We start from the raw sequence: 142,339 nt of genomic DNA on the forward strand, positions 1-142,339 counted from the left end.
ATTGATGGATCCTTGAAGGATATCATACGTCTGTCTTGGCTGTTCTTCCTCTAAAGCTTCTATATTCCATTTTAGGGCAGAAATATCCTTAGAGTGCAGATGTTCCAGCGATTTCACATGGTGGGTGAGATCATCGATCCTCTTGTACAGGGTAGCTTCCGTAACAATTTGGAAGTCAAGGTATTGATTAAGCATACCTCCTAATCGATTCAGTTGGAGCCTAAATCTATCAGCCTCAGTATTCTGGTACAGAATCTGATGAGGCAGATGGTGAGATGGTCGACGGTTCACCAGGTGTGGGGAATAAGGCTTATCTCGGTGGTGTGGAGTTTGTGAGCCTCCATGATGATGGTTCGGATTAGGGTTCTGAACATGATGATCATAATCACGCCTGGATGGTGATTCACATGCACAAGGAGCTTCACACAGGTTGCAAAAAATTCGCTCGGGATTAGGGTTTCTTCTCGGATGATCCATGCTTCAAAAATTCTGAAAATAGGGCAAACATAAGAAAGAATAAGCAGAAATAGAAAAAGTTAGGATGTTTACGAATTTGGTTTAGTTTCTATGTTGTTTTGGCAGAAACTTGACATATATATAGTTGTCTGCAGCTTCAACCTCCCAGGTTTAGACCTCCAACGACAAAAATCCTCCCCGACAACAGCACCAAAAACTTGATGGGCTTGCGGGCCTAGTGTTTGTTTTTAACAAGCCCGTTGGTCTTCAAAGACAAGATGTACGTTGTAGGATTTAGAGTATCGATCCACAGTGTGGATGTCTAATCTGCAAGAAATAACAAACATGAAAATAAGCAAAGTCATAAACTCATGGGGTTTTTGGGGTTTTTGGTTAAGAATCCTAAACTAAACGTAATCTGATATTCACAAGAAATAAGATGCAATGCATATGAATTGTTAAAAGAATATCTCAAGCATATCGACTCAAACTATAGACTCGAAACTCATAGGTGGCGATTTAGACTTCTCCGGTTTACTCTAATCGATGTTTGGTGGCATTTCCAATTAGCTTCCGGGTGATTTATCTTCATCTGTTTCTGGGATCTGCATGGAACTAGAATAGACATGTGTATGATTAACCAACTTTCGTCATCTTAATCAACTAATCACTCAGATCTGACAATTAACTCTCGCTCTCATGCCAGAACTAAGATCATGCATTAGATATTGAATTCGTCTGCTCACATCTTCTCTATAGGTAGCTCTCGACTCCTATAGCGACTATGTTCTTCTGAAGCTAGGTATGGATGATCTGATACATCACTCTTGTGGCTCTGATCGATCCTAGGCTCAGAGAATAGGTTATGAATATACTCTCATGCAATATGAACAACTTAGAAGAGATGAGATCCAAAATATGGTCTCGAACTTAGAAATCCTAATCGATATGTATGTCTATCAAAAATTCTTCAAACAACTTGACTCTCTGGGACAAATCTACATGATGCAAGGAATGATAAAAGACATGAAGGAATGAAAAGATGAAACAGAAAAGTTAATTAGATAGAAAAGAGAAAGAACAATGGATCAGGGGAAGAATTTCCATCTCCATTGCCTAACCTTAGAAAAACAAAGTTTGGTGGCTCCAAATCTCATTACAGGAACACACACTCGTTTAGGGCTACTAATAAATGTATTTTATAGGTCCTAAGGTCTTCCAGGTCTCATTTAGGGCTTCTCTGAAGAGGAATGGCGAAGTGGGCTTTGATGTTGGACCTTGTGGCTTGTCATTAGGTCCACCAGGGGTGAGAGTCTTCCGGGGCAGGTAAAATGCCACTTTTCCGCGGGTGAAATCCGCTCGGGGCTGGTGAATTTGGTCAACTTGTTCTCCATGTATCTTTTGAGTGCACCGTTGGATCTTCGTAATGTAAAGCTGGTTGTCTCCTCTTGATTGTCTCTAAATTTGAGCTGGATCAGACGGTGAGAAAGTCTTCATTTGAAGCTGAACTTCTGATGGTCTGACTCTGAGCTGAAAACGTGGTTTAGGTTTAGGCTTTAGGCTTTAGGGTTTTTGGGGTTTAGGGTTTAGGATTTAGTGTTTAGGGTTAGGGTTTAGGATTTAGGTTTTAGCGTTTAGTATTTAATTATACATGTTTTCGATTTGCCTTCATTTTTCCGAGTTACCGCATAAATGATAAGGTGTGGTTTAGCGTTTAGCGTTTAGTATTTAATTAATACATGTTTCCTAATACATTTTATATTGATAACAAATTGGTGTGGTGACTAAACTGATTGAAGACTAACATAGTGACTGCATAAACAATAAGGTTAACGAGTAACAAATTAACGACATTTGTTGGGATTCATTTTGTGGTTGAAGATCCATGATTAAAGATTACTGATTTATGGGGTTTGGGTTGATGTATGTAGGATAAGGATTCAGTATACAGTATCCAGGTTTTAGTATTTTTTAAAAATGCCTTTAATTTTCCGGAATGGTATTTTATTTATACATTTTATATTGATATAAAATTTGTGTAGTGGATATCGTGGTTAGAATAGAGACCAACCTAGTTAACACATATTCGCTTCCGTGAACCGGTAAAACATTAAAGGTATTTACTGGCCTGAGTTTGAAACCATGATTATGGTTTCAATATTACGGGTTTAGGGCTAGGGTTTTCGTATTTATGGCCAGGGTTTGGTTTAGGGGAATGGTTTCCGGTATGGGTTTAGTATACAGTATATAGGGTTTAGTGTTTTAAGTTTCTTCTGTTTTTTCGAATTGGCATATTGGTAACACTGTGTGTATTGCTAACAACTACGTATAGTGACTAATGTAAGTATATTAGGGGGCAAACTTAGTTAACCAATTACAGGTTAACGATTTACGGCTTTTGTTGGCCTTTTGTCGGTACAAGTTTGCTGATCCGTCTGTTGGTATTTATGTTTTGGGTTAGCCTACAGTTTGGTAGGTTTAGGGGGAATCAATTACAAAAACATAGTTTAGGGTTAGGTTCTTGAGGGTCTGGGTTTTGAGTTAGGGTTCTGTTTATATGGTTTGGATATATGCTTAGGGTTTAGTCATTCTTAAAGAAGATTGCATCATGTCAGTGTTAATAGTCCTCATCGAAGTGAGAAACGTGCTTAGATTAGAGATCAACATAGTTAACCCATATCCGCACCCGTTAACGGGTATCAATTTAACGTGCTTGGTTTAGGGTTATGGTTTCCGGTATGGATTTAGTATACAATATCTAAGGTTTAGTATTTGAATTTTTTCTTCTTTTCCGAATTGGCATATTGATAACTCCGTGTGTATTGCCAACAACTATGTATAATGCATAATGTAAGTATCCTAGGGGCAAATTTAGTTAACCCATATTAGTGTCCGTTACGGGTTAACAATTTTACGGCTTTTTTTGGCCTTTTGTCGATACAACTTTTCTGATCCGTCTGGGGGTATTAATGTTAGGGTTAGAGTACATTTTGGTAGGTATAGGGGGAATCAATTGCAAAACATAGTTTAGGGTTAGGTTCTTGAGGGTTTGGGTGTTTGAGTTAGGGTTCTGTTTATAGGGTTTGGATATATTCTTAGGGTTTAATCCTTCTTAAAGAAGATAGCATCATGTCGGTTTTCGTATTTAGGGTAAGCGTTTAGTATTTAGTATATAGGGTTTAGTATTGATAATTTATCCCTTTTCCGAATTGGTATATTGGTAATATATTTTGTCTTGATAACACATTTGCGTAGTGACTAATGTTGGTAAATTAGGGGCAAACGTTGTTAACATATATAGGCTCTAGTTTAAATGATGGTGTTCTATCCTATAGAATAACATAACCGAGGTCATACATAGCCGTCTATAAACATTCCAGAAAGCGACGACAAACATTGCAGCCGTGTCTATAAAACAAGTGAAAATTGCACGGCTAACTACACTGAAAGAAAACACTAAAGTCCCTTAATTCCCTTCTTCTAAAACACCATAGAAGAAGAAGGGATTGTCACACCATCCTGCCGCCAAAAAAGAACTTATTTCTTCAACCCAAAAAAGTCTATTCACACTGTACAACAAGTGACGCATGTTGTATTCAGATTATGTAGTGAATGAAAGTCATTGAAGAATTAGAGAATTGTGTTAATAAGGCTTACCGGCAATGGAGCTTTGCAGGTAGAACGGTTGTGCCCTCGTCCCCGGCACCTTGTTGCACTTCCTCCTTGACACACGCTTCAAGTTGTTGTCCCCACAAATTATCAATGTTAATCAAATTGTCATAATAAATTATCATGTAAAACTGTTAGCAAATACACAGCATTATACCTTGAATTCTACTCAAGACAATATCCTCTGTTTCCGTAGTCGGCCTGGGGGACGACTGGTGCAAGCTTCCCACCTCCTACATCATCTGGGTTTGGTGCGAGGCGTTGATAACAACGTATTTTGACCACTTTTATAGATTATTTTGAAATACTTTTTCTATGTTTTAATTGCTTTTAATTACTTTTATTACGTTTTTCTAGTATTTGTAGTTCCAAGACTCTTTTCAGGTAACCTAGGGAAAAGCTTAACAAAATGGATAGAAAACCAGATTTCAGCTCAGAGTCAAACTGTCAGAAGTTCACCCCTGATTGAAGGCCTTCTCACCGTCTGATCCAGCTCAAATTTGAAGATCTTAAAGATGAAAGTATCAGCTTTCCAGCACACTTTACAGCTTGGCAATCCAACGGTTCAATCAAAAGATACGCGAAGAGCAAGATGTCCCGTAAACCAGCCGGCAAGCGTTTCCACATGCGGCCAACAGGTCATTTTCCGCGGTCAGAAGCACCGCGACCGTGGCCAGCCACCCATTTCCCGCGGTCACACTCATCCCGACCGCGACCAGCTAACTCCGAGCCCGAAGACCCATTTCTGAAGCCCGTATCATTTTCCCAGCCTCAATTCCGGAACCCTAGACACCAGAGAGTATTGGAGACTATAAATACATGTCATTTAGGTCGTTTTTAAGAAGAGAAAGAAGAGAGACGAAATACTTTACAGAAATTTTACTTTAAGCTTTGTTTTTAGGTTTTAGGGAGAGAGAGATTTGTCTCTTGAACCCTTGTTCTTTCTTTTTCAATTTCGGTTTCTATTCTACTTTTTAATACTATGTTTTTGATTTCGTTCATCATGTCTGAGTAGTCTTATTGTTGGGACTAAGGGATTTTCGATGGGGATTTATATGTTCGGTGAGGATTCCATGAGCTTTTGAGCCGAATCTTAGAAATTTTTCTTCTGAATTCGTTTTTACTGCATGAGAGTAGCGTCATGAACTAGAATCTGATCCAGATGCTTGGTGACACGAAAGTGTTCATCCGGTGTCAGATCTAGTTTGGGAGAGCAAAACAAACATAGGAGTGGAAACCTACCTATGGGCGATTTGTGAATGCTGACGAGTCTTAAACATAATGCATCTCTTCTTTTCCAGGGCCAGAGTGGAAACATACTGGTCAGGGTTGAGAGAGATAGTTGTCTATGATCACGACAGTGGCGTATTCATACGTCCGTGACTGCAGTTCAAAAATTTTAAGCTAAGATCTTATCAAATTTACTCTCTAGCAATGTTTTGAATCGTTCGTACCCCTGAGAAAACTTCCCTGAACCCCAGCGCCTTTTTTCTTATAGATCCGTTTTATTTCAAGCTTTAGTTTACTATTTTCATTCCCTTTCAATCAATTTTTATTTAAGCAATTAGGTTAGCCGTTTTTCCAGTTTTTACCCGTTTTCGTTGAGTTTAGTTATTAGGTCATTTCAATTAGTTTCTTTTTAGATTTCGTTTTTACATTTTAAACACACCACCAAAACCCCCACAAAACCGTTTGGTTCTGATGCTGCTAGGGTTGACTTCGCGGCTTCATGTTTTAAATTTATAACCCTAGATATCTGCAAGTGCACAGCAGTGCGTTGTAGTACTTAGGGTGTCGATCCACAGAGAATCCACACTTTACCTGCAGAACGTTAGAACCAGAATTAGTAAACGAAGTCTAAGACGAAAAACAGGTTTTGGATAGGTTGTGCGATTTCTATATATGTATTTTAAAAGGGATTTGAAAAGGTTTTGAAAAGAGTTTTAAAAAGGGTTTTAAAGAGGGTTTTGAAAACTAGAAGTGAATAAATCGATAATAAATCTAAAGGATGAACAAAGCTTTTAATATTGATCCTAGTAAATTCTTAGAACTCGAGTCACGGATGTATGACTACGCCACTGTTGTGATCATAACCAACTATCTCTCGCAACCATGACCAGTAGGTTTCCACTCTGGCCCTGGAAGGGAAAAGATGCATTATGTTTAAGACTCGTCAACATTCACAGCTCGCCCATAGGTAGGTTTCCACTCCTATGGTTGATCTGCTCTTCTCAAACTAGATCCAGCCCCGAATGAATACTTTCGCAACACCAAGGACCTAGATCAGTCTCTAGTTCGCGACGCTAGATCCATGCTTTAAGTATAAGTTTAGAAGAAAGATTTCTAGAATTCGGCTTTGGTTTATCTCGCGAAAATCCTTATCCAACATAGTCGATTCCCTTCGATCGAGCCTTTAAACTCATACCTCATCATTCCAAAACGTGCATAAAGTAAATAGAAAAGACGTGCATAGATTAATAAGAAGAAAGAAGTAGAGAAAAACAGACAAGGAGATGAAGAAGCATCTCGATTTCGAGATCTAAGCTCGGAGAAAACTTCTCTTCAAATCCTTTAAACAACTAATCTAATATGAAGAAGATGAAAACGAAATTGAAAGATGCATATAAGTAAAAAACCGAATTAAAATAAAGGTAGAACATAAAGAGGGTTCAAGAGAAATCTCTATCTCCCTAAACCAAGAACTAAGAGCATAAAAGCATAAAAACCCTAGAAAACTAAATTTGGTGGCTCCCAAAAGGGATTCTTCTGAGGCACCCCGAAAATATGTCTCCAAAGATACATATTTATTGGTCTTCAACTCTCTCCAGTCTTCCTTAGGGTTTTCTATGAAGAGAAGACGAATTGGGCTTGAAACAGGGTCATGGGCCAGCTTTTTAGTCGGCACTGGTCGCGAGGCTTCTAACCGCGGTGAATTGGGGTTTGGCCGCAGCCAGAGACTCGTAACCGCGGTCGAGAGTGTTTTCTCCGCGGTCGTGGCTCTTGGACCCGCGGGGATTGGTCTTTGAGGTTGAATCTTCATTTTGTGCTTGCTTCCTTCGCGAGACTGCAGAACATGTCTTCAGTGCATCAAGAATATCCGGAGCTCTAACCATTGGATTGCCTTCAAACCAATTGTATTTGAAAGCTAGTTGTCTCCTTTATATTATGTCCAATTTTGGGGATGATCGGACGGTGAGAAGGTCTTCATCGGATGTAAAACTTCTGACGACTCAAATTTATCCAAAATGATCTTTTGCTCTAAAATGCATACCTTTTGCCTTAATTACCTGAAAAGAGTCTTGAACCTAAAAATACTATAAAATGATGGTAAAAACACTTAAAAAAAATAAAATTTGAAAAGCATTTAAAATCGATCTATAAAAGTAGTCAAAATACGGTGTTATCAGGTTCTAGACTTCCTTACTTTATATTTCTTTCAAAGGCTTTTGCAGGAAAGATTCCCCTTCCCTGTGGATTCGATTCCTAAGTACTACAATCGATCAACTGTGCACTTGCGGCTATTGATTTCATTTAGGGTAAAACTTGACAACCCTCGACACATGACTCACACATCAAGTTTTTGGCGCCGTTGTCGGGAAAGGCACGCATTTTCTTTTCTGCAAAACCCTAAGAAAGGTTGGTAAATCGACTCTAGAACCCCTTTTCTGCATATTTCCATTTTTCGGTTATTTTTTTTCCATTTTAGAAGATATGGATCCCATAAATCGAAATACACACTATGAGGAAGGTTTCTATAACACTCCTCAAGCCACCAGACGCAGAGAGAAGCAGTACTTACACGATCTCTACGAAGAAATTCGAACCGAAGACTACAGAACATTCCAGAACGAGCCATACGTACCTCCAATGGCAAACCCTAGATATCCTATGTATTGCCTACCTCACCAGATTTTCCACCGAGATGAGAACGTCCAACTCATTCACCGATTGAGTCGACTAGAGATGGTGGTCACGCACTTAATCGCCGCTCAAGCAACATCAAGAGCCGCCCTTCGCGAGAAAATTGACAACATGTCAACTCACTTTAACAAAAAGCTTGAAGATCTTTCTGCTCAAGTCAAAACCATCGAGACTCAAGCATACAAGGATGCTTAAACCATCAAGGAGAGAATGGAAGCAGTCGAAGGACGAGTTGGAGAGAACGGAGTTAGCATTTGCAAGGCTAGTGGAAACATCCGCACCTTAGAGGTCAAGCTTGATGAAGCCGAAGAGACTATTAACGACCATAACAACCAAACCTACTCCTACGTGGAAGAGATTTGGGATGGAGTACACAATGTTCAAGACAAGGCAGAGGAAATCGACTCAACCGTGGACAAAGTAGTCTATGCTCTTGATGAAGTCGAAGAGAAGGTCGAAAAGCTTATGCAAGGACATGAAACGAATGGTTCGACGCTTCCCATCAAAGATCTTAACCTAAAAGAAGAGGAAACAAAGTTAGAAGATCCAGAAATCAGTTTAGATAGCAAAGGAGAAGATGAAACAGAGGAAACAACTCGGAGTCTCTCTCCCGCGGTCGGAACTCTCGCGACCGCGGCCAACAATCCTCCAGCCGCGGTCGTGAGCCTCCTACCCGCGGCAAAACACCTCCCACCCGCGGTCGTGCAGCCTCCACCCGCGGCAAATGGTCGGTCAGATACGTTTCAGCCCCTTTCCATTCTTACAGGTCAATGTTCATTTGATACATCTGCTGGGACGGTCGAAACCTCTCTTCATGAGCAAACGGTGTATGCTATCAGCTCCAAAACATCTCAAGAAGAAAATGAGGTACTTCCTTGCAACATAGTTTTAGCATATGAGGATGAATATGAAGGGCAGTACCTCGAAGATGAAGACTATCGTCTGTTCATAGAAGGAGGCAATCCAAACAAAATGGTGGAATTAGGAGCACCAATCTCCAGAGAAAGGCTCATTGAATTCAACAAGTTTGTGAAATCGATCCCTCTTTACACAGGTTTCAATGATATATGGCATCTTGGTTGTTTGCAAGTTTTCTTTAGGTACAGCAAGGAGACAAAGGAGGATATCCGAACCTATTTTGGGAGGGCCAGACGTCTGAATTTTCCCAGAACATCACCTGATGCTGCAATCTATTCAATCCACCTTCAAAGACCTGAAGACTGCAGCCACTACACCAACAAAATCAGCAAAGAAAAGCTCGACGAATTCAATGATGTGGTTCGAAATTTGCCTGAAGGAATCACATTTGCCAGAGCATGCAAGGACTTCATGATAGGCCATTACTTCTGTGAGAGCAAGGAATCAATCCCTGAGATAGATGACTTGTTCAATCATGCCAGAAGAGGTAAACCTGTTCGAACACTTCACAAAATCGAAGGTGTAGGTCAGTTTCTTATCTCTTGTTCTATTAGAGGAGAAATGTTTAAAAACGTGCTTTGTGATTCGGGAGCTTGTCTTAACATGATGTGCAAGGCAATTGCTTTGAGACTTGGTATTAAACACCTGCGCAGGACTAGAGCAAAAATTAGTCTAGCTAATGATTCCAATGCAACACCTCAAGGAATAGCTCATGAAATTCCTTTGAGAATAGGAGATTGCATAGTGCATGTCGACTTCTACATTGTCGAGACGAGAGATGCAACATATCCAGTGATTCTTGGATGGTCTTTTCTAGCAACTTCCGGAGCTATAATGGACTGGCCAAACCGGAGGATTTCATTTGCTAATATCGACAAAGATGTCTTCACAGAAGCTGTCCCATACAACAGCAAAGCAGGAAAACGTTCTGCAATAGAAGAGTTTGAAGAAAAGTTTTGGAGTGACGAAGAACCTGCTAGGCAAAGCAAGGAGATGTCGAAAAAGACTTGTCTCAGGACAAGGTCTTCTTCATTGGACTAAGCAACGTCCAACACCAAAAGTCGAGCTAAACGACTTAAAACAGAAGCGCTTAATGAGAAACAACTCATTTAGGTATTGTTTTCTTTAGGATTTATTTTTTTTTCTTTTGATCTTTTTCTTTTTCTTAGTTTCAGGTGTTTTTTATAAAACAAAAAAACCAAAAAAAAAAAAAACAAAAACTCGAAAAAAAAACCAAAAAGAAGGATGGTCCGTGACTGCTCGGCCCAGCAGGAACCAAGGAAAAGCAGGAAGAGGCCGCGAGATAAGTCCCCACGGTCGCAGATGCTCTGACCGCGGGAAACACCCCTTTGACCGCGGTCGCGTCTTTCTGACCACGGCCGAGCACTAGTTTGCCGCGGTCGCGTGGCTCCTGACCGCGGCAAATAGTCGTTGAGATCAAACCCGACCCCAAACCACCCACTTCACCTCATTCCACCTCACCAATCCCCACTCCACCTCATTCATCACTTTCCACCACCTTCATCACCACCTATCACCTTCCCAAACCTCTTCGAATGAATCCGGTTCATCTCCACCAGCATCCCAGATCCGGGTAAGTTCTCTTTGGCCTTACCAATTCGATTATCTATGCATTTTTCTCATCCAATCTCGACTTGTTTCACACTGAGGACAGTGTGATTTAAGTCTGGGGGAGGATTTCATCCCTTTCTAACCACTTTTCTTTCATGAGTCTTGTATTATCTACACTTTTTGCATTTTCCTTAAAGTTTTTCAAAATCGGTTTTCAAAACAAAATACGTTTTAAAGGGAATGGTGAACATGAATCAATGATAGTTGACTGTATGCTTTTAGATTGTTCCTAGTGACATGCTCATTCATGATTTAGGACTAGACTAGGCAGTAGCTAAGCACATTTGAAATGAAGTACCCCAGAGGAATTTGAATGATTTCGATTTAGATGAAGGGATACACTAGCTCTGTTTTATTTGGACTAAATTTGGACTTAACTTTCTCATTGAAGCATTAGACCAGGGAAACGAATAATACATTCAGGACTCCTTTATCCTTTTACCACTCTCTGTTGATCCTGAATGGCTAGTTCATCTTTAGCTAGTTCCCCACCTTAACCAATCCTCTTTCAAACCACATGCACTCTTGTTTTCTATTGTCTTATATGCAGATAAGTGCAAAAACGTTGGAGAGAAAGAGGAATGACGCAGTTTTCAGTCACCAAGGACAGAGACCTGCGATTTGTCGGAAAAGTTCCCGGAAGGATTCAACACAAGAGGAAGCTCAGTTTGCCTTAGAAGAATCTCAAATTTTTGTACAATCTTGTCCTCTAGTCTCTCTCTCTTTAAAAGGCATTTCCTATTCAAAAAAAATAAAAAATATATCCGAAAAAAATAAAGGAAATAAAAGCCTTAGAGAGTCTAGAGAGGTCGAATTTTAAGTCCCAAGGCAACTGGAGTTCGATTTTATGGAGTTTTGGAGATCATTTTCTGATTCCCGGAAAGAATCTAAGTCTGGGGGAATAGCTGTTTACAACAAAGGAGGAAGGATTATGCAACAACATTTGGCAAGAAGAAGTGACTGAAAATTGCGGTCATCAACAGGTCCTTATCTCTCTTGCGGTTTTGCATATTATCTTGCATCCTCCAGATCTTTAGGTAACCCGAAACACTTAACTCCACCACTTAAACAGCCCTTTTAATGCCAAACGCCATCTACCCTAGATGATGTCTTTAATGAGAAGTCACTATTGAACTCAATGAATGTAGAGAGCTAGTTGACTGGAATCAAGATTTAGATTGTTTAAGTTTTGCATGACGGAAAAGGTGGACTAGTATCTTTTGTGCATTCGTGAGAATTTTCTAGACTAAGTTGTGGATTGATGCACGATCTTTGGTCCTAGTTTAGGAGTTCATGTCTCTGAGATTTGTGCATTCCCTATTTTTGTTTTCACTTAACCAATTTAAGCTTTTGCTTTGTTTGAGGATAAACAAAAGTTTAAGTCTGGGGGAGTTGATAACACCGTATTTTGACCACTTTTATGGATCATTTTGAAATACTTTTTCTATGTTTTTAATTGCTTTTAAGTACTTTTATTACGTTTTTCTAGTATTTGTAGTTCCAAGAAAATTTTCAGGTAACCTAGAGAAAAGCTTAACAAAATGGATAGAAAACCAGATTTCAGCTCAGAATCAAACCGTTAGAAGTTCACCCCTGATTGAAGGCCTTCTCACCGTCTGATCCAGCTCAAATTTCGAGATCTTAAAGATGGAAGTATCAGCTTTCCAGCACACTTTACAGCTTGGCAATCCAACTGTTCAATCAAAAGATACACGAAGAGCAAGATGTCTCGTAAACCAGCCGACAAGCGTTTCCACCCGCGGCCAACAGGTCATTTCCCGCGGTCAGAAGCGCCGCGACCGCGGCCAGCCGCCCATTTCCCGCGGTCACACTCATCCCGACCGCGACCAGCTAACTCCGAGCCCGAAGACCCATTTCTGAAGCCCGTATCATTTTCCCAGCCTCAATTCCGGAACCCTAGACACCAGAGAGTATTGGAGACTATAAATACATGTCATTTAGGTCGTTTTTAAGAAGGGAAAGAAGAGAGACGAAATACTTTACATAAATTTTACTTTAAGCTTTGTTTTTAGGTTTTAGGGAGAGAGAGATTTGTCTCTTGAACCCTTGTTCTTTCTTTTTCAATTTCGGTTTCTATTCTACTTTTTAATACTATGTTTTTGATTTCGTTCATCATGTCTGAGTAGTTTTATTGTTGGGACTAAGGGATTTTCGATGGGGATTTATATGTTCGGTGAGGATTCCATGAGCTTTTGAGCCGAATCTTAGAACTTTTTCTTCTGAATTCGTTTTTACTGCATGAGAGTAGCGTCATGAACTACAATCTGATCCAGATGCTTGGTGACACGAAAGTGTTCATCCGGTGTCAGATCTAGTTTGGGAGAGCAAAACAAACATAGGAGTGGAAACCTACCTATGGGCGATTTGTGAATGCTGACGAGTCTTAAACATAATGCATCTCTTCTTTTCCAGGGCCAGAGTGGAAACATACTGGTCAGGGTTGAGAGAGATAGTTGTCTATGATCACAGCAGTGGCGTATTCATACGTCCGTGACTCCAGTTCGAAAAGTTTAAGTTAAGATCTTATCAAATTTACTCTCTAGCAATGTTATGAATCGTTCGTGCCCCTGAAGAAACTTCCTTGAACTCCAGCGCCTCTTTTCTTATAGATTCACACCGTTTTATTTCAAGCTTTAGTTTACTATATTCATTCCCTTTCAATCGATTTTCATTTAAGCAATTAAGTTAGCCGTTTTTCCAGTTTTTACCCGTTTTCGTTAAGTTTAGTTATTAGGTCATTTCAATTCCCGTAGTTTCTTTTTAGATTTCGTTTTTACATTTTAAACACACCACCAAAAACCCCCACAAAACCGTTTGGTTCTAGACTTCCTTACTTTATATTTCTTTCGAAGGCTTTTGCAGGAAAGATCCTCCTTCCCTGTGGATTTGATCCCTAAGTACTACAATCGATCAGATGTGCACTTGCGGCTATTGATTTCATTTAGGGTAAAACTTGACAACCCTTGACACACGACACACACATCAGGCGTCTATATCTGGCACTGGCATAATAAGTCCTCTATATGTCAGCTTTCGGTATTCTGTGGAGTAGTGTATGTCGACTAAACTATCTACCTGGATGCCTTTACGTATTTCTGCAGCTATGGCATGGCAACAAGGTATGTGTAGCAGCTGGAATTCCCTGCAACCGCAAGTTCGTTCCCACAGATTCACAGCGAAAGCGGTATCAACCTTGTCCCGCACTTTATATAGGCCATTTCCTACAAAGATAACAGAGATAACTAACACATCAGTATAGGATAACAATACTGTTAAGCTGTAACTTATATAGCGTTTTGTTTACCTATTTTCATGACGAAGTATCCCAAGGACTTGTGGAAACTTTCAATAAGCATCTCTTGTATCTTAGGGTTTACCACGTCGGTCTCAGTGTTTGCAGACTCCCTTCTTAGTGCAAACCACGACACCATGGTTATCACTTTGTTCATTGATTCTGAAATGTTGCTTGTCATCACATTGTATCGTTTAACAACGAAATGTGATCTTGTCCAGTGCTCGAAACCAATTTGCTCTAGATATTCGAACACCTAACATCAATTGCCTTTATCTCCATAAATGCTTTCTCAAAGTCACTAAAACAATAAGCTCGCCCAGCTACAGAGGAAAGGTGGCTGAGGTAGTCCGATTTAAAATGTCACGACATTCCTTTGTAAATGGACAATGCACGCTCCATGGAAAAACATCGGATACACCTTGGAGAAACATTAGAAATCAAAATCCGATATTATATTAGTAAGTAACATACAAGGGTTAGTGTTCAACAGAAAGTAATTAGTATGAAAAATCGATATTGAGATGTTAACCGGTTAAAATAGATACTAACCTTACGATACTAGCATAGATTGAAGCATGACGGTCTGAGACAAAAACTAAGTCATGCCCGTCTGGAACAATGGTGCTTAGCTTCCTCAGGAACCATTCCCATGACTCATCATTTTCACTGTTGATGATTCCAGAACCTATCGGATAGACTTGAAAATTACCATCTTGGGCACTTGCGGCCATGGGGCAACTGCCATAGCGTCCACTCAAGTGTGTAGCATCTATCACAATTACCTTTCTCATGTAACGATATCCCTGAGCACAAGTATCCAAAAAATAGATCAGATATTTGAAACGGACAACTCCACTTGGGGAAGTCTCTGTCTCCAAAGCAATTACTGAGTTGGGGTTCGTTGTGAGCAGTTTCTCAAAGTATGGCGTGACCAGCGCAAAGCTTGCTGCAGCCCCTCCAAAAGCATTGTCAATAGCAATTTCCCGCGCTCTCCAAGCCTTCCAATAACTGACATGGAGGTTGTACTCCTGTCGAATTAGGCGGTGAAGATCACATGCTCCGGTCCCTTGAAGTTTAGTTCATAACGCTCACAAACCATTTTACCTATTACCTCTGTAGAAGCTACTATGTGGAAGTCACCACGTGCATCCACACTGCAGGTGTGATTCCCGTTTACCATTCTGACTTCAAACTGTGAACTATCTTTCATCTGAACAGCGTAGATCCTCCAGGGACACATCGGACCAACACATACTACGATGACGTGTTCTGGGCAAGAATTAAAAGTCTTGAAATGGAACCTTTGGTTAATTGCATGCATCGCCATTTTGAACTTGCAGTCCTCCTTGGTTTTGAAGATTCGTCCAACGTAAATGTCATCGCCTTCGTACTGGACATCTCTTAACCCTCTCGCTAACTCATCAGCTATCATGTAAATGGAATAACGTTAGTAAGTTGGCACCAAAATATTAATTAATTAGGACGTTAACTTAAATATCGTCTAACCTCCTCGAACTGGGTCGTCAAAGTATGGTGGTGCGTCCCTTTCGTGCAAGGCTGGCTCAGCTCTTGGCTCTACTATAATAGCCTATGTGTGCAGCATTATGACAGGATTTCTAATCGATGAAAGAGGAGGATAGCTAAATTGTTGCGTGTTAGCATAAAACGGTTCGACTGCAGCAGTTAACACATTCGTGTTAGACGGTAATAACAACCCTTGTTCTACTGGTCCAGGATTTGCTGGAAACATGTCATAGGCAGTCCTTGATGATGCTCCAACTTCACGGGTCTCTACCCTCTTTCGATCATTACTCCCTTGCCTTTGTTGGCACTCAAATTGGCACCTATTACGGTTTCTCGCTGCTGACTTTGCATTTGCAAGATATGATCAGGAACATGATCGTCGTAAATACATTCGATCAAATCCTCACCTAAAATATATGTGACACCAAATAACTCAATGTGCTATAGGTTTACTAAATTTGAAATATCGTAGAACGTGTGAAATAACTTCCTTACCAATGAATGAAATATGTATATCTATTTCCTCCGTTGACACAAGCTCTTCCTCAGAAAAGGCATGGCTACTTGATGAAGGCGTGATGAAGGTGGATGAGGATAATAACTCTATATGTGCCATATTTGTTTGTATTGGCACAATGGTGAAATCATTATCATCGTTGATGTATGCTCCAGCTAACGTAAGCTGTAGGCCAGCTTCACGGCATGCTGTGGGAAGTATTGATGTTCTGACGGAGCCATCAATATCCATGATGTCAACTCCATCAGTTCCTTTGGTAACTACATCATTTTCAATATCCTCTGCTGCTCTCCTAAATGGACCTGGTGGTCCATGGAAGAAATGCCACAGTTCCGACAGATCCTGAGGAAGCAGTGTGTTGTTAACCCCTGTTTCACCGTCTTGAGAAACATCTAGCATTATACCTTCAGATACACAACACGAGTTAACAGATATATCAGGTACAATTTGACATACAGATTCGGCCAATGGAAAAAAGGAGGAATATCATACCTTTCTTTTTTGCAGAAGTGTTAGCTTCGTCCGAATCGGTAGGGAGAAGAATATTGGTTCCACTTGCATAGAATTCTGTTAAACAAAAACATAGCATGCTAAGTTGATTTGTTGGTTCCTAACAATCTATTTTTGATGATTGAAGATATTTTTGAACAACCTAATGTTCCAAACGTACCCCTTACGCTAGTAGTCGGAAAACTTGTTGAGTTCATATCTGGTGCCAAAGTTGTACTCTCCTTTGCTGGAAAACCTTATAACAGAAAGTTTTTGTAAGCAATATGTTTAGAAATGCTTACTTATTTTTTATATTAGACAGAAAAGTTAAGAATTTATACCTTTTAAAGGTGGCAGAACTGTCATCGGAGTGTATATATGGGATGAAGAGCTAGAATAATGGGCCCTATAAGGTATAATAGCCATCCATGTAACGGTATTGCTAACACAGTTAGTGTTTAAATCTAATATACGCTCTCCTGGGTTATCTTCTGTCTCCGTGGTTGTTCGATAAACCCTAACTCTCAGAAACACCTCGTCCAGATCTGCCTTTATAGCCAAAAAACGCAGCATCCTCATCGTTCAGTATAAAGACTGGTGGTGTTTTCATCCACTCCGGTCCCAAGATCCATTTCGGCGAAGTGTAAGTCACCTCGACATCGTCTTCAGGCTCCAGTTTTAACTCCGTTTTGATTGGTTGCACCATCAAACGGAAAGAGTCTCTTTCCTTCATACATACGGACCCGTGGAACCCAACTTTGTCTGGTTCGTGAACCCAACTCGCATTACTGAGTTTCTTCCAGAAACTTGAAGAGTCATCGATCTTATTTCCTTGGAGACAAAAATTTGAATGTTAGATAACTGATATATCGATAGTAATTGATAACTATTTCAACATCTCCCATAACTAAGTTGCGCATCAATAAAAAAAAATGGGGATAATATTTAACTTAATGTGGAAAGTTTACCTGGAATTTTTTGGATATCTGAGTTTCCCCAGTTCAATCTTCCTTCTCTGCAGCACTTATTGCAGACAGAACATGGATTCTGTATGTTAAATGAAGAAGAACCAGAGAGAATGTTGTTGTATTGAATTCGCATTACCGGGTATGCATTAAATAGAGGTGTTAACTAATTTAAAATAATAGTTAGCGTCCTGATGTCGTTATTATCTGAACTAGTTAGTGTCCAAGCAATAATTAGATATTGCAAATCTGTGTGTCAAGCGGCGGCGTCCTATAACTTGTGCAACCCTCAGAGAATTAAATGCTATGTCGGTTCCAATATCTGTGGAAAATATCGCTGTCTACACATAGCATAGGGGCAAATCGGAGAATATAAATTATCCAACACTTTTCCATCTAAAATATTTTATCCACTTTCTACTTTCTTAGTTTTGCCTTCAATTCTTAGTTTATACCCAAACAACTCTACATTGTATATCCGAGTTTTAAAAATGTGTGTATAACTATACTAAGTATTGTAATTACATTATGACATGTACTAACTAACATAACACCATAACTATCAAATTTATTACAAATTCTTAGCGTAAATCCCTGTTGGAATCCGTTTAAATCTGATTAAATTAGGATTTATTCAAAAAAATAATTCTCTCATTTTAAAATGACATACAATATGTATTCTTTTTAATGTGATTATAATAAAATATGATGCAGTAATTAAGCCTATTCTCATGATATAATATACTCAGATGACTCATTTCTATAAAGCGTTGAGTGATATTTTTCCTTTTGAAGATATGATTTGACTCATGATAACAATATTACTATAGTTGAGGCGACAAGACAACCATTATGTAAAGAAGCTAAGAGCAGCTCCAACGCTGGCTCTTGCCGGTTCTTAAGTGGGGCCATTTTTCTTATTTTTTTGGGTTTCAAAATAAATCAAAAATCCCAATTATCAGAAGACTTGCCTCTTGCAGAAGAACTTTTAGATCCCGTCTCTTAACGGGTTTTTCGGCCAGCTGTCAACACCTTATTCGATTCTTCTAAAAAAAATTGGCTCCTTCTTTCGACAATTTGGTTCATTTCTCCAATAGCCCACAGACAAGAAACAGAGGAAGAGTATCGATAAAATCCAGAAAGCGGTTTCCGTCAGTGTTACATAAGCCGCGGAGAGGTCAAGGACCAGATTGGCGGCGAGAAAATTGAAGGAGGAAGATAAGTTAATCCCTAATTTTTATCTTTGATTTATTTATTTGTTAATCCATTTGAGAATCATCTATCGCCGGAGGTTAACATTGTAGAGTTTTGGTGTAATGTTTGCCTTGCCTTTTGTTTAAGCACATAGAGCTTTTTCTGTTCTATTTTGGCTGGTTTGGGGCTACTGGACTTCGGAAGAGGGTTTTTTTATCGATCTAATCTAGACTTACTTTCCCTCTTTCCATGTCAATGACTGAAGATCCTATCTCTTATCAGGTCCAAGTTGGAGAATCACCATTATATAAGGTTGAGAGAAAGCTGGGGAAGGGTGGTTTTGGACAAATATTTGTGAAACGTCGTATTAGCAGTGTTAATGAACTTAGTGCAGGATCTAGCATCTTGGAGGTAATGTAACTCAGTTTACCTTACTACTGAGGTGGATTATCACCACAAAGATCCTGTTACTAGTGTAATCGTGTTAACATTGTCTCACCTCTCCAATTTTGAGCACCGAAGCAGCAAGGGTTGCAACTATGGCCCTCCACATGAGTGGCAAGTGTTGGAACTTGATTTTCTGTATCTGAGTGAAGGCATCCACAGGCGTTGGGATGGTGGATTCAGAATCACATCAACAGCAGCAACAACCGATCAAGATGCTCTAATTCTAAGCATCCAAGAACCGAGATATCTAGCAACATTTACAATCGGTTTTAAACAGAGATACAATATTGATGCATGTGTTAATAAGGTTGTTTCATGCCCTTACTTAATAGTAAACTTCTCTCTGTTTTCTGCTTATTGTTTTCTGCCATTGCCACTGACCTCCAATGTGTAGCTGAATTTCTTTGCTTCTTGTTCATCTCCCATAAACTGATTTACAAAAATATTATTTTTTATTCTAAGAACCTTATAGAGGTTTAGCATTGGAAGAACAAATAAACTTGGGTTTTAAACTATTCATTAATAAAAAAAATTATTAAAAAATAATTAAGAACCTCAAGAAAAGGTTCATCATTGGAGATGGTCTAAGAGTATATCCATTAGTGAATTCTTTGTTGGAGTTCTTAGGATTATTTTATTAATTTTTTTATTTGTGAATAGTTAAGAACTCCTAGTTTGTAATGGAGAACTTATAATATAAACTTATAAAATAATATTATTTTAAAAATTAATTTGAACTTATAATTTATTTTGTTAATAATTTTAAACATACTGTATTTATAATACCAAATTTATATTTCATTACATGATTATTAAAACATACAAAATATAGATATTGAAAATGTAAAACGTTTAGTAGTAATCTTGAGAGTTACCAAAATTGTGTAATGTAGCTCAATTAAATCAGATTTCAATTGCTGATGTATTTGTCTATCACGAACTTGATTTCGAATGCCGATCATATTGCCGAGATTGTAGGTATATTTGTTGAATACGTCATATCCACTTGTGAAGATCTGTTTCATTCTCCTTGTTCGAATGCTGATATATCATACTAAGTGTAGTCATCTCGTTCGTTTCATAATCTTTCCAATTTTTTCTTTATCCCAAATAAGAATTGGATTTTTTACAATTGTAAAACGAGTTTGCAAGACTCCGAAAGCAATCTCGACATCTTTTCGGACGGATTCCTGATATGTAGCAAATAATACTTTCTGACCTTGAGGAATTAGAATAGATTGGATAAAAGTTGCCTATTTTGGATAAATACTGTATGAGAGGTAATACGCCAAATGATACTCATGTCCGTTGACCAAGTACTTCACTTTAGGAACTCGACCTAGTAATATATCATCAAAAATAGGGGAGCGATCAAGATAGTTGATATCGTTTAAGGTACTTGGAGGTCCAAAAAGCGTATGCCATATCCAAAGATCTTATGATGCAACAGCCTCTAAGACGATTGTCGGTTTTTCTGAACCATGTGTATATTGCTCTTTCCAAGCGGTAGGGCAATTTTTCCATTCCCAATGCATACAATTGATGCTTCCTATCATCCCGGAAAAGCCACGTATCTCTCCAATATCGAGGAGTCGTTGAATATCTTCAGGTGTGAGTCTTCTTAGGTACTCATCTCCGAACAAATGTATTATTCCTTCCGTGAATTTTTCCAAGCATAAAATTGACGTATTTTCATCTAGCCGGAGGTACTCGTCAATTTCGTCAGCCGCACAGCCATATGCCATCATCTCCATAAGACAACATTACAACAAAGCTATGGTCTCACTTACTTAAATAAAGATACCCACACATTTTTGTATTAGTAAACTCCACGTAGGGAACATTACTTAGTAAAAGAAAGCAGAGAACAGATGCACCTCATTAGTGCTACTTAAACAAATATGAAATAGCTGGAATGTCAAAAAAAAAAAAAAAAAACAGTATCACTAAGCCTTCACCTTGGTTAGCATTGTGCTCCTTCAGCCTGGAAACTTCTTCTTGAAGCACTCTGACCTCTTTGTTTAGATATCCAATGGTGGGATCAACAGCTTCACGTCTGTAAACCCTAAACATCATCTCTCTTTGCTCTTCAAACTTTCTCTGCACGGTCGAGAACTGCTCGGTCACCGCCTCATCCCACCATTGTCATCTATACTCACCATTCGCCTAATCAAAAAACAATGGCAACATCAAACCAAACTTAAAAAACACATATGTCTTAACTCATTCAAACTTAAAAACATGAGTACATATGTAACAATCCAAAACCTTATACATAGCACAAAAATGACTGAAAAAAAACCAGAAATAGATGTTCAGCTTACCTCTTTGAGCCAGTCAGGACAAGTATAACACTTGCAGCCTGGTATCCCTGTCTCTGCACCGGCCTGGTATTCCAGTTTCATATCTCGACCACAGAAACATTTATCAGGGATGCCAAATGTGGCATCTGCATATGCCCACCCCATGTCCATTTCTGGACCTTCAGATGAGGTGTCACTGTTGAGACTCGGCATTACTTGTCATGAAAGAGATATGAAAATAATCAGAAAACAATGGCAACAACATCTAACCAAACTTAACAAAAACATATAACTACTCATTCAATCATTCAATCATTCAAACCAAACTTATCAATATCTAACATAACTGAAAGAAATGCTCGATAAACTCATTCACACAACTCATTCACACAAACGATCATTACATACAAACTTACCAATATCGACAAAGTTAGCACATCTCATTCCTAACATAACTCATTCATAACATAACTCATTACCAAATCTCATTCAAATTTAACAATCCTTAACTAAAATATATAAAACAAACTTAGCAATATCGAAAATAACAGACAAAGCCTGGATATCATAGCATAACTCATTCCCACAAAAAACGCGATCACACTAAGATGGCATCAAAGACACAAAGCGACATAAGCCGCAACAAAACTTAGCCAAATTGGAAATCAAACAGACAAAAAACGCGATCACACTAAGATGGCATCAAATACACAAATCGACAAACCCTAATTTCCAATCGACAAACCCTAATTTCCAATCGAAAAAATTAATCACAAAGTCCCTTAAATCGACAAAGGCACGACTCGACATAAGCCGCAAAAAACTTTGCCAATTTTGAAATTAAACACACAGAAAATGTGATCACACTAAGATGGCATTAAAGACACAAATCGACAAACTCTAATTTCCAATCGACAAATCAAACACAAAGACCCTTAAATCGTCTTCAATCATTGCTGAGAACACACACACACACACACATACACACACACACACACACACACACACACACATTTTGATCCAAAAATTCCTAATTTGAATCACTCCGAACATGCAAATAATTTTTCCCGAAATCCCCAAACCCTAATTTCCCCAATTCGACAAACCAAAAACCTAATCGATGTCGTCCATTAATTCTTACCTTTAGCAATCGGTTGAAGTGGTAAGCAGAGATCGTTGAGATATACCACGCCGATTTGGTGTTACGATTACAAATCGCCGATGAATCACCTTCATTGTCGTTTTTAGAGAAAAGTTTTTTCTTCGATGAACTTGTGAAAACACGATAATAAAGTTAAGAAAATGATAACCAAAAACAATAATGCCCAATAGCTAGTCTCCACATCGCGTAAAAACCCGTCTCTTGAGGTTCTTAGCTAAAATTCGGTTCTTAGCATATAAGGCTTTTTTTTTTAAATTCAGTTCTCCTATGTTTCCGGGCCGAAATCCGCTAAGAGCATCCACAATGGTGAACCTTTCATAGGGGTTTTACCCATTTTTTAATAATTTTTTTTATTTGTGAAAAGTTTAGAACCCCAAGTTTTTTTATGCTCCAATGGTGAATCTCATTAGAGGAATTTTTGAGAATTAAATCAATTTTTCATTCAATTGTTATTCTTTGCCTAAAAGTGACAACACAAACCCAGCAAAATAAGTAGTCTCTCTCCGCTGGAGGATAACATCACAATGTCGACAAATGTGGTTTATATCACATGGAAATATCTGAGAAGATTCAATTCCAGAAAACAATAACAAGAAAACCGATGCCTTTGACAAAAAAACAGAAACAAGAAAAGTGATGCGAAGGGTCTTGAAAATGTTTATCAGTATTTAGGATCAGTGAAGAATTTGTTGATTCCAAGCATGATTTCAGGATGCTTGTTGCGAACATACTGAAAGATGTCTTCAATTTCAGTGGATTGATCATTTGTTTTAAGTTCATTTATAACATCTCCGACTGTGCTTTGTTTAGCCATTCTGATATTCTGGATTACCACTTGTACATGGTTGAAAGTCTTGAAACTTAATCCAATATACAAAAAACCCCGAATCAGCTGAAACTTAATCACGAGTACATACCTTCAACGACGCGACTAGAGATTCGAGAATCGAACTTGCTTTCAAACAAAGGATCAGCTCTCGACGATTCTGGGTTTTGGCAAAGAGATCGCCGGTGAAGAAGACGAAGGAGATAGAAAGAAATGGGGAAGTCGACATATTTCCCCCACTAAACTTTGATATCAGCGCAGATCCACCTCAAGCTTAAAAGTCAACATATATCCCCCTAGTTAGAAAGTTCTCAACATAATTCTCCCCAAATTAAAATTTCGCATCATATTTCACCATACAAAAGAAGTTGTAAACATTTTTTCCCCTGATCGCTAATTTAATGCGGTTTACTTTTTACCAAGTAATATTTAACCATTTAAAATCTCGATAAACCGGATTATGACCCGATTAAAACCTATAAACCAGATTATGACCCGATTAAAACCTTCAACCCATAATTTGACCTGCAAACCGGATTTGACCCGATGCTTCAACTCTTGACCCGCGAACCTGAACCCTAAAACCCCAAAATCGAAACAAAACAAAATCCCCAATTCCTCAAATCTAAACCCTAGAATCGATTCACACAATCCAAAAATCCAATCTATTCGACGACTTTCTCAGTTGAAGGTATGTTTAACTTTGAAATTTTGAATCAGTTTTAATGTTTCAATGTATCGATTTTGGTATTAAAATTCGGGAATTCGATTTAGAATATTGAATTTTGGGGGTTTTGGAAATCAGTTTAATTGTTTCAATGTTTCGGAAATTTGATAATATTGTTAACATTATTTCACTGCTTTGGGAATTCGATTTTGGGTATTCTTCTTTGGAAATTCGATTTTGGGTTGTGGGAATTCGATTTTGTGGTTTCATTTTCAGGAATTTGATAACATTGTTTTAGTGTTTCGATTTTGCAAATTTGGTAACATTGTTTCAATGTTTTCATGTAGATCGTTCTGCACTACAGTGTCAGTAATGGAAGATATTCCAGCGGATGTTGATTCTGATGGTGAAGACCGTCGTGAGCGTAACGCATATGAAGTTGAGGAAGCATTAACCCAGTTCGAAGACGAGCCTCCTATTCTGCACAATGTATACCCAAAATCTGATGATGATGAAGAAAATGAAGGTCAGAAAGAAAGGAGGCGTTATCATATAAGAAGAGGTAATGGAAACTTATTCAAAGGACAACTCTTCATGAATGCTATAGCGTTTAAGGAAGCTGTCTTGAACCATGCTCTGAGAACTTGCCGGAATATATCGCAGTATAAGTATGATAAGACTAGGGTTGTGTTTGAATGTAATGGCAAAGGTTGTTCATGGCGCATATATTGCTCAGTTCCGAAGAATAGTACTAGGTGGCAGGTAACAGTCTTTGAATCGGTTCATACTTGTGTTCCGAATGGTCAGTGTGCGATGTTAATAGACACTGTCATTGCTCGACTATTTCTTGATAAGATCCGTGAAGAGGAAGAGTACTTCATGCCAATGAAGATTGAACAACTGATTATGGAGAAATGGAGGATATGTGTGACAAGAAATCAATGCCAGCATGCTAGGAACAAAGCATTGAGATGGATTGAGAGGGAGTATGCACAGCAGTTCGCACGTCTGTGTGATTATGCGACTGAGATAGAGCATTCAAACCCTGGATCTTTAGTGGAGGTTGACTGTATAACAAACGAGGCAGGAAGCCATGTTTTTCAAAGGTTTTATGTTTGTTTCAATAATCTTAGGAGATCATGGAAAGAGAATTGTTGGCCTCTTATAGGAGTTGATGGCTGCTTCTTGAAATCAGTTCAGAAGGGTGAGTTGTTTGCTGCTAATGGGAGAGATGCTGATAACAGAATTTATCCAATTGCATGGGCTGTAGTTCAAATGGAAAACACAAATAACTGGGCATGGTTCTTTTGTAAGATCAAGGTTGACTTAGGTCTTGGAGATGGGGATGGATATGTTTTGGTGTCTGACCGTCAAAAGGTAATGTTATTTTACTTATGGCTTGTTGTGTTAGATTTTTCATAGTTGTGCTCACCTTTTTTATGCTAATGCTGCATGTAGGGATTGCTCATTGCTGTGAAGGAGGAGCTACCTTTGATAGAACATAGAATGTGTGTCAGACATATTTACATGAATGTGAAGTCTCGACATGGAAAGATGCCAGAGCTGAAGACACTGATTTGGCATCTCGCTTGGAGCTATAACTTGGCAGAGTACAAAGAAAATTTGAAGAAGATTGAGGATTACGATGAAGCTGTATATGCTGATGTGATGAAAACGAAGCCAGAGACTTGGTGCAGAGCATTCTACAAGCTTGGACCATATTGTGAGGTTGTGGAAAACAACTCTGTAGAATCATTCAACAACTCCATAGGTAAGGTCTATTTATGGCTTTAAGATTTGCAATGGCTTTTTTACTAATTTTTTTTTTGCTCAATACATTTTTTTTTTCAGGTAAAGCCAGAGACAAGGCTTTAGTGCCAATGTTGGAGACTATTGCAAGACTTGCAATGGTTCGTATAGCCAAAAGAGAAGCTAAAGCCGATGGCCATCAAGGCTTAACAACTCCATATGTGAGTAAGTATTTGGCGGAACAGAATGAGAAAGCTAAAGGATGCATTGTCCAACCTTCTACCAATAAGATGTTTTTAGCTATAGTCGATGGATGTTCAACGAAGAAAAAAACAATTTAGTGAGAAGCGTAATGCATTGCAAGGTTTGTGGAGCTGCTAATCATAACTCACGATTCCAAAATAAGAAGCAAAAACCATCTCAGGTTTGTGTATTCTTCTTTCTTTCTTGACATCATCTGCTTGTTCTCTATTTTATTGATTATGGAACACTATTCTTTGATATTACAGGCTTTAGTTGAAGCATCATCATCACAAGTTGAATCTTCACAAGGAGTTCTCACCCAAGTTGATTAATGCTTCTGGTTGCGGCTATTTGGACCTTGACAAGGAGTCTACTCTTTTGCGTTCCAAAGTTCTTTGGACCTGTTTTAGTATAGCTGTAGGCTGTCTTTTGGACCAGTTTCTGTTTTTTTAGCGTTTTGAACAATTATCTTAGTTGTTTTATGCAAGTTTTTTTGGACCAATTTCAATTGTAATCTACTTTAAGGCTGTATTTGATCTTTTGAGACATCTCTTCCTTTTTTATCTTCTTTTGCATTTTCTTCTTTTCAAATCCGCTATTTCATTTGATTCTTTTACTTGCATTTGCGGCTATCTAAAAGCAACACTCTCCAGCTGAACATTTTAAGGAATAAATTCATGCCTTGATGATCATTCTCACATAACCAGAAAATAGGCAATGTCAAGCATCAAGCAACCAAACAAAAACAAGGACAATGACACACAATGACCATATCGTCTGATCAAAACACACAAGAGAACACAGTCTCGACAATGACACACAACAGACACAAAGAAGGACAATGACACACAATGACCATTATCGTCTGATCAAAATACACAAGAGAACATAGTCTAACAATGACACACAACAGACACAAACAAGGACTCAACCTAATACCTTACTACAACCTAAGATAATCACACATCCTAGACACACAAGGAACAACATTCTCTTCATCTCGGTTTTAGCTTCAAGTAGCACTTCTTCCACTCTTTCGCAGATCTCTTTCTCTATCTTCATATGAAGCTTTTTACCCTTCTCATCATCGGCCTCCATTGAATTTTGTCTCACCTCTTGTTCAAGTCTCTCAGTTCTAAGCACTAATGCTTCTAACTCATTCAACACAGCCTCATCAACCCACATGAATGTATGATTATCATTGATAAGCTACACAAATTCGAAAATATGACAATCCAATGAGAATCACACTTAAGTGATATTAACAATGACAGATAAGAGATGGCAAAAGCATACCTTTTGTTGTACAGCAGCAGCACACCTGAAGTATCTCCTGTACCGATTCGCATCAGATTTTGAGATTTTCGACACAATTGCTTCTCCACACCAACATTTCTTCAGGACTCTCGAAAATCGTCCTCTTCCACGGATAAATGAAGTCCCAGTCGAATGTTGGGGTCGGTTTTCACCCCGCACAGATAAAGCCATCCCAAAATGACTAAGTATAGAAAGTGGGAGAGCCGTGACCATCAAATGGGAGAGCCGTTCTCACCAAGGCAAGAAGGAGAGCCGTTTTCCACCAAGACAAGCGGGAGAGCCGCGATCACCAAGTGGGAGAGCCGAGAAGAAGGAGAGATGGGCCGAGCCGTATTACAGAAAATGGACCGAGCCCCTGTTTTACATATCTGGGCCGAGCCGCGGTGAAGTGGAGTGAATCATATCAAGCAGGCCGAGCCGTGGAGAGGTTAGGTGGGCCGAGCCGTAACAAAGGCAATATGGGCCGAGCCGTTAAGAAGCATGGATGGGCCGAACTGAAGCCTTGAGAGGTGAAACCCATGGAAAACCCTAGGCGAGATGCAAAGGTGGTCAGCCGCACGAGGCGATAAGGAAATATTCCGAAAATCTCGCCTGAGATTTTCGGCTAGGCGGTTTAGAAAGTCAGTATAAATATATGATGTATGCAATTCATTCCGCCAACTTTTGCAACCCTAAGCAATAAGAGCTAAACACTTTTACAGCAAGAAAAGCTTTCTTTTGATCTTACTGTTTTTGGCGATAAACCCTAGAAGTTTCCGATCCCTTAGCTTTCCTTACAAATCTTTGGTTGTGCGAGTTTTGGCTCACACAATTTGGCGCCGTCTGTGGGGAAACGAAACTTTCTTACTCTAAATCGACAAGGCTTTAAGATCCAAAGAACATGGCGAGCAACGCTAACGATGATAACAACAACACCGGTAACGGCGCGGAGAAGGACGCTCCAGGATCAGGCACAACGACGGCGACGACCGAAACCCAAGAGGAGATGCGATACATGATAGCTGCGTTGATGAAAAAAATTGACGACCAAGACAAAAGAAACGAGGCGTTTACGGCGAGGCTTGACGCAATGGCGGCAGAGCAACAACACTCGACTCGGAGAGCCGGAATTCCCGACCCGATGGACGGGATTCGGAAACGCTTCGATTTCTCGACACCCGCAGAAGCCTCGGGGAGTGGTGCAAGAAATTCCTCGTTTCTTCGTCCCCTTGACGAACGCACTCCCGCAGCAACCCGAATCAACATGACTGAGCCGCCTCCACTACGCCGGAACTCCAGGCAACGAGCCGGTGAGGAAGAGGACGATGCGATCGACATAGATGCCCAGCAAGACGACGAGACCATAAATCCGCAACAAACTGGCTCGGCTCGCCGAATTAGTCAAGAAGAACTCGCCTCGGCACTAAACGGCATCCGGACTGACGAAGTCTCCGATCCGACCCGCGGCGATAACCCAATCGAAGTGGAAGAAAATCCCCAATGGAACGAGCAGGAAGAACGCGAAGACGAGCCAATGCGAGAGGAGCGGGAGCGACCCCCCAAATCAAAAGGAATGACTCACGCACAAAATCTCGAGCTCAAAGAGCTGCGAGCCTCTATGGCTCGGACAGTGGCTGAAATACGAGCCATGAAATCTCAAGTGCACAACGCGACAAGTGCCGCACCCGAAATCGACCGAATGCTTGAAGAAACTCAAAGAACCCCGTTCACTGCAAGAATCACGGAAGCCAGGATTCCCGAGCCGGGGAAGATGAGAATCCCGTTCTACGAAGGAACAACCGACCCGAAAGCACACATCACAGCGTTTCGGATAGCAATGGGACGAGCCTTCACAAAGAACGCCGTTAAACTCACCGAGCGCGAAGTAGACGCCGGATACTGCCTGCTCTTCGTGGAGCATCTCAAGGGAGCCGCACTCGAGTGGTTCTCAAGGCAGGAACGAAATTCGATCGGCAATTTCCAACAGCTCTCCGCTTTGTTCCTTAAACAATACTCGATGTTTATGGACAGAGGAACATCTGATGCCGATCTGTGGACACTATCCCAAGGACCGAACGAACCGCTTCGGGATTATATGGCACGATTCAAAGCAGTCATATCCAAAATAGAAGGGATAAGCGACAAATCTGCGCTCGAGGCTCTAAAACGATCTTTGTGGTACAAATCCGAGTTTCGCCGGGAAATGGCTCTTAATACGCCGCAAACGATTCAAGACGCGTTGCACCGATCATCAGACTTCGTCGTAAACGAGGAGGAAATGAAAAACTTGGACGAGCAGTACGAAGCCACGAAAGCAGCGATTCGAAGCTCAATTTTGTCGCGCCCCGCGAAGAAGGGCAATCCATCGAGCAATTCGACAACGCAGAGTTCGGATGAACCTAGGAGCGGAGGTGCCCATAACTACCAGGTCAGCTCCGGACGCGGAAGAGGAGAGCCGCGCAACAACACTTGGGTGAGAAAGTCCGCCAACTACGACGAGAAGGCTTTCTGCGAGTATCACCAGACCTATGGACACTCAACGGCTCAATGCCGAATTCTAGGAGCAAAGCTCGCAGCAAAAATGGCAGCAGGAGAGCTCCAAAACGCGGTCAGCCTCAAAGACCTCGTCCCTAACGAACAACAAGAAAAAGCCGAGCCGAGCGGCGCGGCGGAACCAGCGAATCCTCCTCGACGAGGCGATAATCCCAAGCGCGACAGGAGAGGCGAACCCGAAGAGCGACCCGAGCCGAGGCAAAGGATCAATATGATCATGGGCAGATCTCAATACTACCAAGATACCATGTCCTCCATCAAAGCCTATCAGCGTCGAGCCGAAGCGAAGGAGAATTGGATAGAGCCAACCGACATCCCAAACACAGTGATCTCTTTCGCCAAGGAGGAAACGACAGGAATCGATCGACCTCACAACGATCCGTTGGTGATTGAGCTAACGATCAGGGATCATGATGTAGCAAGGGTGCTCATCGATACTGGAAGCTCGGTGAATGTCATCTTCAGGGAAACACTCAGAAGAATGGGAATCGACCTCTCCGAGGTGGAAGCAATCCCCAAACCTCTAACCGGATTTTCAGGAGAAACGACGATGACTATGGGAACGCTCAGACTTCCCGTGGTAGCTGGCGGAGTCACTAAGATCGTCGAATTCTGCGTCACAGATCACCCAGCAATCTACAATGTGATCATGGGAACTCCCTGGATCAACGGGATGCGGGCAGTACCCTCCACTTATCATCTCTGCCTCAAATTCCCAACTCCATCGGGCGTCAAAACGATCTGGGGGAATCAGAAGGAGTCGCGAATGTGCTGCCTAGCCGAGCACAAACTGAGGAACCCCGTCACCAACGCACGAGCCGACATAGACCGCAAAAAGATGAAAACAGACAGAGAGCCCGCAAACGAGCTCTCCAAACTCTTATAGCAATTACAGATCGCGGAGAGCCGCGAAACACGCACCGAGCCGATATGTGACGCAGTGGACTCGGTGTGCATAGACGAGGCGCATCCGGAACGGTGCGTCGAAATTGGAACACAACTAGGAGAGCCCCTGAGAAACAAGCTCCTTTCCCTCCTCAAGGAAAACATCGATACCTTTGCCTGGACGGCGGAAGATATGCCAGGCATCAGCATCGATGTAACCTGTCACGAGCTGAATGTAGATCCGACCTTTAAACCAGTCAAGCAGAAAAGAAGAAAGCTTGGTCCAGAACGAGCTAAAGCAGTCAACGACGAAGTCGAGAGATTACTCAAGGTAGGATCAATCGCCGAGGCCAAATATCCGGACTGGCTTGCAAACCCGGTGGTTGTAAAGAAGAAGAACGGCAAGTGGCGGGTCTGTGTGGATTTCACCGACCTCAACAAGGCGTGCCCAAAAGACAGCTTTCCCCTGCCACACATCGACCGGCTCGTCGAAGCCACTGCAGGGAATAGACTGTTAACGTTTATGGACGCGTTCTCCGGCTACAATCAGATCCTGATGCATCCTGATGATCGGGAAAAAACGGCATTCATAACCGACCGCGAGATATATTGCTACAAAGTCATGCCATTCGGGCTCAAGAACGCAGGAGCAACGTATCAACGGCTCGTCAACAAAATGTTTGCGGCTCAGCTCGGAAAAACTATGGAGGTATACATCGACGATATGTTAGTCAAGTCACTCGAGGAGAAAGACCACGTCGCGCACCTACAAGAATGTTTCGAACAGCTGAACAAGCACAACATGAAGCTAAACCCGGCGAAATACAGGTTCGCGGTCACCTCGGGAGAATTCCTTGGCTATCTGGTAACCCACCGGGGCATAGAAGCGAATCCTAAACAGATTAAGGCGTTAATTGAGATGCCCTCTCCAAGGACGAAGCGTGAAGTACAAAGGCTAACAGGAAGAGTCGCCGCGCTAAACAGGTTTATTTCCCGTTCCACGGACAAATGCCTGCCCTTCTACGACACCCTCAGACTAACAAGAAATTTGAATGGGACGAACGATGCGAGACGGCTTTCCAGGAATTGAAGACTTATCTGGCAAGCCCACCAATCTTAGCAAAACCGGTCGAAGGAGAGCCGCTCTTCCTCTACATCGCGGTGTCTGCTACAGCTGTAAGTGGGGGTACTAATCAGAGAAGAACGATCCGAGCAAAAACCCATTTTCTACATCAGCCAGACACTGACCGACGCCGAGACCCGCTACCCCCAGATCGAGAAGGTCGCCCTAGCCGTCGTAGTCTCGGCTCGCAAGTTGCGCCCATACTTTCAATCGCATTCGATTGTTGTGATCGCCACACTTCCGCTGCGCTCAATCCTGCACAGCCCGAGCCAATCCGGTCGGCTCGCCAAGTGGGCCATAAAGCTGAGCGAATACGACATCGAGTATCGAAATAGGTTGTCTGCAAAATCACAAGTGCTCGCTGATTTTCTCATTGAACTCCCGGCCGAAGCAACAAACGAGCCAACTCTAGACGAAGTATGGACATTGCACGTCGACGGCTCGTCATCTAAACATGGCTCGGGAATAGGAATCCGCCTCACCTCTCCCACCGGAGAAATACTTGAGCAGTCTTTTCGCCTGAACTTCCACGCCTCGAACAACGAAGCGGAATACGAAGCACTGATCGCCGGCATACGGCTGGCACAGGGAATCGGAGTTCGAAAGATAAGAACCTTTTGCGATTCACAGCTCGTAGCATGTCAGTTCAACGAAGAATACGAGGCGAAGGATGGACGTATGGGAGCTTACCTCAAAGTGGTCCGAGAGTTGGTGCAAAAGTTTGATGAGTTCGAACTCACTCACATTCCCCGAGGAGAAAACACCTCGGCTGACGCCTTAGCAGCACTCGCTTCGACCTCGGACCCAGACCTCCGACGAACGATCCCAGTTGAATTCATCGAACGCCCTAGCATCGAAGAGGTGGAAGGAGTTCGGCTGATAAACCCTCCTGAACAAGAACCAGAGGAAGACGAAGCCATTCCAATGGAAGAAGACGCCTCACCAGCTGAGCCGGAATACGGCTGCAACAAAGAATGGCTCGGAGCTATCCGAATGTACATCGCCGATGGAGAGGTGCCAACTGACAAATGGGAAGCCCGCAAGCTAAAAGCTCAGGCTGCACGTTATGTCCTCGTCGATGGCGAGGTGTTTAAATGGAGATTTTCAGGGCCTCTCATGACATGCGTCCAAGGACCGGAAGCAAGAAAGATCATGCACGAGGTGCACAGCGGCGCGTGCGGTAACCACTCCAGCGGAAGGTCGCTTGCTATCAAGATAAAACGGCACGGCTACTTCTGGCCTACGATGGTCAAGGACTGCGAGAAATTTACGGCAAAATGCGAGAAGTGTCAGCGGCACGCTCCAACAATTCACCAACCTACCGAGTTGTTCTCGTCAATTTCGTCGCCTTATCCATTCATGAGATGGTCGATGGACATCGTCGGACCTCTACATTGCTCAAAGCAGAAGCGTTTTCTGCTCGTCCTCACGGATTACTTCTCCAAGTGGGTCGAGGCCGATTCTTACGCAAGCATAAAAGATGTTCAAGTCGAACACTTCGTCTGGAAAAATATAATCTGCCGACACGGGGTCCCTTACGAGATAGTCACCGACAACGGATCCCAATTCATCTCAACACGCTTCGAAGCCTTCTGCGAGAAGTGGAAAATCCGCCTCAGCAAATCTACGCCAAGATACCCTCAAGGGAACGGACAAGCCGAAGCAGCCAACAAGACAATCCTCGACGGTCTTAAAAAGAGGCTCGACGCCAAGAAGGGACGATGGGCAGACGAACTCGAAGGAGTCCTTTGGTCTCATCGGACAACTCCGCGCCGAGCCACCGGGGAAACTCCATTCGCTCTGGTCTACGGATCGGAGTGCGTAATTCCCCCTGAGGTGGATTTCCCAGGTATTCGACGAAGACTCCTACCAGGACAGGAGGGCTTAAACCACTTAATGATGTTAGAACTATCAGCAAGCAACAGCGCGGTACTACAACAAAAACGTTCGTAGCCAAAGATTCAAAGCAGGGGAGCTCATCCTCCGAAAGGTCTTCCAAAACACTGCCGAGAAGAACGCAGGAAAGCTCGGAGCAAATTGGGAAGGTCCTTACAAAATCACAAAAGTGGTTCGTCCAGGAGTCTACGAACTCGCGACACTAGCTGACGAGGCGATTCCAAGATCATGGAACATAATGCATCTGAAGAAATACTATCACTAAGGATACAGCATGACCAGCATGAACTACGGGACGGCTTGATCCCTGCAAAGGGTACGTAGGCAGCCCGTCTTCGGACGGGTTCAGCTGTCCCCCCTCCTAAAAAGGGGGGGGGGAGTGGGTACGTATACACATACCTCCTTTAATTCTACAATTTTAACTTGCTCACTTAGGAACGTCGCCACTTCGGTTCGGCTTGTCATCTACTCATTTCACGTCTACCTCTGATTTCTAGTTCGTTCATTATCGCTTCGACTAGTTTCTCATCCTTTTTAATCAGTAACTTATTTTAACGAGTTCGGATTTTTAAATTTTTCACCCATCACTTCGGCGACTAAATACCACTTCGGCATAATATCATGACCTAGTTACCTCGGACCGTAATCGGTCCTCAGTTTTAGTTCGGCAAACTAAGCCTCCGAACTCCTCGCCTCGTTGCTGGCCACAACGGGGCAACAAATACAAAGTTCTCTAAACGGACTTTTACCACCTTTCCTAGGACGACGGTGCAAGTTACATCCTCTACGGATAAAAATTAAGCGCGCTATACAAATATCAGACCAAAAACGTATCAGGTCGCCACGGTTTACTATCGCACACGAGATTATAAGTCGAGACTACATCGCTTTCTCTAAAACCGAAGTAAACTCTTAAAAACCCGGACAAACATACTCATCCTCTCGGAAATGCCGGTCTATAGTAAAATTCAATGAGACTACCAAATCATCCTTGGCTAACGAAAACAAAACGCCTCGTCGTTTACACGGCTCGGCACCACGCAAAGAGAAAACGCCTCGTCGTTTGCACGGCTCGGCACCACGCAAAAAGAAAACGCCTCGTCGTTTGCACGGCTCGGCACCACGCAAAAAGAAAACGACTCGTCGTTTACACGGCTCGGCACCATGCACAGCGAAAACGCCTCGTCGTTAAATACGGCTCGGCATTTCCAGCAAAAATTTGCCTCGATACTATCACTTAAAAACTAGCCAGCATCATCTAAAAGACACTCCACAAAACTAACTCCCAGCTCGGGATTGAGAATCCAAACGAAATCCTTAAAAACAACTCATCCCTTAGCCCGTATTTCCATCAATTCCAAAAATTTCGGCTAAGGAAGCAATCAAATCATTCTTCACAATCTTTCACAGATATTTGCACAAGTCATTGAAAATAAGTGCATCCAAACAAAAAACAGCTAAAGGAGAAAATGTATCCATTAAAGCAAAAATAAATGTCGGGTGGATAAAGCCGTCCAGGCATCGGTTACAAAAAAGAGAATTCAAAAAACGTACAAAAAACCTAAGTACAAAAGCATTAAAAACGAAACAGGGAAAAGCAGAGGGAATCAGGCCGCGGACTGCGTCTCACGTTTGGTGAGGTTCGAGAGGACTGGCGTGCCCGCGTTTGATCCGTTCGGATCTACCACGCCTAAGTTGGCCGCTGTCTCTTCGAGCGGCTCGTTGCCGAGGGTGGTGTCGACCGAGTCCGGCGATACGGGAGAGTAGTACAGCTCGCCCCGAATCTCGGAAGCAATGCGCTCGTACGCCTCGTCGTCGGCATACTCGCTTTCCCAGCTCTTCAGCTTCGCCTCCTCGTCGTCAAGCGTCGGGGCGTCTGGTTTCTTCAGATCGGCAATCATCGCAAGATTGCCCTTGATCTGCCCCAGATCGTTCTCATCATTTTTGGCTTTTTCAAGCCTAGCCAAACCCTCCTCTACCTTGGCGAGGCGTTCTTGAAACTTCACCGTGAGCTCTCGCCTCGCGTCCTTTTTTGCCCTCTTAACCTTGGCATCAAACAGGGCGTCCTTGGCCTTAATACGCCTCTTCAGCATCGCCACCTTGGCGCTCTTGGCCCTCCTCGCCTCCTCGAGACGAATGACCGAGGCGGAGACCTTGTCAACGTTGGCACGCAGAACGATCTTCTCCTCTTCAAGCTTGGATGCCCTGGCCACCGCCTCGCCCAGTTTCTCCTTCGCCGCCGTGGCTTCGGTCTGAGCCTCTTCTAGCTTCGTCTTTGACGCTGCGGACTCAGTTTTGGCATCGGCAAAACGACGTTCGACCTTAGACAGGTCCGCCTCATACTCGGCCATTAGGTCGTTAATGGCCGCAACAAACTGCAGAGAACAAACTCGTGTTAGACACTTAGCAAAAATTCACGAAAAAAAAGGAAAGCAAAATGGAACGTACCTTGGTCCCGCGCTGCGCCATTGCACCGTAAGACCTCGGCCTCCTCTTCTCCGGAGGAGGAAGACGCGTGTTCGCGTTATTTACACGCGAGAACATGATGGCGGAGGCGTCGGGGTCGTCAACGACCAACTTGCACGCAGCGGAGTCCCCGGGCGTCGGCTTCCGCCTCTTCTTGGACGGCTCGTCCCTCTGAACAGCGACCCCCTTCCCTTTATCAGCAGCCGAACGTTTTCGGCTCGGATCATGTTTCTGAACAACGGAAGTCGGGGGCCTTGTCGACTTCGGGAGGGCTATAATAACAGAGTTCGAAGGCTCTTTGCTCCGAGCCGCCGAATCGCCCCCGGACGCCTCAGGAACAATTTCGCCCGGTTCCACCTCGGGCACCGCATTTCTTTCGACCACTTCGGCTGTGCAGTCTTCTGCGGCTCGGGTCGTTTGATCTCCTTCCCGGCTCGGTGGGTCGGGTTGAGGAATGGCCTCGGTATGCGCCGAGACCGCCTCGGTCTGCGCCTGAGCCGCCTCGGCAGCTCGTCTCGCGGCCTCTTCCGCTTCACGCCTCTTCCTCTCCTTAAGAGCGATTATCACCATCTTCTCTCGAGTATCCCTTGAAGAACTGGAGGATGAAGAGCTAACAGGGACTCCGGCAAGGATGGCTCGCGCTTTCTCTACTCTTTCGAGGGAGAAGTTCTTTCTCCAATTAACTTTCCGCGCCGAAAGAGAGTCTCGAACAGTAAAAAGGTCGTCGGGAATCGGAGGAAGATAGCACCGAACAGCAAAACAAAGCAAAAAGCAAAAGTCTCAGAAAAGGAAGAGAATAGCAACTGAATCTCCGAGCCGAGGCAAAGCTTCGGGTCGGCTACCAAGTGGTCCCCAAGCTGTCTTGGTTCGGTGAACGTAATCTTCGCCGACCGACGCCTCGTTCACCAAGACGTAGAAGAAGCGTTCGGTCCAAAACTGATCCTTGCTGGGGAAACCGCCAATGATCCGTCGCTTCGCCTTGTTGGAAATATAGGACCTAATTCCTTTTGGAGCTTTCCTGATTTCCAGCAAGTTCAGCAGGTGATTCAGCTCGATGTCGAGACCGCATTCGAAGCTTCGTACTAAAATGCCAATCATATGCCGTAATCCCCTCGGCATAATCTGCCCAATCGAGATCCCGTGTTTCCAAAGGTATTCGAGGATCACTCCGCGGATCGGGAACCAGAGGAATCAAAGCTCGAAGAACGCCTCGTACAGAGTGAAATGTTTCTCGGGAGGGTTGTCGGCTCGGTCGCTCTTCTCCGGAACGACGAACTCCACCGCCTCGGATATTCCGAAGCGATGCCTCAACGCCTCGAGCGACTCAAGGGAGCAGAGTGTAGATCCAGGCGGGTCGGGTTTTTGTCTCTCGGCCCTCGCCCAGATGTGGAAGCACCTCGGGACGCCATGAGGCGTTCCAATTCAAGCTTCGCCTCGAAAAGATCGAAGGGAAATGCCTCCTCCTCGGCCTTGAGCGCGGCGCGGTTAATGTCCTCGTTAGGAACGGGATCCTGGGGACGGCTCGTCGAAACCGATGGCTCGCCATCCGGAGAGCCGACATCTGATAGGTTTTCATCGTTTGATGCTTCGTCAGATGAGTGATTGGAAGGGCTCGGCGAAGCAGACGCCTCGGAGGATTCCACCGTGCCTCTCGCCTCGGCGTCTATACGGCTCGGCCCGTAGTGAAAAAGCGGATCCAACGAATCGTCAGAACGGCTCGACATAATTTACGACTTTTACAAAGAATTACAGCGCGACTCGGCGAGCCTCTGCCGGAAAAAGATCTGGAACGGCGGAGACCTCAGAAACCCTAGCCGGAAAATAAATAAACTAGAGAGAGAAAGAAGAGAGAAGGGAGAGCTACCTTTAGTGAAAACGAGTGAGTCGGGAAATAATGAGGAAGTGTGAAGGAGCTCACCTATTTCTAGAAAAACGAAGCGCGTGAATTCCGCGTGAACCTCGGGAAGCCACCCAACAGCGCGTGGGATCCGCGGTGAATTGGTCATACCGGGCTGCGTCGTTGGCACGCGCCGAAAGATCAGGAATTTCCTCTCGGAAGACCAACAGTCAGGGTACCCAGGTTAACAAAACGACTTGGTATTGACCTTTTCTCTCTCGAATCGCCTCGTCGTTTAACGAAACAGCTCGGCATTATCTATCTCTCTCGAAACGCCTCGTCGTTAAACGAAACGGCTTGGCATTATCTATCTCTCTCGAAACGCCTCGTCGTTAAACGAAACGGCTCGGCATTATCTTTCTCTCTCGAAACGCCTCGTCGTTAAATGAAACGGCTCGGCATTATCTTTCTCTCTTGAAACGCCTCGTCGTTAAACGAAATGGCTCGGCATTATCTTTCTCTCTCGAAACGCCTCGTCGTTAAATGAAACGGCTCGGCATTATCTTTCTCTCTCGAAACGCTTCGTCGTTAAATGAAACGGCTCGGCATTATCTATCTCTCTCGAAACGCCTCGTCGTTAAACGAAACGGCTCAGCATTATCTATCTCTCTCGAAACGCCTCGTCGTTAAACGAAACGGCTCGGCATTATCTTTCTCTCTCGAAACGCCTCGTCGTTAAACAAAACGGCTCGGCATTAACTCTTGCTCTTGAAACGCCTCGTCGTTAACAACACGGCTCAGCACGAACTTTCTCTCGAAACGCCTAGCCGTTTATTCGGCTCGGCATAACCACCATCAGATCGCTTCGCCACGGCTCATCATTGCTAAAAACAAAATCGCTTCGTCCCTGATTCGCCTCGGCATCCTCGGCACTCCTTGGAAACACCTCGGCGTTTGCACTCCCAAAACGCTTTATCCGGGCTTACGTCGTAACAGCTCGGCTCGATGGTTTATCTTGCGGTCAGGAGCAAGGTACCTCGTCATTCTCGACTCCGAGATTGACGAGCTGGGGGGCTAACTGTTGGGGTCGGTTTTCACCCCGCACAGATAAAGCCATCCCAAAATGACTAAGTATAGAAAGTGGGAGAGCCGTGACCATCAAATGGGAGAGCCGTTCTCACCAAGGCAAGAAGGAGAGCCGTTTTCCACCAAGACAAGCGGGAGAGCCGCGATCACCAAGTGGGAGAGCCGAGAAGAAGGAGAGATGGGCCGAGCCGTATTACAGAAAATGGACCGAGCCCCTGTTTTACATATCTGGGCCGAGCCGCGGTGAGGTGGAGTGAATCATATCAAGCAGGCCGAGCCGTGGAGAGGTTAGGTGGGCCGAGCCGTAACAAAGGCAATATGGGTCGAGCCGTAAAGAAGCATGGATGGGCCGAACCGAAGCCTTGAGAGGTGAAGCCCATGGAAAACCCTAGGCGAGATGCAAAGGTGGTCAGCCGCACGAGGCGATAAGGAAATATTCCGAAAATCTCGCCCGAGATTTTCGGCTAGGCGGTTTAGAAAGTCAGTATAAATATATGATGTATGCAATTCATTCCGCCAACTTTTGCAACCCTAAGCAATAAGAGCTAAACACTTTTACAGCAAGAAAAGCTTTCTTTTGATCTTACTGTTTTTGGCGATAAACTCTAGAAGTTTCCGATCCCTTAGCTTTCCTTACAAATCTTTGGTTGTGCGAGTTTTGGCTCACACATCGAATCTCCAGAAGTATTACTCATCTTGACACTCAAATCGCCTTCTCAAATCAGAGAGTTAAGATCGAAATTACCCAGCAAAAAAATTAGGGTTCTTGCAAAAAATTGGGGTTTTTTCATTTAAAATCGTATTGGGTCGGGTTTGTGTGGGTCGGAATTGTTTTTGGGTCGGATATTAATTTCGGTTTGATAACCGGTGTAAGCAGGTTTGGTGGTTTTGTATCGGGTTACCCTCTCAAACCATCGAAATCGACCTATATGGGGAAATATGATGCGAAATTTTAATTTGGGGAGAATTATGTTAAGAACTTTCTAACTAGGGAGATATATGTTGACTTTTAAACTTGAGGTGGATCTGCGCTGATATCAAAGTTTAGTGGGGGAAATATGTCGACTTCCCAAAGAAATGAAATGAAATTTCGATATGGTCGAAGTCTTTTGCAAAAAATTGTCGTGACAAATTTTTTTTTTCTGGACGAATAAGAGTGTGCCACGTATTTTATGAATCTCTTTTTGAACCGGCTTTAAAAACTCTTCCGGAAGGGGCGATTCAAATGAATTTTGAGCTTTATTATTTATTTTTAATCTAAAATGGGTTATAAACCCCACTTATGAACCCGCTTGAATCCGCATTGGACCTGCTCTAAGAGCTTCTAATAGAGGTGGTCTAACACCAACATAAGCTAGATTTCAGGATTGTGTTGTTGCGCTTCTTGTTCTCTCTTTTAATTTACTCGTCATCGAAGGCCGATCCATTAGGTGGTGACACAGAGAAAATTAAGCCTTACGATTAAGAATGTTGAATCTCTCTTCTTCCCTATGCAGTACTAAATAGGTTTCTTGATTTACGTGGCATCGCATTTTTGTAAATTTTTAATAGAAAAACAAAATGAGATGAAAAAACGCTCTTCAAAAAACATTGCATTTTGCCAGTTCATGTCTACTAAACAAGGCATCGTTGGATTTTTATTTAAACAAAACTTTTTAAAACATTTGACTTGGTAACCATCTTAGGCCCTACGATAAGACTAGAACAACAAATCCTCTCCACCAATCACAGAGAGATTCATTAAACTTTAGGCATATCGAACAAACAAAAAGAGAGATGAAATTGTTCTTTGGAATAATAACCTGCTTAAAACATTGAACATTAACAAATAATCAACAAATTCATGATCCTCGTCCAACGAGAGTAAATCATAGCTCCTGCGCCGTTCCTCCCCATCTCTGAACCCGACTCTCGGCTTGCTCAGCCTGCCGAATTCAAAGTTGAAGAAGTGATCAAACCAAACACAGAGGAGGAACATAGCATTAAGATGATGTAGAGAAAAATAGTAAGAAACCTCTTTGTTCCAGTTAGTGTAGTAGATGATTCCAAGCAATATAAGTGTCTGTAAGCAGACTCCAGCTACCATACCTCCCCATATTCCCTACAAATTTACAAATGAATTAGCACCAAATATGAAAGACAACAATTCAAATACAAATCACTTCTACCCGGGTGGATAGAAAAACTGAATCGAACAGAACAGTAACAATAATTCTATATTGAACAAACCTATCATAAGAAACCAAATGGGGTTGTTCAGTACTCCCTCTGTTTCATTGTTTAGATATTTTTTTGTTGTCTCAAAATATAAGTTTTTCTCACATTTCAATACATTTTTGAAATTTATTGAATAATGTGTGACCAATAATATTCTGAAGTTTCATTTTTAGTTGACTGAATTAATTTTAATTTATATATTAAATTATTCTTTTTGAAAAAAAAAATTATTAATCTTCGCGCTTTTGGCTATAATTTTATATTGTTAGTGTCCAACCCTACCAAATGGATTTTTGTAGTTGGAAGCATGCATATCGGGGTTATATCCAACTCTCCTAGAATTCGATGGGTTTATCGTGTTGATAGTAACCAGCAAGCTAACCTGAACGCCGAGGTTTAGTGTGAATCCAAGAACAAGACCAGCAGGAAGTCCGATTATGTAATAGCACGCAATGTTCACGTATGCCACCAGAGACTGCCACCCGGCTCCAACCGCAACCCCTAAAAAGATGTACCAAAAGTGACCAAGACTCAGTGTTTTTCTGATCCTATATTGCGTTTTGATTATTTTTATTTTCTGCCACAATTTTTCCCATGAGGTACCTGACAAGACAGGCTGGAGGCTGTTCAAAAGGACAGTGAAGCCCAACAAGACGGCTATTCTCGTGGTTTCCGCTGCCACAGCTTCGCTAGTAGTGAATAGATGAGGGAAGCTATCTCTTGTGGCTAAGACAACAATCATGCACACAACCCCGATGAGAGTTGAAGTTATGGAGACAACTATCACAGATAATTTCGCTAGATATGCATTTCCAGCACCTAGCTCATTCGATACCCTCACGCTGATCACACCAAGAGAGTTTCATTAGGTTCTTATCTTGCTCTATCCTCTAGAGAACTTCAGTGAAACAAAATTGTAGAAATGTTACCTTATCGCAGAATTAAACCCGATTGAAATCATGGCAGTCCAACATTCTATGTTCATGCTGTGAAAGTCCATAACATTTTTTAAATATTTCCTTAACAAAAAATATATATTTTCAGTAGACCAGCAAAAATCAGTTACCAAATGGAAATTGCATCGACTGGTATCAACGGATTAGGTAGGAGTCCTGTGACAACGATCAGAACCATAAAGTACCAAAGCTCTAAACTGCAGAATCCAACGAACAAACGGGTTATTCATTTCGAAATCTTAACTTATATAAATCATAAACTATCTACTAGCCCAAAAAAAATAATTCAACGAAAAAATTTGGTACCAGAGCATAACAGCAGAGGCTAAGGACAGTTTGACAAATCCGTAGAGGTCACGAAACGCAAGCCAAGAAAATCCACTCCATGCACCATCTGATTTGGTGATTAAGATATACAAAAGCTGGCCTATAATAATAAGCCACCATGAGGTGTTGAGAGTGATGGCTGCACCTACAAGTCCCCACTTAAAGTAAAGGATCAAGAGCCAGCTGAAGACTGTGTGTATAATAAGAACCACCCCGGAAATCCAAGCGATCACAAGTACTTTCCCCTGCGACTGCAAGAACTTCTGTATCGGGAAGTTGGCTGAATAGGCAAATACTTGTGGAATCATCCACAACGCGAATTTCCCTGTAAAGTTAAACTTGAAAAAGTTAGCACGTAGAATTTCATCTCCAAACTAAGTTGGCAAAATTAATAATGAAAATGATACTGATACGATATATGGGTTTAAAATATGAATTTTGATGAATTTTCTTTTAACATTTGGTTTTGATGTTTTCCTTTTTAACTAGTTTTAAATGTTTCTTTTTTGCCTTCCTATATAAAGATTTCTTATGATCAATAAAAAATCAACTTGAACTTGAAGAATTAACCTTAATCTCCCAGAGAAACTATGGTTAAGAGAAAGCTTTAAAGTTCAATTTCTCTTCTCGTTTTCACTATAGCGACAGATGATACCGGTCCGATTAAACGAGATAAAGCAAGGCTTTTAGCTCATATCAGATACCTGCGGCTTTCGAGATGTGAGGAGCTTCGCCGAAGAAGGAAAGAATAGGATGAGCCCAAATGTAGACCGGAAGCAAACATAAAGCAGTGGTAAAGAGAATGACCCACGAACGCTGCATATATATTCCAAGCATCCTAATCTGTCCTGCTCCATATGCTTGTCCGCACAACGTCTCCAACGCACTCCCCATTCCTAACTGCCACCATTTTCCATCACCACAATGTTAAATTTTTTTACTTTTTTGCTCGTATTGTTTGATCTCTTAGCTTTTTCCATAGAGGAAGTTAAAATATATGAAAAATGGAAGAAATTTCATGCGATCCCCGAAACTTTCTCAACAATTTTTCCTTTTTAGTTTTAGTTTAGTGAAACATAAGTTGTGAATGGCATGAATATAATTATTCTAATAAATAAAACTTTTTATTTCTATATCTCAAATCAAATTGCAAGAAAACTGCAAAATAACATTCTTTATTAAGGAGATTGTCAAATCAAAGAAAATAAAAGTTAATAAATATTCAAAAAAATTATGATCCGCAAATTACACATAAGTAACCAGTTATAGGCACTTATTGCTAGATTATTATATAGATTATTTAGATCATATCTAAAATCATTTAAATTATTTCACCAATATTAAGAAAATATATATAACATCATTTATAGATATCTCCTTTGACCTTTCGCGACGCAGATCACTACATCGTTAAATAAAATTGTTTTACTAATTGAACCTAGGTCACTTGAACCTATTAAATTTTAAAAGTCGGGCCAGAGGCTTGAGCCTTTTTACTATCACTGTAAGCATTGCCCTAGCTCTGTCCCGTTGCAAATTCTCATAATGCTACACGTTTTCTCAACTTTTAAGCATAGAAAGGGACATGTGATAGAAAAAGATAGGTTCTGTCAGTCCATAAATACTTATGTTGAACCTAGTTGCGACTAAAATTGTTTTTCATTTCTTTTGGGTTTAGACTTAACCGTTTAATGTTAAGTTTGCCACTAATTTATTTCAGTACCTAACAATCTGGTTAATTTGGCCAAAATAGTTAAAAAATTTCTTGTCTACAAACTAAACTCATAAACTGACATCTCTTTAATTTCAAGATGATGTGAATAAGTTTTCATATATGGAGATAAATTTTCATTATAAGAGTTAAAGTGAATAATATAAATTACTTGCATTAATCAAACATGTTTCGTTGATCACAAACAAAATCAAACCATGCAACTAATCTAACTCTTATATAGTCTAATGGTTTCAATGGAGAGATCTACTTTGTCAGTAACGACTACAAACAAACAAACATAAAATATTAATTTCTGATCGCCTGGCCTTATTGGAACACAACATATAAACAAGAACGAGACACGTGTGAAGGATGACGCACCATGACACCAAAGGCGAGACCGGAGATGACCGAATTCTCGACGGAGATGGCGGCGAGCTCGAGTTCGCCGAGACGACCGGAGAAAGTCTGAGTGAGTGCACCGAGAGAGTATTGACTGATGGCCGTGAAGATGGCCGGTCCAGCAAGCTCCCATAGCCGCCTTGATTCTTCCCCGAACTCTTTGGCCCATACTTTCGATGCCGGTTTGGTTTCGGAAAGTTCTGGTGGCTCACGAGGGTCAAGCAAAGGCAAAGTCTTATCCTTTCCCATGTTCGATCTTGTGAGAAGCTTTTGCCTTGATTGCTCTCTGGCACTTCTCTCTTGTTCGGATATGAAATAAAAATAAATAGAGAAGATGGTAGTAGGTACTAAAATGAATAGGATAAACTTTTCTGATAAGAGATTAAAGTCCTGTTCGTTTGTGTATCTACGTGCCGAGTCTACAAACTGCATCGGGATGCAACATTATGCAGGTCATTTTTCGTTTTTACAATTTAGATGTATTATATTTGTTTTTTGTATGTTCTATATATTATTTGGATGCACTTTAAAATAAATGGTTAAAAATAATATGTTGTACGTTTTTTTTTTCTCATATGTTTTACGTTAATAACGATTTTAAAAACTTAATGTATATTTACAACCAAATAATCATCAAATTAATACTCTTTCTGTTCTTGATTAATTAATATTTTAAGAATTCTTTTTTGTTCTTATATAAGTGATGTTCTCAAAAATCTGTGCAAAAATTCACATAAACTGACTTTATTTGCCTTATTTATTGATATAATTTCCAGTCAAAAAGTTCTAATTCAATTAAAGAAAGTTAAAAATAGTATTATACAAAATTTCTTAATTTGTATGCAAAATGCTAAAACATCATTTAATTAAAAACAAAGTAAGTATTTAACATCGTTAATACAAACATTTCGCATTTTTTGAGCCTTTAAACATCGAGACAAGAGAAAATAGGCTTATTTGTAAGTTTAGGTGAAAATTATTGTTTTACGGGTTAATGGGAAATCTTTGTTTGAAGTTTTGGGGTGGAAACATCGAAGTGAATTTTAGCCTTTCAGCTCTCTCATTGATTCTGTGGATGGCCAAAAAATTGATTGGTATATTCATAGACATAATGCTTCATAAAAAGCCAATCAATTTTTGTTAATAGAACATTTAAAATTCATAAAAAAAATAGAGCATTTAGAAAAGCATTTAGAAGAATCAAATGCTCTCCTAAAAGCTTTTTTTTTTATGTTTTCACATGGAGTTTTTCTAAAGCATTATTCTTTAAAATATTTTAATAATTTAAAATAATTTTTATATAATTATCTTATTTTGTTAAATTAACACCCAAAAATTATGTTTATATTAAAATGTAAATTTATAACACTAATATTTACCATTTTTATTTTAAAACTATGATTATAATAACATTTTTAACACTAATATTTACTATTTTTATTTTAAAAATATTATTATAATTAAATAATATTTAGTAAATATGATAAATTCTAAAAAATTATATTATAATTATAACATATCATATATAAATAAATATATTAAATTTTGTTTACAAAAATTTATATGTAATTACTCATAGCTCTGTCAATCATTTAAAATATATATACTAATAATAGCATACAACATCAACATCACATTGCTTAAGCATAATTCTTTACTATTAGCTATACCATTCAAGGTCTAATTATCATCCTCTCCCTCAACAAAAAATTGATATTATTCTTATTTTTGGTTTAAATTATGTTTAACATGGTTTAAATTAAAATTTGACAAATAGCCTACCATTGTTCAACTGAATTTCTTTTTTTATCCTGGTTCATTTACTATTGGGTCATGTAATGCAGAAAATATATTGGGCTATAGCCCAATTTTCGTCACCATTTGGAGAAGACAAAAAAAAGCAAATCTAAATCCTAAATGGTAGTCGCAAATCTAAAACCCTAGATCATAGTCATATCAAGCCTCATCCCTTCATAGATCATTATTTACGTTTGTTATCTCTGCTGTAGTTTTTAGTTTTACCTAGCATCATATTTTTTTGTTTGTTTGTTTTGTTTTCGTTGTTTTTATGTTTTTTGTCTTGTTTTAATATAACTCCATTGTTTTGTTCACCATTGCAGAAATTTTAAGAGGCTGTGTTTAAGTACTTTGGCTTTCCAACATCTGAAACAGGTGATTTCCATGGCCTCGATTTTTTTTCTTAATTTTGGTTCGATTTCGTGCTTTTGTAAAGTTGTTCGCTTATCAGTATTGTTATTCGTTTTGTTATTGAGTTTTTTTTTTGGTTCAAATGTTATTGACTTTAAGTGCTTTGGTTTCTTGTTGTTTTTTTAACAGGTGTTCTTCGTCTCCTATTGGAAGGATTACTTTTGTGTCTAGATATGAAAAGTGAGAGGTATGTCTGTTTTTGTTTTTATGCCTAAACTTAGAGTTTTACTTCATCTACCTGCATCAAGGATTTTGTATTTCGGTGATGTGAAACTGGATTCTCTTAATCAGCATACTGAATTTTTGGGTTGGATGGATTGTAATCGTTTCTTTCCTGAAGCTATGGCTATTTGGTATTCCGAAAATAAGAGAATCCCCGCCTCATGGGCACTCCAACCATATTATATGGATAGTATCAACTCCACCATAACCTCTGAAGCACCGGTACCTTGAATTGGTCAAGGAACCCGTCCCATGTATGGCTGGGGTTCGGATATGGCGCCGGTACACATAGGAAACGTCCCCAAGACATATCAACCAAACCGGGGATGGCAACCGATGAATGGGGACGGCGACTGCTGAACGGACGGTGATGGAGGCCTACCCAATACATTTCGTTGGTGTTTAATCAATATATTAACTTATTTTATCGAAAGGAAAATACTAAAATAAAAAGAAATAAACGAAAAACTTATTTAGAGTTTTATCAAACTTCCTCTCACAACTCTTTGGTTTTCCTGTTCTCTCACGTCATCTCTTCACTTTCACGTCTCGATCAGAAATTCTCAATCGGAGCAGCATATCAGGCTTTCAGTATCTCATCACCTTTCGTATGTAGTTGCTCCCACTTGCTCTTTTTCTTTTCCATCGATAATCTCTCATTATTTCTGTTTCTCTTCTTAATTTAGGAATTAGAAAAGTATGTTTCAAAAGTATGTCTTGTTCGTTAGTTTGATTGCAAAACAGAAACCTTAATACTTTACCTTCTCGGGATTGATCATCTTATTATATCATGTTTGGAGCAATATACTTTACTGCCTTCATCTCTCGTATTTCTGATTCTCTTCTTAATTTTTTTTTCAATTTTTTATATTCGCAGTTTAATAAGATGGATTCTCAAAGTGGAAATAATCATATTGGTAGTAGTTCTAGTCCATCTTCTGAGTCTACTGATTCATGCAATCAGACTGAAGAAACTCGATTGTGGAAATATGTAACGAAGTTAGAGAAACAAGGAGCAAAAGAAGGAACTTGGAAATTTAAGTGCAATTTCTGTAATGACATTCGTCAAAGCTCATATTACAGAGTTAAAGCACATTTACTTGGATTGTCGGGTCATGAGATTACTATTTGTAAGAAAAAAAAACAAGGACTGAAAGCTTGAAATGTAGAGATTGGAAGATGAGTTTGAGAAGAAGAAAGCTGAGTCTGGATCTAAGGAATTTCTTAATTTTAGCCTGTGAGAAAGATGTTGCCTACTTAAAAAAAAAGTCTTGCTTCTCACCTATCGTTGCTGCATTTGGTATTCAAGCTAGAGATCAACTGGATCAAGAGATTTAAAGAACGTTTTTTACAAGAGGCTTGCCTTTCAACCTTGCTAGAACTACGCATTACCACAGGGCATTTCAGTTTGCTGCTGCCAACAAAATTGATGGTTATGTTCATCCTGGTTATAATAAGCTGAGAACAACCTTACTGCAGAAAGAAAAAGAGAATGTCGTTCAATCTGCTTTAAAAAAAGAAAGTCTTGCTTCTCACCTATTGTTGCTGCATTTGGTATTCAAGTTAGAGATCAACTAGATCAAGAGATTGAAATAATGTTTTTTACAGGAGGCTTGCCATTCAATCTTGCTAAAAACCTGCATTACCACAGGGCATTTCAGTTTGCTGCTACCAAAAAAATTGATGGTTATGTTCCTCCTGGTTATAATAAGCCGAGAAAAATCTTATTGCACAAAGAAAAAGATAATGTCGAGAAGTTATTAGTACCGTTGAAAAGGACATGGAAAGAAAAAGGGGTGACGATTGTGAGTGATGGTTGGAGCGATCATACAAGAAAACCTCTAATCAATTTCATAGCTACCTCTGGAAATGATCATGTGTTTCTCAAGACTGTGAATTGTTTCGGCACCAAATTTCGCCCACCAACTTTTAGGTTCCATAGCTGCCAAAACAATTCACAGCCTTGAGAAACACATGACCATTTCCAGAAGTTGCTATGAAATTGATTAGATGTCTTTTTGTAGGATCGTTCGAACGATCACTCACAATCGTCACCCTCTTTCTTTCCATGTCCCTTTCAACGGTACTAAGAACTTCTCAACATTCTCTTTTTCTTTGTGAAATAAGGTTTTTCTTGGCTTATTATAACCAGGAGGAACATAACCATCAATTTTTTTGGTAGCAGCAAACTGAAATGCCCTGTGGTAATGCAGGTTTTTAGCAAGATTGAATGGCAAGCCTCCTGTAAAAAACATTATTTCAATCTCTTGATCCAGTTGATCTCTAGCTTGAATACCAAATGCAGCAACAATAGGTGAGAAGCAAGACTTTCTTTTTTAAAAGCAGGCAACATATTTCTCATAGGCTAAAGGAACTTCCTTAGATCCAGACTCAGCTTTCTTCTTCTCAAACTCGTCTTCCATTCTCTACATTTCAAGCTTTACAGTCCTTGTTGCTTTCTTACAATTAGTTATCCCAGGACTCGACAATCCGACAATCCAAGTAAATGTGCATTAACTCTATAATATGAGCCTTGATGAATGTCATTACAGATATTGTACTTCAATTTCCAAGTTCCTCACTTTGTTCATTGTTTCTCTAACTTCGTTACATATTTCCACAATGGAGCTTCTTCAGTCTAATTGGATGAATCATTAGACTCAGAAGATGGACCAGAACTACTACCAATATGATCACTTCCACTTTGAGAATCTATCTTATCAAACTGAGATATAATATAAAAAATTGGAAAAAAATATAAGAAAAGAATTAAAAGTACGAGAGATGAAGGCAGTAAAGTATATTTCTCCAAACATGATATAATAAGATGGTCAATCCCAAGAAGGTAAGGTATTAAGATTTCCGTTTTGCTATCGAACTAATGAAAAAGACATACTTTTTAAACATATATTTCTAATTCCTAAATTAAGAAGAGAAACAGAACTAATGAGAGATTATCGATAGAAAAGAAAAAGAGCAAGTCGGGGCAACTACATACGAAAGGTGAGGAGATATTGAAAGCCTGATATGCTGCTCCGATTGAGAATTTCTGATCAAGACGTGAAGGTGAAGAGATGACGTGAGAGAACAAAAAAACCAAAGAGTCGTGAGAGCAAGTTCGATAAAACCATAAATAAGTTTTTCTTTTATTTCTTTTTATTTTAGTATTTTCCTTTTGATAAAATAAGTTAACATATTGATTAAACACCGACAAAACATATCTGGTACATCCCCATCGACGTCCCAGTTCAGCGCTTGTCGACCCCATTCATCGGTTGCCGTTCCCAGTTTGGTTGATACGTCTCAAGGACGTTTTCTATGCATACCGACACCGTACCCAAAACCCAGCCATACCGGGGACGGGTTCCTTGACCAATTCTGTGTACTGGTGCCTCAGAGGTGTTTGTGTATTATTGTTTCATCTTCCTGAGCAACAGATTTTTTTTTGTTGATGGTGGGGATCTAGGTTACCATAGTCATTAGAGTCAATTTTATGCGGCTTTGATTGAGTGTAACCGTGGGTTTCCCGAGGCTAGAGGTCTTCGATTTTCTGAGTTGGGTTCTAGGTTTACCTGTGTGTTTGGATTTGTGTTCATTTTTTGTTTTTATATTCTTTGTTCCTGGTACGTAAAACCATATCAAACATATCCGAAACACATAGTTCAATAAGAGAAGATGTTAGAAACAAAGAAAATATGATGAAAGACTTCATGGTTGTAATTTAACAGGGATTCTGAATGTTTGGAAATGAAAGACTGTTGTGTTTTTGAAGTTGTGCACTAGCTTTACGCATGGCCGATTATTTAGACAGCCATTGCTGGATCCTTGATACTCTCAGCAGAGAAGGTAAATGACATGTGGTTCCTTTAATTTACTTTTAATACTCGGATTCATGATAGTGGCAAAAAGGGTTTTGAAGATTTTTGGATACTTTAGAACATTGCATGGGGGTCTTTCATTTGCTTTCATCTGAAGATGCTAAACAAGGTGAAGATATTTGGTCCTAACAGACTTGAAGAAAAATGGGTAGCGAAAAACTTATCTTCAAAGTGTCTCCATAGTGTTCCTACCAAGGACACGGGAGAAGGTTATGAGTTCTTAGCACTTTTTCATTTATTTTTTGCATATTCTCCTTAGACATGTTATTTTCTGTGAAGTCATGGTTGTTCCCATGGGCTCTTGGATAATATGTACGTCTTGTGCTAATGCCATTGAATACAAATGATACATGAGAACAAAATTTTGCAATTCTTCGGTTTTATGTAGAATCTGTTGTCATGGTTATGGAAGTTGCAGCATTGATGTCCATCTCCCTCACATATAGTGACGCAAGATAATCAGAGTTTTGCTACCATTTTTGAGGGTGAGGCGTTGAAGCTGGCCATGGAGCATTCTTGTAGAGGACACAACCCAATATAATATTGAGACGTCAAGAATCAAGAGAAAAAAGAAGAAACAATGCTACAGATTAAATCTGCAGATTAAAAACTTTATACTTGATAACACCGTATTTGTAACCATTTTAACCATTAATTTATAAGGAGAACGTGAAGAAAAGATATCAGAAGTCTTGAAGCAAGAAGAATGTGACTGGAAACTGTGGATATCAACAGCTCCATCATCTCTTGCTGTTTTGCATAATATCATATCTCTCCAAAAAAAGGTAACCCTAAACACATCAAACCTCACAATTGAAAAGCCCCTGAATACCTAGCTAGCCTTGAATGCCTTGTTTAATATCCTTTTGATGAGATTACTGAAACCTTTAATGAATGTTAAAAGCTAGTTGACTGTAAGTTAGTTCTAAGTGTGTGGATCTTCGCATGACGGATTAACGGATTAGTTATGTTTGTATTTTGGTGAGAATTTTCTAGACTTGATCTGATTGATGTATTGTCTCTAATTAAGGTCTAGAAGTATGGTTGCTGATATTTGTGAGTTCTCTGTAATTTCTGTTGATGATATTTTTCCAGTTTGGATCTTGTTTTGTTTGAGGACAAACAAAGTCTAAGTTTGGGGGAGTTGATAACACCGTATTTGTATCCATATTCATCATTGATTTCAAATGCTTTTTCAAAGGTTTAATCAGTTTTAGAAACTTTTATTATGATTTTTCTATGTTTGTAGTTTCAAGGCTCTTTTTAGGAAACTTAAGGAAAAAAATAGCAAAATAGAAGAAATCCACATTTTCAGCTCATAGTCAGACCGTCGGAAGTTCAGCCTCAAACAAGTGTTTGACCTGCCCCAGAGGAATTTCACCCATGGTGGACCTATACCGAGCCACAAGGCCCAACATCAAAGCCCATTTGTCATTTCTCTTCTGAGAAGCCCTAAATGAAACCTGGAAGACCTTAAGACCTATAAATACATTTCTTAGCATTCCTAATCGGGTGTGTGCTCCTGTAATGAGTTTTTGAGCCACCAAACTTTGTTTTCTTAGGGTTAGGTGATGGATATGGGAATTCTTCCCCTGAACCATTGTTCTTTCTCCTGTTTATCTAATTACCTTTTCTATTTCATCTTATGCATTCTTTCATGTCTTTTATCATTTCCTGCATCATGTAGATTTGTCCCAGAGAGTCAAGTTTCTAAAGAGTAAATCGATAGGATACATCTTCGGTTAGGATTTCTAAGTTTCTAAACCATATTCTAGATCTCATCTCTTCTAAGTTGTTTATACTACATGAGGATAGATTCATGACCTATTCTCTGAGCCTAAGATAGCTTCAGAAGAACATAGTTGTTACAGGAGTCGAAAGCTGCCTGTAGAGAAGATGTGAGCAAACAAATTCAGTTGAGAAAGCATGATCTTATTCTTGGCATGAGAGCGAGAGTTAATTTTTAGATTTAATTGATTAGTTGGTGAAGATGATGAGAGTTGGTTAGCCATACATATGCCTATTCTAGCTATATTCAGATCCTAGATATTAAATAAGGATAAATCGCCTGGAGACTAATTGAAATGCTTAGACATCGATTAGGGTAAACCAGAGAAGTCTAAATCGCCCACTATGAGTCTAGAGTCCTTAGTTTGAGTCGAACACCTTTAGATATTCTCTAGTAACTCTTTTTCATTGCATATAGTTTCCCGTAATTATTAGGTTAGGATTAGTTTTAGTTCTCGTAACCAAAAACTCCAAAACCCCCCCCCCCCCCATTCGTTTATGACTTGGCTTACTATCCCAGTTTGGTGTTTCCTTGCAAATTAGACATCTTCTTTGTGGATCGACACCTTAAGTCCTACAACATACATCTGTGCACTTTCAGACATTAGGGTTTGATAAATTTAAAACTCCTGACCAACAGGCTTGCAAAATACCTGTGACCCTGAGGCCCATCAATACTGAGTTTTTACATAGGACACAAAAATACCAGGCAAACAAACCTCACTTAAAATTCAGCTCTTGTATATAATTAAATCTGGTTACATCCAATCTAATTGCAAAATATGAAATCATTTGATAAAATCCTCCTGCAAAATGATGACATCCTTTTTCATTGACGATTTCACCTACAGTATTTTGGTAAAAGCCGATCGATGTATGAGAAATAAAAATATTAGTACCAAAATTATTGGAATCGCAGATATATTGTTGCGGAGGTTTCCCAGAAACTCTTGACAAAATCAGCTTACTCAAGCTTCGAAATCGATGAAACAAGATTCTCACAGAGAGAGAAGCCAAGAAGAAGTAGAAGAGAAAAAAGATGAGAACGAGATAAGTAAGAATAATGGAAAGAAGAAAAAAAGATGAAAAAGATGAAAAAAGACCAACAGAATAATAAGAAGAAGAATTCAGAGAAGACAAAGATGATAAAAAGAGGAAATAGAAGTCGAAGACAATGAAGAGGAAGAAGGAAAATATGAGAAAGATGAAAAAAGTAACAGATAGAAGAAGAAGACGAAGCTAATGAAGAAGAATTCGGAAAATATAAGGACACAGGCGTTAAAGAGGAGAAAGGAGACTGAAAGATGAAGATAACAAGTCTGAGAAAGTGAAAATGCGGAATGAGGCTAAGAAAAACCAAAAGAATAAAGAACCAAATACGACAAATGCGATCGACTGGGAGAAGTAAAAGAAGACAACATAAGTAAGGATAATAAAAAGAAGAAAATAAAGAGAAAGAAGTCAGAGAAAACAAAGACAATAAAGAAGAAGAAGTAGAAGTAGAAGTCAGAAACGATGAAGAGGAAGAAGGAAAAGACGAGGAAGATGAAAAAGGAAGATGGGGGAAGAAGAAGACGAAGCTGATAAAGAAGAATTCAGAAAATAGCACAAAGTTATTGGAATCCAGTTGATATATGAGAAAGCCGATCTAAGGAACCAGGTTTAAAATGAGAAAAGAGACCAAAAGATGAATATGACAAAGTCTGAGAAGGTGAAGATGCGGAAGGAGGCTAACGAAAAGCAGAAGAATAAGGAATCAAAGAAGAGAAATATGATTTATTGGGAGTAGTCAGAGAAGACAAGATAAGTAAGAAAATATAAAGAAGATAAAAAGCTGTTTTGACGAAAGATACAAGGAAATTGTGGTTGAAACGATGAAACTGTTTTGATGGCGAAAATGTGTGATTGATTTGAAGAAGAAGGAAGAGATGACCAAGATGCTTGAAGGCAAAGTAAGAGAATAAAAGAGGGAATGAGAAATTGAATCAGACAAGAAAAAGTTGAAACAAGAAGAGGATGAAAAAAACCGGAAGAAGAAAATGAAGACATACCTAAAGATACAAAAAGCCATATAAGTTGAAGACAAGAAAGAAGAAAAAGAAGTCAAAGACATTGTATAAGAGAAGGAAGAAGACGAAGGAGAAGAAAGAGAAGTCGACAAAGAAGGAAAATGTTGTAGAAGAGGCAAAAGAAAATGGCGGATAAATACCGGAAGAGTGAGAAAGAGAAAAAAAATAGGAATTTGTAAAAGCCAAAAAAATGAAAAAAATAATCCGAAAATGACTATGAATATAAAAACATAATTTTACTCCATCTGTTCATATTACTATATAATAGAATTTATAAAAAATTTAAATATTAAAACTTTTAAACGAATTGATTATAAAAAGTATATATAAAAATATACTGTTTATCATCTTTATCATTATAAAAATATTATTTGAATTTAAATATTTAAATATAACATAAATTAATATCTTATTTACTATTTTATAAAGATAAACAACTGATTTCTATAATTTTGATAATTAATCTAACATATATCTAAGAAAATCTAAACTAATTGAATTAAATTTGAATTTTTCGCAATTATTTTAAAAAATAAAATTTTAAAATATTAATTTATTAATTATCGTAAATAAATAAATAGATAAATTAAATTAAAATATTTGATTGGTAACAGAAATAATAAATATCCAAAAACAGAATAGTAGAAAACTAAGTAAATTTTGTTTGTACATAAAACATGTTTCTCTTTAAATAGATAAAATGTAATTAGAGAATGAAAAAATTAATGAAAATGAAGAGAAACATGGTTAGAGTTTGAGAGTATCTAATAAAACAAAAAGAAAGAAAGAAGAGAAAAACATAACCTGATAATCTTGATAGCAAAATTCAAAATGGTATCAGAGCTGTATTTGTTCTCGGAATCTGTTTGAAGAAAACACAAGAAGGAGGAAGTTCAAAGATTTCAGAGAAGGAGAAAGGAAGTGAAACTCAAAATGGCGCTTAACCAGAAATATTCTCAACTAGTTTCCAGTGTTTGATAGACAAAATTATGAACTCTGGACTGCAAGGATGGAGACAACATTCATGAGCACAGAGCTTTGGGATGTGGACAAAGAAGGACCTCCAGAACAGTCATCAAAAATCTTTGAAACTCTAAGAGCAGATCAGGCAAAAGAAGTTACGTTGCAAGCCTGCGGACGCTCAAAAGCAAGGACACAGCTGCACTCCGAATCATCCAACATGTTGTAGCTGATGTCATCTTTGACAAAATCCTCTCGGCGACAACAAAAAAAACAAGCTTGAGATCTCCTAGAACATTGCTATCATGATAATGAAAGAGTCAAAATAGTTATGTTGCAATTCTTAAGAAGAGATTTTGAGAATCTTAAAATGAAGGAAGGAGAAAAGGTTCAGGCAAAATCTGATAGAATTCAGGCTGTAACAAACCAAATGAGAGCTCTAGGTGAAGGAAAATAAAACTTTGATTAATTGGTCAAAATTAGCTGCTATGCCCAAGAGCTATGCTTCTCTATCATCCTTAATGGAAGAAACAAAGGATCTAAGGACAGTTACCTATGCAGAGCTGATAGGGTCTCTGGAAGCTCATGAGATAATTTTTTTCCCAAATGATGATGAGAAAGATGCTGAAGGTGCCTTTTATGCTCGGTTTAAAAACCTGAAAATGGAGAACAGTGACAGAGAAAACACAAGTCAGACAAGCGACAAAGAAAACGGTGGTGTGGTTTCTGTAAAAGGGATACACATAATGAAGAAGTGTGTTATTTCAAAAATGGAAGAAGCAGACCTGAGTTCAAAAGAAACAAAGACACAAGAAACTACTACAACTGTGGCAAACAGGGTCACATCTCTAAAGACTGCAGAAACAGGAGATCTGAACAAGCACAAACAACTCAAGAAGAGGAAACTGAAGAAGAAAAAGAAGAAGAGTACCATATGATCTTTGCAAGACAAGAAGATCACAAGCTCCTTGAAGAAAACACATGGATCATCGACAGTGGCTGCACAAATCACATGACTCCAAATGAATAGCTTTCCACCAGACTTGACATAAGTTTCAAAGTTCCAATCCTAGCTTGTCATGGAATGGCACTGATGACCAAAGGAACATGAGACATTGAAGTCATGACAGCAAAAGGAAAGAGAATCATAAAAAATGTTCTTCTAGTTCCTGAAATTGCCAAGAATCTCCTAAGTGTCTCTCAGATGATTGCAAACGGATATGTAGTTACCTTTAAGTAAAGAAGCTACATCATACTTAATCAAGATGAAAGAAAGATTCCTGAAGTGGAATTGGCTAAGAAAAGCTTCCACCTTCACATGCCCTTGAGTGAAGAAGTAACAACTCCATTATCAAAGGAAGAGGTTGAAACGAGTTATCAAGGAGCTGGAAATGCTGAAGCTTCAAACTCATAGATGTCTCAGCCATGGAAACCTGAAGAAAACACCACAAAATGTGAGAAGAAGAAAAAGCCGGTGATCAAACTGAGAACCAGGAAAAACAAGTCTGACAAGAGAGAAATTAAAGTTAAGAAAACCAAGGAAGTGGTTCAAGGAACCAAACTGAATAAGATGGTGATCAAAATTGACACAGTTTGAATTCAACCAAAAGAAACTTATCTTTTGAAAGAGAAAGAGAAGAAGCTGATTGGAGAGATTCTCGACAGAAACGCAAAGAGAGTTCAAGCCAAACTTGACGGGGATGCAGAGAAGACTCACTTGAGAGTAAAGATGACCCAAGAGACAAAGAGTAGAGGGTTTAACCATCAGAACTCAGAAACAACAAACAAGAACAAGAAAAAATTCAAAGAGAAGCAGAAGCCTCAAAGTCAAAACAAGAGGTAAGAAAATTACCTAGCTGTGAAAAGCAGAGAATAACTCAGAAGGAGGAAGGCAAGAGAGACTCCTCAGCAAAGCACCTGGAAGAAAAAGAGAAGCCAAAATCAGTTGTGATTGGCAAGACAATCAGTTAAGAGGGAGCAATGAAGCTCAAAAGGGAAGAGGAAGCTGAATCCATGAAAACACATAGCAAGAGGGTGATCGAAAAATCGAACTACCTAGGAGTTATGCAGACGTCTTGATGAGTGCTCCTCCAAAGAATAACAGGACAAGCAGAGAAGAATCAAATGTATTAAAATTCAAAACCCTAAGTTGGAATCAGGAACAAATCAAAGGCTCAAAAGGGAGTGTTGAGCGTTGTTCCTTATTGTTCCTGCAAAAGAGAAGAGGATGAGATTCATCTGATGACAATGAAGAATCAGCCAATCAAGAGAAGAAAGGAAGAAGAAAAATATCATGTTTCACCGTAGAAAGAAGAAGAAGAGAAGTCAACAAAAGAAATAAAGCTGTGCTTTATTGGGCAATCGATGTTTAGTTAAGGCCCAAAAATGAAGAAGCAATTTGCCTAACTTAGTTCAGATAGGCTAAGTTAGAATAGTTAATAGTTGTTGATTGCTTGTAAGATTAAGTCTAGTAGCTAGGAGAAGTGGTTGAATCTGAAGAGCTAAAAGGATGGAGGTAATGAGTAGTAGAGGTTCTATAAGTATGATGTAAGAGTAACTTTAATGGTGAACCCTTCATGGGATTCATCCCTAATTTTTTATTCATAAAATTTTGAGAAATAAAAATTTTAGAACCCCATCAATTTTGCTCTTCCAATGGTGAATCTCTGATGGAGTTTTGGGGAATAAACAAATAATATCTTTTTTGAAGTTAAATTAAAAATAATTATTATGTTGATATTAATTTTAAACATTTGCAATAATGAAATATAGACAATATAGATATTGAAAACAAATGATAAATCATATCAGTCATTATATTGAGAAGAGCCAAATGTCTCCCAAATATGCTCAATTAAATCATTTTTCAGCTGTTCATGTATCTTTTTATCACGAACTTTCTTTCGGTTGCCAATCATATTGCTGAGATTAGTACGCATATCCGTAGAAAACGACATATCGACCTGTGACGTTCTGCTCCCTTCTCCTTGCTCAAAAGTTGTTAAATCAAACTGTGTAACCTTCTTGTTCATTTTTTACGATCACGTTGTGTAGTATGATACTTGCTCTCATAATCTTTCTAATTTTTTTCTTATCCCAAAATAAAGCCGGGTTTTTCACAATTGCGAAACAAGTTTGCAAGACTCCAAAAGCATGCTCAACATCTTTTCTGACGGATTCTTGCATAGTAGCAAATAGTTTTGTTTTATCACCTTGTGGAAGTGGAATAGATTGGATAAACGTTGCCCAATTGGGATATATACCGTATGTGAGGTAATAAACCAAATGGTACTGATGTCCTTTAACCCAGTAAGAATTTTTGGAGCTCGACCTTTTAAAATATTATCGAAAACAGGTGGTATACAAAAGAAAAACTTCCGGCAACAACAAAGGAAAACATAACCCGTGACCTCGACAACAAAACAAAAATACCACATAAAAATACAAGTCATGATGGTTGATATTGAAACAAACAAAACAGAAGTAGCCAAATTTCGAACTACAACAAATCTGTGACATCCAAATGGAGATACGACCCGTGTATCATCCCAGCCAACTGCAAAATAACAACAAAATAATAATTAGCGAAGGATTATCAATCATAAACGAACCTATTGATAAGCCAAAATGACATAAGCTAAACTTAATATCAGTAAACCAAAACCATATTACCTAAAACAGAAACCAGTGACTACTTAGTTCAGAAAACCATTATAGCAACATTTCATTAATTAGTTTGGTCTTCAGAGCCACTTTAATGTCCGAAAGTGGCTCGGTTTTAGCTAGTAAACTATCAAGAAGCTTATGCTTCGACAGTTTGTCTCTCATTTCCAAATCTTGTTTCTTGATATCCCAGATACTGTGTATATCCACAGGCGCCTTTCCTGCCTGTTTATTAGAGGGTGTATGCATTCCAGTCTTCTTAGCTTGAGCTGCTTTTGCCGCCTTAACACCAACCGGCCTTGCCTCTGATACATCTTCATTTTGAGCTGTGGAGTGCTCCATCTTTCTGCGTTTTACCTTCTCACTATCTTTATTTGATGTAGTCGAACACCATTTCTGGTCGTGTCTAGGGTGAATTTGGCTTGGTAATCATTATAGAAGATCTCGTGTGCTACCTTCATCAGGGAGACTCGCCGTGAAGAGGAGCCACCGAGGGAGGCACCATCGGCCCTCCTGCTTCAATCTGTTCTTCGTTTCTAACCTTTGTCTCTTTCAATTCTCTGTAATTCTAAATACTTTTATGATGTTAAACTCAGCCATGTCTGATTAATTTTCCAGTTGGGTTTTTAAGGGATTTTTCAAAGGGAATTTCATGTCTTGATCATATGCTTTATTCGATTTAGGGTTCATAATCTTCTAGGAGTCTTTCGTTCATTCTTGTTCCCTATGCTGTTAATGTTGATAACCGCTTAGGAATTGATCTCAGTAATTGGAGCCACAAGAGTGTTGTATCGAATTACCAGACCTAGAAGTGATCTAGCGAAATCGCTATAAGAGACGAAAGCTACCTAAAGAGAATCGCGAGCGTGGACGAATTCTTTTTTTAATGCATGATCTTATTCGCAGCATGAGAGCGAGAGTTAATTGCTGTGTTAAGTGATTTGTTGATTAGGGTGGCGAGATTTGGCTAATCATACTTGCGCCTATTCGAGTTCGGGATCCTCACTAGATGATTACCTTTATCAATTTGTTTTTCATTTGATCAATTCATGAACCCCTGCGAAAACCCTTTAGACCCAGCGTTTAGTTCTTATTGTTTTACAACTTCTTTATTTCGTTTTCATTTAGATTTAGTGACACCAAAACCAAAAACCCCCATTTTGCTTGTTCTATTAGGCTTAAGTTTTGATTGATTCGTACTGAAAACTCAAAATCTCTATGGTTCGACCCTTAAGTGCTACAACACATATATGTGCATTTGCAGATATTTCAGGTTATAAATTTAAAACGTGAACCTAGAAGTAACCCTTGATTCTCTTAGCATCAAGTTTTTGGCGCCGTTGTCAGGGATTTTGATTCCTTTCGTTACGAATCTCTGCTTAATTCTGTAGAACTTTTTCTAATTTTTATTTTTTTCTTTGACTTTTCAAGTACTTTTTCGATGAGGGTCGGGAGTATATCCCTGATTGTCTCGCTGAAGAGCACCATATTCTAGATGGTGATCCATCTGATGACAAGCTTAATTACCCAATCGATGATGGCAATGAAGCGATTGGAAAACCAAAATATGCCAAGAAGGGAGAACAACTGATTGGAGAATGCGATGCAGCCCACAAAATTTTCGCAGATAGGCGAGCAATTCGACCACCCTTGCCTAAGGATGGCGACTATGAAGCTAAGGTACAATACATTAGCTATCTCAAAAAGTATAATGGTTTTTCTACTGAACACCCAATATATCATATTAAAATTTTGAAGAGCTGTGTTCAACCATAATGAAAAATATCGATTACCATATGTGTGTCCTTTTTCCATTCTCCCCAACTGGTAGAGCTAGTAAATGGCTTAAAACTTTGCCACATGCGTCCATAAGGACGTGGAAAGAGTGTAGAGAGACTTTCCTAAGTCACTTTTACACTAGAGATCGTTCCAAACTCTTAAGGGACAAGATCCAAAAATTTCAACAGAAGGCCACAGAGGACCTCTATGACGCCTGAGAAAGATTCAGAGACTACCAAAGAGATTGTCCACACCATGTTTCTCCAAGGAGCGCTTAATGACCATCTTTTACCATGGAGTTAATGAAGAACTGAAGTTTTTTTTATATACCTCTAGCAATGGAGAATTTTCCACTAGATCTGTAGATGAGGCTCACGCCTATATTACTAATCTAGCTGGAACTATCAGAAATAGAAGACTTCTAACCCAATCTAGATGTCCTAAGATCAAGAAAAAAGAATCATTTGTTGATAAAGAATGCCTAAATCAGATCAGGGAAGACATCCAGAAGATCCTTAGTAGGATTGGTTCGATTTATTACCCTGATAATGGAAGCAAACATAACGAGCCCTACATTGAGAAGATGAACAACTTTGAGGTGGAGAGGAATTTCCAAACCCAGGAGATGATGCAAACCGCTGATGTTTACCAGATTAAAGAGGCTGAGCATAATCAACCCCACCAGGGGTGGGAGTCTCTCAACCGCTGAAAAACTGGTATCCACCGCGGGTAGGAAGCTTTTGGCCGCGGCCAAGAAGAGCTCCACCATGGCTCAGAGCACTTCACCCGCGGCCAGTCAGATTTTCAACCTCCTTTCCAACCTTCTCGAGCAACCCCAATCAGATCAATCAAATCCCACATTTCCTCATTATCCTTTCTCCAAGATTGAATAACTTGAAAAATAGGTTAATAGACTCAAAAAGGAGATGGAGAGTCAATCAAAAAGGCATGCAGATGCTATTAACAAGCTCTCCACCTTTTTTCTTCTTCAGATTAGTGATGAATCAAAAGAGACGGATTCCTCTGTTAATGATCTTGATGAACCTTTTTCTGAAAGAATAAATGAATTGGAGACCTCTGATCACTTAAAAGCAATTACCCTCAGGAGTGGTTAAGCTTACAAGGAGCCAGAGTATCCAAAAGATTTCAAAGAAGGAGAAAAAGGAGGAGTTTCGGCTAATAAAAAGGGAGATGCAGTAGTCAGGAAAGAGGGAGAAAAGGAAAAGAAAAACACTCCTCAAGAAATTGCTGAAGAAGAACCTATACCACCTCGTCTTACTCGTGTCTACAAGCCCAAACCACCATACCCACGAGTTTTGAAAGGACCAAAGAAGGAGAAAGAAACGGCTAAGCTCAAAGAGATAATCGAGTAGTTAAATGTGAGATTACCTTTCATTGAAGCCTGTGTGATGAAACCTGCTCTTAGGAAATACATGAAGGGCACTCTAACAAATTCTTTAGCATTAGAAGAAGGTGTTATGATGATAACTCATGAATGTAGTTTCATCTTACAAAACCATGTCCCCCACAAGAAAGAAGACCCGGGAAGTTTTGTACTCTCTTGCACAATCAGGAATATGACTTTTGAACGTTCTCTCTGTGATCTAGGGTCAAGCATCAACATGATGCCGCTCTCAGTTGCAAAACGTTTAGGATATCATACTTTCCAGCCCACAAAAATCTCGCTGATTCTTGTCGATCGATCAGTCAGACAACCGGAAGGAGTCCTGGTTGATGTATCAGTCATGATAGGAGAAAACTGTATTCCGACTGATTTCGTAGTGCTTGAATTAGAAAGGGAGCCAAATGATCCTCTAATACTTGGTAGACCTTTATTTTCATATGCAGGGGCAATATTAAATGTTTCGGAAGGAAAGATAGATCTCCATCTTGGGAGTCTGATTATGCAGTTTGATATGAACAAAATTCTTGGGAAACCCACTTTAGATGGCAGAATTTGCTGGATTGATGAGCTTGATGAGATAACTGAGGAAGTCTATGAAGAATTCCTTCTTAATGATCCTTTAAAAATCATCCTCACCACCACAAATGATGACCGCAACCTTTTCGAAGAAGTATTGAAAGGGTGTGCGCAAATGCTTGTTAAAGCCGAGGATTATGTGAAACTTGTGAGCTATCTCGACCTGAATGAGGAAACTCACATCCCTACCCCTCCAAAAGATACCTTGGCAGCTATAAACGACCCATGGAGCGAGCTCAAAGCCCCAAAATTCGAGCTTAAGCCTCTTCCTGGTGGAATCAAGTATGCTTTTCTTGGACCAAATTCAACTTACCCTGTCATCATAAATTCTGGCCTAAGTAAAGCTGAAACTGTTAAGTTGCTAAATGAGTTAAGGAAGCATAGGAAAGCCATAAGTTATTCTCTAGATGACATACAAGGAATCTCCCCAGACCTCTGTATATATAAGATAAATCTTGAGGACAATACCAAAAATTCGATTGAAAACCAAAGGAGGTTGAATCCAAACCTTATGGAAGTAGTAAAGAAAGAGATCATGAAATTTTTGGAAGCACGAATCATATTCCCTATCTCACACAGAACTTAGGTGAGTCCTGTGCATGTTGTCCCGAAGAAGGGAGGAGTAACTGTTGTCAAGAATGACAAGGATGAAATGATCGCTACAAGAACAGTGACGGGACATCGAATGTGCATCGATTACCGAAAACTGAATGCAGTAACTCGGAAGGATCATTTTGCTTTGATCAAATGCTAGAAAGATTAGCAAATCACGAATGCTACTGCTTTTCTATATGGTTATTCTGGATTTTTCTAAATTCCTATTAGACCAGAAGATCAAGAAAATACGACATTCACATGTCCATACGAAACTTTTGCCTATCGGCAAATGCCATTTGGATTGTGTAATGCACCTGCAACCTTTCAGAGGTGCATGATGTCTATTTTCACTGATTTCATCAAAGATTTCATGGAAGTCTTCATGGATGATTTCTCTATCTATAGATCCTCTTTCGACAAATGATTGGCAAACTTAGGGAAAGTTTTGCAGCGCTGTGAAGACAAGCATCTTGTTCTGAACTGGGAAAAATGTCACTTCATGGTCTGCGAAGGAATTGTGTTTGGACATAAAATATCTGGGAAAGGTATTGAAGTTGATAAAGCAAAGATTAAAGTCATGACTAGCCTACAACCTCCAACTAATGTGAAGGGAATCCAAAGTTTCTTGGGACATGCCGGATTCTATAGGCGATTCATAAAAGGCTTTTCTGAAATTGCTAGACCTCTCACATGTATTCTATGCAAGGAAACAAGCTTTGAGTTCGATGATGAGTGCTTGACAGCATTTCATAAGATCAAAAAAGCTCTTGTTTCTGCTCCAGTTGTGCAGCCGCCCGATTGGGAACAACCATTTGAAATCATGTGTGATGCAAGTGATTTTGCTATTATAGATGTGCTTGGTGAGCGGAAAGAAAAGAAACTACATGCAATCTACTATGCAAGTAGAATTCTGGATGAAACTCAATGTAATTACGCGACTACGGAGAAGGAGCTTTTAGCCGTCGTTTTTGCATTTGAGAAGTTTCAATCTTATCTCGTAGGGTCTAAGGTCATTGTTCATACTGAACATGCTGCAATCAAGTATCTCATGTCTAAGAAAGATGCCAAACCAAGGCTAATCAGATGGATACTCCTACTGCAAGAGTTTGATATTGAATTTCGAGACCAGAAAGGAGCAGATAATGGAGTAGCAGATCATCTTTCTAGAATTCAAGTAGAAGAGAAACTTCCTTTGAATGATAGTTTGCCAGAAGAAAATGTCTACGCTATGGATACTATACCTATAACCGCACAAGAAAAGCCATACCAACCTCTTATACGGTGGTCAGATGCTTTTGAAATCCCATGGTTTGGGCATATAGCGAATTACTTAGCTGCAGACATCGAACCTCCACATTTCTTTGGCTATAAAAAGAAGAAATTCTTAAGAGAAATCTGGCACTGGGATGAACCTTTTCTCTGTAGGAGATGTGTAGATGGTTTATTCAGAAGGTGTGTCGCCGAAGAAGAAATGGAAGGAACACTGTTCGGATGCTATAGTTCAGCATATGCAGGACATTTCACAACCTACAAAACAGTTTCAAAGGTCCTTCAAGCAGGATTTTGGTGGCTTACTATGTTCAAAGACACTCACACCTACATCTCACACGCTGTGATTCATGCCAACGAATGGGAAACATCAGTAAGAGGAATGAGATGCCTCAAAACTTTATTCTAGAAGTCAAAATCTTTGATGTATGGGGAATTGATTTCATGGGACCTTTCCCAACTTCCTTCAGAAATCAATACATCTTAGTAGCGGTAGACTATGTCTCTAAATGGGTAGAAGCAATTGCCAGCCCTACTAATGATGCAAAAATGGTTATAAAAGCTGATTAAATCAATCATCTTCCCTTGCTTTGGAATTTCTCGGATTGTGATAAGCGATGGAGGATCCCATTTCATCAACAGAGTTTTCGAAAATCTGCTCAAAAAGAATGGAGTCACGCATAAAGTTGCATTTCCATATCACCCTCAGAAAAGTAGACAAGTGGAAATATCTAACAGAGAGATTAAATCGATTTTACAAAAGACAACCAGCGTAAACCACAAGGATTGGTCTGAAAAACTCGACAATGCACTTTGGGCCTATCGGACGGCATACAAACTCTTTTAAGGACCACGCCATTCAATCTTGTGTATGGGAAAGCATGTCATCTTCCTGTAGAGCTGGAGTACAAAGCACAATGGACTATTAATGAGATGAACATGAACTTTAAAGCAGTTGGAGAAAGAAGAATGCTTCAAATGCACAAGTTAGAAGAATTCCTCCATAATGCCTAAGAAAATTCCAAGATATACAAGGAGAAGACAAAGGCATATCACGACAAAAGGATCATACATTGATCCTTTGCTCTGAATGACAGGGTTCTTCTTTTCAAATCTCGCCTTAAGCTTTTTCCAGGAAAGCTACGATCAAGATGGTCTGAACCTTTCACAGTAAAGGAAGTAAAACCGTATGGAGCACTCATTCATTGCGGTAAAAAGGGAGATACATTCGTCGTTAACGGACAGCGTGTCAAACCATACCTCGCAGAAGAAGAAGGAAGAGAAGAAATGCTTTTGGCAGATCCACCAGGCTAGAGCATCATCAAAGTCAAGCTAATGACTTTAAGCAAGCGCTTAGTGGAAGGCAACCCACTTGGTATTTTACTTATTCCCTTTGATTTGAATTTTCTATTTTTGCTTCATGATTTTGTTTTCCATTATTTCAGGTTTTTAAGCGAAGAATGAATAAAAGGTGAACAGAAACCACGAACCAGAAAAAACATCGAGAGCTGTGAAACATAGCCAGGTAAGTACACCTAAACATTCCATATTTCAATCCATCATTATCCCGTCCTCCCAAGGATTTATCATACAGGGGACAGTGTGATTTAAGTATGGGGCAGTGTGATTTAAGTCTGGGGGCAGTGTTAAGTCTGGGGGAGAATGTTCATCCATTACTAATGAAATTTGGTTTGTTTTGAGTTTGTGTTTCATAAAAGATCTTTCACAAAAAGGTTTTCAAAACAGGAACGCCGAAAAAAAAAACCATGCGCTTCTAGACTTTACATGCTAGTTCTTTTGTGGTTAGTATCAGACTAGGCGGTAGCTAGAGTACTTGCACTACGAACTCCCACCAGAGGATTTCTATTCATGGAGATCTTTTCTGCCAGGATATACTAGCTCATTTTACTTGAACATAATTTTGACATCTAATTTTCTCATCATTGGTTTTAGCAGGCATCATGATATACATCTAGGACATCTTCACCCTATTGTTACCACTCTTTATTGTCCTAGATGGCCAGTTCATTTTTATCTGGTACCATACCCTTTACCCAAACATCATTTTGAACCTCATGCATTTTTTTCTCTAACTTATATGGACAGATATGAGTAAAAACGCCGGAGAGTGAAGAACAACATAGTTTTCAGTCACTCAAGAGAAAGACTGAAGAAATTTGGGAAAGTGGAGCATCAAGAATCTATCAAAGCTTAATAGTGCCTCAAAAAGCTTGAACTTAAAGGTAAATTTCGTGTCTCCTAAGACTCTACGTCCAAAAGCATTTTTCCCCTTTCAAAAAAAATCAAAAAAGTGAAAGGAAACGAAAAACAAAAAACCTAAAAGAGTCTAGGATGACCGAAATTATTTGAAGCAAAGGCTACAGGTATTCATTTATGAGTATTGGTTTTAAAACCTGGATAAAAAACTAAGTCTGGGGGAGTCATGAGGAGAACCTGAAGAAAGGAGATCAGAAATCTTAAGGTAAGAGGAATGTGACTGGAAACTGTGGATATCAACAACTCTATCCTCTCTTGCTGTTTTGCATAATATCATGTCTCTCCAGAAAAAGGTAACTTTAAACACATCAAACCTCACCAATAAACAGCCGTTTGAATACCTAGCCTTGAATGCCTTATATTCTTTTGATGAGAACCACTGGAATTTATAAAATGAATGTTAAGAGCTAGTTGACTGGAAGATAGGTCTAAGTGTGTAGACTTTCGCATGATGGATCAACGGACTAATTATGCATGTATTTTGGTGAGAATTTTCTAGACTATACCTGATCTGAACATAATGACTAACTTTGGTTTAGAAGCATGTTCTCTGAGATTTTGTTAGCTCCTGCGTTTTTCAAACCTCTTTCCTAACTTTGATTTTTGTTTGGGGGCAAAGAAAGGTCTAAGTCTAGGGGAGTTGATAACACCTGATTTTGACCATTTTTATAGATCACTTTCAATATCTTATGCAGGTGTTTTCACTCAGTTTTAAAATTTTTTAAGTGATTTCCATATTTTAAGAATCTCAAAAGAATTTTCAGGATATTTTGACAGAAGTGATGCATTTCGGAGCAAAAAGCACAACTTTAGATAAATTCAGACCGTCGAAGTTTTGGTTACAAATGGAGACCTTTCCACCTCTGATCATCCCCAAATTTTGCCACACGATAGAGGAGATAACCAGCTTTCCAATTCAAGTGGAATCAAAGAATCCAACGGTTAGATATCCAGATATGGTCGCTGCACTGAAGCTCACCGGCGGCCAAAACATCGTCCGCCGGGGATGCAAAATTTTAGACCACGGGGAGCTCATTTCCGAGCCTCAGAAGCCCACTTTAAAGCCCAAGTCACTTCCGTCACTATTCGTGAAAGTCTTAGGCGTTCTCGAGAAATCAAGACACTATATAAACCCCTTTTAAGTCATTTAGAAGGGTGTGCCACATTTTTTACCAGGAACCCTAGAAGAGAGACTCGCCGTGAAGAGGAGCCACCGAGAGGGGTACCATCGGCCCTCCTACTTCAATCTGTTCTTCTTTTATAACCTTTGTCTACAATTCTCTGCAATTCTAAATACTTTTGTGATGTTAAACTCAGCCATGTCTGAGTAATTTTCCAGTTGGGTTTTTAAGGGATTTGTTCAAAAGGAATTTCATGTCTTGATCATATGCTTTATTCGATTTAGGGTTCATAATTTTTTAGGATTCCTTCGTTCATTCTTGTTCTCTATGTTGTTTCTGTTGCTAACCGCTTAGAAATTGATCTCAGTAATTGGAGTCATGAGAGTGTTGTATCAAATTACCAGACCTAGAATTGATCGAGCGAAATCGCTATAGGAGACAAAAGATACCTATAGAGAATCGTGAGCGTGGACGAATTCTGTTTTTAATGCATAATTTTATTCGCAGCATGAGAGCGAGAGTTAATTGCTGTGTTAAGTGATTTGTTGATTAGGGTAGCGAGAGTTGGCTAATCATACCTGCGCTTATTCAAGTTCAGGATCCTCACTAGATGTTTACCTTTATCAATTTTTTTGTCCTTTGATCAATTCATGAACCCCTGCAAAAACCCTTTAGACACAGCGTTTAGTTCTTATTGTTTTACAACTTTTTTATTTCATTTGCATTTAGATTTAGTGACACCAAAACCTAAAATCGCAATTTTACTTGTTCTATTAGACTTAAGTTTTGATTCATTCGTACTGAAAACTCAAAATTCTATGGTTCGACCCCTAAGTGCTACAACGCATATATGTGCACTTGCAGATATTTAGGGTTATAAATTTAAAACGTGAAGTTAGAAGTAACCCTCGATTCTCTTAGCATCACTAACCTTTTTAGAGTGATGCATTGAAAGCGGGTTCAGCTTCTCCCTTAACTGAGCTTCTGTCTTTACTCATCTCACTATCCTTGCTTGTCTCTCCATTAAACCTCACCAAACAAAAAATATGAAAACCTAAATAGGATAACACAGTTGTCAACTATAAGTTAGATTTAAAAAAATAAGAATTACCTTGCGTACATGGGTTTAAGAAGCATCAAGAACCTCCGCAAAAGCACCTGTCATTGTTTCTACCACAACACTAAAAAAAATACATATCCGAAAAGGCTAAACCAAGCAACAACACTAACCAAAAATACTATACATAACCGAATGCATCATCAAAGACACAAACAAGTTTTTACTTAGCATAATTGTCTTAGTACATAAATTCATTAACTCCTTAACTAGAACATAGCCAGTTGCTGCGAATCATTTCTTCTACTTAAACAGATAAGAAATGGAAGCAAAAACAGCAAGAAAACAAAGCACCAAAGACCTATCACCTGCTTTTGCATTTTCCTCCTTCAGAATCGCAATTTCCTCCATCAGCATCACAATTTCCTCCTTAAGGAGTGTGACCTCTTCCTTTATCTAATACGCGGATCAAAGGATTGCTGTCTGTCAAGCGTAGCCATCCTCTCCCTTTGGTCTGCGACCTTTCTCTGCACGATTCCAATCTGCTCGGTAACCCCCTCGTCACACCATTTCCAGATGTGCTCTCCCCTCCCCTACATAAATGGTGTGTTAGCAAACCATTTAAACCCAAGAAAACAAACAAACGTCCACACTAAAGCTACAATAGTCATACCTCTTTAACCCAATCAGGGCACTTGTAGTACTTGCGGCCACCATTCCCTGAAGCAACACCACTAGCAGTTTCAAGCTTCATGACGCGTCCACAAAAAATTTTCTCAGGAATCCCCCAATTAGCATCCCAAGTCCTCTTTTGGTGCTTCAGATGACGTCTCTGAGTAACTAATAGGCATGATCTGCAAATAACAAACTACCATCTATCTACCTATACTTATAACTTATTCAACCTATACATCTCAACTAAACCAATCTAGTTATACTTATAACTCGCAAATCATTCATACGCATGACAGGATGAAGATAACTAAAACAAACTCACAATCAAACAAACACAAAACAACTTCACACATGAAAGGATCGAATCTACAATCGCACGTAAAACAATCCAAACAACTATCAAAAACAAAACAAACAGAACTCTTCACACCAAACAAAATCAACAATATTGTAAACCATAAAACTTGAAAACAAAATCGCTACGACTTTTCTGTGGTTACGGATCATCTAATATACATCCATAAGCGTCGGAATCACACATCGAGACAAAGCCTGATACAATTTACCCTAATTTGAATCAAACGAAAATTGCAAAAAAAATCCCTAAATCGAAAACCCTAATTTTGTAAACGTAAACCCTAAATTATAACCAAGAAACAGCTAAGATTGTAACCGCACGTACCTTGACAACGATTGTGGAGATATCGGCCACGAATTCGTCTTCTTCAGCCACCGATTTCTCGCAGATCTTTTCGCCGGTGGAGAGGATTTGGTTTCCGGAGAAAACGAAGAAGATAAGAAATGTTTTTCAGATTTTCGGTGTCTTGTGAGAAGAGAGAGAAGGACGATGAGAGACATCACGGAAGAACTTGATCAAAATCGGTTCTAAAAATCCTTCAGGAAGACCCGACTCTTCAAAAAAATGGGTTTTGGTTTAAATTAACTCAATAAAAGGGAAGAACCCCTCCATCAAACCCCTTAAGAGACACCGATGTAGATGCTCTAATGAGAGAATGAAAAGATTAAAGAAAGTTAAAAAAAGGTTAGAGTTTGAAAGTATGATCTAAAACAACAAAAACAAAATAAAGAAGAGAAAAACATAACTTGAAAATCTCCATAGCAAAGTTCAAAGGCAATAAACTTGTTTTTTAAGCTTATCTTTTCTCAATCTATTGCAGAGTATATTTGAATATCTGCAAGGTGATCTAGTTTTGCAAATATCTTTGAATATCTGCAAGGTGATCTAGTTTTGCAAATATCTTAACACGACGGTTTTCGTACTATTTTTAAGTTCTCTATATTCTGATATTTTTCATGCTGCATCTTCTAATTGTTCGACCTTCGGATCATAGAATCTACATCATCATTTTGTAAAATTTTGTTTTTTTAAAGAATATGTTTGATCATCTATTCTATTTAAACAGAAACACTTTTTATGTCCAAACATGATTTCTTTTATTTTAAGCTATATGGATAACTATGATTACTATTGCCAAACAAATTAATTTAATATAATCTTAATAAAAAAAATTATTTTAATTTAAATTTAAAAATAATTCTGAAATTTTAAATTTAAATTTAGATTAGTTTTGATTTCAATAAATTTAGATTAGATTAGTTATTAAAAACTCACAAAATTAGTTATTATAATATATATCTTTATAAAAACAATAAATAAGACATTAGGTTTGGTTTAGTTTAAATATTTAAATTTAAATAATATTCTCATAGTAATGTATAATAAACAATATAATATTATAATATGAACGGATGAGTTATAATCACAGTATTTTTCAGATTAATAGAAAAAACGATTTTGAATTATATTTTTGTAACTGTGGTTATATTTGATACTAGAAAACAAAATTTAAATAACAAATTAAATCTAACCATAATAACAAATTTTTGTCATTTATTAGAAAAATTATATCGATAAAAAACATAAATTACATTACCAAAATTGTTTAAAAAATAATTTAGAATTACAATGGACTGTTCGGAATTGGTGAAGATGTCTACACCTGAAGAATGGCCAGCTTTTGCGTACATTTGGAGGAGTTTGTGAAGATGAAGGATAGGTTCAGCTTTTTCTCTATATTACAGATCTCACGCGTGAAGAATTTAAAGGCAGACAAATTAGCAGGAAGTGTTCGTATTTATCCTCATTACATTACTTATGTAAACTCAATACCACTAGTTTGGTTAGTTAAACCGTTTTAGATATTTAGACTGTTGATAAAAAAAATGATTTATGTGAACGCACAAAATAGAATCTTATATAACATTAGTTTACAATCTCAATATACATAAAAAATTTTCCTTCTTAATATTACTTTATTTCTTTTTAGATTTTCCCTTTCGGGAAGAAATATACAATAATTTGAGGCAATTACAAATGTAAATCATCGATCAATAAATTATCTCTCTATATTCTTTTGGGAAGAATAATTTACTGGTTAAAGTTATCACACATCGAAAATGTATTCTTAGATATAATATGGAATTTCATCTAATAATAAATTATTAATTTACGAATAAATTAAATAGAAATCGGTTTTTAATACAAATTAAAGAAAAATGGTATGAGAGATATAGTCAACGAAAAAGGTCTCGTGCTGCATCTGATTTCTTTTAACACGTGTCCCTTTCTCCATTTAGTACACATCATTGGGCCGCCTCTTGAGTCTTGTCCAACTCTTTTCCCTCTCGACTTCTTCATCTCCTTTCGGTCGTATTTTCACAAGTTCCTTCTTCTACTGTGCTACCTTCCTCGAAGACTTCTTCTAGTGCGCAAGTAAGTCCTCTTATTTTTAATTTTCTTTTTTTCTTTTATCGAACGATGCTCTTTTGAAACATGTAGTAATCAACAGATAAAATGGTTTCAATTTCGGGTGTTTTGTTCACAAAAGTTTTAGCTAAATTAATTAGAACAATAAGTATATAGTTTTAACAGATATTGTCACTTAGAACACTCTTAAACAGAAAGTTTTGTTAAAATTAAGGGTATTTTATCGGTACTAGACCAACTACCAAAAAAAACTTGCATGTTAAAAAAAGTGATGGAAGATAATATTGTGTAAAACTATTTATCCGAATTTATCATATTTTTTCCGAATTTATTATACTGTCATAGATAATTGGATTTCATCAATTAAATATCAATTAGTTTTATTTCAGTGGGATTTCTAACTCCATTTTTACTTTATATATTGTGAAAATGTGGGTTGAAATCCAGTAAGTATGCAGCATATAAACAATTTTTTCTTAACCTCTAACATATATATATATATATAGAGAGAGAGAGAGAGAGAGTTAATTTGGTACATGTAAGAAAATGAAAATTTATTTAGATAAATGATAATTGCTATAGCTACTAAAAAAAACCCAAAAGTATGATAAAAATGTTGGCGAGAATACCATATTTTCTTTTCTTTTCTTTTCTTTTGTTTTCTGAAAATACCATGTTTTCTATTGTCACAAAATGCAGATACGTACTCTTTTTTTTTTTGAACCTTGCAGATACGTACTCTTTCTTTCGATATTATAGAAAAAGAGAGTATTGTTCCAAGATACATTTCAAACTCGTACAACATTATAGATTTGCGTATAATATTCTTGCATTTAAATACTGAAAGATATATCTAATTAAATACCAGTCACCATTTGTTTAGTTTTGTTTCTAGAGCATGTCGGTCAAATTCGAGTGAAGGACAATTTTAACTTAAAGTTTGATTCAAATTCAAATCGATTTAAATTAATACGAAGTATTAAGAATCTAAATATTAGCTAGTTGAATCTATGTATCATTGTCTTTATAGTAAAAGTGACGCATGTCGGTCAAATTTGAGTGGAGGGGCACAAAGTAACAAAAAGAATAAATAGATATAATGAAAAACATTCATACAAAAAAATGTAATATCTTAGTGCAAAACAAAAAAAAAATTGTTGAACTCACCACTCTTGCATAAAGTTAAAAAGTCACACCCATTTATGTAGGTGTATAGACTTATAGTTATCATAGGCGCACACACACATGTGATGTAGATGTGAATAGAAGTATCGTCCGCATATGTATATAGGGTTTTCTCATCCGCATATATAATATAAATATATAACCATTGAATATCTAATAAATACAAAAGGTTCTATTGTACTAGTATTATTTTCTCCTCGATCTAGAGATTTCCTGATGAAAGAAAAAACAGCGAAAGTCATTATCAAATTTGACCGTCCAGTTGGACACGTACACGTCTTTATGGTCAAACACCATTCACCTAACTTCCTAGAAAACCACGTAACATTGCATGTGCCCAATTTTCTCTTATGCAACCCCAATCAATTCATTGTTAATGAGTGAATCGACTTAATGAAATCTCTAGGCTCTTATCATATCAATTCTCTTTAAATATGCCCACTTCTTCCCTTCTATGCAATCTCTCTCTCTCCTCTCTCTTTCCTCTCTGCCTATAAAAACCTTTAAGATCTTGCCTTTTACGGAGAAATTAAAGTGCATGCAGAGACAATATATGGGCAATACAAATTCCTTGTGTGGACGTAAAAGGTAACAATTGTTGTCATCCTCTATTTTTAATATTTGTAAATACGAAGTACTATAGACATGTAACGTAGAGTGAGTAAGATCTGTCCAACTTTCCTTCATCAAGAAATCTCATGGCCGGTTTGACATTTTTTTTTTTTGACATCCAGTTTAACTAAAAAAACCGGTTTTGGGATGAGTTAATGATATGTGTTGTTGTGTATTATAGGTTTTCCGACTACAAGAAAACTCCGATGGGTTTGGTTGGTAACAAATCGCCTCAAGATGGTATTAGAACAGTTAAAGCTGTTAAGAGTTGCAGCTTTCCTAGAAAATCAGATCTTTGCATCCGTATAATTACATGGAACATGAATGGAAAGGTACATATTCACCAATTATCGATCACGTATAATAAAATCATCTTCCTTGATTCCATTAGATTTAACTACGATTTATCATTAACTCTTAACTAATACATGTGAAGGTTTCATATGAGGATTTGGTTGAGCTTGTTGGCAAAGACAGGAAGTTCGATTTGCTTATCGTTGGCTTGCAAGAAGCTCCCAAAACCAATGTTGCTCAATTTTTGCAGACAGCTTCATCTCCAACTCACGTGTAAGTATACTCCCTACTTGTTTCTTTTTATTTATCTCCATTTATTCTTAAAAGCCAAAAACGTTCTTCCTTTGTGTTTTTTAACATTGCAAACCTCCATATCGAAATGAAACGGCAGGCTTCTTGGGAAGGCGAAATTGCAATCGATCCAGCTATATTTGTTTGGGCCAAAGAATTCACAAACATTAGTAAAAGGTATTTTTTCATCTATCTTTCACTAGAAGTATACTCTCTTCTATAACTAAAATTACCAAGGCAATCCAATTTTGGTTAACTCGACTAAAAAGGAAAAAAAAACGATCAATAGAACATTTAACCTTTTTTAGCTTGGAAATCCTATTAATAATAGAAGATATACTTAATTAAATATACTAGTAATGATTAAAAAATACTAACGGCGGAAATATGATGCTAGACCTTCCCAAATGCTCGATCTACGAGCACAGGATAGCTATTCCATATACTTATTTTTGGGGGGTTAAATCCATATACTTTATCTATTTCACAAATATATCAATCTAGAAACCTATTAAAAAATATAGTTTGTCCCTTATTAATTCACTAAATATATTCATACATTAAAACAATAAAGTTAAAAACTGAATATTTTCTTAAAATTTTACATTGAAAATACAGAACATTAATTTTTTCTTATAAAACAAAGATAAAACCTTTAAAATAACCTTTAGGAAACGTAAAAAGTATAAATCTTTGTTTCACAAAAAAAAAAGAAAAAAAAAACTCGAGACATATATAAGATTTTGTAATAAAACAACAATACAATTTGATTGGTGTACGATTAATTGCAGAACTAAAGGCGGAAAGACATTCGGTAGGAGGATTTGGAGGTTTAATTGGAAGAAAGAAAGGAGCAGTCGCTATTCGCATTAACTATGATGACATCAAAATGGTTTTCATCGCTTGTCACCTCTCTGGTACCTACTTTAATTTGGATATATGCTAATTCACAATCAATTACAACTAGAAATACTAATATTACAAATGTTTATGCAGCTCACGCAAATAAAGTAGATCAACGAAATGAAGAGTTGAGACACATATCAAATTCACTATTATCAAGAGACAAAGGGACACGTGACCTCACTGTTTGGCTTGGAGATCTCAATTATAGGATTCAAGATGTATCTAATCGTCCTGTTCGATCCCTTATCCATAACCATCTCCAATCTGTAAGTCTTTTCTCTTCTTCTCCAACTCCATAAAATCCAAAAAATAGCTTGATACTTATAACTCTATAAGTGGACATTCAGCTTTTGAGTTTTGTTTAATATCAAGGATGGGAAGATTACTACTCCTTTTCTTTCACAATAGGTGATGTTTTATGGAAAGATTTTTTCACTTCACACTTGATAATGTTTTCAATTTTCAATGCAAAATTAATGATTTTTATTATTATTTTTGGTCATTTGTATTCTGAATATTATTTTATTATTGGTTGAATTGTGTTAGGCAGGTGATAAATGATAGCTTAATTTTTTTAAAGAGCGTAAACTAATTAATTCCTTAAATTATGTATGCAAAAAAATTAAACATAGTCTATTTTGAAACAAATAGAGTAATAAAACAAAATTCTCATAGATATATCTTGATATAGTTTAAAATTCTAATTCTGAGTTATTTTGTTCAATTCGTCTCGTTTCGATTACACAAACTTTGGTTTTGATTTCGTAGAAGATACTATTACGGTATTACCGTTGGGCTTAATTAATATAAAGTTTTCTAAGATTCTATTTTGAGTAACTTAGCCACTTAGGGACACGGTTCGATTTGTTACCTACTCTCCAATCCTATAGATACTGACATTATGACTTTACGCAGGTTCTTGTGAGTAAAGATCAGCTCTTGCAAGAAGCCGAAAGAGGTGAAATATTTAAAGGTTACTGCGAAGGAACTTTAGGGTTTAAACCGACTTACAAATACAATGTAGGAAGCAGCAACTACGATACAAGCAATAAAGTGAGGGTTCCAGCTTGGACAGATAGGATCCTGTACAAGATCCAAGATACTGAAAATATTAAAGCAACTCTTCACTCTTATGACTCCATGGACCAAGTCAATGGTTCTGATCATAAGCCCGTGAAAGCAGATCTTTGCTTGAAGTGGATCCACGATTAGATATGGATCCATGAATTTTTTGAAGGGTTAGATGATGTGCAAATGCTGCTTTGTTGCTATTTTGAAAGTAAACGGTAGGTACGTAGCGTTTATGTGTTTTCAATGTAAAGTTCGCAACTTTTCTGATAAAAGTGTTAATTTCTTGAATATATATGTATCAAGAATTGTTCTCTGCGTTACCCTTTAATTTTACTTTGAAAGTCGGTTGATCCCACACTACGTTCTTGGTGATTAATCAAATATTTGTCTTCTCATTCGTGGCTGGCCTCCACAGTGAGAATCATGCATGACAAGCCATTCTCAAAGATTTGCACCGCGTTAAACGAAGGCATAGAGATAGCTACCCTCCAAGCTCGACTAATTCATGAGGTTCAAACCAACATTACTTTGAAGTCATTTACTGGTGCCACAAATATGTAAAAGTTACCCTTCCAAGCCCCTAAACGTAAGCTACTCTTCGTGAATGGTTAGGTTAGGCCTTTGGTCTTCGTCTCCTTCTGTCACCGTTGGTCCACGTTAGATTTGAGTCTCGTGGCATTTCTTCCCATCACTGCGTTTTCTTTTCTTACCCGTTGATAGAAATCTCAATCTACTTACAACAACAGTGGCGGAACTAGAGAGTTTCTTCATTGGGGGCAAATAGGAATAGATATAATTTTATAAATGAAGGCATTAACATTGGGCTTTACTAAGTTACACCACCTTTTTTAAATTAGTTGGGGCGAATGACCCCATATTGTTACATGTGGCTCCACCACTTGATAGAAGACTGTCCTAGAATTGTCACACACTTGGCTCAGTGGAGGTTGATAGATCCTTAAATCCAGACCGGTTCAATGAAAAGATGTTAAGGCGTGAGCAAGAGCTCGAAGATCTTTAGGCCCAATTCCAAAAGAAAAAGGTTGGAAGCGAGGGGATGGGCAAAGATGATCAAGGGAATGCGATATCGGATTTTAGGGTGTGAGACAAGTCCCGAAATTCCCTAAGCCCCAGATATGACTACAAACTCTCTCTCACTTTGTAAACGAAGACTGCGTCAAGCAGGGTGAATCTACTTGATAAACCAGAAATCGATCAATGGCTAACCACCAAAATATCGAAAAGTTCTTAGAGAACAAAAGAGAAAACTCAAAGAGAAATTTTATAAAAGGATAAGTGATGATGAGAAGGAGTACATTGTTGCCTTTATATAGAGGCTAGAGAGAGACCATCGGTCTTACAGAGAATTAAAAGAACATTAAATGAAACTAAATGAAACTAGAAATACGTTGAATAACGATCGGACTTCCAGCTGACCCTTCGCATCCTCTCGCTAAACTTTTGAGCTCCTTGACCGTTATACTTGGTCGCGAATCGAACCGTGGTCGTGAGATGGGTGTGCCTTAACCTCGTTAAAACCCCATTCGGAAAACCTAGTGGGAAAAAACCGAATGTAAGGAAAAAAAGTATTAAGACAACACCCCAACCAAGTCAGTTCGGACCAGAGTACATGATGACGGTCATGACTTTATGAACGGGTGTTGGGTCGTCAGCTCGGCCTTGGTTCCCTAGCTCGGTGAAAACTCGCTGGATTGCTCCCATAAGCTTCTTGGTACGCGACCTGGTCATTGGTCCAGTTGGCATGGCCAGGACGTCGTTCAGGTCGGCTCCTTGGTCTTGTACCCCATCCTGAACCTCGACTTCGCTTAGGTCGGCCACTTGATCTTTTATTCCGGCTTGAACCTCGATTTGTACCTCGTCCTTTGCTCCCTCCGGTTCCATGATTCTATCATCCCCCCCCCTCTCTTGAAAAGGACTTGTCCTCAAGTCGTGTTGGTTATAAGATGGAAGCTTACTAGTTTGGTCTCAGTCAATGCATTAAACAAAATATTCAAGAGGTTTTTAGCAGAAATAGTCATTGCCTTTTTGTTTGTTATATACAAGAAAAAATAGGTGAATTCTTACGGATATTTCTATGAAAATTTTGTTTGATACGTCATCAAGCCCGGCTCAACTTTTACTCATGCATCCAAAACGTTGATACCACAAGATTTGCAATTTTGGTTGATATGTCATGAGCCCCGGCTCAACATTGATACCACAAATTAAAGTGGCGTCGATCAAATATATTACTTGTCCATGCTATTCTAGGTAAAGTGTTGGGGTATGTGATCCGGAGGAACAAAGCTTCTCCTCTCAGAAGATGGATGTGTTTTAGCAACTCGACTGAAAAGAGAGGTATTTGATTACTCGAGTGAAAGGAGAGGACGAACTCATGATTTGATCTACTTGTCTAGAGAAAAACTGACGGGAATCTTTCCACATTCCGCCTTTAAGATTGAAAGAATTTTGATTTATCCATATATTCGTCTCGAGTCCTGACCCTAAGTCCTTCTCGTTGCCTATATGATGGCTTGACCTTGACTTGTTCCACCAACACATGGTCGATATCCACATGATAGGACGGTGCAACTTTGATGTTTACCATCTCGTCCGTGATGTCATTCCTAAAGAACGCCTTAGTCGTCTACGACCTTCTCTTGTCACAGCTCTGTTTAAACCCAAGAGGAATGTGGAGATTTCTATGCAAATTTATTAGATTTATTTTCCATTAGAACATTATCTGCATTTTACTACGTGAAATCATTCTGAAACCTATTTATGCGCATGGACCTTTAAAAAAAAAAGCAGTCTCCACAAGCTCACTTTTTTTACAATAATTTGAAGTTTTGATGGGAATTAATTACTTCTAAAACAACTTCAAAATAAACCTAAGTGTTTAGATTCGTTCTTAACTAAATGATATGTTTTCTAATAAAAGGTAACATGAATAATCAATCGGTGCAACTCACTTCTTACTTTAGATCAAATAAGTTCCATAGTGAAAAGCATCTCAAGAAACAAATCAAATAAATCAATCAAATCCAAGTCTCCTAAAATTACTCCCACATGTTTTCCATCAAAACTCTCTTTCCACTAGAAGATAAACCCTAAAGCCAAGGAGAGACAAAAGGCCAGCACATTTTTCTCTTTTGCCTTGTACCTCCTAACATCACCTAAAGTTGAGTGAGTTTTTGTTTATCTGTAGAGGCTCTGACTAGTTTCCTCAGCTTACTTGTTGTTGATGACCACCATACATTGGATACCCTCCGTAAGGCCCAGCTGCATACATTCTCGGGTCATGAGGTTGCGGCACCATGTATCCATACCCATTGTAAAACTGTCCTCCATAGTATGGCCCGACCCATTGGTTTCCATACTTATCTCTTGGCTGCAACACAACACAAAACTATTAAAACCCACAAACACTAAACAAGAACAGTGATTGTTTTCCTACAAAAGAGAACAAGTTTTGGATATTAACCTGCTTGTTGGCTGGACTACGGCCCCAAGAAAGCCGAACTGTTTGTTTTCCAATGACAGTTCCATTTAGTTTCTCCAGAGCTTCTTCTGCATCCGGTCTGCAACCAAGTGTTATATGTCAAACCGGTGGCAGAGCAAGGATAATAGAGCAACTTAATTCATGGTTACTATCTTAACTAAGGCATTGAAGGTTACCTGTTAACAAATTGAACAAATCCGCATCCTTTGCCAAGAGGAATCTTGACAGAGACTATTTCCCCATACGCAGTAAAAGGTTGCCTTAAATCTTCGTCAGTGACACTAGAGTCAAGTCCTCCAACAAATATCTATGTTATAAACATGGATTAACGTGAAACAAGAAAACAAAAAGATATAAACTTCTCTTGTCTCAATCAAATGAAAGCGAGATAACAAGGTGATACAAAGAGAAAAAAATAAACAAATTACTGTTGTGTTTAATGAGTCCCCATCAGGACGCGTCATGGCACCGTTTGGCATGTATCCACCTGCCAAAACCAACCAATAGTTAAGTACACACAAGAGACTCAAAAGATATCATAATTATAAGTCAGTTACTGAAACAATGAGCAAGTTCTTGATGAAAAGATACAAGATTTGCTTTTCTTTGACGGTCTTTGGTCCCAGGAGCAAATCAATCACAAGCTTAAAATTGCAAAGATACTTCATTAAAAAGATAAAAAATAAAAAGGACCTTGTTGCTGATAACCAGTTGTCTTCCTAGGTGTAGCAGGACCGATTCGCATAGCTCTGCTTGAGCATTTTTTGCCGTTCATCTCTTCCATAGCTTTGGTTCTTTCGTTATCGTCTCCAAATCTCACAAAGCCGTAGCCTTTTGATCTGCCAGTATTGGCATCTATGACAACTTTAGCAGCTTTAACCGACGGGTACTTCTCCGAGAATGTGTTGTGCAACAAAGAATCAGAGACATCGGGCGCCAAGTCCCCGACGAAGATAGAGAGGTCAGGGCCATTGTTCTCTAATCGCTTCTCACCGGTGCTAAAACTAGCCCAGTTTAAACGGAAAGGCTGCTCTGTATTCGGCATTGTTGTTCCGTTGAATTCTTGCAAGACCTTGTCGGCGATATCATGGGAAAGAAACTCCACAAATCCATAGCCTTCAGATAAACCAGTGTGCTTATTGCGAATAACTTTCACTGAAACCATCTGTATTAATCATGGTTACACATGTTTAGAAATTAGAACCCAATGCAGAGGAAACAGAGATAAAAAGTATTTAAAAAAACAACAGCATTTTAAGATAGTTGAAGTGACAAACTATTAATGCACATCTAAAACACTAATCAAGACATATACAAATCTGTATAAACATGATGAGTATACATATTTGGACCTAATGCACAGAGACAGAGATAACGTGAATAATACAAAAAATATTCCTTTAACAGAATTGACAGATTGAAGAGGCAAATAGATTTCATTAAAATCTATCATTTTTATAAACAAACACATGTTCCATAGCCATTAAGAGACCTACAAAACCCACAAATGTGTAACAAGGTAAAATTAAAAAAAAAAAGAACTTTCTGAGGTGACAAAAAAATAATAAAAATGAAGCAGAAAACACTAATTAAGAGACAAACATGACTACACATATGTAGAATCAATCAATCAAATGCACAACAAACAGAGATAATGTCAGAACAAAAGTATTACTTTCAAAGCTAAAAAATTATTAGTTGGAAAATTGTAGTAAATTAATTATTTTCAAAAGCTACCATATTTATCAGCAATATCATGTTCCATCGCCATGAAGAAACCAAAAAGCAAAAAATACAAATGTGTAACAAGGTAAAAGTAAGAAAAAACTACTTTTAAAGGTGGCCAAAATATTAAATGCCAACAAAAACGGATGCAGCAAACTGTTACATCACATTTAAAACACTAATCAGGAGATAAACATGAGCACACTTACTTAGATTCAAATGCACAACGAAAGAGATAATTTGAACAATAGAAAAAACAAAATTTACTTTTAGAGGCTAAATTTCATTGAAGTTGACACATTGAAGAAGTAAATTGATAACTTTCAAAAGCTACCATTTTTATCAACAACCACATGTTCCATCGCTATGAAGAAACCCCCAAAAAAAACACCATAAATGTGTAACAAGGTAAAGGTAAACGAAAGCTTTTTAAGAAAGTTAAAACATAGTCCACGGAAATTGAAGTGACTAACGATTAATGCACATTTAAAACACTAATCAAGAGACAATGATGAGTACACATATGTAGAATCAAATGCACAACAAACACAGAACAAATGTGTAACAAGGTCAAAGTACAAAAACAAAAACAACTTTTAAAAGTGGTCAAAACATTAAAAGTCAACGAAAACTGAAGCAGCAAACTGTTAGTTAATAATACACATCTAAAACACCAATCAATACATAAACACGAGTATTCATATATAGAACCAAATGCAGAACAAACAGAGATAATGTAAAACAATAGAAAAAAAAAGAGATTACTTTCAAAGCTAGACTTCTATGACACGAATTAAAGAGGCAAATAGACTACTCTAAAAGCTACAATTTTTATCAACAACATCAGGTTCCATAACCCAAAAAAACCCATAAATGCGTAATCAAGAGAAAAGTGAAAAACAAAAAAAAACACAACTCTTTAAGATCAAAAGATGAAAAGTCAACGAAACCACTAATCAATAGATACATAAATGTGAATTTAACTATGTAATAGAGAGAGAGAGAAGAGGACTTAGACCTCGCCGGCAGAAGCAAAAGAAGAATTCAGATAACTCTCATCCATCCAGTGATGCAAATCACCGATCCAAATCGTCTTGTTCTCACCGTTGGATGCGTTCTGATACTTGTTACCACGAGATTGATGATGCTGATGATGGTGACTCGGAAACTGATGATAAGGCGAGTAAGGCGATGGCGGCGGCGCCGGAGCATACATCATCTGATGCGGCATTACAACCGCCGGCGGATATCGCATCGCCATCCACTGTGGTTGTTGCGGCGGAGGAGTCGGAGATGATTTCCTTTGATTCTCCTCCTCCTCTTCCTCCTTCTCCTTCTCAACCTCCGGCTGCGGCGGCGGCGGAGATGGAGGCGGTTGATTGTCAATTAGCGGCTGAGAATCCGAAGACGCGTCGGATTGGACCTTGACTTCCGCCATTGAATTCGCTCTGTGATTTGATAATCTCTTAGTTTCGGACCAAGCAGGAAGCAAAAAAAAGTTATGAGATTTGAGAGAGAAGCAAGAGAGAGGTGGTTCTTCTTCTATTAATGGCAAAGTTTAGGTCGAAATTAGGGCTTTTATCCGCTTTTTCAGTGGAAACTGAAAACGAGAAACGGGTCGGGTTTACGGGTTTTTGTGTGTGCTTTAATGCTATTGCTAGGTTTAACACACGGTCCTGACCTAGTTAAGTGAAAGCCGTTGGATTGTACGGAGAGTTGTTTGATCTTGACCGTTGTTTTTTTTTTGTTTGTTTGCCTGTTATGACTTTGTTTTTAGATTCCCTCATGTCTTAGCTCATGATGTACTTTCCTTTTTCTGATTTTTGACCTTGTACTTTGCTATTTTTTACCTTCCTTTTTAGCTATACTTTTTGGTTTGTCTATGGAGGCATTTGCTACAAATAAACACCAACAAATTAAATGAATTGTAAAGCAAACATTGACCAAAAAACAGAAAAAATGAGAATAAACTAACATTTGACATTATGGAAAAACAATTCGGCCTTGTGGTGAAAGAGGTTAAATGTTTCTACACTAGACCTGAAGTTCAATTCCCAAAAATGCAAGATGAATACTCATGGCACACATCGTGAAGCTATAAGGCCTCACGAATTAATATCCAAAGATTTGGGCCTAAAATACATTTAAAGATGCTACTCTATATACATGCTTTCAATATGTGGGTAAATTAAAATATCGATTGACTACCATCTGGATCCCAACTTGAAAGAAAACTTCATTAAACCCAAGCCCAAATTTAGATTTATGTTCTCTAAATTTAAGGCAAATTGCAAACAAAATTGAAGTAATTGACTATTTATCAACTTTAAAAAGGTTCGATTTTTTTTATAAGAATTATGGCATCTTTAATATTATAATTTTAGCCACTATTATTGTCAATGCATTGTCTTTTATATCTTATTGAGGTCTCATCTTAACTCCCAACTGTATCTTATTTGATTAATTTTCTTTTCAATTGTTTTTTTTTTCAAACCTTTTCAATTATTTGAATTAGTAATGTACTTTGTTGATTTAATTTTCCTTTTAATTATTTCTATTATTAATTTATAATGTTTGGTTACTGTTTCTTTTTTCTCGTCCAATATAATATGACTTGTTTTGCTCCTTTTATGTTTAATTTTACTTGTTTTTTTTAATTAATCACTGTTTATTTTTTAAATTAATCAGTAATTTGATAGAAAAATAATTAGCTAAATATTTAAAATACATTAATTTACATTGTATATTAACATATATCATAATTTAAGTTAAAAATATAAACTCGATGTCACCAATTTGGATTGTTTTAGGTGTTTTAGGTGTTTGTTGTTGATAAATAAAAAGTTAATAATAGTAAAATGTCACAATCTATGTCATAATTTAAATTAACAATAATTGATGTCATGGTGATGTGAATCAGAGTAATAAATAGTTGTTCATGGGTGGTATTTCTGATTGATGTAGTAAGCTATGTAGTTCTCCTTTAAACGTGCTGAAAAAGCAGAGATAGTACCACACACAAGATTTCCATAAGACCTGGCAACACCAAACTTCAAACACATGTACTAATATATCAAATAGTCGTTTACAAACTCTATTTAATCAGATTGACACGACATTAAAGAACCTACTAAGATCAACGACTCGACCCATTTTATTTTACACATTTAAAATTAAACAAGTTTCCAACACATGTGCATACATGTATTGCAATGAGTAAACTCTACTCAACTAAACACCACAACTTAGCAAACAGTTAGTCTGTATGTAGAACATAGACTTTCCTTGTATATACATAAAACACTTAGACCGTTTGTCCAAAAACAAAACACTTAGACCTAGGAAATGTGTCATCCTAGATCAGGCCGGACTCGAAAATGTTTTGAGCCATCTGCACAACTAAAAAAGATAAAAGAGTGTTTTCAATATGTAAAATTTTTAAAATTGGACACTGGTTTACGAAATTTTAAGAAATTTAGAGTCATACAATCTTGTAAAAAATAAACGAAAATCGTAGGATCCAATGCTTTGCTAACCACACCCCGTCGGGCATACCCTAGAATTAACTAAAATGCAAAAATAATATATCTTCTTCAAAATAAAAGGAATAAATCTACAGATAAAATTTCTATATAACTCAACTCCACTATTTTTTTAATTTTTTGTCTTCTAGAAATATCCTATTTATACTTGCATCAACCTCTTGTACCACGTCAGTATCGAGCGATTACTACTCCACGTTCTAACAAGTCGATACATGTTCTAACAACTTCTGCACTTTCATGTGTGTCCATTACGGAAAACAATATACGTGCCAATAGGTTTATCATAAATGTAAATTTTCTTAAATCGATTTATTCATGATATAAGCTTACAATAAGTGACAGGAGAACAAACCCACAACAAAGACATGGTGATCATAGTACTGTCAAAACATCGTCAAAACATTGAAATGCCTGAAGTGATGTCCAAACATCTCTTTAGCATTAGAAGACAAGGTCTAAACGAAAATATATATAATTTTCTCTATGAATATAATTATAGATTATGATGTATGATATGATCAAATCAATGTCGACCGTTAGAGTGTCCAACGCCAGGGCTGTTGCCGGGATTCGTAGGCCTAAAATCTGTGGGGTGGCTAATGACCGCCTTTCCAGGGACACTACGTCGTGTATGTGTGACCCCAATGCTAGAAGTCCTGGCCTCACCTTTCTTATATATTCGCTCAATCTCTGACGAAGTAGTTGTCAAATGTCTCTCTTCTGTAATCTGGATTCCATACAAAACAGTTAAAGCAAGGAAAAAAATACATGTAGAAACTGACTTGTTCGACATTCCCATGAGTCGAGAAAAATATGAATATGTTAAAAAAAAGAAAAAATTTTTATTAATACGAGAAGAGAAGATGGAAACATGAAGAATGTGATATTCGATATTTATAAAGGGAATAAAAGAGAGGAAGCTTTCATTGATTAGCATTGTTCTTAAATGAAAATGTTATATGTGTTGGAAAATTTTACTTCAAAGAGGGAAATGATGATGTCTGAGTATATAATGTAATCCAGGTGATTCATACTTCCATATGTTTCCTACTTTGCATGTCTGCTCTCATATGTATACATGGCCCATGCATTTACACGCTCAGTTTTTTCCGTCCACAGTGGATTGAGGAAAAGAACTATTTAGAGCTAGTTTTAGACCAAGACCATATATGCAAAGATTCCTATGGGTTGTCAACAAGAAATATATTATTGGGGTTTACTATGACGAACATGAGAATTAAATGTACGTATATCATATTTTTGAGTTTTGTAGGCAAATCTTTTAGATCGGTTATTTGATCCTCACACAGAAGCAAAAAATTTCAGTAAGTATATACACTACAAAAAAACATGTGAATTCCTAAGGAGAAAATCCGTTCGAAGCAACCCTTTCAAATATTTTAAGCATATGTTCGTTTGTCGTAAGTTTTTTTCCTATTTAATCATTGATCATAGTAAAATTGGCAGTAACAAAAGTGGATGTAGATCTCACGGTAAGGATGAGCTACTATAAACTGTGTGTGGCTTTTATTCATTACGTTTAATCTTTTTGTTTACCAGGGTTCGGATTAGCGATTCAAATCCTAACATATTAAACGTTAAATTCAAGGGTACACATTGGATTTGGAGGCAAAACGTAAGAGAGAGCCATTATAAAAAAAAAAAAAAAAAAACAAGGGTAATTCATCATATATTTATTTTACAAAAAATTGCTAAATTCTCAATCATATTTTCACAAGTATTTATCTAAATACATTGAAAAATAGGTGCTAATTTCTATAATTATTCAATTTATTTTATCAGTTCCTTTCAGAATTTTAGGAGAAGGTTGGAATAGAAAAGATTGTTGATATTTAAGTAGAAAGAACATGAAAGTAGAAATGCATATCAGACTTTCAAATCAAGCGGAGCAGTAGCATTCATGCGTAAGATGGATCACCTTCCACTATGGCTTGTCCCCGAAAGTACTATACATGCTAGGTTCTCTAGCTCATGCCCTACTCTTTGCTTTTTATGATTATATATGATCTCGTTATCAATCGTATTCAACTATGTAATTATACAATCAAAATTTTGTTTCTCGATTTCTTTTTTTTTTCTGTGGACGAGAAAACATTGAAAGCGTCTAAGAGTATTTCTACCACCCATCAAGCTGGAAATATGGTTAATTGATACGTATGGAACAACCGGTCATTACATTAGGGTACTTCAAAAATCTAATAATCAATGGCCGAAAGAAGAACCAAGAAACAATCTGAACAGAAAAAGAAGTTTGAAGAACATGAAGTTGTGTGTCTCTCTTTACGTTTTTGTTTGTCTTTGTCACATCCGTTATATAACAAAGATAGATGTTCATTTCTGATTATAAGCAGCAACCAAAAAAAAAGAACTAGAAGAACAAGAAGCTGATATGAAGTTGATTTCTTATGTTCTTAATTATGCGTGGTACAAATGTTCTTAATTATGCGTGATTTCTTAAGTAGATACATGGGTAAACTTGTAAACGAACACTAAAAAGCCGTAAAATGTGTCAAAAGACGCATTAAAAGCTCCCAGAGTATAATGTTCGTCTGTCAAAAGGAAGACAATTGTTTCATGGGCTAGTTTCCACCACTGCTGGAAATGTTATTAGTTGGAAATCAAATTTGCATAAGGCAGTTTCCTTATTAAGTTTACAAATTGGCAGAGTACATGACAATTTAAGAATCCGTTAAAGAAACAGTATGGTTCACGAGTGGATTAGGTATTAAAACAAGATTGTACGTTTTGATGTCTTATGCTATTCATGAAATGCACTAGTCCAACCTAATCATATCAATGTCAGACTCAGGGTCGTCCCTGAGGTAAAGCTCAAAAAGCCCATGCTTTAAACATCCAATTAAATAGAAATTGGAGGGGCAACATTATAGACACTAAGTTCAAAAATTGATGGTTCAATTGGTAATGAGTTTTTTCTCTCCTAACAACTGTAGAATGGTAAAAAGAGATATTCAATTTTGATGAGTTAAAACAAATTAATTTGATAATATTAATATGTTGATATCAGAAATAGTTAATTTATGGAAGTGATTTAAGCAATCAAATATATTTAAATCTTGTTAAATTCAAGTAAGCATGTAAGGAATCCGGTAAAAATAAAGTCTCTTTTTAGGAAATATATACATGGACCGAGAGGCGCTTCAAGAAATGCATGGACCGAGAGGCTTTTAAAAACTTAGCCAAATCTTCACTTTGACTCTTTGATCTTGGCTATTATTCTTCATATAGGAAAACAAAATTTAAAAATCTTTGGAACCATGCTATAAACTCGAAGCCAAGGAGGACTTTTGATATGGCTTAGAGAGTTAGAGTAGATGTTCTGGTTCTCTTTAACATTTTCTGCCAAGCCAAGATCCAGAGATTTCCGGACCCTCTAGTTGAGTAGGATGGTTTTAGGGCAGTCAACAACAACAAAGAAAATGGCACAAATTTTGTCTTGATCTTGGCACAAAAATGGAGTAATTTAAGCAAATGGAACAGGAACAACGAGTTTGGTTGATGGCGAGGTCGATTCACAGAGAATAATTGCTGTCATCGTAGCTTAATACAGAGGAAGTGATATACAAGTCTCGTCTAATCCATTTGTTTGCTCGAAAATTTTCTTGTAAGAGAAGTAACCCTTTAAAACCTCACATAATTGTTATGGACAACACAAAATTCAAGAGAACATAAACAAACATTATTAACAAAGCTGTAACAGATTTTACAATCATTTTCCGAAAAAACCATCAAATAAAACAGAGAAAAATCGCACAAAAAACAAATTTTAATCTTCGACTTTGTTAATGAACAAAGCCAAGCGTCGTAGCATATCCATAGCTTCATCACAATCAGGCTCAAATATATGAAACACATGATCTTTCCCTTTCGTCTCCATAATCTCTGCTTCTCCTCTCCACTCGCTCTTCACCAACCTCTCGTAATACATTTTCCCTCTCTCTCTCAATATATCTTTCTCCGCCACCGTAACCATCACTCTCTCACACCCTAACCCTTCAAGATCCGGTGACCCGTCAGCAAACGGGTTGATCCACGGGTCATCGGATCCTTTCTCGGACGGACACACGAACCTCCACCATCCGTCCACCATTTGTTTTCTTGCTTCGTCGGTGACTTCTGATCCGATAGGTTTGGTTCCCCAAAAGTACGGGTGGATCATTCCGATGCCTTTGATTTTCAGGGTCATGTGGTCTGATTGTTTGGTTCGGAAGGCGAGGTGGTGAGAGATGTTGGCTCCGGCGCTGTCTCCGACTAGGAAGAAACGGTGGAAGTCTACGTAGTCGTTGATCCATGGCTCGTTCCCGGCTTGGATCGCTTGTAACGCGTTCCATGAGTCTTCGTAAGCCGTAGGAAGTGGATGTTCTGGTGCTAGTCTGTCCAAATTAATCGAAAAGATAATAAATAATATTCTGATTACTTTTAGTTCAAGGGTGGTATTAAAAGAAAAAAAATAAACCGAACTTAACCAAAATTGTTTATGAACCTTTTGGTCCAAGTGTTCTGATATATTTTACTATTTTAAAAGCTTTATTTTAGTTCTTAGTGTAAAGCTATATTCAATTTCCTAATTTATTAACGTTTTACAAAAAAAAAAAAACATTTTCATGTCTCTGATTCCATGCAATGATGCAACCTAGTGTGTAACCAATAATATTGAATAAACCAAAATTTATTTAAATTCTAGATTTTAGTTACATTCATGTATTAAAATAAATAAAATAAATATTTGATAATATTTTATATGTCGAAATTCCAAATAGTTTATATTTATTATATCATATAAATAAACTATCCTCGACAAAAAAAAAAAAACTATCCATTTCTACTTTCAATTTTATTTATCAATAACTGAACCGAACCAATTAGAACGAAACAAAAATTACATCAAACCAAACCAAATCAAAAACCGACTTATAATTCACTTTATAGTAAACCGAAAGATCAAAAACCAAAAAAAATACCAAAACTATCTATTATATTAAAACAAAAGCACATTTAGTACTTGCTTCCAAACACTCCTAATTTTTTTAAGTATTTAAAAATAATTTTAATAATTATTTATATTTAATTTCGAAAATTAGTATTTAATTTAAATATTTTTAGAATTCCTTAAATATAGGTAATTTAGATTTGATTTGATTAAAAATAATAAATCAGATATTAATTTAGATTTGATTTAAAGATTCTAATTTAAATAATTTTTATACTATTAAACATTTTTATCAAAAATATCTAGAATTTTTGAAAAACAAATTCACATATGAAAAATAATGGTCATATTTGAAATATAAAATATTTATAATGATGTAAATGATATGATATTTATGTTGCTTATATAATATATTTACGATTATGATTTATTTACAAATTAATAATAAAATAATAGATAAAATTCAAATGTATAATTTAAATATTAAAAATATATTTTTAAAAATTCATAGAACTAAAAATATATATAAAAACCGGGTTAAAAATATTTTGGTAACTAAAATCACTAATTTTGAATTATACATGTATATCGAAAATATATTTTTCATACAAAATCAAAACATAAAATTTAAAATTATTGCATACACTATAATGTGGTTTGAAAAACCAGTTGTACACTCCCTTCGTTGATTAAATTTTAGAAAACTATAATGCTAAATAATATTGTTAATACATCTCAAACTTTTAACAAATATTTATATTATACGGTAATATGAATGGAAAAGTTGGAATTATGTTTTTATAATAGTTCATTTTGAATTAATATTAGTGGACGGGTTAAAATTATATTTTTATAATCATAATTAATTTTAATACTATAAAAATATATTTAGACACAAAAATCAATATTTTCACTTATTAAAAAATATATTTATAAAAATAATTATATCTAAACTCAAAAACATAAATTATATTACAAAATTCGTTAAATAATAGAAAAATATTCTCTGATGCACGGGGTTAGAATCTAATTCACAAGTTAAATGTCTTAACCCGACTAAACCAGTAAAATTGGGTTCATTAAGTCAACTTAAACCGGATTAATTATTTAATTACCTATAATTAACAGAGACAGCGATGATGTTAGCCTGATCGACGAGTTTGTTAACGCTGGTGTGGTAACTGGGAAAGGAGGCAGATGCGATGAGAAATGCGCCGCCATGGAAATAGAGCACCAGAGGAAGTTTCTGACCGGGTTGAATCAGGTCGGGTCTGTAGATTCTGGCTGATAAACCGGTTTTGTGATCGATGATGATATCTTTAGATACTACACCGGTTTCTGGGTCTAAACCGGGAGGGCAAACCTCGGTTCCGGCTAGTCTCTCTAACCTTCCATCGCTGTGAACAATTAACCATGGAAACAGCTCCAACGAGACTTGCTTCGTCGTTGAATCCATGGGAGATACAAGAGAGGGGAAATGTTTATTATTGAATCTGTTTGCTTGGGAAGAAAAGAAAGAGAGCCACAAAGGAAGAGAGGAGAGCCAAGACTTTTTTGTTTAAAAGAAAACAATTTTTCTGCGAAAGCAATAAATTGGTTACTTTAAAATATTGAATAATAGAAAAAAGCCATTTTTGAATTTGGATTTATTAGGTGACGCGAGTGATTAACGTGTTGGGTCTTTCTCATTACATTTAATGATCCCACCAACCAAATGAAAAACTATGGTTATCAATTTTTTTTTTCTTTTTGTAAAAAAACTATGGTTATCAATCTTTGCAGTTTTTTTTTGGACATCTGGATTTTATTACTAAAACCAAAGAGTGACCGAGTGATGCATGTTGTGATAATACAATTACAAAAGCCGGTAGAATAACAAGATATCTCCACAAAGCAAAACCCAAATAAGAGAAGCAAAGCCAAAAAAGTGTTTTTTAAAGTGTTTTTTTTTTGTTTGGTTTTCAATTTTTAACTTTTGGTGTGAATAACAATTTGTTTTATTTTTTAATCTATATATATATTTTTTTAAGTTTTGGTTTTAGTTTTTTTTCTCTGTACAAAAATTAATAAAATAAATATATAACTGTATTAATATTTTTTTTATCTTTATTAATATATCGATAAAAAATTTCAGAGGTTTATTTTATAAAACCAAAAGAACACATTAATGCATAAGTTACGATTATCATCAAAAATTCCATGAAGATGTGGAAATTTCATCTGGAATCCCTTTCCATATACTGCATTAGAGTGTTTGATTCGTAGAAATGTTTACATAAATGGAAATGAGATTTTGGTGTTTGTCAGTAAAAATCAGTCACTTAAATTGTCTGTATATGTCTGGTCTCCTCAAATTTTTCTTTCTCCATTACTTTCTCTATTAATTCCTGTACTCCATCTCTAACAGAACATATGAAAAACAAAACTCAAACTTGTGCTTAAATTTCCCTCAAAGCCGAAAATTACTATAGATATAACAAACAATGATTATAACTTTTTACTATACCTTTTTCTTTTAATTAAAGCAAACCAGGGATGATATGGACATAAGCAGTTAAAGAAGTTTGAGCCATATAAAAAATTTGGTATATAAGGCATGTTTCAAGTTTGATTATGTTTCTAGAGAAGAAAAACATAGACGAATTCTCAAACAAAAAGTGCAAGTATATGGTATATCTTCAAAAATTATGAAATCTATTAAAGTTCATACAGTCCAAGGGGACAATTTGAAGATATACCAAATACTACTTGTACTTTCAAACAATTTTATCACCCAACATCCGAAATTCAAAAAACTCAAAAACCAAAATTCAAAATTCAAAAACCATGAAAAACCAAAATCCAAAAACTTTTTTGAAACTGTAAATATTCAGGGTCTAAATATGTGTTCATTATTTTTGAATTTTACAGCCATTGTGCATTATCTTACATCAGAATTGCTATTAGTAATGTGGAGAATAAAAATCCAGCCCAGGAAAACAAGACCCAATTAACTACCGTGAAAAAGTTTGTCAAAGTCAAAAAGTCTAGGCAAGTCAAATAAGCAGAAGGGATTTCTGGCTAAGCTGAAAAACTACCAGAATAATCTATTAACGATTAAATGCAAATCCATCACTCAGTCTCAACTCCATCAAGATCAAGAACTCGTTCAAACTGGCGAGTTAAGTGACTAAAATGTAATGGTTGGAGTCCCATACTTAAAAACCATTCATAACAGAGCAAAATGAGTAAATAGAGAGGTTAAACACGATCTCAGAGTATAAAATAAGGCCAATGACAAAGAGCAAGAATTTTACTTGGAATGCTACTCAAAACATCAATCTAGTTCTAGACTCAAACACTTGTTATATCTTTGTTTAAACTCTTCAGAAGATCGAAATACCAAATTAGTTTTTTTTGCACAAACTTTGTTTGTTTTGATCAAAACAATTCAATGTTTATTCCTCGGTAGTTCTTTGATTCTTCTTCTATTAAAAATTAGCCCGAATCCCTTCTGTTTTTACTATTTATAAATTTTGATGGTTGTATTCAACTAATCAAAGATTGTCTAACTGATTTTTCCTGTTGTAGTGGGCTGGAGTTGACCTAGATTGCTTTAATGCTAGTCGCTTCAACCCCATTTAGCAGTTTATTGTTGTAGTGGATAGATGTAATAGAGAAATTTTAGGATGCATCCAATACTGTTTTGGCAAATAAAATGCAAGCCAATATATTATGAAAAACAAACAGATCAAAACCAAAACTCAAGGTATATACCTGGTGCGTCAGAGTGAAATTACTATGTCCAGCCTGTTGTAGTCTCTCGAACAAGCTGCGTTGAAAGTTATTACCACCGGTCATGGAGAAGATAGTTGATGGCAGCTGTCTTCAGTGTAAACAGAAAACATTAATAGAGTAATAAAAATTTTTAAAAAAGTTAATAGAAAATACTAAAGAGAAAAGAGAGTCTTGTCAAGATAAATTTTTCAGTTGACTTCAATAACTGCAGTAGAATTAAAGTATCTGGCTTCAAGGCCTATCAAAACAGAAAATATCAAAACAGAAAATAAATGAGTTTTTTTATGAGAACACAAAAGAAACGAGTTTAAAATAGTTATGAATGTTGAAAACTAACTTGCAGAGCTTCATCACTGACTACAACATCAAAAAGACAATCTTCATATTGGCTAAGGCATGTAATAGCTCTCCTCTACTACCATTGAGGATAACGCAAATGCCATGAACCTCTCTCTTAAAACATTTTTCCTCTTTTTTTTGATGATGAACCAGCCATTGCTTCAAACACTTGTTAAATTTTTGTTTAAACTTTTTTGAAGATCGAAATACCAAATTAGTTTTCTTCATGGAAATTTTGTCCAAAACACGCACAAATTTTGTTTGTTCAGATCGAACGACAAACTCACTATTTATTACTTCGTAGTGATTCTTCTTCTTTTAAAGATTAGTTGGAGTCATTTTTTTTTCTATTTATAAATTTATAAATTTTGACAGTTGTATTCCACTAATCAAAGAAGTTTTAATCTTTTAATGGGCCAAAGTTAACTTAGATTGCGCTCTGTTGTTTCTGGCCCAAATTACCTACTACAGCCCAATCGTAGTCACCACCATCGGAATTCGGAAAGCTGGGACTTCAGAGAGCTTTCGCATTCAGATTGAAAAAAACGAAAATCTCTTTCAGACTACATCAAACATGGTGCTTCTGAGATCCCTCTGCCGAACCGCTACGGTGGCCACCGTCGCTGCACTCCGATCATCAAGATCCGCCGCTCCTAACCAGCTTCTGCGCAATCGTTTCGTCTTCACGCGAGGATTCTTCGCTGTTTCTTCATTTCCTTCAAATCGAACTCCTTACGGTAATTAACTATGATCGTTACCTCTTTGTTTCTATCTCTTCCGATGTACGAGATTGTGTAGTTACTGAATGTTAGTCTTGGTGGAATCTCAAGTTTTCAGTGTGTTGATCTCTACAAGGATCCACGAATTCATTTTCTAGATACGTTGATTTAGGTGTTGTTCGATGCTAGGATAACGACTTCTAGATCAGTTTCTTCAATTTTTCTCGATTCTACTCTAGAGTCTGAATTGGCCACTTTAGGCAATTATTTTGTATCTGGCAATAGTATTGGAGAAATTCTAGTGTTCTTCGATGTACTTACCTTTGAAATCTATAACTCTTTTGTTGCGAATACTTTGAGGTCTTATTGCTCTTTGTGATTGACATTCTTGATGGTGAAAAATGGTCTGCAAAGACGAGAGTTTGTTTTGAGAGGTCCACTCGTGCGTGTACACTTTGTATTTGACGTGCTTGATGGTGAAATTTGCAGATTCTCGATACATTCGTGCAATGGATATTGGACAAGTGCGCAACTTTAGCGAAGATGTGTCTCACATGCCTGAAATGAAAGACAATGATGTTCTGAATGCTTTCAAAGAATTGATGGCTGCTGATTGGGCTGAGCTCCCTTCTGCTGTTGTTCATGATGCGAAAAACGCAATCTCGAAAAACTCAGATGATAAGGCAGGGCAAGAGGCCTTAAAGAACGTCTTCCGAGCAGCTGAAGCTGTTGAGGAATTTGGTGGGATTCTCACTTCCATTAAGATGGAAATCGATGATAGCATTGGAATGAGTGGCGAGGTTTGTCATTGCGCCTCACCAACCACTTTTTTTCTTTCGTTTCAGGTTGTTTGATGCTTAACTATTTTCTCTTTTGCTACAGAATGTGAAGACCTTACCAGAAGATATAACCAAGGCGCTGCGTACTGCTTATCAAAGGTACGTTGAATACTTAGATGCCTTTGGACCTGAAGAAGTTTACTTGAAGAAAAAGGTTGAGATGGAGTTGGGGACTAAGATGATCCACTTGAAGATGAGATGCAGCGGGCTTGGTTCAGAATGGGGAAAGGTATTAAAGCTTTGATTTTACAAAACTTATGCTTTCGAAAACTTCTTTCCTCTGGTGATTTTAAGTTGCAATGTGCATCTTTGATAGGAACATATAAGCTAGAACAACCTGGTCATTGCATATTATCGTCATTCTCACTTGTTTTATGTGTGATCTCTTCAATCCTTCTTTGTCACAATTGTTATGCATCATCCAAGCTATTCAAATTCATGAGTTTAATCATATTCTGCATTGTCAGACACAAATGTTTACTTTAACGAATTATGCTTTGCATATTAACAACATTCTCACTTGTTTTATATGTGATCTCTTCAATCTTTCTTTGTCAACAGCCATGCATTGATTTAGGACGAACCGGTTCTTGTCTCTCTAAAGCATTGATTTTTTTTCTCTTCTATAGGTTACCGTTCTTGGAACCTCAGGACTCTCGGGTTCGTACGTGGAGCAAAGGGCATAAAACAGAGAGAAAAGATCTTAAATTTGAGCAAATTGTGTTATGTTGTTGTTGCCAGATTTTGTCTTAACACATAATTATAAGGTCAATAACTGACCAAGACAAATTTTATGGGGTGAGTTTGTTCACTGTTTCCTCCAAACTAAGTTAGAGCTTAACATCAATTGAAAATAAATTCACAGCTCCAACAATTTTAACAAGCCTTTTGTGTTCTGTTTTCCTTACATAAAGCGTTCTCTTTTGTTTTTAAATGATTTGTGTGTGATTCAAGTAAAAGGAATTGGAGCAACTCTGTTGGGTTTCCTCCATGACCAAGACTCTGCAGGAGACTTAGGAAGCGGTGGAAGCAACGCGGCTCTTCTTCCCAAACCAAACGGCCATCCTTGGCAATGACACAGCTCTTGAATCACCGATTTTTTTCTAAGTTCCTTCACATAATACACCTTCCATTGATTCTCCAACTCTACACCTTCCAAGCTCGAACACCTTGAAAACTCGGTTTTCGCAGTCATGTATCCTTCTATACTCAAATCACTATGACAACATTCCGAAAAACTGCTTCCCACAGAACAAAACTCGATGCCTTCTTCTTTTTCGATGTCGCTTTCTTCTTTGGATTGGTAGGTTATTTGTCTCTCCATGCTTATCCTTGGCTTCTGCCTCAGTTTCTCCATTGCCCGACTTCTTATCTGGAAAACAACAATCTGAAACCAACACAAAATCAGAAAAGAACTTTTACACAAAGGCAAGGGAATGTGTCATCTAGTTTACTTCATGGTCGTAGTCAAAATCCCCTGTAAGCTTGTCGTCATCATCATCGTCGTGGTGATCTGAAAGGGTAACTTTTCTGCCTTTGCATCTGTAACAATAAGTGAAAGCATCTCTCAGCCCTGTCGTCACGTCCTCGGAGCAGAATACCATCGTCAGCTGCAAAATCTGTTATCTCTCAGCACAATGTTTTTAAAAGAGTATCTGTAGTTGATTTTGCAGTTTGAGTTTTTAAAAGACAATTGTGAGCTGCACCAGTGACAGTTTATCTAACATCACTTGGACCTTTTTTTCAGTGTACGCAACACCACCTCTTTCGTTTTAATACCTTTTACTGTTTCTTATCTGAGGAAGGGAACAATAATTCATGAAAATAACTATAATTCGATCTTACATTGATTATGTAAGAAATCAGGTATCTGGATTTCTGAACCGTATAGATATTCGTAAATAAAAAGAACCAGAATTAGATCATGTAAATACCAAATCTATCCGAGCGCTCGGGAATTACCAAAAAAAAAAAGAAGAAAGAAGCAGGGTTTTAATAAATGGAAAAAAAAAATCATTTACGAATTCGTCTAAAAATAAATTTCAAGTCGGTTTGTAAAAGAAAAAAAAAATTCATATTTGATTTAAAGTCTTGAAGCATAATACATGGTGGTGATAGTAAAGACATGACACCAAACCAACGTTATCATGATACGCAAAGAAAGAATCCAAAAGATCATATACATATCCTGTAGTGTTTAACAATTTGTTCTTTTCTTACTCACCAATAAAATGCGTGTGAAATGAAGAAATCGACTTTGCCTATTGAAATTTGTTCATATATTCAATAATTAATAATTAAGAGAAAAATACATACCTTAAACTATCTTCGTTTATATTGTATATTCTTTGAAGAACTTAAAACAGAATTAGGAAATTACATCCAGGAGAAGCTTAATGTATGTTTATCAATGGCTTTCTTTCTTCATAAGTATTTGGGATTCTGTATATATCTTGTTCTTCTTCTTTTTGGACAGCATAAAAAGCTTTAAATCTATGACCACAATTATTTCATTCACATGTCCCCCACAAAGCAATAATTACACCAAGAACCCATAACTCCTTTTTTCGTGCGTTACTTTTACCCCCCCAAACTTTAATGTAATTGCTCTACATTATTATATTTAGGGAAAATACACCAACTTATTTTTCTTTAGACGTTTAACACACAGATTATTTTGGTTGGATGAAATATACACAGATTATATAATAGTTGAACTTTAATATACGATGTTTTAAATTCCGAAAGTTTGACACCGATTCTCTTAACCCCGTTAATCTGTTTAACAGATGGTAATCACACCGTTTAGTTTTTAAAAACACCGTTTAAGAATAAAAAAACGTGAGTTTATTAAGAGAAAAAAAAACACTAAATACCTTTTTACTTTTTTCCCCCAAATCGAACTAAAGAACCCTAGAAACCGAAATCGATTTTTCCCCAAATCGAATTACGAATCCTAATCCACATTATCAAAATCCATCCACGAATTCAAAGTCGACGCGATATGATTTAGAGAGAACCGAGAAGAGACGAAGTGCTGAAGTCGTGAAACGAACAGTTCGAGACAATGAGGTAGGAAATCGATTTTTGATGTCGTGTGCGTGTTTTCTGGTTCGATATTGCTATAGGGTTTAGATTGATGCATGGATTTGCTTTGATTTACCCTTTTATCTTCAATGTTGCAGTGACACTTTCAAGGTGAATCTTTACTATGGAGGACTTATGCATTCGAGTGAGAGTAAGTGGACATATGAGGGAGGATCCGTGAAGAAAGGGTTAGTGGTTGATCCAGATTACATGACATGGTCGATTTTTGAAGAATTCTGTGAAGAGCACGGGTTAGGAGGTGGTGCGGTGGAACGAGTTTGGTACAAGCTCCCAGAAGCAGAAATGGAATCATGTAAGGCTATCTTCTATCTCAGTTCTGATGCAGAGATCCTAGAAATGTGTGCTGTAGCTATGAAAGGAGGGGAAATTGATTTGTTCCTCGAGCAAGTGGTACTTCCGCAAAGTGATCAAAATGAGCGAAAAGAGTCTAATGCTGGTGCTCTACAAGCCGTTGATGATAAGGAAAATGAGAGAGAAGAGTCTGATTCTGATGATGATGATGTTAACAACAAAGCCGTTGATGATAAGGAAAATGAGAGAGAAGAGTCTGATTCTGATGATGATGATGTTAACAACAATGCAAATGAAAATGCTGGTGTTGAGGAACCAGAAGAAGAAATTGTGCAAGAAAGAGCAGATGATCCAAGGGTTGAGGAGTGTTTTAAAGAAATCAGGCTTAGAGACGATGTTGGTGATGGTGAAGTGTTTGGTGGATTTAGTGGAGCCATCGTGGAAGTGCCTGCAGGAGACAATGAACCTGTCGGTGAAGTGTTTGGTGAAGGTGATGGAGCTGCCGGTGAAGTACACAACAATACCGGACAACCTGATGTGGAGTCTGCATTCGATGATGAGGCTGAAATGGAGAGACAATGTAAGGATGCTGACAGACCAGAACCTGCTGTGGATACCGACGATGAATGGGAAGATTTCAGTAGAAAGGAAACGCAGAAATCTAGAGCTTCATACAGTAACGAGAAGGAACCTTACCTGTGGTTAATGCAGACTTTCAGAAGTGGTGAAGAGTTTAAAGACCAACTACTAAGGTATGTCTTGAAAACCAACTTTGACGTCATTCTGTGTCGGTGGGAGAAGAATAAGTTAGGAGCAATATGTACGAATAAGACATGTCCCTGGCGTATATATTGCTCAGTCGAGAAGCCGATAAAGAAATGGATGGTGAAGAGTTATGTCGATGGACATACTCATATGAAGAGCAGTAAAGCTCGGATGCTCAAACAAGGGACAATTGGGAAGTTATACAAGGATGAAGCGAGGAGAAGGCCTGGTCTGAAATGGACAGACATTAAAGACGAGATCATGATGAGATATACTCTCAATGTATCCAAGTGGATATGTCAGAAGGCAAGAAGAATTGCTCTAAATTTTGTAATCGAAACTCAAAGGGAGCAATTTGCTAAGTTGTGGGATTATGAGGCAGAACTTAGAAGAAGCAATGAGGGTGTAACTACAGAGATTGGTACTCTTCCGCGAGCTGATGGGAAGGCTGTCTTCGATAGGTTCTATATTTGCTTTGCAAATTTGAGAAATAGTTGGAAAAGGTCTTGTCGACCAATCATTGGGCTTGATGGGTCGTTTATGAAATGGGAGTTGAAGGGCGAGATTTTGGCTGCAGTAGGAAGAGACGCTGATAACAGAATCTATCCCATAGCTTGGGCTATTGTTCGAGTAGAGGATAACGATTCTTGGGCGTGGTTCGTTGACAAATTGAAGACTAACCTTGACTTGGGAGTGGGGAATGGATTCACGGTGATCTCTGACAAACAAAAAGGTCTGATCAATGCTGTTGCAGATCTCCTACCAAATGCAGAACATAGGCATTGTGCTCGACATATATATGCCAACTGGAGGAAAGTTTACGGCCAACATGAGTATAAGGATTATTTTTGGGCAATAGCATACAGCTCATCGGTTGGTGATCATAACTACAATATGGATGCTTTGAAGGCCTTTGATGAAGATGCATTTAAAGATCTTCAGCGAACAGATCCTAAGACTTGGTCGAGGGCTTGGTTTGGTAATCATGCCAGGTGTGAGGATGTTTGTAATAATTTGTCCGAGAGTTTCAACCGAACTATCAAAGAAGCTCGAAAACTGCCACTCATAAACATGCTTGAGGAGATAAGGAGGTTAGCTATGAAGCGTATAGCCCGGAGGCGTGTCAAGACTTCGAAGTGTGCCACTAAATTTCCACCCAATATTATGGAGATCTTCGAGCAAAACCGCCAAGACAGTAAGTATTGCACAGTTATCACAAGTAGTGAAAACGTGTATGAGGTGCTAGAGCATGATCAGAGCTACGAGGTGTGTCTTCCAGACAAGCATTGTGCTTGTAACAAATGGGATCTCACCGGAATTCCTTGCCGTCATGCCATTTATGTCATCACCGAACATAACCGTGATCCATAAGAGTAAGTAATGTTTGGTGTTATTTGTTTTTTGTTTTCAGCTTTGTTTATATGTTAACTGAATTTATAAGGCATTTTGTTTTTTGTTTTTCAGCTTTGTGGATTCATACTACTTGACATCAAAGTGGCAAGATACTTACAAAGACAACATCAAGCCCGTAAATGGAGATAGAATGTGGGAAAAGACAGGAAAAGATCCGATTCAAATCCCTGAGAAAAGAAGAATGCCTGGACGACCTAAAAAGTATGATCGGATTAAAGAGGCACATGAGTCTTCTACAAATCCTACCAAATTCACAAGAGGGGGAAGGACTATGACCTGTAGCAAATGCAAGCAGACTGGCCATAACATAGGGACTTGTAAGAATGCACCTGTGGTTAACACAGCTCCTAAACGGAAAAGAGGAAGACCTCGGAAGACTACTGTGGTATGTTTTATGTATCGAACTTATAGTTCTATTTCATTTTGACAAGCTGTGTATGGGTTCTAATGGTTTTTGCCTAGGTTGATCCATGGAGCATCGAAAATGCACCCAAAAGGAGGAGAGCTGCAAGCCAATCAACACCAGGTGCTTCCACGTCTACACAAGCTTCTTCCGAACAACAGCCTTCAACTGCTCCACCTGCAGCAAATTCTGGAGTCCGTGGGCGTGGTAGAGGTCGCCCGCGAGGCCGTGGAAACCGTCCTCGAGGTCGTGGTCAACCTACTATTCCTAGAGGTTATGGGTGTTACATTGCTCCATTTTCGGGTCAGGTCTTCGACGTTTGGGGATCAAGGGCAGTTGATATGACTGGTCCACCTCCACAAGCACCTCCTCCTCGATATCCTTCAACAAGCCAAGCACCTTCAACATCGCAAGCACCTCGACCTCGAGCTCCTTCATCGTCCCAACCACCTCCTCCAGCTCCTTCATCATCACAAGTACCAACTCGAGCTCCTTCATCATCACAACCACCTCCTCGCGCTCCTTGGTTGTAGGATCATTTCTATCTTTGGTTTAACATTTTTAGGATCATCTCTATCTTTGTTTGGTGTGGTTTTTGGACTTAGTTCTCTTATTTTGGAGGTGAATGCTGTTTTAAGCAACAGCCTTCTTCGGTTATGACATATATTTATGCACTCTTGTTTTGGAACAAAATGCTATTTTAAGCATGTATCACTCGGTAATGGCTTCTATGTATGCACTCTGTTATGGTTCTTATGTTTGGTTTCTTTTTCAATTTTTGTTCATTTCTTTCCTTTACACCTCTAGTGAAGCTTCAGATGCATTAGAAAACACTGGCAATGCATTCAAGAAAACAAAAACCATTACAAGGGATTCCAAACAACAACACAAGAGTTCAACTTAAACCATTAAAACCAAACAGAAAGGAACAACTTAACATTCAAACTACAAAGCTAAGTCTTCGACATTTTAATGATCATAGCCGTAACTATGATGAATCCACCCCACGAAAGTACCACAAATTGGCGGAGCAATTTTTCCCTTTCTTTGGATGCCATAGCTTCGTGTTCAAGCTTCTTCATCTCTTCATAGTTCTTCTTCCATGTTTCCGATTTCACCATGACTGAGTCACCTGCGGTTGCGCTTAAACCGTGTTGTTTTACTTCTCTAAGATCTTTAATTTCTTCCTTTAGCCGACGAATCTGATCTCGGGCTTCCAATAAACTCACTTTCTGCCACCCATTTGGCTTCTCTTTATCTGCCCAAGTCAAAAATCCATGAACATTGCATTTGAAAAATCTTCTCCCCGGATTTTCGTCTGTCCATGATTTAGACATCCAAGTCGGTCTGCTGCAGTGACAGAGAGGACCATCATTCTTCTGGTTAAAGCTCTGACAGAGAGAGTTCGCATCTGACCCTGAATTTTGGCTTTCCATTTTTGATTTTAGGTTGAGAGAGAGAAGACTCGAATTAGGGTTCTTTAGTTTGATTTGGGGAAAAAAGTAGAAGGGTATCTAGTGTATTTTTTCTTTTAATAAACCCACGTTTTTTTATTCTTAAACGGTGTTTTTAAAAACTAAACGGTGTTAATACCATCTGTTAAACAGATTAACGGGGTTAAGAGAATCGGTGTCAAACTTTCAGAATTCAAAACATCGTGTATTAAAGTTCAACTATTATATAATCTGTGTATATTTCATCCAACCAAAATAATCTGTGTATTAAACGTCCAAAGAAAAATAAGTTGATATATTTTTCAAGAATTTTCCCTTATATTTATAACTACAATACATTATTTCTTTTATTATTTGTCTTTGACGATCATTTCTATTAATTTTTTTTTTCGGGGGCAACGGGTCGTCTAATGCAAATTATAAGAACATCAAGCGGGATTGGCGAATTCATCTAGAGCAAAGGTAAAACAAAAGGTTCTACATCCGCCACTGTGTGCGAGTTGGAGCACAAACTTGTAACATCATTTAGATATCAAGCATAATAAGGAAGAAAACATACTTCACTGTTTGTTATATGATACAAAAAAAAACATAACTGTAAAGTATAGCTTTGATTCATATAAAATTGTATAAAAGACTCAAACTAATTAAAAGAACGTCAAATACCGAGAAACAAAAAAAACATGTTCATTTTAACATGTTACCAAAAAAAAAATGTTCTTTAACTAGAAAGAAACAAAAAAAAAATCTTGTTTAACCATTCCGATCCCGTTTAGAACTACATCGTCAGTCCTATACGAACAAGGTTAAGAAAACCATATTTATTTAGGTATTGCAAAACGCAAAACAAGTCTGCCAAGTGCATCATCCTCAATCATGCTTATAACTTTTAAGGCTTTTTTTACGAAAAATTGTAGTCCGACGATGCATAATTGAACAAAAATAAATGATAAACAATGACTACCATAATAAATGATTCAATTGAAAAACAAAAATATCATTTAACTAAGCCTTTTTATTTTTAAATTCTTAAACATTAAATATATAATGTGATATTAGAATGCTATAATGTCTCCATTGGAAGTTGCAACATTTCTATATTACTACTGAATATAAAGTTTATGGGTATATTCATTCATCACCAATTGATTTATAATTAGTGTTTGACAATTTTCTCACCAGATTAATAACTTAAAGAGAAAATATTAATTAAGAAATCTAATGTGCATTGGGTTGTAAGTGTGCATTGGATTGTAAGGTGTGCATTGGATTGTAAGGTGTGCATGGGCTATTTATATGTACGGCAATTGTTTTTCTACTCTAGCAAACTCTGTAGATGAGTTTTAAGGATATGATCATTACAATGAAATTTGAAAGTCATTGTCTTCTACGTAAATATAATTCATGATCAATTTCATTCGAATATCTATGTGAGACAAAGTGAGGTTGATCAGAGAATCAAATATTCAACGGTTAATAGTGATCAATGTGCTAACTCGGCACACATAAAAGAAGGCCTAGGCCATACATACAATCATTAATACAAGAAGTACAAAATCATGGTTCATGTATTATATATATAGTCCAATCATCTACGCTTTGTCCTAAAAAGATATGATCCACTCATGCTGCAGGAGCATAATCATATATAACGTCGTCATCGTTGTCCCCGTTTTCTAAAGACGCAGCTTGAGCATTGTTAATGATGTCGCCTCCAATGCATGTTTCATAGATATTGCCATGCATGCTGAGAACAAACTTGGAGACAGAAATAATAGTGTCTTCTTTGAACAATGGACAAAGGAAATGGTTAACAAAAAGATTGATGTGAGTTTGATGAGGGAACGATAGATCGTTGGACTCTTTTATAGATGAAAAACAAAAGTTGATGAGTGTTGGGACTCGTTTCCGTCCTCTACTGACCTCAGCAAGGAGTGTGACATGCCGAGAAAATTTGTGGAATGACACATTTCAGAGTACGAATCGTAGTTAACTTTTTGACACATGTGACTTATAAATCACACGTACGCAGCATATATTCTTTTGAAGCAAGAAAGCAAAAAAGTTTAGCCTGTTTTTTTTTTTTTAATTTTTTTTAATTTTTTTTATTTATAGCCAAATGTTCAGGCTTTTTGGGAATATAATTTGTAGTGGCCACATTATGGTCTAAATAAATCCTTTTGTGTTGTTTTTGTACATGCTAGCTAGATGAAAAGAAAAATCATTATTCGGCTAACTTTTATACGTAAACGTAATATAATTATTCTGTTTTTCATCATGTTATTCCTCCTTTTTTTTTTTAGTATATCCCAATCTTTATACTGTTGACTCTCATTTGCCAAAGTGATCAACAAGCATGAATGAAAAACGCATATATTTTACTGATCCCCTTATAACATGGATATCAATTTTTGTTCAAAAAAAACATCGACATCAATTCCATGTACATCAATGACGAACCCAGAACTTTTATTTATCGTTGTCAATATATAATATTATTAGAAACAAAAAATTGTTAAATGAATCATGAATATAAAACTCACATATAATTGGGTCAATATACCAAAATTTACCGATTATGAACAAGAAATTTAGATATAATGGCTGTCAAATGTTCAAATTTTACCAATATAATACTATTTTTTTCTCAATGTTTAGATACAGTTATAAATTTAAGGGGTTTCATATGACACCCTATCGATGTGCATAGCTCTGCCATTCAATTCTCATTAGAATGGAAAAAAAAATAAAATATACTTCAGCAAGCTATATATAAAGCCATAAAGCAGCATAGCTCTGCCATTCAATTCTCATTGTAACTAGGCCAATTCTAGGCGTTCAATTCTTGCTGCTGATAGCCGGTCTGCCGGTCCATAAGCAGCAGCTACAGGACGAGAGCTAAGCTAGCCAGCCCCAACCAAGCAAATGCGCAGATCCTTGTCCTTCCACTTGTGGCCTTCTTCGACCCAATCTCTGGTACAGTATTGTGACGACTGAAAAGGAGCATTAATTCGAACCAATAAGCATTGGCTTGCAGCGATTACAGAAGGTACGATACATGTGGAACTAGTATCTCAATACTCCACATGTAAAAGCTGCTACCATTTTATTTATATTTAATACAAAATTAGCAAAAATGGAAACTGTATATGGAGTAGGTTTCAATAATCGTTTTTATATTTGAATCTTGAACTCAACTTATAACTGGTGTTAACTATAAAGATAAGTATGTTTGGATTTCTAAACCGTTATAAGTATTTGACATAATATATTTTCTGAAAACTAATGTTATTGGTTAGTAGCCCATCTCAGAACATAAGCTAGTAAGCTAGTGAAACCATCAATTATGACATCAGATAAATTATGAGACATTTTTAGTTTAACTTTTGTTGTTAGACTTTTTTTTTCTTTTTCAAATCATCATTAATTCAAAACATTAACATTACACAGCCGAAGCTCTAAGGGCATTTTGGCTAGAGTCAGCAATAACGTTAGACGCTCTGGACATAAATTGGAATTTTATGATCACTCTCATTTTTTGCAGCTGTGTCTCTGATCTCTGATGTTTCAAAGTAACTAATATTGGTAGCTAGGCTGAATAGAATGTCCTCAGACCATAGGTGGCTTGGAATACCTTGGACGTTTATCCAGAATGAGATCTGAGAGGGGAAGAAATGACACTGTTGGTTCCTACCTTTGGAGAATCATCCAGTGTGTAAAGTGGTAGGGTCTGCCATCTAGCACCTTCTGCATATCCTCCTCAGAGGAGAACATGTACTGGAAGTATCCTTGCCCCAGGTTGTCCTCTATTGGTCGAACAGATACCTTCCAGTGATCAGCAAGGAATGGGAGCAAAGCCCACATTTTTTTTGCATCTTAGGGTTGGTGATCCGTCCAACCAGAGTGAACTCATGTCTGCGGATAAGATCCGAGTTATCAAAGTGGGGAAATTTCACTCTAGCTGCTCTGGGTGGTTTTTTAGGATCGATGGAGCTTTTGCCTTTTCAGCAGATGATAATCTTCGAGCCATTGAAGCGTTTGAGAGATATACCAAGATGGGGATCCGTAGGGTGGATTATTCTAAGAGTGATATGATATATTCAAGTCAGTAGCCCTTCAGATCCGTGGAGTGGATCAGTCTAAAAAGTTGACCGTATTGGAGCAAGTAATATGATAGATTTATGAGATGCTAATCCAAATCTTTGCAGGAGAAGCCAGCGTTGATGTAGCAGTTCATACTTTCTTTGAAATAAACTACAGGAGCAGAGCCTTGAGATACCAGGATATATTCAGGTAAGCCTTGGGAGTCGTCCGACAATTAAGCTGACCCTCCAACCACCAGTCGAGGGTGGAACCCGGGTTTGGGAGTATTAAAAGGATAAGGTTATTATTTTTGGTAATAATTCAGGTAGATATTTGAAATTGGATCAAAATCAAGAGGTTGGAAAACTCTTTAGGAACTTGTGCCTAAGAGAGAAAAGTTCAATTACATTTTTTTTGTTTTTTTTTAAAATATTTATACTTTATTCCACAGCCTGGAAAGACAAAATTTTAGTTACATGATCACACACATGGATAAGGAAAATATGGCCAGCAAAGAAAATAAAGTACATACAAGATACTAGACTTGACACTCACGCGAAACAGAACACAGGGAGCTTGAGCAAGAAACATTGGATTCACGGTTGAAAGAATCTGAACCAAGTTTGAAGGTAAGATTCCGTTGAAAGTAAGATTCCGTAGACGTCGACTTATGCAGTGAGACAGAGGGAAACAAGGAAACCGACTTCCTGTTGAGACCGAAAAATTTAGCCCTTAGAACGAAGTGTAATTCCTTAATTACATTTTTTTATTGTTAGATCTTTTATTACAACTACAGATGCCAACACTTCCTCCCCGTCAGGGTATTCCACTATAGAGGTGGTGACAAGCGGTTTTAACCCATTTACGTGAACCCTTACTCTGGCAGATAAAGAGGTTATCTCCACCTCTTCACAGAATCCCAAGGAGTCGCCTAGACTTTGAATGGTTTCCTCGATCCAGAGGTGGACCGAGAATCTTTGGACCTGGATCCAGAAAGAAAAGACCTCGAGACCGTAGGTTCCCAACGCTGGATGATGAGAATCCATTTGCCGTAGTGGTACAGCCTGTTCTTGAATAAGTTGCACATCTTCCTCATTATCGAATTGGAATTGAAAATGTCTTTGACCGAGGTCAGCACCTATGGGTCAGACAGAAGTTTTCCAGCGGTTGGTGAAGAAAGGCACAATAGACCAAATCTTCTGGTACTTGGGATTTGTGACTATTCCTACAAGAGTGAGGGAGTAGTTTCAGCAGGAGGACCGAGTTATCAGAGTCTTTTACTTTGACTCGAACAGATCTTGAGTCTGGGTTGGAGGTTTCCACAGCCTTTCCTTTTTCCTGGTACGTTAAACGCTGAGACATTTTGAAACTTTTGCAGGTGAGGAATAGACCTCAGATGGTGAGGGAGGAGGTGAGCTTTTAAGAAGGTGAGTTGGGATAGACCCGGAGCTACAAGGGAAGAGGTCAGGCAGCTGGAGAGAGCCTCCGAAGCATTGTTACGACGGTGGAAAAGTGGACCCTCCGACAGCGGTCGGGAGTGGAACCCGGGAAGGTGAAGACCAGGGCGGTATTGGTTTGAAAAAATTACTAAAATGGGTAAAAACATGGTTAAAAACATGGTAGGAAAAAGTCAGTATCAGCCAAAACCACACAGTTAGAACAACCTAGGAGACCGTGCCTAAAAGCGTTTTTAAATGATTTTTTTCTAGAGAGAGACCTAATAGATATTTTACCTACAGAGAATCTAAAATCTATTTTTAACCATTTAAGAATTTGTTTTATGGGTCCCACAGAATGTTTTACTTATTTCTTGAATCTTTTGTTTCTACAGAATATTCTATTTTAACTAAAAATAAAATTCTCATGTAGAAAATACACGAAATATATCTCCTTACGTAAATTCAGCGAAGTATTAATTTATTTTTGTAGCTTATTAAAATTTAAAATACTTTTGTGCATTTAAAAATTCTGTAAAAATTGTATTTTTTGTGTGATTTAATATTAAAATTGTCCATGTCCTTGATCTGTACTTTTAATTTTTTTTTTGTCTATATAGATAACTCAAATCTTGTTTTAAAAGTAGATAAATTTATTTTAAATAGTGAAAGAACAATATGATGAAAAAATTTACAAAAGATGTAATAACTAAACTTTTATTAATATTTTTTTGTCATTTTTTTCTTTAATTTTGATAATTTATTATATTTTCGATTGTTTAATGAATATTTTTTTGTGTTTAATTGTATTCTAACTCTAAAAACTTGTTCTTCAGTTGTTTGAATTTTTTTTTAATCCATTATTCGCATTTTTGGTTTCATTACTTACTTTTTTCTTTACTTTTTTTATATGAATAAATTATCTTTGTTAATTAAAAAATATGAATAAATCACATAGAAAAAAAGAGTAGACAAAAATAAAATCTCAATTTTTTTTTATACATTGTGATGTTTAATTTAAATTTAAATTTAGTTTATATTATGGGACCCTTATATTATTCTGATGATTTAATATTTTTAACATAATGAAAAACTAAATTAAATTTTGTTTATACATTAATAGTGATATAATTTTTTGGGACAAATGTCACTCTCTCTAGTGCTGATGTATCACTCAGCTGGAGAGTGTTTGAGCAATTTTTATATATAAGATTTAATGTAAAAGAATTGTACGCTTTTAGATAATAATAATATTGGTAAAGTTTTTTAACAATCTTTTGGACTTATTTTAGTAAAACCATTGTTAGAAAATTTGGACATTTTTTTAAAATTTGGCTTCTTGATTTTACTAACGATCGAATCTCTTATTCACAGTAGAGCTCTTGTTCTAAGAAAATCCTTTCAGTTTCAGAGTAATAGATTCTGTTGGTTTTCCAAGTATATATTGAAGAAGATTCGTCTACAATACATTCAGAATCTATAAGGTTTCTAAGTTGTCTGTCTTTTGTCTTCTGTTCAACCTCAAGTCAACCAAAGCCAGCCTAAGTAAAGAGTGTGATGTGCTTAAGAAACAAGTGTGTTTGGCATAAATAGCATATTTTATTTCCAGCTGACACATATTTAACGAGTTTATAATGCAGTTCACATCTTCTAATTTCAAATGTAAAATGACACTGATTTAAGAAAAAAAAAAAGAAACACTTGGTTTTTAGAAAGATCATGTTTATTACTCTTTCTTTTGTTATATGAAATAAACCAACTGATAAGAAAAAAAGTTACTGAAAAGTTTAGCTTAGATAATGTAACTAAAATTTTGTTATCTCTTAAACATTGAACGCAATATCAGAATGTTATAATGTATCACATTGTAAGTCGGACATATGTAAACTAGTATTGCATATAAAGTTTATGAGTTAATAGTCATTATCAAGTAGTTTTGAGTTGGAAAGCAATGATTTCTAATATTGTATTAACAGTCGTATCAATTATCAATGTTAACCCGACAAATATTTCTCGCAAAAACGATTTCTCATCTCAAAGAAGTTTGTTAAAATGTTAGAATGTCCTACATAGACAGTTGTGACATTTCTAAGCTAATACATACAATTTAAGAGTCAATCTATTAATTATCATTTGGTTATGAGTTGGAATCTCTTGATTCCTAATATACGATTGAAAAATAGGCTTAATTATATCGAACATTGTTACCGATGTCGTCTCCAATGCATGTTTCATAGACGTTGTCATGCATGCAGAGAACAAACTCGGAGATAGAAATCATAGCGTTTTCTTTGACTAATGGCCAAAGGAAATGCTTAACAGAAGATTTATGTGAGTTTGATGAGGGAACGAGAGATCGTTGGACTTTTTTATAGATGAAACAAAAAGTTGATGAGTGTTTGGACTCGTTTCCGTCCTCTACTGACTTCAGCAAGGAGTGTGACATGCCCGTAAACATTGTGGAATGACACATTTTAGAGTACGACTTGGTTAACTTTTTGACACATGAGACTTATAAATATCACGTGCGCAGCACATATTGGTCTTACATTTCTTAATTGGGTATAGCTTGGAATATTATTTCGAAACATGGAAGCACGAAAAGGTTTAATTGGGTAGCTTCTTCTTTTTGACAACCAAGGTTCTGGCTTTTTGGGAATAGAATTTGTAGTAGCCACATAATGGTGTAAAAGATATTTGTTTGTGTGTGTGTGTGTTTTTTTTTTGGTAGATACTAGCTAGATGGAAAGATAAATCAATATTCGGCCTAATCTGTTTTCGTAAACTTATATAAATGGTTGTTTTTTCCATCATGTTGTTCCTCTTTGTTCCTCATCACATTTAAAACATCTAAGCTAGATATCAAGGTAAATTGCTTACTCTAGCATTATTCACACGTTAATGTTGTATTCGTTCATAATCTCACCTTAATCATCAAGAATCAGCCACCAATTAATAAAAATTTATGATTATTACTTACTAGTACCTCGGAACTCAGAACTAGTATCTCAATAATCTAAATGTAAAAGCTGTTGTAATTTATATTTAATACAAAATTAGCAAAAATGAAAACTTGTAAATGAAGTAGGTTTTAATAATTGATTTGATACATGAATCTTAAAACTCAAATTTTAATGGTCATTAACTACATAAAACCATTAAATCGGTACTACGGTTTGTATTTGTGAACCATTCTAAGTATTTGACACAATATGTTTTGATGAAAACCGACGTTATTGTTTGGACATGAAATATCGTTCTTATTACAAAAACTGATTTCAAAAGTCACAATGATATATTGACATTATAAACTCGTCAAAGTTCTCTTGAGCACTTACATCTGCATTGAGCTGTTTTCATATGATTGAACTCGAGAAATGATAAGAAAAATCGAGGTGATGTTGACAAAAATGAATGATAAGAAAAATCGAGGAGAAGTTGATAAAAATCAAGTGCTCAACGACTTACAATGAGAGTAAGGTCGAAACAATATAAAAGCCCTAAATGACAAAATCATTATAAAGTAACTCATGCCGCTGGAGAATAATCATATGCAACCTGAGAGTATTCAAATTCTCCGATGCTTGACTTACACATTTGGTCATAGTTGTGGAGAACAATTTCGGAAACAGAAAACTATGTCCATTTTTTTTCGTTCAATAGTCAAAAGGAGATGCTAAACCAAGCAAATGGAAAACGACAAGAGCTAGGGATATGAGATTATTGAAAACATGATAGATTGTTGGATTCGTTATATATGCAACATAAAGATATATGGCAAAAGTTTGGACTCAGCCTCTCTCTGTACAAGCTCGAGTCAACCTCAGTATAGAGTGTGATATGCTTAGTAACAAGTGTGCTTGGCACAAACATTCTATAATGCGGTCAATATTCTACTTCGTTATAGATTCTCAAGTAAAGTAAGAGCATTTTTGTATGGTCTTTTTGCTTTTATCGAATAAACCAGTTGGCAAGGAAAAAGAATCTCTCAAAATTCTAGGCTAATTTTTTTTTTTTTAAATACACTACATAATTAAATAACGTCAATAATTTTACAAGCAGATCTAGTTCTTTTGAATATCTACAAATCGTGTTTTAAAAATTTTGACCTAAATACTCAAAAGTTATATATTACTTTACCAAAAAAATTGGAATGTAACTACATAAAATTAGACACAAATAAGCGAAAAGGTACTTCAAGGTACGGCAATTATATATTTTGACTAATTGATTCAGAGGAACTGAGCTATTTTGTTTAACAAGAAATCATGTAGGCCATTTATCTGTAATTTTATAAGGTCTGAGTGGGCCATCAAATCTCTTAAACCATTAAAGACGATTTAATTATCAGACAAGCTTGGTTGATCAGTCAAATAGACAATCCCACGAAATATTAACTAAATTCGGTTTGAAATGTTTAAGATATTCCAGAAGCTCCTCTTCTATATATACTTTAAACCGGCTCTGTTTAAAGGATTAGAAATTCATATCCTTATTGTTGGTTTGTTCTTGCTTGTTTGTTACGTTACTACAGTATATACCATGGCTAAGAAGTACATTTCTTATATATGCAGAATAATTTTGAAACCTCATATATAATTAGGTTAAGGTTAAACATAATTGTTTTTAACGGTTAGCTAAATTTTGAGTAAACTAAACACCAAACGCAATGCATAATAAAAAAGAAACATAGAAGTATACACTTTATTATACGATTCGCTTACAAGTATTAGATTAGCGAATTATATATAAACAACTATAAGGATATGTGAATAATGTATGTTGTGTGCATATTTGTCAAATAGGAGAAGGCAATAAAGCTCTAAAAAGAAATAGCCCATCATTTGCTCGAAATATTTTGTTGAAGTATGGAGTTAAGGGTTGTCTTCATACCCCTTGGAGAATCCTTTTAAGTGTTAGTTACTTAGTTTGTATTCTATTAGTTACATATGTACTTTCTTTTGAGTTTTTACTTTCTTAGTTTGTACTCTATTAGTTACATATGCTCTTCATCTCGACTTGAGTTTTAAAAGGTTTTATAGAGATTTGGTTACGTCTCAAACTTTTTTATAAGAAAGTTTTGATTTGCTATGTACACAAATTAAGTGATCGAATGGAAAAACTGATATCTCTACTTGGTTCTGCGATTTATCTAATCAAACTTAGGATTTAGGAAGTCATTGCTACCAACAAATTTCGATTTCTAGTGATTTATCTCATCAAAAAAGGATTTAAAAAACCACTGCTACCACCAAATTTCGTTTTATCCGTCTATTACATCTTAAAAGTCAAAAGGAAAATATAATAAACAAGAATGTACATCAGACTTGAATCAGAAACTGTTCAAGACCAAAAGTCAGCAGAGTAAAAGACAAAAGCAACTACTTATTTAAGATGTAAAGTATCTTAAGATTTTCCTCAATGTAGAGTCATAGAGGACAAGTAATGTGGAGTCATAAGACAGGTAATGCGTGTTTACAAATGGCAGAATGATACTTTGCTTGCACAGCTAGATTTTCCTTTGCGAAGAAGCTTCTTCATTGGATTCTTGGTCGGCTTCGTATTTTCTCTCTGACCTTTTGAAGAAAGAGGCACATCATTTCCATCAGATTTCCTCTTTCATCTTTTATCAGAAGTAGTGGTGTTTTTACGGGCCTGAAGCCCGCGGGCTTATACGAGCTCTTCATTAATTTTTAAACCCGTAACCTGTTTATTTATATTAAACCCCGTTTATTTAATCTCATTTATGTTCGTTTATTAAATGGGCTTACCCGTAAAATAAAAGGGTATTCGTTTTTTTTTTCAGTTGATAACAACACACCGTTTCATCTTGCTCTTGTTTCTTCTTTACCTTCCACTTTTCCGATCTCTCTCCGACGCCTTCTCTCTCTCTCGCTCAAGACTATGATTTTTCTGCAATTCGACTAGATTCTCCATCTGGGTTTCTTCTGAATAGCTGTTTTCTTCGAGATTTGATAATTTAAGTATCCCTTGATTAGCTTTGATTAAAGACAATGGTCTTGATTTCACTGATGATCAGGTCTAATGGATTCCGTGGTGATTAGTTTGTCTTTTAGTTCATTATTATCCCTTGAAGCTGATTGGTTTTAGGATTGGGCATAGCTCTGGAATTTTTGTGATAATGCATCGTTTGCTCTTGATTTATTGTGAAAGTTTGGATTTTGTGACAAATCGAACTGAGATTGTTCTCTTTATGGGTTTTGGGTTTCGGTCAAATTTAGTTTCTCATACTGTATTTGCCTAAATTGCTCTGTCCGTGGTTTAAAGTTTTGCATTAGCTATGAATTGAAATGTACTATATCACTCTAACCAGAACCTAAATTCGGCTGGTCAAACTTAAACTTTCAAACTAGTGTACAATTTGAAAGAGTTTTGTCTCGATTTTTGTTCTTCTCTTTAACCTTTTTTAAGAGACCATGTATAGCTTTTCTGCTGTTGTTCCTTGGCATTTTTCTTTGAACGTAGTAGAGCTAATTGTATGGAAAGTCAAAAAGTTAAGAGGCCACTAATGGTACTAGTAAGTAGACTTTGAATCTTGGGAGTTTAAGCTTAATGGTACTAATGCTTTCTGCCGAAATATCATCATGTTTTCTTGTGCTGAGGTATTATTGTTTTTGAACATCGAGAATTGCATTACACAAAGCAAGTTTAAGGGTTATGTTATAATATGATAGATTTGCGTTACATCTCGAGCTGGTTCTCCTATCTATAAGATCATAATGAATAACTTTCTTATTGAGTGATGTGAAGTCATTGAGATTCAAGCATGCCATGTATCTCTAAAAAAATTTAAATTCTCTAGTTTAAAAGTTAAATGTTATTTCTATTTTTTTTTTTTGAGGTTGAAAAAAAAAACAAGTTAAAGTCAAAAATAATCTTAACAAATATTTATTCTATAATTTTGTGTTTGTTTGAACAAAGTGTTGATGTTATAATTTTGAATTGGATTTTGTTATTAATTACTTATTCACTTATGAAATGTTGGATTTTGTTTATGATATAAATTTTTTTATTTCAGAAAGTTATTTTATTTTTTTTAAAGATATTATATTTCCTAAAAAATATGTAAAAAAGATATAATATGTATTTAAATTTATAACATACATAATATTACAAGAATTAAAATGTAATACAAATAATTAAATAGAAAAAAATAAACGGGTTTACAAGGGCTGTTTAAGAAATTGATATAATATATTTTAATTTTAATAAATATTGGAAATTTAATAGAATTTAGAAAGTTTCTCCCAACAACAATCTTCGATTAAGTGGAAGATTCTGTCAAGACCCATGTGTTATTTCCCATGATGGAGTCCATCTCATCATTTACTGCTTCTTTCCAAAAAGCAACATCTTGAGATGGCATAGCTTCATCAATTGTCCTAGGGTCCTCATCAACAAGATAACAATATGAGTATTGGAAATCAATCTGATGTCGTGTAAACTGCATGAGGGAATAAGTTTTACCCTTAACAAAACAAATGAAAGCCACAAATGCACAGCTAATCAGTTGTAGTATTTAGGGATCGAATCCACATAGATTTGTGTGCCTGGTATTCTTCTACGGTTTTTAACTTTATGTCTAGACTAGATTGGTTTTAAAGGTTGGTTGTTTGTCCCGAATTAAACTAAAACTTAAAGAAAGCAAATAAATCTATCCTAAAAAGCAAGTAGAAAAATCGAATAGAAAGCAAGTAAAGCAAGCAAAATATCGAACTAAAGCAATTGAAATACAGATCTAAATAAGCAAATAAAAATCGATTGGTTTGTAAACTATGGCTACGAGCTTTTGGGAACTCTAAGGGATCATAATCGGTTTTGACACTAGGATAGATAGATTGGGATTGACGGATATCAATATATAGGTGGTTCTAGAGTTAGAGTACGGCGGTATGACTACGTCACTGTCGTGATCATAACCAACTGTTTCTCGCAACCCTGACCAGTAGGTTTCCACTCTGGCCCTGGAAGGGAGAGAATGCAAGAGCTGCACAAGACTCGTCAATACTCACGATCTCGCGGCAGGTAGGTTTCCACTCCTACGGAAAAATCGCCTGTTTCATTCTAGGGCTGATACTTAATGAAAACTTTCGCAACACTAACTATCTAGATCAGATACTAGGTGATCAATTAAGCATATATACATGCAATAAGAACAAGAATAAACAGAGAACAGGTCGAAATCTTAGATCTATAAACCTAAATGTCTTAATCGATTATGAGAGTCCCTTTCGGGAACCCTAAGCCCAACTCGGGATCTACTCAGACATGGCTGAGGTCGACATCATCATCGGTTTTAATAAAAGTAATGAAAAACAGTAAAGAAAAGAGATAAAGAAAGCTTCTCTATTGAAGAACTCGGACTTGAACAATCTTCTACAAAAATCTCATAAAAACGGCTAAAGGAAAAGGGTTTCTGTAAAGTATGAATGGTTCTCTCTAAAAACGACCTAAATGACATGTATTTATAGTCTCCAATACTCCATGGTCTCTAGGGTTCCGGAATTGAGGCTGAGAGTGACTTTGGGCTTCAGAAATATGGGCTTTAATTCAGAACTTGATGGCCGCGGTCGGGAGTGACGTGACCGCGGGGATTTGGTGGTTGGCCGCGGTCGGGAGGCTTCTGACCGCGGGAAATAGGCTGTTGGCCGCGGTCGCGTGACTTGTTGGCCGTCTTCGAGTGGCTCCGGGGCAAATGGAATATCTTGAGATCCAACCGTTGGAATGTCTCCAAACCAAGTGCATTTGAAAGCTGGTTGATTCTTCTATAAGTTGTCCAATTTTGAGGGTGATCAGACGGTGAGAAGGTCTTCGTCTCTCCATGAGAGTTCTGACGGTCTGCATTTATCCAAAAAAGTCTTTTTGTTCCAATTTGTGCCTCTTTATCCCAAATTACCTGAAAAGTCTTTTAAAATCCGGAAACATAGAAATCCTTTGAAAACCTTTAAAAATGGAGTAAAAACACCTGTAAAAGATATTAAAGTGATCCATAAAAATGGTCAAAATCCGGTGTTATCACAATCTCATCTCTAGACCCTTCAAATAAATAAATTTGAAAATAAGGACCAAATGATTTTTCAATTCTTCCTCGTTTGCTCTTACGGAGCACAGTTGACTCGTTAAGTGGCACAATAGAACTTGAACTAGGAACCAAATCCTTTGGTCTAGGTATAGATGAAAAACGAGTCTCATCAAATATTGCATCTCTTGACTCAACTACCATGTGAATGAGTATAGAATCATTATGTTCTATGACATAAAACCTATAAGCCTTGGAATGCTCAGTATATCCAATAAAAGTGCAGTAAATACCTCTTTCCCCCAAAGTTTTAATGTGGGGTAGTCTAACGACCGCCCTACAATCCCAAACTCGGAGGTAGTTCAAGTTTGGTTTCTGTTTGTACCAAAGTTCATATGGAAAGTAACTTTATTCCTTTTTTTAGGAACCCTATTTAATAAATAGCACGCCGTTAACATGGCCTCACCCCAAAATCTGTCACTTAATCCTGAGTAAAATAACATGGAATTAACCATTTCCTTAAGGATTCTGTTTTTCCTCTCGGATACACCATTTTGCTGTGGTGTATACGGAGCCATAGTCTCATGTATAATGCCTACAGACTGGAAATACGCAGGATCATAATACTCCCCACCTCTATCATTGCGTAATATCTTAATCAAGTCATTTTGTTGCAATACAACTTCAGTTTTATAAACTTTAAATTTATCTAGGGCTTCATCATTAACATGCAATAAATATACATTACAAAACCGAGTATGATTATCAATGAATGTGATGAAATACTTCTTGTTTCCTAAAGATGGTGTAGCATGCAAATCACATAGATCACTATGTATAAGTCCAAGCACCACATAATTTCTTTATATACTTTTAAATGGTTGTCTAACTATCTTTGTCAACATGCAAGTACTACACTTCTCTATATTCATGTCAAAAGAATGAATCAAACATTTCAATCATACACTTATAATGTACATGACCTAATCTTGCATGCCATAGAGAAATATCTACTTTGCTAGAATATGCCATATAAATAGAATTGATAACTTTATTAATATTAAGCATAAACATGTTATTACAAAAATAACTGAATCCAACAAATACACCACATTTCGATAAGATATACTAATCAGATTCATACACTTATTTGTATCCACACTTATTTAAAACACTACCAGAGAGTAAGTTTTTCCTAATTCCGGGTACATGAAATACATCCTTAAGATCAAGAGTTTTTCTGGAACTAAATTCTAACACCACTTTTCCACGGTCTAGGATAGGAGCGGTTGACTCGTTGATGTGTTCGTGTCAACTACGTGAGGGAACAAGTTTTACCCTTAACAAAACAAATGAAAGCCGCAAGTGCACAGCTAATCAGTTGTAGTATTTAGGGATCGAATCCACAGAGATTTGTGTGCCTGGTATTCTTCTACGGTTTTTAACTTTATGTCTAGACTAAATTGGTTTTAAAGGTTGGTTGTTTTTCTCGAATTAAACTAAAGTAAAAGAAAGCAAATAAATCTATCCTAAAAAGCGAGTAAAGAAAATCGAATGAAATGCAAATGGAATAAGTAAAATATCGAACTAAACAAAAATAAGGCAAGTAAAATATCGCATGAAAGATAAATAAAGCAAGTAAATAATGAACTAAGAAAATTGAAATGCAGGTCTAAGAAAGCAAGTAAAAATCGATGGAATTGTAAACTATGGCTAAAAACGCTGAGCTTTTGGGAACTCTAAGGGATCATAATCGGTTTTAACATTAAGGTAGATAGATTGAAATTGATAGATAACGATATATGGGTTCTAGAGCTAGAGTACGGCGGTATGATTACGTCACTGTCGTGATCAGAACCAACTGTTTCTCGCAACCCTGACCAGTAGGTTTCCACTCTGGCCCTGGAAGGGAGAGAACGCAAGAGCTGCACAAGACTCGTCAATACTCACGATCTTCGCAGGTAGGTTTCCACTCCTACGGAAAAATCGCCTGTTTCATTCTAGGGCTGATACTTAATGAAAACTTTCGCAACACTAACTATCTAGATCAGATACTAGGTGATCAATCAAGCATACATGCAATAAGAACAAGAATAAACAGAGAACAGGTCGAAATCCCAGATCTATAAACCTAGATGTCTTAATCGATTATGAGAGCCCCTTTCGGGAACCCTAAGCCCAACTCGGGATCTACTCAAACATGACTGAGGTCGACATCATCATCGGTTTTAATAAAAGTAATGAAAAACAGTAAAGAAATCTATGCACTAAGATCTAACTTCCAGTCAACTAGCTCTTAACATTCATTAAAAATCTCGGTGGTTCTCATCAAAGAAAATCTAGGCAAGGCAATCTAGGCTAGGTGTCAAGAAGGATTATTTTGGGGGTAGGGCTTAAAGTGTTTAAGGGTTACCTGAAGATCTGGAGGATACAAGATATTATGCAAAACCGCAAGAGAGAGTGAAGCTGTTGGTATCCACAGTTTTCAGTCACTTTTTTCTTGACATAGATTCATGGTCTTCTTCCTCAGGTTCTCTCCAAACTTCCCCAGACTTAGATTTTTGTAAATCTTTCAAAACAATAGCTCTTTAAACGAATAGTGGTTGCTCATTGCTCCACAAATTTCGACAATCTAAGACTCATTAGGCTTTTTGTTTCCCTTTCTCTTTTCATGTTTTTTTTTTTTTTTTTTTTTAAAGAAAGGGAACATCTTTAGATATAAAGTCTTAGAGAGCACGAATTTACCAGTTAATATCTGTCTTGTAAAGCTTTATTATGTTTCTGATACTCTTCCTTCCCAATTCCATTCAGTCTCCTTTGTGAGTGACTGAAAACTGCGTCGCTCCTCTTCTCTCCGACGTTTTTGCACATATCTGCTGATATAAACTAAAGAGAGAATGCATGAGGATTGAAAACAAGGGTTTTGGGTTTAGGGTATGGTACCAGATAAAGATAAACTGGTCATCTAGGACGACAAATAGTGGTAAAAGTGATGGTAAAAGACGTCCTAGATGTGTATGTCGATGCCTGCCTAAAATCAATGATGATAAAATTAGATATCAATATTAACTCTAAATAAAATGAGCTAGTATATCCTGTCAGAAAGAATCTCCATGAATAGAAGTCCTCTGGTGGGAGTTCGTAGTGCAAGTACTCTAGCTACAGCCTAGTCTAGTGCTAACCACAAATGAGCTATCATGCATAGTGTAGAAGTGTGCAGGTCTAAATCATCATAGTTTTGCGTCAAACATTTCTGAAAGATACTTAATGTCGAATAAGTTACATATTAAAATTTAAAAAGTACTTGAAATTTAAAAGCAAAGCAGGGAAATGATTAGTACGGATAGACATCCTCCCTCAGACTTAAATCACACTGTCCCCAGTGTGAAAAAGTTGGTGAGAAGATGGTGAATAAAAGCAAAATAAAATAAAATAAGATAAAAGAAAAGAAAATGATGATAGAACCGTGATGGTAGTGAAGTGCTGGTCAATCACTCATCCTCCGAAGTGTCGTCTGCGAAATGGTGCTGCTCCTGTAAGAAGGTGACAACGCGCTCAAAGCGTCGTCCCTGTCTCTCAACTCTGCGCTCGAGATCGGAATGAGTGTGTGATGATGTAGATAATGAGGTGTGGCCAGTCGAAATAGATGGCTGAAAATGAGCACGGGCTGCAGCTGCATCACGCTTCGCCTTGGCCACTATGTATTGGCCAATGGTGAATGGTAAACGAGGTACAGATGGCAGAAAATCATCGGATACCGGACTCCATCGTGGGCGTCCTCCGTTGCACAATCTCGGGATAGACGCTGAAGGTAAGTGGACTCGGTGCTCCTTGGTGCCAGTGCAATACTTGTAACCAAACCTGTCTAGATCGAAAGCGACACGAGAGATAGTGTGATCGCGAGAGAGATAAAGTAGATCATACCAGACATCAGGAAGTGGATCATCAGATGAGAAATCGAATCCTACAGCCTGTAGCATCGCTGTAATAGCACTCCCGAAAGCTGGAGTAGCGTCCTCGCAACCATGTAAATCATGCTTCACCTTTACCATATTCTGCGCTATGATCCATGCAAAGCAGGCAAGTCGTGGATCATCCATAAACGGAATCTGAAGTGCGATGAGCTCAGTCTTCAAAACACTTCCCATGTTGGCTCTAGAGAAGATCGTGTGTGCTAAGAGTTTGTGCACAACTCTCACTGCTGGGTGGCTAAGAAGGGCTGACTTCGATCTCCCACTATCATAGGTTCCATGACCCATCTCTCTCCACAGGTTAAGATCAGGTTCATCTTCAAGGTAAATGCCATCAGTGTATGGAAGCTTAAGAGCTTCACAAACCTCGGAAATGGTGAGTGAATAAGGCTGTCCGCGGATAGAGAATGACAAGATGCCATCTGATGCTCTGGGGTTCCTCCTCTTCGTGTGGTGGAGTGTAATAGTCGCTAAAAGCTCACGGACTAGCTCAGGATAAGTCGGAAGGTTCAACTCCATGTAGGGTCTCAGCTTAAGTGCATCGATGTACCAGATCACATCCTCTCTGATTCCAAGCATCTCGAGTGTATGATAATCAATGCAAGGCGTGGGTTTGATGTTCAGCTTCTTGAAACGCCTTGCATAGTCCACTCTCGGGTTTGTCTCCCTCCTAATGTATCGAATTTGTGGTGGCTCGGGAGCTGCTCGTGTTTCTCTTGAGTGCTGGAGCAATCTCATCACATAGCTTCTTCTTCTTGGTCTGGCTTGGTTCAGTATGTACTCTCCTAGAGTAGCATCATCGGGAATGTCCTCGGAGCTGCCACCAGTGCGACGGCTCCTTCGGGATCTGGTTTCGTCCATTTTCTGCAAAATGAAATGATTCTTGGAAAAAGAATGAATATGGATGCTGATTTTAACACATTAAGATCTGTTATACTAATACTAGTATAAAGATATTAATTAAAACCATGAGCAAGCAAAATTTCTATTGAATCAGAGAAATCAAGTAGTTCATGATTAAATTCGGATTTTTGATGTTCTTAACATAGAAATCTTCTAAAAATCGGTTTTGATGACCAATTTCCATGTAAATTCTAAAGATTACCCAATACTAATCACTAATCACACAAGACTAAATCAAATTCATCAATTTTGCTGTTCCAAATTCGATTTTTATTAAGCATGTAGAATTCAAATTTCAAAAATCTCAATTTCTCTTAAGCTAGGTGCTAAAATCGATTTTTAGATAACCTAAATGGATAATCTATCATTCTTAAGCTATTTCCACCATCAATAGACCAAGATTTTGGGTTTTTAAAGAAAACCCTAAGTTTAAAATCGAGTAAGAATGGTGAGTTTGAGGTTCATACCTTGCTGGAAAGGGAGAATTGATGGCAGAATTGAAATCAGCTTTGAAAAAGAGTGAGGTTTGAGCCAAAAATCTCTTAAAAAGCTTAAGAATTGAAAAATGTGTTCTTTCTCCTAAACCTCTAAGTCTTTTGGAAGAGAAGAGAAGAAAGAGTTTTGATCCAAAAAGTTTGTTTCTTTTCTTTAAAAAGCGTTTTTGAAGCAAAAACGGAAAATTTCTGGAAATTTTTAAGTTTACGGGAACTTACCTTTTCTTGTTTGCACATTAGGAAAGTTTAAAACTTACGGAAGATCTTTTCGGGTTTTACCGGGAACATTTCGGGAAACACCGGGAATCACCAGGCAACACCGGGAAATACCGAAAAACGGCAGAAATCCGCAGCATCACCTCAACGACCAACGGCCGCGGTCAAGAGACGCGCGACCGCGGTGATTGAGGGCTCGGCCGCGGTCACGTTCACGGTGCCGCGGTCGACGCACCCTTGGCCGCGGGTCGCGATCGCGGCTCTTCCTCCTGCGGCCTATTGTCCAATCTTCTAGTCTTTGCCGGGCCGAGCGGCTAAACACCTACCTTTTCTTCTTGGTTTTTCTAATTTTCTGATTTTTTTGTGTTTTTGTTTTATAACATACCTAAAACTTAAAAAGAAAAAGAAAGCATAAATTGTAAAAAAAGGAAAAGAAAACTAAAAGAAAGAGTACCTAAATGGGTTGCCTCCCATTAAGCGCTTTTGTTTTAAGTCGTTTAGCTCGACGTAAGCATGAGGAATCAGGCTGATTTGAATGGCACTCCACTTGATGTGCCTTTATCACTTCCGGTTGCTGGAAGTTTTACTTCTTCTCCTTGAGGAGAAATCTTCTTACCTTTACTCTTCTTTCGGACTTTAATGTTGTTCAGAACCCTTTTTGTGTTTTCGATCAGCTCCTGGATTTGGTCCTCACTAGTTTCTGTTGCATCTGGTTGAATGATGATCTTGATCTTTGCAAAAGATTTCGGCTTCTCCTTTTCTTTTTTTCTTTTGGCCTGTTTCCTTTACTTGGAAATTCATCTAAGATAGTAGGATAGTACCTTTTTCGGTCCACATTGAGGAAAACAGCATGCCGGTTTGCGTGATCGATTACTGCTCCTACTGTAGCTAGGAATGGTCTCCCAAAAATGAGTGGCCTCTCCTTGTCTTTATCCATCTCCAGGACTTGGAAATCTGCTGGAACAATCTTATCTCTCACTAGAACTTGTAGATCATGAATCGCCCCTTCAGTATCTTTTTGAAATGAATCTCCAAAGATAACCTTAACCGTCGATGTCCTTAAGGTTTTTATGCCCAATTTTTTGGCAAATGTCTTAGACATGATGTTGACATTGGCTCCGGAATCGCACAAGCAGTCTGTAAACTTGATTCCTGAAATGAAACACTGGAAAAAAACGTCCCGGATCATCGGCTTTGGTAAGCCTTTGAAACGGTGATCGTTCAGGTACCTTAAACGGTGGCTGCTTGGGATCGATATCCTTGTACAATGGTACAAAGATTGGGGTTTCTTCTTTCTTTCCATCGGTTCCGGCCTCTTCTTCGGGCAATGTGGTTATGGCGTTGCAAAACTTCTTAGGGTTATCTTCAACTCTCCCTGGAAGAACTCCACTTTGCCTCTTCATGGAGTCGGCTGTTTGGGCGACTTGCACATCTAACTTTTTTACGTGCGAAGATAAAGATTCAAACTTACCATTCAGATTGTACATGCAGTCCACTTTCACGTTCACGTCTTTAGATGCTTTTTCGTTCGTCATAATGAGCTGTTGGATTGACTGTTCAAGTCTACCGATTTGTGAAGCTAGCTGGTTCGTCGTGACTCCCTGCTGTTGTACAAATTGATTGTTAAAACCCGTACCTTGGTAGTTATATGGCTGTCGCGGGTGATATGGTACTATTCCTCCAAAGTTTCCACCTTGAAACTTGTTTTGGAAAGATTTTTGCTGAGGTGGGTAGTACTGATCTTGAGGATTCTCCACATTTGGATTGCGGTAAGAGAGATTGTTGTAATTTGCATTCCGGAAGTTGTTTTTGAAGTTGTTGTTGGAGCAATTTTGGTATGGCACCAGTGCTCCTACGTAGTTCACATCTTCTTCTTGAAATGCTTGATTAATGTGATCGATATCACTAGGTCCTTCCTCTTCTGCACCATTGTTGGTTTCACAGGCATGGATCGGGCGATTGTTGCTCTTCAGAAGCTGGCTCACCATGTTCTTCAACTCGGTTATCTCCTTGTTGTCTGTTCTGGCTTGCTTCATCGATCGATCGTATTCGAGACAGTCATTGCTATTGGCTTGAGCCAAATTTTTGATGAGAGCTCTTCCTTGGGTTATCGTCTTTTGCCCAAAATCTCCATTGCTAGCTGTATCAAGTGAAAGTTTGTATTTTGGTTGCAAACCTTGGTAAAATGTGCTCAGCAGGCTTGATCCATGAAATCCATGGTGAGGGCAGTCACGTTCATATTCCTTAAAACGTTCCCAAGCTTCATAGAAAGATTCAGTTGGCCCTTGTTGAAAGGTTGAGATCTTTGTTCTCAAATTGTTCGACCTTGACTTAGTGTAGAAGTGGTTTAGGAAAGCAGTTCTACATTCTTCCCAATTGGTAATCAATCCTGCAGGCAAAGACTTCAACCAACGGTGAGCTTTATCTGCTAATGAAAAAGGGAACAACTTACACTTTAAATAGTCAGGTGGAACTTGGTTTGTTCTCATCATGCTGCAAATTTCTTCAAAAAGCTCGATATGGTCCATTGGGTGCTCAGAAGGAACTCCATGGAACTGGTTTTGCTTCACCAATGAGAAGATTTGAGGCTTGACTTCAAACTCATTCCGGTTTGGAAATGGTACTTGAATCGCAGATCGATTCTGAAAATTTTGAGTAGGTGCATCAAAATCAGCTATGCGATGGTTCCTGGCTTGTCTTCGGTGTTTATTTGCTGGCGGAATGGGGCGGTGAATGCGTTCATTCGGCTGCATTGCTGGGTGGTCACCATCGGCTGCATTGATGGGTGGATCAAGGTCTTCACGTCCTTCTCTCTCTCGGTTCTGGTGGTTTCTTGGAAGAACCTCATCCTCCTCTCCATCTTGTCGAGCATGATCACCTTCTATGTGATCATTCTCTTCGTTTTCTCCATATTCGGACCCGTCTTGGTCCATATTTAAATTTCGATTAATAGGATCTCCAGGCTGGTCGTCGTTGGCCATTCCTTGCGTTCGTCTAAGTCTTCGAAGTTCTCTTTCGTGTCTGTCTATCTCGTCTAGAATTAGAATGTCTCCTGCAGGTCTACGCCTGGTATTCATGCAATTCAGAGAAAAACAAAAGAAGGGAAAGATAGTTCAGAAAAACTTTAAGAAAGAACTAGAGATCAGGTGTCTAGAACAGAAGTTAAAACAAGAAAAATAGCAAAAGGCAGCGAAACAAATCCCTGGCAAAGGCGCCGAAAACTTGATGTGTTCGTGTCAACTACGTGAGGGAACAAGTTTTACCCTTAACAAAACAAATGAAAGCCGCAAGTGCACAACTAATCAGTTGTAGTATTTAGGAATTGAATCCACAGAGATTTGTGTGCCTGGTATTTTTCTACGGTTTTTAACTTTATGTCTAGACTAAATTGGTTTTAAAGGTTGGTTGTTTTTCTCGAATTAAACTAAAGCAAAAGAAAACAAATAAATTTATCCTAAAAAGCGAGTAAAGAAAATCGAATGAAATGCAAATGGAATAAGTAAAATATCGAACTTAACAAATTTAAGGCAAGTAAAATATCGCATGAAAGATAAATAAAGCAAGTAAATAATGAACTAAGGAAATTGAAATGCAGGTCTAAGAAAGCAAGTAAAAATTGATGGAATTGTAAACTATGGCTAAAAAAGCTGAGCTTTTGGGAAATCTAAGGGATCATAATCGGTTTTAACATTAAGGTAGATAGATTGGGATTGACAGATAACAATATATGGGTTCTAGAGCTAGAGTACGGCAGTATGACTACGTCACTGTCGTGATCATAACCAACTGTTTCTCGCAACCCTGACCAGTAGGTTTCCACTCTGGCCCTGGAAGGGAGAGAACGCAAGAGCTGCACAAGACTCGTCAATACTCACGATCTCGCCGTAGGTAGGTTTCCACTCCTACGGAAAAATCGCCTGTTGATATATTCATAAATTGCATCATTTAATGTACATATTCTAGTCCAAATCATGTCTTATCTCATGCATTTTAGGTCTTTAGGCATTGTTTTAGGACTTAGGAGATTGCATTAGGTCCAAGAGAGTTTTGCATGGTTTGGAGTGTTAAACAGGTGCTTTTGGAGTTTATTTGGAGTGGAGGATGTGATTCAGATGAAGAAATGGAGTTGAAATGATCAAAAATGGTGAAAAGGAGCAATTTTGGGTTTCTCGGCAAAATGGTGTACTGAAGGTCGAAGGTTCTCGGCCAAAATCCTTCCCGCGGGTAGCTTTCTCGGCCAAAAACACGTACCGCGGTCAAGTCTCTCGGCCAAAATCTCCGTGTAGACACGTTTCCGAAATCGCCCGTCCGGGAAACCTTCCGTTCAGATTCAGCTGTCGGAGTCTTCATAAAAGTTAGATATAATTGAGTCAAGAGTTCACAACAATTGGAATCAAAGCATTTGGACCACAGAGCTGAAAGATATGGTAATCGGAAGACGAACAGGTCTCGCCCTCATTCCGGAGCAATCCGATATTCCTGAATGATCGCCTGTCCGGGGAACCTTCCGGTCCGATTCAGTTTTCAAGGGCTTCATCAAAGTTGGAGAAGATTGGATCACGGTTCCAAAGCAAATAAAATCATGGAATTCGGAGGCGTGAGCAGAAAGTTAAGCTCGTCGGAAGAAACTTCTGTCTCGCTGCCGTTTTGGACCGAACCGATGAGCTCCGAAGAATGCGAAGGACGGTGCACTTTCAGGCCGATTCAGAATCATAGAAATTTGAGTCCTCTTTCCAGAACGTCCAAGATAATTCAATTCGGAGCTATGAGTAGGAAGATACGGTCTCCGGAATGGACACATGTCTAGACGCCTCTCTCTGATCGTGTAAATGCACTGCAAAGATGAGCCCTCCAGGAAGCTTTAAACTTCCCAAGCACCGAAGTTTCCTTCACCAAAGTTGGAGATATATGAGTCCTCTGTCCTCTGCAACGGAAATCACTCAATTCGGACAAGTATATTAGAAGTTACACTCTCCGGAATGCGAAGTGGTCCAAGCTGCTCTGAATGCTGCGAGAAAGCCTTGCGACTTGGTTAACTCGCAGGCCTGAAGACGAATGCCTGGAAATTGATGCTGCGAGTTGAGAAGTGCGGGTAAGCTATCAATGGATGAGGTCTGAGGCTCCCGATCAAGAAAATTGCTAAGTCCACAATACTGCGACTTGGGCATGCTACCTGGGAGACACTGGAACCAAGCCGCATGATCACTCGCAATTTACTCCGACTTGAGCCTGCGACCTGGGACTAGGGATGACCAAGTCGCACATGTACATTCCCCAGAAACCTCCTTGGTCCTGCTAGTTGAAGAAGAAGAAGATTAAGCCGCAGCAAGACTCGCAAAACACTCCTACTTGGGCGTGCGGCTAAGACAAAGCGATTTAAGTCTCACAAGACAAGTTCTTCATCTACTGCGACTTAGGTGTGCTACCTGGGAGACACTGGACCAACCCGCAGTAATTCCACTTTACCCACTAAAGCCGGGTCAGGACCCGGTTTGTTCCGGGCTGACCCGGTCTATTAGCACTTAGTATATATAGTTTTTTTGGGAGAAAACCCCTACATGTTATCATCTACTTAGTTTTCTCTCTAGTTTTCTTTCCTTTTTAGTGTAAAACGTTTTTGATTAAGAGATATCTGAAGGGATTTGATCATTCCAAGTCTGTTTCTTATCATCTCATCATCTCATTTCTACTTCTAATCATGATTAACATCATCTCTTGCAAAAGATTAGATGTGTTCTTCATGATTAGTGAGTAGTCATCTTTTAAACTTCTAGGTGTGTAGATTAGAGTGCTTAGATGTTTGATTGGTGATGTTTAGGGTTTAGATTCTCATTCCATTTCCTTAGTTAGCTGCTCCTAATGCCAGATTTCCTTGGGAAAGTGAAATCTGGGTTCATAGGCATTTCATGCACCAAAAGTGTTTGATGAAATGCCTGAATGAGCTAACTTAAGGGTTTATGCCTTTTTCATCATGGGAATGATTTGTTAAATGCATGAATGACATATTAGAACTGTTTCTTAATGCTCATTGATTCATATTTCACAAATGATGATTTGGTTTGAAAGTGGATTAGTGTAGAGATTAATGCCTTCATGAGAGGATTAGTCTAGATTAGAGTTCTAAGTTGAAATGTTTGAGATCATGTGATTGCTTGTTATGTCTTTCTGTATAAGATTCAGTCTTCTTGGTTGAGAGATTGTTTGGTCACTTATTAGGCTTGATGCATTATGCTTGCTGATTGCTTGATTATATCTAATGGTTGTTAGACTTGATTAAGTGATTTGCAAAGGGATTATTGTCATGGGAATGAATTAATCTGATTAAGAAGCCTAGACTAAAGAGTAGCAAGTGTTGCATTATGTTCTTAGCATCATGATTCAATATCTAAAGCACCCTAATCAATGATCACATCTAGAGGTTTAACTTTTATCATTTGCTTAATCACCATCATCTTGTTTTGTTTGCTTGCTTAGTTCATTAATCATAGCTTGTTTGTTTCTTGTTTTATGCTTTCTTGTTGCTGGTTTCACAAAACTCATCTTTGATTACTTGACTTAAGAACCTATCACATAAACTAGTGCCTAACTACCACACATATGGATTGACACCCCTTATACTACTTTGACAAGGGGATTGATAACCCATCTAAGGCCTTAAAAACCTTAGTTACCAATTGGCGCCGTTGCCATATTGTGTGGGGATTGTTAGCATTAGTTTCTGATATAGTTTTTGAGATCAAGTTTATTTTGTTTTACTGATCACCTTTCAAGCTCTGTCTTTGTTTTCAGGTTTATGATCACAAGAAGCCAAGCCAGAAGACAAAGAGAAAGAGCTGTTCACTTGGAGAGGTTAGGAATGAATCTGCAAGTTGGGAATGAGCATCAGGCTCAAGAAGCTGATCACGGTCAAAGAGCTGGTAATGGGATTGGAATTCAGGCTCAGGTCCATCAGGGACACGCTCAGGGTAACCAGAACCAAGACCGACCTCAGGTTAATCCACCACAGCCCCACCTAAACCCACCCATACGTCATCAGCCACAACCAGTCTTTGTTGGTGAGAATGACCGAGCTTATGCACACCAGTATGGAGCAGGAATGAGGCCACCTCCTGTCCAAAACAACAACTTTGAGGTGAAGGCCTCTTTGATCAATATGGTTCAGAATCAGAAGTTCCATGGCTTACCTATGGAGGATCCCTTGGAGCATCTGGATCAGTTTGACAGAGTTTTTGATCTCACTAAGATCAATGGGGTATCTGAAGACAGCTTCAAACTGAGATTGTTCCCATTCAGCCTTGGAGATAAGGCACATCAGTGGGAAAAGAACCTCCCAAGAGGATCCATCCACACATGGGAGCAATGCAAGATTGCCTTTCTATCCAAGTTCTTCTCAAGCTCAAGGACTGCAAAGCTAAGGAACCAGATTTCCAGCTTCACTCAACATTCTAATGAGACCTTTGGAGAAGCTTTGGACAGGTTTAGAAGCTACACAAATAAGTGTCCACATCATGGCTTTTCAGAAGCCTCTCTCCTTAGCACTTTGTATAGAGGAGCTGTTCCTAAGATCAGGATTCAGTTGGACACAGCATCAAATGGAAATTTCTTGGCAAAAGAAATCAATGCAGCTATGGAACTTGTTGAGAACTTAGCCATGAGCCAAGACACTTATGGGGAAGATTATGATAGAAGCTATAGAGGAGAAGATTCTGGTAGACACCAAAGGCTGGAAGAGAAGTTTAAAGTGTTGAATATAAAGCTTGACAAAGCCCTAGCTGCCACTCAAAAGCCTATACACTATGTGAGTGAGGAGAAGAGATGCTTCACAAATATCAATGAAGAGGGTCTCACTCAAGAGGAGTTTCACTTCATTGGAAATCAAAACAAGTTCAATGGTTACAACAACTTCAATAACTACCAGAACTTGTCCTATAGGAGCAACAATGTGGCCAACCCCCAAGACCAAATATACCCTCCTCAAAGCTTTGTTCAACAGAATCAGTACCAAGGTAACTCCCAAGGTCAACAGGGTTTTCAGCAACCAGCGGTTCAGAATCAAGGGAATAGCTTCACAAATCAAGTCAGCCTACAGCCAAAGGCTCCACCTCCTGGTTTTGGCCCACCAACTGTTCAACAAAGTCCTGATTTCAATGTTCTTCTCCAACAGCTCTTACTAGGACAACAAAAGATGGTATCTGACCTGGAGACACTGGGCACTGAACTAAAGTCTATTAAAAAGAACAAGGGCATCTGCACTTCTGAACCACAAGTCTCTCTTCCTGGTAAAGCTCTTCAAAACTCAAAAGATTATTGCAATGCCATCTACTCCAATGAGGACCATTCAGCTGCTGTGCAAGAGATTGAAGACCTCCTTTATGGTCAAGTTTTTACTGAGAATGCACACACTCAAGTAGATGAGGACACCATTATAGATGATTTCATGGGCTTCTTACATGAACTCAATGAGGACATTGAGAGAAAAAGTGTGGGGGCAGCCGGTTCAGTTCTTTCTGTTCAGCAAGGGAATGATTCAGTGTCTATTGAAACAAAGGAGCTGCCAACTGGTCAAGCAAAGCTAACAGATTGTGCCTCCACCTCTGAATCAACTCAGATGAAGCCCACCTCCCTCCTAAAGCTAGGCAACCCAGGGAAGTTCACCATCTCTTGCACTCTTGGAAACTTTAGAGTTGAGAATGCTTTGTGTGATTCAGGCTCAAGTGTGAGTATAATGTCTAAAGATATGATGGAGAAGCTAAAGGTCAAGTCTATAACGTCCTACCCTTCTTCTATCACCTTTGGTGATTCCTACTCCAAGAAACCATATGGATTTTTAGAAGACTATCCACTTCAAGTTGGTGAATGTGTAATCCCCACTGATTTTGTCATCATGAAGATGAAGAAGACCAAAGAGCTCCCCCTATTGCTTGGAACTGCATTTCTCAACACCACTGGTGCAATGATTGACTTTGACACTCAAAGAGTGGTGCTTACAAAGGTGGATAAGGATGCCTTTTACCCTGTTCAACCACCTTTAGCTGAATTTTGTGGATCAGTTGTTCAAGAGATAGAACCCCCTAAGGTACTTGAGATGAAGTATGTAGGAAGTGCTGGGATTTTAGGTAGATCCCAATCTCTCTCAGCTGTGGAAATGGAAAAAGAACCTCACACCAACTCTGTTTACAAGGATGGGACTGAACAGCCATTGATCAGAGAAGAAGACATCTTGCTCTCATGGTCTCCTACACTTAGTGATCTAAGGATGATTAACACCAAAAGTGATGGCTCAGCATCAGAAGACAAGAGTATTAAACCTGATTTTTCTTCTCAAGACTTTGATCTCACTCCTTGGGTTGATGATGATGGTTCTCTGAAGTATAAGCTGGATTGCAATGGGAAGCCAGGTCTGTTTGCTGAAGTGAGGGCATGTCTCACAAGGGCCATCTTTGATAAAGACCCATATGGTATTCAAGAGCTGGTGGACAAAGGTCTCAAGGTGGGATCTCAAGGACAAGGGTCTAATGGTTCCCAAAGGCAGCAAACCAACTCAGCTTTCTTGCTCAGGACCATTGAAGTGCTGAAGAGCATCAGTGCTCAACCTCACCCCAGCTGAAAACAGTTTTTCAAAGTCAAACTTAGTGAATTTAAACAAAGTGCTCTTGGGAGACACCCCGAGCTTATCCTTGTATATTATCTTTTTATTCTTTTCTCTCATTTCTTTTTATGTTTTAGGATCTTTTGATGGGTTTTGTGAGTTGGTCTCAGGTTCTAGGTGATTTTTGGAGGACATTGCTCAGTGATGAATGGAATGGAGCATGTGAGAGAGCTGAGAGAAGTGTTTAAGGACTGAAAAACTTGGAGAACGCCTCAGTACTACCTAGGTGTGCGGTTTGGATCAAGAAGAGCCCAGGCCGCAGCAGGACTCGCAATTTACTCCGGCCTGGGCGTGCTACCTAGTGAAAGATGTCCAGGCCGCAGCAAAAGAAGAACAGGCCAAGAGTTCTAAGTCCCAAACTCTGCTACCTGGTTGTGCTACCTAGGAACAAGAGAAACCAAGTCGCACATACACTCTCAATTTACTCCAAGTTAGGTGTGCTAGCTGGGAAAAGAGAAACTGGGTAGCAGCAAAAAGAAGATGGCCGAGATATCTTAAGTCCAAAAATGTGCGACTTGGTCGTGCTACCTGGAAACAAAGGAAGCTAACTCGCATGAAGACTCTCAATTTACTCCAAGTTAGGTGTGCTAGCTGGGAAAGAGAAACTAGGTAGCACCAGAAAGAGGAATGGCCGAGTTGTCTAAGTAAAAAACCCTGCGGCTTAGGTGTGCTACCTGGGAAACACAAGACCAGGCCGCAGCAAGGGAGTTCAGGCCAAGCCAAATCCATCTCCAGTGGTGTCTGGCCTCATCTGGTGCAGATACTCACTCCCCTTTTGCACAAGAACCACACCAGGTATCACTCCAAACACTTGTAAATGAGCATTTAGCATTTTTCTTTATCTTTTGCATTTCATGTTTGATTTTTTCTCTTTCTCATGCTTTTATAACACAAGGGACTGTGTTATTTAAGTGTGGGGGAGGAGTTTTGTGTCTACTAATCATGTTTATTCTGCTCTTATTTTCCTTTTCACTTTGAGTCTCATTTTGCATTCATCTAAGTGCATATAAAAACCAAAAAATGGAAAAATTTGAAAAATTTTCACAAAACAATGCTCATGTAGTTGCATTCACATTTAGGATTGAGTCTAGTTTGCATTTTCATATAGTGTGCATCATATGCAAATGGGAGTAATGATAGGTTCTTTCCTTGAGAGTACATCACTTTGAGAATTTGGATTAAATATGCTTGTGAAATGACTTCTGTGCTTGCAAGGCTTGAAATGGTTTAAATATGAGAAGCAAGTTTGAATTGAACTCAACTCTAATAAGTGAAAACCTTGAACTTGACTTGAAATTATCTTGTGATGCATTGTTTAAATAAGTTTGTGGATACCTATATACATATTTGAGCTAGAATCCTGTTTTTACCACCCTCTTCCTTAGCTCAAATAGCTGAGTCCACATCTGGATCAGTTTTCCTCACCCTGAACCCATCCTTCCTTCAAGCCAAATGTTTGTGTGTGATTGAAAGGCCACCTTGGATCAAACTTAGCAGAAAGTGTTAGGTTTAGAGCGACAAGGGCAAGTCTCATTGAGTGTTAAGTTCCATCATCAAGGAGCTGAGAGATTTGGTGAGAACTAAGTGTGGGGGAATACTTGTTGGTGAGTGGAAAAAGGAGAGATGAGTGGAAATAAAAGGAGAATGGTGAGAACTAGGGGATAGAAAAAGAAAAGAAATCAGTCTTGGAGTTTTGAGTCAAAGAAAGTGAGCTCTAATGTTTTGAAAAGAAAAAGTCTAGCCTCTAAATGAAAAGAAAAGAAAAGAAGCCCAAGAGCTCAAATGTTTTAAAAAGAAAGAAAACAGAGGCTAGAAGTTACAAAAGAAAGTGAAAAAGAGCTATGTAAAGTTTGAACTCCAATACTTGAGTGTGAAAATGAAAAGTGAGTCCCCTAGTGAGAGGAAATTGAGTGTGGAAAGTGAGGTTCTTAAGAGGTTGAGCAAGTGAGAAAGCTTTGAGTAGAGTGTGGGGTGGGATGAGTCCTTGCCCTTGTATGCATAGGTTGCTTTTTACCTTTAGCATTCTGCCAAGGTTTGATCATTCATAGAGAGAACCCCTTGCTGCATTGAACCCACTCAGGCATTGATGAGATCATTTTAGTCTCATTACCTCACCCTAGCCAAACTTTGCTTGTTTGAACATTGCATCATTTGATCCACTTGGTAAAGGGCTTAATGAATGTCAAAGAGTTGAGGAATAAGAGAACTTGTGGAGATTACTGTTGAGTTGATACATCAGAGCATGAACTTGAATTCTCTTAGTGGTCACTTTTCTCTTTCAAAGGAAAAGATGAGCTCCCAATGCATTCAACCTCTCTCTCTCATTTGTTCTTTTTGCTTGAGGACAAGCAAAGGATAAGTGTGGGGGAGTTGTTTCATTCTAGGGCTGATACTTAATGAAAACTTTCGCAACACTAACTATCTAGATCAGATACTAGGTGATCAATCAAGCATACATGCAATAAGAACAAGAATAAACAGAGAACAGGTCGAAATCCCAGATCTATAAACATAGATATCTTAATTGATTATGAGAGCCCCTTTCGGGAACCCTAAGCCCAACTCGGGATCTACTCAGACATGACTGAGGTCGACATCATCATCGGTTTTAATAAAAGTAATGAAAAACAGTAAAGAAATCTATGCACTAAGATCTAACTTCCAGTCAACTAGCTCTTAACATTCATTAAAAATCTCGGTATGAATGGTTCTCTCTAAAAACGACCTAAATGACATGTATTTATAGTCTCCAATACTCCATGGTCTCTAGGGTTCCGGAATTGAGGCTGAGAGTGACTTTGGGTTTCAGAAATATGGGCTTTAATTCGGAACTTGATGGCCGCGATCGGGAGTGACGTGACCGTGGGGATTTGGTGGTTGGCCGCGGTCGGGAGGCTTCTGACCGCGGGAAATAGGCTGTTGGCCGCGGTCGCGTGACTTGCTGGCCGTCTTCGAGTGGTTCCGGGGCAAATGGAATATCTTGAGATCCAACCGTTGGAATGTCTCCAAACCAAGTGCATTTGAAAGCTGGTTGATTCTTCTATAAGTTGTCCAATTTTGAGGGTGATCAGACGGTGAGAAAGTCTTCGTCTCTCCATGAGAGTTCTGACGGTCTGCATTTATCCAAAAGAGTCTTTTTGTTCCAATTTGTGCCTCTTTATCCCAAATTACCTGAAAAGTCTTTTAAAATCCGGAAACATAGAAATCCTTTGAAAAACTTTAAAAATGGAGTAAAAACACCTGTAAAAAATTTTAAAGTGATCCATAAAAATGGTCAAAATCCGGTGTTATCACAATCTCATCTCCAGACCCTTCAAATAAATAAATTTGAAAATAAGGACCAAATGATTTTTCAATTCTTCCTCGTTTGCTCTTCTGGAGCACAGTTGACTCGTTAAGTGGCACAGTAGAACTTGAACTAGGAACCAAATCCTTTGGTCTAGGTATAGATGAAAAATGAGTCTCATCAAATATTGCATCTCTTGACTCAACTACCATGTGAATGAGAATAGAATCATTAGGTTCTATGACATAAAACCTCTAAGCCTTGGAATGCTCAGTATATCCAATAAAAATGCAGTCAATACCTCTTTCCCCCAAAGTTTTAATGTGGGGTAGTCTAACGACCGCCCTACAATCCCAAACTCGGAGGTAGTTCAAGTTTGGTTTCTTTTTGTACCAAAGTTCATATGGAGTAACTTTATTCCTTTTTTTAGGAACCCTATTTAATAAATAGCACGCCGTTAACGTGGCCTCACCCCAAAATCTGTCACTTAATCCCGAGTAAAATAACATGGAATTAACCATTTCCTTAAGGATTCTGTTTTTCCTCTCGGATACACCATTTTGCTGTGGTGTATACGGAGCCATAGTCTCATGTATAATGCCTACAGACTGGAAATACGCAGGATCATAATACTCCCCACCTCTATCATTGCGTAATATCTTAATCAAGTCATTTTGTTGCAATACAACTTCAGTTTTATAAACCTTAAATTTATCTAGGGCTTCATCATTAACATGCAATAAATATACATTACAAAACCGAGTATGATTATCAATGAACGTGATGAAATACTTCTTGTTTCCTAAAGATGGTGTAGCATGCAAATCACATAGATCACTATGTATAAGTCCAAGCACCACATAATTTCTTTCTATACTTTTAAATGGTTGTCTAACTATCTTTGTCAACATGCAAGTACTACACTTCTCTATATTCATGTGAAAAGAATGAATCAAACATTTCAATCATACACTTATAATGTACATGACCTAATCTTGCATGCCATAGAGAAATATCTACTTTGCTAGAATATGCCATATAAATAGAATTGATAACTTTATTAATATTAAGCATAAACATGTTATTACAAAAATAACTGAATCCAACAAATACACCACATTTCGATTAGATACTAATCAGATTCATACACTTATTTGTATCCACACTTATTTAAAACACTACCAGAGAGTAAGTTTTTCCTAATTCCGGGTACATGAAATACATCCTTAAGATCAAGAGTTTTTCTGGAACTAAATTCTAACACCACTTTTCCACGGTCTAGGATAGGAGCGGTTGACTCGTTGATGTGTTCGTGTCAACTACGTGAGGGAACAAGTTTTACCCTTAACAAAACAAATGAAAGCCGCAAGTGCACAGCTAATCAGTTGTAGTATTTAGGGATCGAATCCACAGAGATTTGTGTGCCTGGTATTCTTCTACGGTTTTTAACTTTATGTCTAGACTAAATTGGTTTTAAAGGTTGGTTGTTTTTCTCGAATTAAACTAAAGCAGAAGAAAGCAAATAAATCTATCCTAAAAAGCGAGTAAAGAAAATCGAATGAAATGCAAATGGAATAAGTAAAATATCGAACTAAACAAAAATAAGGCAAGTAAAATATCGCATGAAAGATAAATAAAGCAAGTAAATAATGAACTAAGGAAATTGAAATGCAGGTCTAAGAAATCAAGTAAAAATCGATGGAATTGTAAACTATGGCTAAAAACGCTGAGCTTTTGGGAACTCTAAGGGATCATAATCGGTTTTAACATTAAGGTAGATAGATTGGGATTGACAGATAACGATATATGGGTTCTAGAGCTAGAGTACGGCGGTATGACTACGTCACTGTCGTGATCATAACCAACTGTTTCTCGCAATCCTGACCAGTAGGTTTCCACTCTGGCCCTGGAAGGGAGAGAACGCAAGAGCTGCACAAGACTCGTCAATACTCACGATCTCGCCGCAGGTAGGTTTCCACTCCTACGGAAAAATCGCCTGTTTCATTCTAGGGCTGATACTTAATGAAAACTTTCGCAACACTAACTATCTAGATCAGATACTAGGTGATCAATCAAGCATACATGCAATAAGAACAAGAATAAACAGAGAACAGGTCGAAATCCCAGATCTATAAACCTAGATATCTTAATCGATATGAGAGCCCCTTTCGGGAACCCTAAGCCCAACTCGGGATCTACTCAGACATGGCTGAGCTCGACATCATCATTGGTTTTAATAAAAGTAATGAAAAACAGTAAAGAAAATAGATAAAGAAAGCTTCTCTATTGAAGAACTCGGACTTGAACAATCTTCTACAAGAATCTCATAAAAACGGCTAAAAGAAAAGGGTTTCTGTAAAGTATCAAGGGTTCTCTCTAAAAACGACATAAATGACATGTAATTATAGTCTCCAATACTCCATGGTCTCTAGGGTTCCGGAATTGAGGCTGAGAATTACTTTGGGCTTCAGATAAGTGGGCTTTAACTCGGAGATTGATTGCCGCGGTCAGGAGTGATGTGACCGCGGCAATTGGCTTGTTGGCCGTGGTCGGAAAGCTTCTGACCGCGGCAAATAGCTTGTTGGCCACGGTCGGGTGAGTTGCTGACCGACTTCGAATGGCTCCGGGGTTAATAAAATATCTTGAGATCCAACCGTTGGAATGTCTCCAAACCAAGTGCATTTGAAAGCTGGTTGATTCTTCTATAAGTTGTCCAATTTTGAGGGTGATCAGACGGTGAGAAGGTCTTCGTCTCTCCATGAGAGTTCTGACGGTCTGCATTTATCCAAAAGAGTCTTTTTGTTCCATTTTGTGCATCTTTATCCCAAATTACCTGAAAAGTCTTTTAAAATCCGGAAACATAGAAATCCTTTGAAAACTTTTGAAAATGGAGTAAAAACACCTGTAAAAGATATTAAAATGATCCATAAAAATGGTCAAAATCCGGTGTTTTCACTCGTCGCCCATATGAAGTACATACTCATCTTGTACCGGTTCATATGACTTGAACCAGCCACGATTCTTGCAAACATGTGTTGTTGCACCCGAGTCAATCCACCATGACACTTCATCATCCTGCACATAAATGCCTCAGAAATCTTTGATACATAATTCACTTTTGAACATGAATCAAAACCAGAAATCTGACATTGATGAGAAGATGGGCCTTGGTCCTTAGACACTTGCCCCAAATGGTTTTGTCCCATTTTATTATTATTCTTTGCTGCCCGACAGTCACGTTTGAAATGACCCGACATGTTACAAATCCAACAAATGCTCTTAAGCCTTTTGTTAGATCCACCGTTAGTGTTTTTATTCAAGGAGCCTTCTTCCCCTTATTTTTCTTAAAACCCCCACTTTCTTCCATCATATTAATGGAAGAAGTACCAACCTCGTTATTAGTTTTTCCTCCCTTTTGCGCCATTAGAGATTCATCTATACGCAAGTGGCTACCAAGTTGTACAAGAAAAAACTCTTCCTTTTTGTGTTTTAACATGTGTTTGAAATCTTTCCATGAAGGTGGTAACTTGTCAATAATACTCGACACCCAGATGGATTCATCCATCTTCATGTTGTGTTGGGAAAATTTCCATAGGATACAGAGTAATTCATTGTATTGCTCCATAACCGGCCTAGAATCAGATATCTTGTAATTATTAAAATTATTCACAAGGAACTTCTTACTAGAAGCATCCTCTACCATGTACTTTGATTCCAACACATCCCAAAACTCTTTTGCAGACTCGACATTCTGATAGACATCAAAGAGTGGATTCGACATACCGTTGAGAATATGGTCACAGCATAAGTAATCGTGGTTTTTCCATTTAAGTTGCTTCCTTGTCTCCTCCAAAGACTCGTTCTCTGCATCCTCTGGTACAGTAGACATTAGCATGCTTAGAACATACGCTACATTAAGTGCTGGTGAGGAGAAAATGCATCTTTTTTTGCCATCTTCTGAAATCTAGTCCTTCGAACTTTTCCAACTTTTCAAACTTCAACGTCATCTCTCGCACAGATACACCAGCCATAGTTCACAAGTAAATACTCTTTAAGAATGTTGTGGTTGAAAAATAAAAAAAAAGAACCTAGTTCCAAAAAGACTTTAATTTAAAGTAAATAAAAAACTCACTAATCTATTAATAATAACAATATGAAAAACTTTGAATGAACCATTGAGTCATTGTGTCTTTCTATTGTACTTTTTCATGTATAACTGCTAATTTCTTCAAAGGTTACAATTATACTGTTGTATCTTTTTGTTTTACTTTATTAATTGTACCATTTCATTCATAACCGCTGATCGATTGTTTCTGTTAATAATTATATCTTTTTAAGATTGTATATATTTTGTTTCAATCTTCATTATTCATTTTTATTGAATTTTTTTTATAATCCTCTCTACTTTGAGAAACAACCCTTTATATATCAATTTATGGTTTGATAAATTTTAAATTAACTTCAAATTCCAAAACATTGCTCATTTTCAAGCAATTATTATAGAAATGGTGTTACAAGAAAGATTTTTTAGTATATGATTAGCCATAAATAAAGAAAAACTTGAAATGAAAGGTGAAAGATCCACTCCATTCCCAAGAAAATATTTTTGGAACAAAAGCAAAAAAATTTGGACTAAACAAAAAAAATGATAATTCTCTTGATAATTATATTTCTAATCTTAAAAGATAGCGTAATATTTTTTCCTATGAGTTTTTTTTTTCTATTTTAAATTTGTTTTTATATTTTATTCAGCCATGAATAAAGAATACCTTGAATTGGAGGGTTTCACATCCGCTCAATATCTAGAAAAAAAATTTCTCGGAAAAATTCAAAAAATTAGAAGTAAACAGAAAAATTGATAATTATTTTGGCAATTTATCACTAATCTTAGAAGGCAACATAATCCTTTGTCCTATGAATTTATTTTTTTATTTATTTTAAATATTGTTTTTAAATTTAATTTAT

The 142,339-nt window shown here is 37.8% G+C and overlaps 12 protein-coding genes, 1 long non-coding RNA gene and 3 other non-coding genes across 30 annotated transcripts; 5 read left to right on the forward strand and 11 right to left on the reverse strand.

Moving 5' to 3' along the window:
• Nucleotides 1-20,856: 20,856 nt before the first annotated feature.
• Nucleotides 20,857-22,622, reverse strand: LOC112082905. Its single transcript, XR_002897436.1, has 3 exons — nucleotides 22,493-22,622; nucleotides 21,373-21,566; nucleotides 20,857-21,214 (listed from the first exon to the last, which is right to left on the reverse strand). It is a non-coding gene; the product is annotated as an uncharacterized LOC112082905 (long non-coding RNA).
• Nucleotides 22,623-24,378: 1,756 nt separating this feature from the next.
• LOC112083040 lies at nucleotides 24,379-26,330 on the forward strand. The gene is made up of 4 exons (XM_024150764.1): nucleotides 24,379-25,383; nucleotides 25,465-25,777; nucleotides 25,858-25,976; nucleotides 26,265-26,330. Exons 1-4 carry the CDS (start codon nucleotides 24,379-24,381, stop codon nucleotides 26,328-26,330), a joined length of 1,503 nt encoding a protein of 500 aa, XP_024006532.1.
• A 595-nt stretch (nucleotides 26,331-26,925) lies between these two features.
• LOC112083041 (uncharacterized protein At4g04775-like) lies at nucleotides 26,926-27,486 on the reverse strand. The gene is made up of 2 exons (XM_024150765.1): nucleotides 27,295-27,486; nucleotides 26,926-27,207 (listed from the first exon to the last, which is right to left on the reverse strand). The coding sequence occupies exons 1-2, from the start codon at nucleotides 27,484-27,486 to the stop codon at nucleotides 26,926-26,928; spliced, it is 474 nt and encodes a 157-aa protein (XP_024006533.1).
• A 7,872-nt stretch (nucleotides 27,487-35,358) lies between these two features.
• LOC112083042 lies at nucleotides 35,359-36,787 on the reverse strand. Its single transcript, XM_024150766.1, has 2 exons — nucleotides 36,200-36,787; nucleotides 35,359-36,126 (listed from the first exon to the last, which is right to left on the reverse strand). Exons 1-2 carry the CDS (start codon nucleotides 36,785-36,787, stop codon nucleotides 35,359-35,361), a joined length of 1,356 nt encoding a protein of 451 aa, XP_024006534.1.
• Nucleotides 36,788-40,774: 3,987 nt separating this feature from the next.
• Nucleotides 40,775-58,175, reverse strand: LOC18010536 (protein DETOXIFICATION 33). Of its 14 annotated transcripts, XM_024150565.1 has the most exons (15): nucleotides 57,937-58,175; nucleotides 57,734-57,798; nucleotides 57,112-57,597; nucleotides 56,813-56,971; nucleotides 56,667-56,736; nucleotides 56,435-56,537; nucleotides 44,736-45,055; nucleotides 43,345-43,540; nucleotides 42,620-42,965; nucleotides 42,424-42,510; nucleotides 42,287-42,343; nucleotides 41,961-42,199; nucleotides 41,740-41,858; nucleotides 41,155-41,241; nucleotides 40,775-41,065 (listed from the first exon to the last, which is right to left on the reverse strand). In XM_024150565.1, the coding sequence occupies exons 6-15, from the start codon at nucleotides 56,466-56,468 to the stop codon at nucleotides 41,009-41,011; spliced, it is 1,542 nt and encodes a 513-aa protein (XP_024006333.1). In that variant the 5' UTR covers nucleotides 56,469-56,537; nucleotides 56,667-56,736; nucleotides 56,813-56,971; nucleotides 57,112-57,597; nucleotides 57,734-57,798; nucleotides 57,937-58,175; the 3' UTR covers nucleotides 40,775-41,008. The 14 variants fall into 14 exon arrangements, 4 of the variants coding, with proteins under 4 accessions (XP_024006333.1, XP_024006332.1, XP_006393574.1 ...); XM_024150564.1 differs by lacking the exon at nucleotides 56,667-56,736 and having other exon boundaries at nucleotides 57,112-57,314; XM_006393512.2 differs by lacking the exon at nucleotides 56,667-56,736 and having other exon boundaries at nucleotides 44,736-45,053.
• A 3,300-nt stretch (nucleotides 58,176-61,475) lies between these two features.
• On the reverse strand, nucleotides 61,476-61,584 carry LOC112083273. The gene has a single exon (XR_002897562.1). It is a non-coding gene; the product is annotated as a small nucleolar RNA R71 (small nucleolar RNA).
• A 1,316-nt stretch (nucleotides 61,585-62,900) lies between these two features.
• LOC112083043 lies at nucleotides 62,901-65,579 on the forward strand. The gene is made up of 2 exons (XM_024150767.1): nucleotides 62,901-63,741; nucleotides 64,339-65,579. The coding sequence occupies exons 1-2, from the start codon at nucleotides 62,901-62,903 to the stop codon at nucleotides 65,577-65,579; spliced, it is 2,082 nt and encodes a 693-aa protein (XP_024006535.1).
• An 8,989-nt stretch (nucleotides 65,580-74,568) lies between these two features.
• LOC18010424 (type IV inositol polyphosphate 5-phosphatase 11) lies at nucleotides 74,569-77,764 on the forward strand. The gene is made up of 7 exons (XM_006393513.2): nucleotides 74,569-74,861; nucleotides 75,067-75,217; nucleotides 75,322-75,452; nucleotides 75,571-75,647; nucleotides 76,262-76,387; nucleotides 76,467-76,642; nucleotides 77,292-77,764. The coding sequence occupies exons 1-7, from the start codon at nucleotides 74,728-74,730 to the stop codon at nucleotides 77,586-77,588; spliced, it is 1,092 nt and encodes a 363-aa protein (XP_006393575.2). The 5' UTR covers nucleotides 74,569-74,727; the 3' UTR covers nucleotides 77,589-77,764.
• A 2,641-nt stretch (nucleotides 77,765-80,405) lies between these two features.
• Nucleotides 80,406-84,233, reverse strand: LOC18010861 (polyadenylate-binding protein RBP47C). The gene is made up of 6 exons (XM_024150322.1): nucleotides 83,693-84,233; nucleotides 81,643-82,114; nucleotides 81,378-81,436; nucleotides 81,126-81,256; nucleotides 80,932-81,028; nucleotides 80,406-80,838 (listed from the first exon to the last, which is right to left on the reverse strand). The coding sequence occupies exons 1-6, from the start codon at nucleotides 84,110-84,112 to the stop codon at nucleotides 80,674-80,676; spliced, it is 1,344 nt and encodes a 447-aa protein (XP_024006090.1). The 5' UTR covers nucleotides 84,113-84,233; the 3' UTR covers nucleotides 80,406-80,673.
• A 2,509-nt stretch (nucleotides 84,234-86,742) lies between these two features.
• LOC18010862 (precursor of CEP1) lies at nucleotides 86,743-87,018 on the reverse strand. The gene has a single exon (XM_006393515.1). It carries the CDS (start codon nucleotides 87,016-87,018, stop codon nucleotides 86,743-86,745), a length of 276 nt encoding a protein of 91 aa, XP_006393577.1.
• Nucleotides 87,019-89,859: 2,841 nt separating this feature from the next.
• Nucleotides 89,860-92,755, reverse strand: LOC18010579 (probable carboxylesterase 2). Its single transcript, XM_024150179.1, has 2 exons — nucleotides 92,304-92,755; nucleotides 89,860-90,631 (listed from the first exon to the last, which is right to left on the reverse strand). The coding sequence occupies exons 1-2, from the start codon at nucleotides 92,642-92,644 to the stop codon at nucleotides 90,025-90,027; spliced, it is 948 nt and encodes a 315-aa protein (XP_024005947.1). The 5' UTR covers nucleotides 92,645-92,755; the 3' UTR covers nucleotides 89,860-90,024.
• A 3,055-nt stretch (nucleotides 92,756-95,810) lies between these two features.
• On the forward strand, nucleotides 95,811-97,729 carry LOC18010730 (succinate dehydrogenase subunit 5, mitochondrial). Its single transcript, XM_024150880.1, has 4 exons — nucleotides 95,811-96,041; nucleotides 96,513-96,823; nucleotides 96,906-97,091; nucleotides 97,492-97,729. The coding sequence occupies exons 1-4, from the start codon at nucleotides 95,879-95,881 to the stop codon at nucleotides 97,546-97,548; spliced, it is 717 nt and encodes a 238-aa protein (XP_024006648.1). The 5' UTR covers nucleotides 95,811-95,878; the 3' UTR covers nucleotides 97,549-97,729.
• On the reverse strand, nucleotides 97,727-99,320 carry LOC18010728. 2 transcript variants are annotated; one of them, XM_024150881.1, is made up of 3 exons: nucleotides 99,179-99,320; nucleotides 98,317-98,472; nucleotides 97,727-98,249 (listed from the first exon to the last, which is right to left on the reverse strand). In XM_024150881.1, exons 2-3 carry the CDS (start codon nucleotides 98,464-98,466, stop codon nucleotides 97,812-97,814), a joined length of 588 nt encoding a protein of 195 aa, XP_024006649.1. In that variant the 5' UTR covers nucleotides 98,467-98,472; nucleotides 99,179-99,320; the 3' UTR covers nucleotides 97,727-97,811. The 2 variants fall into 2 exon arrangements, with proteins under 2 accessions (XP_024006649.1, XP_006393581.1); XM_006393519.2 differs by having other exon boundaries at nucleotides 98,317-98,481; nucleotides 99,179-99,317.
• A 4,475-nt stretch (nucleotides 99,321-103,795) lies between these two features.
• LOC112083044 lies at nucleotides 103,796-104,278 on the reverse strand. The gene has a single exon (XM_024150768.1). It carries the CDS (start codon nucleotides 104,276-104,278, stop codon nucleotides 103,796-103,798), a length of 483 nt encoding a protein of 160 aa, XP_024006536.1.
• A 22,372-nt stretch (nucleotides 104,279-126,650) lies between these two features.
• Nucleotides 126,651-126,757, forward strand: LOC112083163. Its single transcript, XR_002897462.1, has one exon. It is a non-coding gene; the product is annotated as a small nucleolar RNA R71 (small nucleolar RNA).
• A 5,090-nt stretch (nucleotides 126,758-131,847) lies between these two features.
• Nucleotides 131,848-131,954, reverse strand: LOC112083196. Its single transcript, XR_002897494.1, has one exon. It is a non-coding gene; the product is annotated as a small nucleolar RNA R71 (small nucleolar RNA).
• Between the last annotated feature and the right edge of the window lie 10,385 nt (nucleotides 131,955-142,339).

This window comes from Eutrema salsugineum, unplaced genomic scaffold (genome assembly GCF_000478725.1).
Source record: "Eutrema salsugineum unplaced genomic scaffold, Eutsalg1_0 scaffold_7, whole genome shotgun sequence".
NCBI classification, from domain to species: Eukaryota; Viridiplantae; Streptophyta; class Magnoliopsida; order Brassicales; family Brassicaceae; genus Eutrema; species Eutrema salsugineum.

Excerpts from the sequence above, each read along its gene's own strand:
- LOC112083040 (XM_024150764.1), top strand. The coding sequence starts at position 24,379 with ATGGAAGATATTCCAGCGGATGTTGATTCTGATGGTGAAGACCGTCGT. Across the intron at positions 25,778-25,857 it reads ATCATTCAACAACTCCATAG|GTAAAGCCAGAGACAAGGCT; the intron begins GTAAGGTCTATT and ends TTTTTTTTTCAG. Across the intron at positions 25,977-26,264 it reads AAGGCTTAACAACTCCATAT|GCTTTAGTTGAAGCATCATC; the intron begins GTGAGTAAGTAT and ends TTGATATTACAG.
- LOC112083041 (XM_024150765.1), bottom strand. The coding sequence starts at position 27,486 with ATGGCTTTATCTGTGCGGGGTGAAAACCGACCCCAACATTCGACTGGG. Across the intron at positions 27,208-27,294 it reads CTGCTGCTGTACAACAAAAG|CTTATCAATGATAATCATAC; the intron begins GTATGCTTTTGC and ends GAATTTGTGTAG.
- LOC112083042 (XM_024150766.1), bottom strand. The coding sequence starts at position 36,787 with ATGGTGATAATCGCTCTTAAGGAGAGGAAGAGGCGTGAAGCGGAAGAG. Across the intron at positions 36,127-36,199 it reads TGGCGCAGCGCGGGACCAAG|TTTGTTGCGGCCATTAACGA; the intron begins GTACGTTCCATT and ends TGTTCTCTGCAG.
- LOC18010536 (XM_024150564.1), bottom strand. Across the intron at positions 45,056-56,434 it reads ACCCTATCAGCTCTGCATAG|AGAGAAGTGCCAGAGAGCAA; the intron begins GTAACTGTCCTT and ends TATCCGAACAAG. Across the intron at positions 41,859-41,960 it reads CCTCCAGCCTGTCTTGTCAG|GGGTTGCGGTTGGAGCCGGG; the intron begins GTACCTCATGGG and ends ACATCTTTTTAG.
- LOC112083043 (XM_024150767.1), top strand. The coding sequence starts at position 62,901 with ATGACTTTTGAACGTTCTCTCTGTGATCTAGGGTCAAGCATCAACATG. Across the intron at positions 63,742-64,338 it reads AGGAATCTCCCCAGACCTCT|GGAAAGTTTTGCAGCGCTGT; the intron begins GTATATATAAGA and ends TGGCAAACTTAG.
- LOC18010424 (XM_006393513.2), top strand. The coding sequence starts at position 74,728 with ATGCAATCTCTCTCTCTCCTCTCTCTTTCCTCTCTGCCTATAAAAACC. Across the intron at positions 75,648-76,261 it reads TTCACAAACATTAGTAAAAG|AACTAAAGGCGGAAAGACAT; the intron begins GTATTTTTTCAT and ends GATTAATTGCAG. Across the intron at positions 76,388-76,466 it reads CATCGCTTGTCACCTCTCTG|CTCACGCAAATAAAGTAGAT; the intron begins GTACCTACTTTA and ends ATGTTTATGCAG.
- LOC18010861 (XM_024150322.1), bottom strand. The coding sequence starts at position 84,112 with ATGGCGGAAGTCAAGGTCCAATCCGACGCGTCTTCGGATTCTCAGCCG. Across the intron at positions 82,115-83,692 it reads CTTTTGCTTCTGCCGGCGAG|ATGGTTTCAGTGAAAGTTAT; the intron begins GTCTAAGTCCTC and ends TGATTAATACAG. Across the intron at positions 81,029-81,125 it reads TTTGTTCAATTTGTTAACAG|ACCGGATGCAGAAGAAGCTC; the intron begins GTAACCTTCAAT and ends ACTTGGTTGCAG.
- LOC18010862 (XM_006393515.1), bottom strand. The coding sequence starts at position 87,018 with ATGGGAATGTCGAACAAGTCAGTTTCTACATGTATTTTTTTCCTTGCT.
- LOC18010579 (XM_024150179.1), bottom strand. The coding sequence starts at position 92,644 with ATGGATTCAACGACGAAGCAAGTCTCGTTGGAGCTGTTTCCATGGTTA. Across the intron at positions 90,632-92,303 it reads GCTGTCTCTGTTAATTATAG|ACTAGCACCAGAACATCCAC; the intron begins GTAATTAAATAA and ends TAATTTGGACAG.
- LOC18010730 (XM_024150880.1), top strand. The coding sequence starts at position 95,879 with ATGGTGCTTCTGAGATCCCTCTGCCGAACCGCTACGGTGGCCACCGTC. Across the intron at positions 96,824-96,905 it reads GCATTGGAATGAGTGGCGAG|AATGTGAAGACCTTACCAGA; the intron begins GTTTGTCATTGC and ends CTTTTGCTACAG. Across the intron at positions 97,092-97,491 it reads TTGGTTCAGAATGGGGAAAG|GTTACCGTTCTTGGAACCTC; the intron begins GTATTAAAGCTT and ends TCTCTTCTATAG.
- LOC18010728 (XM_024150881.1), bottom strand. The coding sequence starts at position 98,466 with ATGGTATTCTGCTCCGAGGACGTGACGACAGGGCTGAGAGATGCTTTC. Across the intron at positions 98,250-98,316 it reads ATTTTGACTACGACCATGAA|ATTGTTGTTTTCCAGATAAG; the intron begins GTAAACTAGATG and ends TGTTGGTTTCAG.
- LOC112083044 (XM_024150768.1), bottom strand. The coding sequence starts at position 104,278 with ATGGAAAGCCAAAATTCAGGGTCAGATGCGAACTCTCTCTGTCAGAGC.